Here is a 125785-nt window from a genome sequence, read left to right on the forward strand (position 1 = left end):
ATCCTATGATGAGGTTGTTTTATGCCTCTCGTGGCAAGCGTCAGCCTACAAGAAAAAATCCTGCCCGTTGGCATAACCCTGCAAGCGAAATTTAAAGAGCCAAGTAAAGACTGCATTTGGGTTAAGGAAACTTTACCAACAGATATGCAACCATTGATGAGCTCTAATATCTTGTCAATCTTTTCCTGTAGCAACCTGAATTCCATGGCGATCGAATCAATTTCAATACCGAGAAAAGTAATTACTGATACTGGACCTCTTGTCTTCTTGGGGGATAAAGGAATGCCGAAATGCGCCATGATGTCTTTAAACTATGCTAAGGCTTGCGAACATACCTCCATATTAGCTGGTCCTACTACCAAAAAGTCATCGAGGTAATGTGTGATGGCGGGTAGACCCGTGATCTTGTGTGCGACCCACTCTAAAAACGTGCTAAACATTTCGAAGTAAAAACAAGAAATAGAACACCCCATCGGGAGGCATGTGTCATAATAATATAAATCTTCAAACGTGGCTCCCAGTAAGTGATGACAATCCGGATGAACCGGGAGTAGACGAAAGGTGGCTTCTATATCCGATTTGGCCATAAGAGCCCCCGACCGGCCTTTCTGACTAACTCGATGGCCTTGTCGAAAGAAATATATGTAACGGCGGTGTCCTCACTGGGAATACCATCATTCACTGACAGCCCTCTGGGGTAGGACAAATGGTGAATCAACCGGTATTTTCCCTGCTCTTTTTTGGGGACTATACCCAGAGGGGAAACTCGTAAATTGGAAAACGGGCGGGCTTTGAAGGGACCCTGAAACCGCCCCAACTTAATTTCTTTGTCTAATTTCTCTAATAATATGTCAGGCAATTTCCTTGCTGATTTTAAGTTTGGAGCTGACTGTGGTTCATGGGACAAATTAAACGGGATGAAAAACCCAAAGGAAAAAAGGAAAAACCGAAACGGAGTTGCGACACAGCCGATTTATTGGAGTATTTCTCCAGCCACGGCCCCATTCTTTTTACGTTCACCGGCGTCGTGGGTTTCGCCCGCGGCAGCTGTTTTACCGTTATTTGTTTTTTGGGAAGGACGAGTACATTTTGCTGTAGAATGGGATCCTCCGCAAATTGAACATTCATGTTTGTATTTACAAAGGCCGTAGAATTTGCAATGACCTTCGTTAAATAACCAACATGAGCCTGGTCTGCGAATGGCCGCTGAACCCGCGCTATTGCTGGATTCAGCGGCGGACCCGGGAAAGGATTGGATATGTTTCTGAGCCATCATAAGGCGAAGCCATGAATCAGTGGCTTTTACTCCCCCACCTAAATGAGGGTTAACGGCCAAATGCCGATGAAAATATTCGTCATATTTCCACCATGCAGATTCCCCGTGGGCCTTGTATGAGTTGTAAATGCTGTCTAGGTAAATAAATAATTCGGAGTACCTTTCCGGGTGTTTTTCCCCCATAACACAACCTAAAACCACAAAAGCTTGAAGCCAGTTGTTAATGGTCTTAGCCACTTTGGGTTTTCGTTCGTACGTTTTATCACCCAATCGCCATTCTCTGTCGATTGGGTGCTGGTCAGTGGACACCAGGGACTATATGTCAATAAACTCATTTGCCCAAATTTGTTCCTTGAGATTACTGTCTAAGTGGGACCCTAGCGGGGAAGTCCGCAGAAAAGGCCATCTTTATAAACATCCGGGGTACTAGCACCTCGGATAGGGGCACCAACACCGGTTGGTGAATGAGGTGTGCTAAAAATGGCTGGGTATGAGGGAAAAGGTGCCTCACCCCCAACAGACATTATCTTCCCCTCCTATAAAATGAATACCCTCCCCCCCCCCAATTTCTAGTTTAAACACTCCTCCAACCTTCTAGCCATTTTCTCCCCCAGCACAGCTGCACCCTCCCCATTGAGCGTAGAACCTGTAGCCAACTAAGAAGTCGGCGCAGTTCTGCAGAAACCCAAACCCCTCCTTCCTACACCAATTCTTGAGCCACTTATTAACCTCCCTAATCTCACGTTGCCTCTCTGGCGTGGCACATGGTACAGGCAGTATTTCGGAAAATACTACGTTGGAGGTCCTTGCTTTCAGCTTGCAGCCTAAGGCCAGGTTCACACTGCGTTTTAGCGGTCCATTAGACGGACTGCGTTACACCGCGGCATAACGCGGTGTAACGCAGTCCATTAACGCCGCCATTAAGCCCTGTGGCGGACGCATCACTAGCGCACGCCCACAATGGGCGTGCGCTAGCCATGTTCCGTCATTGAGTGACGGACCCTGGAATGCGAGCTGCAGCGTTTCCGGGTCCGTCACTGCTAGCGTAGATAGAGCATCTGCTATCTCTATCTGCGCTAGCGGTATGACAAGTCGGCACTTGCGTTAACAGCAGCCCGTTAACGCATGTGTTGAACGGGCTGCTGTTAACACAATGTGAACCTAGCCTTATTCGCTGAAATCTTTTTTAAGGACTTTCCACCTACCTCTAACTTTGTCATTTGTACCAATGTGCACCATGACCACTGGGTCCTCACCAGCCCCTTCCAGTAATCTGTCAACCCGATCGGCGATGTGTCGGACTCAAGCGCCAGGTAGGCAGCACACCGTTCGACGATCCCTGTCTTTGTGACAGATTGCCCTATCTGTTCCCCTAATATATACTGTATAGTGTAATGGGCCCCATATATTGCTCCATACAGTATATAATGGCCCAATATATTACTCCATATAATATAATGGGCAACATATATTGCACCATATAATGGCCCTATATAATGCTCCATACAGTATAATAACCCCATATATTCTTCCACACAGTATAATGGCCCCATATATTGCTCCATACAGTATAATTGCCCCATATATTGCTACATACATAAAAAATCAAATACTCACCTCCTCTTGCTCCTCGCTGCTGCGGTCACCTCAGCATTTTCTGACTCCCTGCACTGCTCGGCAGAGGGTGCGCAGTAGTGATGTCATTGCACCCTCTGCCCTGAGACATCACAGAAAGTCAGAAGAGGCTAAAGAGCCCAAAGCAGAGTAGAACAGGGAGAAGTGAGTATTTGAGGGGGGGGGGGGGGGTGCTGGTGACAGTGCTGGGCTCCCCCAACTCACAGGCCCCATAGTGTGCTCGTGTCCCCGGCAGCAAGGGGGTCCCCCTGTTCATCCAGAGCTGCTGCACTTGCCCTGGAATGTCGGGGGGCAAAGCTGGCTCTGCTTGCTGAAGAAGAGGAGCGACGGCAATGGGAATGCACAGGCGCAAAATTACAGGATGAAAACCTGCCGTCACAGGGACACAGTAACGATCCGGAAGGCGATATATACAGTCATGATCGAAAGTGTTGGTAACCTTGAAATTGTTCCAGAAAATGAAGATACTTCTCCCAGAAAATTATTGCAATGACACATTTGGTTATACACATGTTTGTTTCCTTTAAGTGTATTGGAACAACAGAAAAAACTGAAAAAAGGCAAATTGAACATCATTTCATACAAAACTCCAAAAATGGGCCTGACAAAATTGTTGCCACCCTAAACTTATTACTTGTTAGCACACCCTTTGGAATAAATAACGGCAATCAATTGCTTCCTATAACCACTTCTATGCTCATATTAATAGGTTACATAGCTCAAAAATGGTGGCAGATTCCCTGTAAGACCAAAAAGGGTGGTAGGAGAGAACACAGGCCTCCGCACCGTAGCCTTAAAGGAGAGTGCACTCTACTGACTCAACAGGAGAACTGCTGGGCAAAAACTGGACTGTTTCAGGAGCTGAAATCTGGCTCCTGCAGTCAGTGACACCTTCCCTAAATGGTGTGGTATAATCCATCTTTGTGATAGACAGATACAGGTGCTGACGAAACCGTGGGTGGGTGGTGAAACGCACATCGAGAGGTGCAACAATTTTCTCATTTCATCATGACCACAGGTAATTACTATGTCTAACTGATCAATATGATATAAGCTGCATATATGTCCTGTAAATAATATTTGGTTTGGATATATGGTTGACATACATAGGTTCTGGAGGCTATTGAAGTCATTAAAGTTTTCCTACCTGTGTATGAACATGCTCTAATTGAGTACGTGCTATAGAAGGCCGATTCATATAGTCTTACACAGCTGTAAGTGGCAGGGAATTTGAACTCATTTGGGTAATTTATACCCTTTAATATAGTTGGGTATGCTATACTTTTTTACTCTAGCCTTTTTACATGTACTCTTTACACTGGACACCTATACTGGGGTGCACAGTTATTTTGGGGCTTTTGTTTTTGTCCATTGTTACTTTTGTAGTATTTAGTGGTGACTTATTTTAGCTTAACCATCTTTTTATGATCTTTACGTTATTGTGTATAAATAAACTTTAATAAAATTTGATATATTTTGAAGTCCATCGCTTGTTTTTGAACTCTGCAAGTTATATATTTGCTGTATGAAGGGATTCTAGATTTTATAGAGAATTATTATATGCTTCTAGGTGTAGGCTCTGGTCTGATCACAACATTTGAGGTAACATTGGGATCCAGCCCCAGACCAATGCCAGGGTAAATGGTAAAAAAGCCTCATAACAACTGATGCATTTGTGCTTAGTTTTGCCATCAGCTCTAATCCGATGAATTGCATCAGGCTTAAAAAATGTAGCCTGATGCAACAGATAAATGTGAATTGTGAACCAAGCCTGAAAGGGAATCTGTCACTCCCTGGGATGTTTATGTGACGCCCTAGGGTCCTGGTCATCACAGTGTTATTGCTTTTCTCACTGGGAGAGTGATGTCAAGCTTGGAAGCGATGAAAGATCTCTTATATCAGGTAATCACATACACACAACACGTTCATACTCCAGGCCAGAAGGGGGAGCTCTGAACCCGGATTAAGGGGAACTTCCCTAATATATTCTGGCTGTAGGGGAAGTTAGTAGGCAGTCTGTCAGAGGACAGAAGAGAGAGTACCGGCCGGAGATGAGACGCCCCTCCCCCCAGCATCGTAAGTGGAGGCCAGCATGACGATGGTATGGAGGGAGGGGTTAGGGTGGAGGAGGCGGGGAGGTTGGTTTTCAAAGGGAAACAAGTTTGGAGAGGGGGATGGGAGTTGGCTAATCACTTCCCGCTCTCTAGACAGCGTGTGTGGACGCATAATGGCGGCCGTGGATAGAGTGCTAGAGAGCTTGCGGGCGGCAGCAGCGTTGCAGCCCCAGGGCTGGTTAGAGCAGCAGGTGGCGGCTATTATCGGCGGGAGCACGGCCTCGGTGCCAGCGGCTGCGGCATCGCCGGCGCGGCGGTCCAGGCAGACTAGGCCGCCGGAGCGGTTGTCTCCTGATTCAGCTCCCAGAGCCCCCCGTAGGCGCAGGAGCCCCTCCAGGGACCCTCCAGGCCGGGCGCCGGTAAGTTGCGCTGCCCGCAGGCCCCGGCCTGGGAGGAATCCTATAGCCCGGCGGGGTTCGGCGGTGGCTGCTAGGCCTTCACCCCGCAGTGCTCGGGGGGTGGAGCCAGCGCGCGCCAGGCAGCCATCTACCATTTCTAGTTCTGGGGGCCGCGGCGGTGATGTTCCTGCCACGCGGCCTGCCTCTGCAGCATCTTCCGGTGGGCGAAGCAGCGCTGCACGATCAGGGCCGGGAGGTCCCAGCGCGGTGCTATCAGGGCCGGGCGGTCCCGGTCAGTCTTCTGCGGGGCCTGCTCTTTTTGCTACTGCAGGGTGCTCACCTGCGCGGGTGGATGTGGCCACGTTTCAGGGGTCTCCCCTGAATGATGGGGGCCTAGTCGTCGCTGCAGCAGGATCTCAGGCACGCCAGCCCTCCCAGAGTCACCAATCTGGTCTGTCTTCAGCCACAAGCGATGCGGAGTTGCAGACTACAAGCCGCGGGTCCCAGCAACAGGTTTCCACGGTCGGTCAGGGCATGGATCCATCTGGACAGTGGCGTCAGGAGCCCGGCATTCCGGCTGGAGGGATCACAGCTCCCTCGCAGCCTGGTGAGTATGCATCTTTGTCATTACTGTCTTCACAACTCTCTTCTTCTCCTGCTGGTGGGGGGCGGCAGGGGGATTTGTTTCCCGTGGGCGCGGCGGGGGTCCCGGGGGGTGTTGATGGGATCGGTGTGGGTGCGGTGCTAGCAAATGTCAGGGATCTGCTATTGCGGCTGGAGAGGGGTATGGAGGAGCAGCGGCATTTGGCGGCGTGGGTAGGTCCACATGTAGGGGCGGTTGGCTTAAGGGAGGTGGTGGTGCCAAGCGTGGTACCTGTCTCTGTCTCGGTGCAGACTGAGAGGGAAAAAGAGTGTAGGATTCATTTGGATGATAGGGCTCACGGGGAGGTCTACGTCTGTTTTGAGGGCCCACTGGGGGCACATCTTAAAAAAGAGGTTAGGGAAAAAAATTTAAAAGATGAATACGTGGAAATTTTTTCGCTTCTCCCTCTGGAAACATTTAATTTGGACAGGGGGAAGAAGGAAGACAGCAAAAAAGAGGAGGAAGAGAAGCGTAGGTGGTGGTTAATACCGCAGACTTTTATTAACTGGCTTCAGGCCTTTGCTATATTAGCAAGTGTGATTGGGGAGAGAGCGCCAGAAAATTGTTCGGGCCTTTTCTGCTACATGGATTATATTGGGGAGGCTCACAGAGTATATGGAGGGCAGGCCTGGCTAAGATATGACGAGCAATTTCGGCAGAGAAAAGCCATCCGCCCGGCTCTAAGATGGGACCAGAAGGACATTGGGCTGTGGCTGCGGGTTATGGCACAGTATAAGTTTGGTCACTCCTTTCCAGGGGCGTCCGGAAGTTCCGGTCACAATAGTCAGTCCAGTTCGGCAGGACAATCGGGTCAATCAGGGGGGAACAAATCATGTTTATGTTGGCAGTACAACGATGGTCAGTGTAAGTTCAGGGTCAACTGTAAATTCAAACATCTTTGTTCCCACTGCAGTGCTCCCGGTCACGGAGCCTCAAAATGCTTTAAGAAAGCGAAGTCAAAATCGGGGGCCGGTAATACCCATGGGGGAGACTCCGGTGAATCTGGCAAGGATGGCCCCTTATCTAAGTAGATATCCTGCTAGGGAGGCTGCGGAGCTGTTGTTTCAAGGTTTTCAGGATGGTTTTGTTATCCCTTCCCCTCCGTTTGAGGCCCCGCGAACTCTTAAAAATTTGCAGTCCGCGGTAGCATACAAGGCTGTGGTTTCAGAGAAGTTGCAGAAGGAGGTGGCTTTTGGTCGAATGTCCGGCCCCTTTGGGTCTCCTCCGTTTGAGGATTTGGTTGTTTCTCCTTTGGGGGTAGTTCCCAAGAAGGAGGTTGGAAAATTCCGTTTGATTCACCACCTGTCGTACCCTCGTGGGTTGTCCGTTAATGATGGTATTGCGCCGGAGCTTTGTTCGGTTGTACATGCGTCGTTTGATGAGGCGATTGCATGGGTTCGTAGGTCCGGGAAAGGTGCCCTGTTGGAAAAAACGGACATTGAGGCGGCGTTTAGGTTATTGCCGGTTCATCCAGATAGTGTTAAACTTCTGGGTTGTTTTTGGGAGGGGGGTTTCTTTGTGGACAGGTGTTTGCCCATGGGTTGTTCCATATCGTGTGCATTGTTTGAAACGTTTAGTTCTTTTCTGGAATGGGTAGTGAAGGATGTTTCGGATTGCGATTCGGTTATTCACTACCTGGATGATTTTTTGTGTATAGGCCCAGCGGGGTCGGATCGGTGTTGGAGGCTTTTGAAGGCTGTGGAGTGGGTGGCTGATCGCTTTGGTGTTCCCCTGGCTCCCGGGAAGACGGAAGGCCCGAGTAGGTGCTTGAGTTTTTTGGGCATTGTTATAGACACAGTTAGATGGGAGTTCAGATTGCCTGTGGATAAGATTGAGGGGCTGCGCAGGGACTTGTCACGGATGCAGCGTTTGAAGAAAGTGACGTTGCGGGACCTTCAATCTTTGCTTGGTAAGCTTAATTTTGCATGTCGGGTTATGCCCATGGGGAGAGTGTTTTCCAGGAAACTGGCGAGGGCAACGGCTGGTGTTCGTGCCCCGCATCATTTCATTCGGTTACCTGCGGAGCTGAAAGAGGATTTGGCAGTGTGGAGTACGTTTTTGGAGACTTATAACTGTCGTTCTTTGCTAATGGATGAAGTTGTGGATAACGATTCGTTGGAGTTGTTTACAGATGCAGCTGGTGGTGTTGGTTTTGGAGCGTACTTCAGTGGGCAGTGGTGTGCGGCGCCCTGGCCAGCAGAGTGGGTTGCGTCGGGTATGGTTCGAAATATCGCGTTATTGGAACTTTTTCCAATTTTGGTGTCAGTCCATTTGTGGCAACAGGAATTTCGTAACAGACGTGTTCGTTTCAACTGCGATAACATGGGGGTGGTTTGCGCAGTAAACGGTCTCACGGCATCATCACCGCCTGTGGTGCGGGTGCTTCGCCAGTTGGTGTTATTGTGTTTGGCCCTTTACTCTCATGTTACAGCGTCTCATGTGCCTGGTATTCATAACTCCATTGCCGACTCTCTTTCTCGATTTCAGTTCGAGCGTTTTCGGTCGTTGGCTCCGGAAGCAGAGGCCATCGGTTTGGAATGCCCTGCGGAACATTGGCTTGTGGCATCAGGGACGCAGAAGAATTGATCAAGTCGTCGTTGGCTCCAAAAACGTGGGAGGCCTATCAGGCGGTTTGGGCGTCTTGGGAGGGGGTATTGGCGGCGTGCCCTGATGTTGGTGGCACAGACGGGCAGATAGGGGTTTTGTTATCTTGGTTAAGTCGTGGGGTTTCTGAGGGTTGGTCTTGTGCGAAAGTGTCTCGCATCATGGCTGCGCTGGCATTCAGCTTTAAATTGCGGGGGCAGCAGGATTTGTCCAAGGCCTTTTTAGTGAGACAAGCCGTTAAGGGTTTTCATAGAGGGAAGGGTCGATTGGATTCGAGGCGTCCGGTGTCTTTTTCCTTGCTGGAAAGTTTGGGGGAGGTGTTGTTTTCATGTTGCGGGTCAGTTTTTGAATGTCGTCTTTTCAGGTTGGCTTTTTCGTTTGCATTTTTTGGGGCGTTGAGAATCGGGGAATTGGTGTCTCCCACCAAAAAACTGATGGGGGGCATTCTGGCACAGGATGTGTTGTTGTCCCCGGGGCAGGTGGAGTTTTGGTTACGCCGATCTAAGACGGACCCTGAAGGACGGGGTAAGAGGACTGTGTTGGGTGCGGTTGCCGGGTCGGGAATGTGTCCGGTTGATTGTTTGGTGCGTTTTTAGGAAGTTATGCCTCGTAGGGTAGGTCCTCTGCTCTGCCACGAGGACGGTTCCTTCCTTTCCAGATATCAGTTTAATATGGTTTTCAGGAAGGCACTTAGAGTTTTGGGTTTGGATGAGGAGCGTTTCGCTCCTCACTCGTTTTGGATTGGGGCGGCGACTGCGGCGGCTGTTGGTGGTCTGGGGGTTGACGCCATCAAGCGTATTGGAAGATGGAGATCTGATAGGTATCGCAGCTATGTAAGGACATAGGAGGTCGTGGGTTGAGCCTTGGCATTGTTAACCTGTTTTTTATATTTAAAAAAAAAAAATTTTGGGGACAAGGCTGTTTTGTGAGTGATTTGTGTTTGTATTTTGCAGGTCCTTTGCCGCTTTTGGTGTGGATTTTCGGCCATTCCTATGTACACTGGGGAGCGCTGTGAGCGGATGTACGGTCGGAGGGTAGACAGCTGGGATTTGACCGAAGGACGGCCGTGGTCAGATGGATCGGATTTAGAGGAATGGCGTGGAACAGGGTGTTGCGGGAAATACATAATGCTGTCGTTTTGGATAGTAAGAACGTAATGGAGTGCACTCAGCCTATAGCGAGGTGCTGGTGTAATAGACCAAGGTGTCGTTTTGGATAGGGCGCCTGATATTTTGGTGCTACATGTTGGGGGTAACGATCTGGGGGTGCAGCCTTTTAGGGAACTGATCAGGGATATAAAGCAGGATTTGTTACGATTGGGGTTGTTGTATCCCAGGTTATCTGTGGTCTGGTCGGATATTGTGCCGCGGAAACGTTGGAGGAATATGCGGTCGTTGGAAAAACTTGATAAGGCCAGGATAAAAGTTAACAGGGCAGTGGCGGCTTTTGTGGTTAGGAACGGTGGGGTTGCTGTTCGGCATTTTGAGTTGGAGAAGGGTGATGGTGTTTTTTGGTTGGCCGATGGGGTTCACTTAAATGGGGTCGGCATGGATTTCTGGGCTCTTGGTTTGCAAGAGGGTGTGGAGAAGGCCATAGCTTTTCGTTGTGGTGGGGTCTCGGGTCTTTGAGGTGTTCAAAGACCCTCGTGGTGGTGGCTGGGTGGAATCCTTGGAGTTGGTGGAAATTGGGTTGGGGGATCCATTGGATTATGGCTCCTCTGTCTTTGGAATTCAACTCGTTTGTTGGATCTGGTGAATTGGGGAAGGGAGTTCCGGAAGGTGGTCGGTTCCCCTTGAATTTTTAGCGTGAACAGTGAACCCGCTGGGTTTTTGGTGCTCCCGAGCCAGTGTGGTATCGGCTGGGAGTAATTCTGGTTTTGATGTGCGTTCACGCTATGCAGTGTTTAATCACCAGATTCTTGGGAGCTCCAAGGACTCCTCCTAGTCTTAAAAATATTAATGTTTATTGTAATGTATTTTGTATTATGTTAAATAAAATGGCTGCTGTGGCCTTTAATTTCCAAAGAAATTGACTTATGGTTTTTATTTGGAGTTGACGGCTTTCTTCATGGGGGTTTTAGAAGGTGAGGTGAGAAGTCCTTTATCACCCCGGGTACTCGACATTACCAAGGTCATGCAGTCGGACAGTGAGTGTCAGCAGGACTGAAGGGGCCATGTAGCCAGAGTTGCTACAGCTCCTAGAAAACGAGAACTAAGAAGGAAAGGACAGCTTGTGGAAAGTGTGCAGGAGAGAAAAGGCACAGGAGAGTCACACTTAGGGAGCAGAGTAGTGATTTGGTTACCTCCCTGGCTGTGCGCAGATTCCAGTAGTCAGAAGACTGAGGCCGTGTCGGACTCTAAGAGACACCGCTGAGACCGGCAGGACAGCTGAACTTTAAGTTACCTGTCTGCCTTTTCACTCAGGAGGCACACTGATACATAGGGCCCGGGTCGTGATAGAGACCCTGTAAAATAGCTCGAGTCACCTGTCATACGGGTTTGTGTCCTAACTTATATGGAGGACAGAGAGGAACTGTGAGGACCAAATCAGAAGCCGTAGGCAGTAAGGGACTACAACATCACCGCACTTTGAGGAAGGCTTTCATCTCCACCTGGTAAAGGGGACTCTGGATTCGCTTCCAAGCCTGCCGCACCCTGCCTGTACCTGTGATCTGGTGCCCTGGACTGCGGTTGCCTGAAGCAACAGTAAACCAGGTAAAGAGACTGCAAACCTGCATCCTCGTTCTTTACCTACTTCACCTGTGGGAAGTTATACCATCTTGCTGCCATAACATTCCCCCAACGGACCCCTTTAAGTGGCGTCAGTCCCGACTGACCAAAAGCCACAGGTGGCGTCACAAACAAACTTTATTCTCAAAACCCCTTTAATTGGGCGCCCGGGGCCACGGACCAGGTCGCAGTCACTGTGACATCCCCTTTAAGTACCAGACTCGGTACCAAGTGCCCCACGGCCCTGGCGGGTGACTCATATATAACCTATTAATATGGGCATACAGGTTCTACCTGTCTGCCACATATTTATTATTATTATTCATTTTTATAGCGCCATTTATTCCATGGCGCTTTATATGTGAAAAAGGGGACAAATATAGACAAATACACTAAACATGAGCAAAAAAAACAAGGAACTAACAGGTACAGAAGGAGGGAGGACTCTGCCCGTGAGGGCTCACAGTCTGCAGGGGAAGAGTGAGGATACGCTAGGAGATGGTAGAGCTGGTTGTGCGGCAGTTCAGTAGGTTGAGGATCACTACAGGCTATAGGCTTGTCAGAAGAGGTGAGTCTTCAGGTTCTTTTTGAAGGTTTCTATGGTAGGCGAGAGTCTGATTTGTTGGGGTAGAGCGTTCCAGAGTATGGGGGAAGCATGAAAGAAGTCTTGGATGCAGTTGCGGGATGAAGAGATAAGAGGGGAGTAGAGAAGGAGATCTTGTGAGGATTGTAGGTTGCGTATAGGTAAGTACCGGGAGACCATGTCACAGATGTTTGGAGGAGACTGGTTGTGGATGGCTTTGTATGTCATAGTAAGGGTTTTGAACTGAAGTCCCTGGACAATAGGAAGCCAGTGAAGGCCTTGGCATAGGGGAGAGGCTGAGGAATAGCGGGGAGACAGATAGATTAGTTGGGCAGCAGAGTATAGGATGGATTGGAGTGGTGCCAGAGTGCTAGAGGGGAGACCAGAGAGTAGGAGGTTGCAGTAGTCAAGGTGGGAGATATTAAGGACGTGCGTGCACTAGTGTTTTTGTGGTTTCGTGGTCAAGGAATGCGCGGATCTGGGAAATATTTGTGTTTCAGATGGCAGGAGGAGGCAAGGGCTTGGATATGTGGCTTGAAAGAGAAGGCAGAGTTGAGGATCACCCCGAGGCACTGAGCATGCGGGAGTGGGGAAATTGAGCAGCCATTGACATTGATGGATAGGTCTGGTGGAGGGGTAGAGTGAGATGGGGGAAAGATGATGAATTATGTTTTGTCCATGTTCAGTTTTAGAAAGCAAGCAGAAAAGAAGGCCGAGATAGCAGATAGACATTGTGGGATTTTGCTGAGTAAGACAGTGAGGTCAGGTTCGGATAGATAGATCTGTGTGTTGTCGGCATAGAGATGATACTGCAAACCGTGGAAATCTATGAGGTGTCTCAGGCCGAAGGTGTAGATGGAAAAGAGTAGGGGTCCTAAAACTGAGCCTTGAGGAACAGCAACAGACAAGGGGCGAGGTGAGGAGGTGGTGTGGGAGAGGGAGACACTGAATGTTTGGTCCGTTAATATGACGAGATCCAGGATAGTAATGAATCAATTGGCAGTCAAATGGTTTCTTTCAGATGAAAAAGTGAACATCCCATTTATTTGTGCATCCAGTTCAAAGATTATTTAAACGTTTTCGGTCCAATCACAAGACCTTCATCAGAAATATCTTTAACAAAACTGGAAGCATAGGACAATGGGGTATATGAGCCTAGGCAACAGGGGATGGAAAGCGCACCTGGAACGTCTCACAGATCCTGAAGGGAGAAGGAGGCCATATGCAGCGGCGGATAAACGCCCTCCTTCTCCCTTCAGGATCTGTGAGATGTTCCAGGTGCGCTTTCCATCCCGGGTTGCCTAGGCTCATATACCCCATTGTCCTATGCTTCCAGTTTTGTTAAAGATATTTCTGATGAAGGTCTTGTGATTTGACCGAAAACATTTAAATAATCTTTGAACTGGATGCACAAATAAATGGGATGTTCACTTTTTCATCTGAAAGAAACCATTTGAGTGGCAAGTGATTTATTACTATTGGATTGACGGGCTGGAAACCTGACTTGGGCACCACACAGGATCCTTGAGTGCCGTGTGTTTTGTCTTTATCAAGATCCAGGATAGGGCCAAGTCTGTGATGCCATGGGATAATAGAATCTGTAGTAGGAGGGAGTGGTCCACAGTGTCAAAGGCAGAAGACAGGTCAATGAGGAGGAGGACAGAGTAGTGTCGCTTGATCTTAGCAGTTAGTAGGTCATTGGTGACTTTAAATAGGGCAGTTTCAGTTGAGTGATGGGGTCGGAAGCCAGATTGTAACTGGTCAAAGAGGGAGCAGGAGGAGAGGTGGGAGGACAGTTCAAGATGGACATGCTGTTCCAGGAGTTTTGAGGCATAAGGAAGAAAAGATATCGGGCGATAGCTAGACACAGAGGATGGGTCGAGGGAGGGCATTTTTTAGGATGGGTGTGATCTTGGCATGTTTGAAGGATGAGGGGAAGACACCAGTTGTGAATGAGAGGTTGAAGAGGTGTGTTAGGGTTGGGATGAAGACTGTGGCGAGGTTAGGGATGAGGTGGGATGGGAGCCGATCAAGCGTGCAAGTGGTGGGGTGTGATCTTGACAGGAGGGTGGAAAGTTGATCTTCTGTCACGGTGGAGAAGCTGGTTTTGGAGGAACAGGGTTGAGCAGCTAAGAGGGGCATTGGGCACTGTGGGCTAAAGCTTTCTCTGATCGTATCGATCTTCTGTTTAAAGAAAGAGGCAAAGTCTTCAGCAGAGATGAGAAGTAAGTTTGTTTTGTGGTAGTGAGCGTGGACTTGAAGCTGGCAAGGGACTGCTTGTATGCGATGAAGTGCTCGGCAGAGAGGGATCTCTTCCATCTCCGCTCAGCGACCCTGGAAGCCAGTCTCAGTTCTTTGGTCAGGCTGGTCAGCCAGGGCTGTATGTTGAGTGTACAAGTTTTGCTATGCATGAGGGGGGTGGCCAAATCGAGTGTCACTGTGTTATTGTGTTGTTATAAAAAGTGGCAGCAGCATCTGTGTCATGAAGGGAAGCTGTGTCTATAAGAGAGAGAAGGGACTGGGAGAGTAATGGTAAATTGAGGTGTTTGAGATTTCTGCGTGGGTGAGTGAGTTTGTGGAGTGGGGGTTGCGCACTAGGAGAGGAGAGGGAAGAGAATGTCAGTAAAGGGAGGGGTGAGTTAGTGAGATTAGTAAGGGAACAGAAGCCGGTAAAGATAAGGTCTAGTGTGTGACCATCTTTATGAGTGGCCGCAGAAGACCATTGAGTGATTCCAAAGTAGGCAGTGAGCGATAAAAGTTTAGAGGCAACTGAGGTAGAAGTGTCAATGGGGATATTGACGTCACCAATGATGATAGTGGGGATGTCAGCAGAGAGGAAATGAAGTAGCCAGGTGGTGAAGTCGTTGAGAAAGGTGGAGCTGGCTAGTTCTGGGGGGCATTAGATGACAGCCAGCTGGAGGTTGGAGGGGGAATAAATGCAGACGGAGTGCACCGTAAACGAGGGAAGAGTAGCGGAGGGTGGTAGCTGGATTGGAATAAAGGAGCAGGTGTTGGACAGGAGCAAGCCACCTCCTCCACCACATTTGGTGCTGGGGTGAGGGGTGTGAGAGAGGTGGAATCTGCCATAGGAAAGTGCAGCTGGAGAGGCTTATAGAGAAATCTTATTTTATTTCTTTATGTTAATGATTCATTACAGGTTCTGGGCGTGAGGAGCCTGGAAGAAATCTTTGCCTCCTGTCTTCATTATCATACCAACCCTCTCCCATCAGCATCACAGTGCCCTATGACACTTAGGCTACGTTCACATTTGCGTTGTGCGCTGCTGCGTCGGCGACGCAACGCACAACGCAAACAAAAACGCAACAAAACGCACGCAAAAACCCTGCGTTTTGCGACGCATGCGTCGTTTTTTGCCGAAATTTGGACGCAAGAAAAATGCAACTTGTTGCGTTTTCTTGACCCGACGCTTGCGGCAACAAAAACGCATGCGTCGCACAACGCATCACAAAAAGACGCATGCGTCCCCCATGTTAAATATAGGGGCGCATGACGCATGCGTCGCCGCTGCGTCGCCCGACGCAAACATGCATAACGCTAATGTGAACGTAGCTAATGATGACCTCAGAATCCCGCACCTGCACCCTGCAGTAGGGCGATTATACAGTGCATTCTATGGGCACTGGCTTCAGTGTTCTGAGAGTCAATGCTACTTCCGTTGCAGTGACCTCCAGCATGTGCGCAGCAATAAGGTTCTCTCTGAAGCGATGGCTGGGGGACCACCACGGTGCAGAAAGACTACTGTACACAAGATGAGGTGCAAACAACAAAGGGTAGATTTATTGGAAGGCAAGGAATGAAGTGGATGAGGAAGATGCAAACAGGGGTATACAGGGGTAAAATAGCACGGTGTTACAACTATTGCAGGCTCAAAATATGTCTAACAAGCAAATGTAAACAATAAACGAGTGATGATGCTACTCTACGTATAACCTCCCTGGCCTTTACTAAGCAGGCCACACGGCTCCCGTGTACTGACTATTGAAGCCTACAATAGGCCCTAACAGATGCACCAAACAGGAACAAATTCACGGTGATGTTGGAGAATCAAATCCAGTCCCAGGGGGCCCCCAGCAGTCTAATACGGTGGTGCACACGGCTTTCTGTCAGCTCTGTGAAATGTGGTCTTCTCCTTGCTTCTGGATCCCAGGGATGCTCCTGGAAGCTGTAAATTCCTTTCTCGGTATCTTCGTAGCTCTCTTGCAGCTATATCAGGACACAGTTCTTCTCTCTTTCAGCTATTAGCACAAAAAGTCCTCTCTGCAGCAGCCTCAGCTCACACACGCTGCTCCAGCTCCACACCTGCACTCTGCACAGACTAGTTCATTACACCGATTATTCCAGGGAAGAAGCAGAACATTCCATCACACCAGACAAGGGGGTGCAGCCTCTTAACCCCTTCCCGACCCATGACGCCACGTAGGCGTCATGAAAGTCGGTGCCATTCCGACCCATGACGCCTATGCGGCGTCATGGAAAGATCGCGTCCCTGCAGATCGGGTGAAAGGGTTAACTCCCATTTCACCCGATCTGCAGGGACAGGGGGAGTGGTAGTTTAGCCCAGGGGGGGTGGCTTCACCCCCTCGTGGCTACGATCGCTCTGATTGGCTGTTGAAAGTGAAACTGCCAATCAGAGCGATTTGTAATATTTCACCCATTATAACGGGTGAAATATTACAATCCAGCCATGGCCGATGCTGAAATATCATCGGCCATGGCTGGAAATACTAGTGTGCCCCCACCCCACCCCACCGATCGCCCCCCCACCCCCCCGATCTGGCCGGTACACTGCTCCGGCTCCCCTCCGTCCAGTGCTCCGCTCCCCCCCGTGCTCGTGCCCGCTCCCCCCGTGCTCCAATCACCCCCCCGTGCTCCAATCACCCCCCCTGCACTCCGATCCACCCCCCCCGTGCTCCGTTCCACCCCCCCGTGCTCCATTCCAGCCCCCCCGTGCTCCGTTCCACGCCCCCCGCGCTCCGTTCCACCCCTCCCGCGCTCCGATTCCCCCCCCCCATGGTCCCCCCCCCACCCTATCATACTTACCGATCCAGCCGGGGTCCCGTCCGTCTTCTCCCGGGCGCCGCCATCTTCCAAAATGGCGGGCGCATGCGCAGTGCGCCCGCCGAATCTGCCGGCCGGCAGATTCGTTCCAAAGTGCATTTTGATCACTGAGATATAATCTATCTCAGTGATCAAAATAAAAAAAATAATAAATTACCCCCCCCCCTTTGTCACCCCCATAGGTAGGGACAATAAAAAAATAAAGAATTTTTTTTTTTTCCACTGTTAGAATAGGGTTAGGGGTAGGGGTAGGGTTAGGGGTAGGGGTAGGGTTAGGGGTAGGGTTAGGGGTAGGGCTAGGGGTAGGGTTAGGGGTAGGGTTAGGGTTAGGGTTAGGGTTAGGGTTAGGGTTAGGAATGTGCACACGTATTCTGGTCCTCTGCGGATTTTTCCGCTGCGGATTTGATAAATCCGCAGTGCTAAACCGCTGCGGATTTATGGCGGATTTACCGCGTTTTTTTCTGCGCATTTCACTGCGGTTTTACAATTGCGATTTTCTATTTGAGCAGTTGTAAAACTGCTGCGGAATCCGCACAAAGAAGTGACATGCTGCGGAATGTAAACCGCTGCGTTTCCGTGCAGTTTTTCCGCAGCATGTGTACAGCGATTTTTGTTTCCCGTAGGTTTACATTGAACTGTAAACTCATGGGAAACTGCTGCGGATCCGCAGCGTTTTCCGCAGCGTGTGCACATACCTTTAGAATTAGGCTATGTGCACACGGTGCGGATTTGGCTGCGGATTCGCAGCAGTGTTCCATCAGGTTTACAGTACCATGTAAACATATGAAAAACCAAATCCGCTGTGCCCATGGTGCGGAAAATACCGCGCGGGAACGCTGCGTTGTATTTTCCGCAGCATGTCAATTCTTTGTGCGGATTCCGCAGCGTTTTACACCTGTTCCTCAATAGGAATCCGCAGGTGAAATCCGCACAAAAAACACTGGAAATCCGCGGAAAATCCGCAGGTAAAACACAGTGCCTTTTACCCGCAGATTTTTCAAAAATGGTGCGGAAATATCTCACACGAATCCGCAACGTGGGCACATAGCCTTAGGGTTAGGGTTGGAATTAGGGTTGTGGTTAGGGTTAGGGGTGTGTTGGGGTTAGTGTTGTGGTTAGGGGTGTGTTGGGGTTAGGGTTGTGATTAGGATTATGGCTACAGTTGGGATTAGGGTTAGGGGTGTGTTGGGGTTAGTGTTGGAGGTAGAATTGAGGGGTTACCACTGTTTAGGCACATCAGGGGTCTCCAAACGCAACATGGCGCCACCATTGATTCCAGCCAATCTCGTATTCAAAAAGTCAAATGGTGCTCCCTCACTTCCGAGCCCTGACGTGTGCCCAAACAGTGGTTTACCCCCACATATGGGGTACCAGCATACTCAGGACAAACTGCGCAACAATTACTGGGGTCCAATTTCTCCTGTTACCCTTGTGAATCTAAAAAAATGCTTGCTAAAACATAATTTTTGAGGAAAGAAAAATGATTTTTTATTTTCACGGCTCTGCGTTGTAAACGTCTGTGAAGCACTTGGGGGTTCAAAGTGCTCACCACATATCTAGATAAGTTCCTTGGGGGGTCTAGTTTCTAAAATGGGGTCACTTGTGGGGGGTTTCTACTGTTTAGGCACACCAGGGGCTCTGCAAACGCAACGTGACACCCGCAGACCATTCCATCAAAGTCTGCATTTCAAAAGTCACTACTTCCCTTCTGAGCCCCGACGTGTGCCCAAACAGTGGTTTACCCCCACATATGGGGTATCAGCGTACTCAGGAGAAACTGGACAACAACTTTTGGGGTCCAATTTCTCCTGTAACCCTTGGGAAAATAAAAAATTCTGGGCTAAATAATTATTTTTGAGGAAAGAAAACGTATTTATTATTTTCACGGCTCTGCATTATAAACTTCTATGAAGCACTTGGGGGTTCAAAGTGCTCACCACACATCTAGATAAGTTCCTTTGGGGGTCTAGTTTCCAAAATGGGGTCACTTGTGGGGGGTTTCTACTGTTAAGCCACATCAGGGGCTCTGCAAACGCAACGTGACGCCCACAGAGCATTCCATCAAAGTCTGCATTTCAAAACGTCACTACTTCACTTCCGAGCCCCGGCATGTGCCCAAACAGTGATTTACCCCCACATATGGGGTATCAGCGTACTCAGGAGAAACTGGACAACAACTTTTGGGGTCAATTTCTCCTGTTACCCTTGGGAAAATAAAAAATTGCAGGCTAAAAGATCATTTTTGAGAAAATATTTTTTTTTTTTATTTTCATGGCTCTGCGTTATAAACTTCTGTGAAGCACTTGGGGGTTCAAAGTCCTCACCACACATCTAGATTAGTTCCTTTGGGGGTCTAGTTTCTAAAATGGTGTCATTTCTGGGGGATCTCCAATGTTTAGGCACACAGGGGCTCTCCAAACGTGACATGGTGTCCGCTAATGATTGGAGCTAATTTTCCATTTAAAAAGCCAAATGGCGTGCCATCCCTTCCGAGCCCTGCCGTGCGCCCAAACAGTGGTTTACCCCCACATATGGGGTATCAGCGTACTCAGGACAAACTGGACAACAATATTTGGGGTCCAATTTCTCCTATTATCCTTGGCAAAATAGGAAATTCCAGGCTAAAAAATCATTTTTGAGGAAAGAAAAATTATTTTTTATTTTCATGGCTCTGCGTTATAAACTTCTGTGAAGCACCTGGGGGTTTAAAGTGCTCAATATGCATCTAGATAAGTTCCTTGGGGGGTCTAGTTTCCAAAATGGGGTCACTTGTGGGGGAGCTCCAATGTTTAGGCACACAGGGGCTCTCCAAACGCGACATGGTGTCCGCTAACAATTGGAGCTAATTTTCCATTCAAAAAGTCAAATGGCACGCCTTCTCTTCCGAGCCCTGCCGAGTGCCCAAACAGTGGTTTACCCCCACATATGAGGTATCGGCGTACTCGGGAGAAATTGCCCAACAAATTTTATGATCCATTTTATCCTACTGCCCATGTGAAAATGAGAAAATTGAGGCGAAAAGAATTTTTTTGTGAAAAAAAATTACTTTTTCATTTTTACAGATCAATTTGTGAAGCACCTGAGGGTTTAAAGTGCTCACTAGGCATCTAAATTAGTTCCTTGGGGGGTCTAGTTTCCAAAATGGGGTCACTTGTGGGGGAGCGCCAATGTTTAGGCACACAGGAGCTATCCAAACGCGACATGGTGTCCGCTAACGATGGAAATAATTTTTCATTCAAAAAGTCAAATGGCGCTCCTTCCCTTCCGAGCCTTACCATGTGCCCAAACAGTGGTTTACCTCCACATGTGAGGTATTGGTGTACTCAGGAGAAATTGCCCAACACATTTTAGGATCCATTTTATCCTGTTGCCCATGTGAAAATGAAAAAATTGAGGCTAAAAGAATTTTTTTGTGAAAAAAAAGTACTTTTTCATTTTTACGGATCAATTTGTGAAGCACCTGGGGGTTCAAAGTGCTCACTATGCATCTAGATAAGTTCCTTGGGGCGTCTAGTTTCCAAAATGGGGTCACTTGTGGGGGAGCTCCAATTTTTAGGCACACGGGGGCTCTCCAAACGTGACATGGTGTCCGCTAAAGAGTGGAGCCAATTTTTGATTCAAAAAGTCAAATGGCGCTCCTTCCCTTCCAAGCCCTGCCGTGCGCCAAAACAGTGGTTTACCCCCACATATGAGGTATCAGCGTACTCAGGACAAATTGGACAACAACTTTCGTGGTTCAGTTTCTCCTTTTACCATTGGGAAAATAAAAAAATTGTTGCTAAAAGATAATTTTTGTGACTAAAAAGTTAAATGTTCATTTTTTCCTTCCATGTTGCTTCTGCTGCTGTGAAGCACCTGAAGGGTTAATAAACTTCTTGAATGTGGTTTTGAGTACCTTGAGGGGTGCAGTTTTTAGAATGGTGTCACTTTTGGGTATTTTCAGCCATATAGACCCCTCAAACTGACTTCAAATGTGAGGTGGTCCCTAAAAAAAACGGTTTTGTAAATTTCGTTGTAAAAATGACAAATCGCTGGTCGAATTTTAACCCTTATAACTTCCTAACAAAAAAAAATTTTGTTTCCAAAATTGTGCTGATGTAAAGTAAACATGTGGGAAATGTTATTTATTAACTATTTTGTGTCACATATCTCTCTGGTTTAACAGAATAAAAATTCAAAATGTGAAAATTGCGAAATTTTCAAAATTTTCGCCAAATTTCCGTGTTTATCACAAATAAATGCAGAATTTATTGACCTAAATTTACCACTAACATGAAGCCCAATATGTCACGAAAAAACAATCTCAGAACCGCTAGGATCCGTTGAAGCGTTCCTGAGTTATTACCTCATAAAGGGACACTGGTCAGAATTGCAAAAAACGGCAAGGTCTTTAAGGTCAAAATAGGCTGGGTCTTGAAGGGGTTAAAGTGACAGCGTGTTCCTTACTGTCCAAAACAGCACCAGCCTTTTACATCTCCACACAATGCATACATGGGTGACAGGCACATCAGAAACTGTATGGTTCTTAACAATGAAAGGAGGAAGGAAGTTGGCAGAGCACCTTATCTCCGCACATGCTGGCGCCAGTGCAGAAGAACACTGAAGCCAATGCCCATAGAAGGGCAGAATAGGTACTGTGTAATCACACTACTGTAGGGCGCGGGATTCCAGGACCACCATTACGCGTCACAGGGCACTGTATACGTAGCCACGTTATTGCAGGGCACAGGCACGGGATTCAGGGACCACTATTACGCATCAAAGGGCACTGTGACGCTGATGGGAGGGCGGTGCTATGAAAATAAAGACAGCAGGCAGAGATTTCTTCCAGGCACTGCATGCCCCAGAACCTGGAAGAAATCATGAGTTTGCAGAAATAAAATATGATTTGTCAACAAGCCCGCAAATTTAAGGCATACAGGTAGGACTATTTTAACATATCTATCACCTGTATGCCCATATTAATAGGTCATATACATCCCAGGGGGTGACAGAGTCCTTTAAAGTACTTTTCCACTTTCAGCAAAGTGGTCTACAAATGCTTGCAGACATGTAAAATAATAAAACCAGATGGCACCCACCCTCCTGTGCTTCAGCTTGCCTCTATTGTTTCGACATCTGTGTTTTGGCTGCAGTCAATCACTGAGTTCTGCAGCTTTTTCAATGTGTACAGCCAAGTTGCTACACTATATGATTGGTTATAGCAATGATGTGTGCTGTTGATATGATGTCACTGCTACAGTAAAAATATAGAAGCTAAAGGAGTGGTGGAGATAGGGTCCACTTAGCGGAAAGTGGAAAACAACTTTAAAGCCCCTTACATATTAGGCTAAAATCAGCTGAACCTGCCGATAATGGCTGCTATTTTGATGTGTATGGGGGCCTCCTGTTTTGGCTGTCAGGTGATGTATGGGAGAGAAGGATCTTGCCTACTGAATTTCAGAGACTAATCCTTTTGTTTTCTTGTGAGGAGTCTGGCAATGGCTCTCTCATAGAGATCAAAGAAGCACTTGACCGGGCCCTGTGCTCCTGTGTGTAGAGGAGTAGGTAGAGTTAGCTGTTGGCCAAATGATTTTTTCAGCTGATAGATACATAATGTGTAAAGGATCCTTCAGGGTACATGCCCACGATCAATAAATACTGCGGGTTTGACACTGTGTACTTATGCAGCATCAAACCCGCAGCGGGCAGATGTTACAGCATAATGGATGGAATTTCAAAAAATCCCATGCCCACTATGCGTCCACAGACACCTGCGGAGAATAACGTGCGGCACATCTTTCCAGACCGCAGCACGGCAATTTCTCTTGTGGAGATGCTAGCATCCGCCAGAGAAATTTCACCTGTAGAATGTATTGGACGCTGTGAATCCACACGGTTCAGTGAACACATGCGGATTCACTTGTGTTCAATAGGCGCAGCGCTTTGGACGCAGCGGGCATGCACTGCATCCAAAGCACTGCTACTTCCAGATCATGTGCACGCGGCCTTAGTTCTCCATTCTATGGGGAGCAAAACGGTCATGATTTGTGTCTGACTAAAGTAATCACAAACTTAGTGCACAACGTCCTGAGGCGACCATTCTGTGCAAGGATGTCCTGTCCTGCACGCCCTGCTGTGAATACAAAAATCTTGTTTTTCTGGCCTCCCAGCATGTAGTTCCAGTTCTTCAAATGTATACCTCTGTAGACAGTGGCAGATCTTGTGTTCCAAGCCCTTGTTAAATGTGAATTTGTATTTGTTCAGGCACTTTACAAGCAGGGCCAGTTTTAGACAAAATGGAACCTTAGGGCAAAAGTTCAAAGTGTAGCACTAAATGCTCACATATTGCTCCATCACACCGAAACATTTTGGATGTATTTACATGCACTGAGTTCAGGCCGATAAATGAGCGTGATTGACAATATTGAAGTTGTTCGACGCTTGTTTCCTGGCCTCTTTACACCGGCTGAGGAAGAATGATGGGCACCGAGTGATTACTAGTAGATAAATCTGTCTCCATACAGTATCTTGTTATCAGCATCATTTCTGCAGTTTTCACCGGCGATGTGCTGCTGACAACAATGATTTTTGTTCTGGCATAAACAATCGAATAACTCAATGAATAGACAACATTTTGCTCATTTAGTATAATGCACCCCATAGTCCTCCATATAGTATAATGCACTTGCAGCGCCCCAGGGTTCTGGTCGTTGCAGTAATGTCATTCTTCCACCAGGGGGAGTGATGTTACGTCTGGAGGCAATAAAGGAGATCACCTTACCAGGTATCACAAACCACACAACACACTTCACACTCCAGTCCACCAGGGGGAGCTATGCTCCTATCTAGTAGGGCACTCCTCACAGTTGGGGAAAACTGGTGGTCTGGATAGGAAGTTAGACAGAAGCTGACTGGGCATTGACCCAGGCAGAAGCTGGCTGGGGATTGACCGAGTCAGAAGCGGACTGGGCTTCACCCAGGCAGCACCTGTCAGGCAGACAGGGGAAAGGAGGAACATCAAACAGCTGCAGACAGAGAGGTCCCTGAAAGCGGTGGGATCCTGTCAGAGGCCTAGCCAGAGGGTTACGGAGCTGCGCCTGCCCCACGTGCGGCAGCATCCTAAGAAAGGACACAAAGGGAATTGTGTTGCTGAGAGTGAGAAACGAAGTCATAGCGAAAGGAGAGAAAACCAGAAGGAGTTCTGCCCTGCACAGGCTGCCTCCTTCTGAGGCGCAGAAGCCGGTAGCCAGAACACCGAGGGAGCAATCGTCTCCAAGCCTTGCTTCAGAGACTGGCAGGACAGCTAGTTCCATATTAGTTGCCCGACCCATACCCAGGAGGCACAGTGGCAACTTGTGGGGGCTGGGGCGTCGTAGGGTCCCTGTAAAAAGCCTCAGGCCATCAGTCATACGGGTTTGTCCTTTCCATATCATCTGGGGGACAGAGAGAAAGAGGAATAACATCTAGAACACCAGCATCAGTTGTGAGGACCTCACCGAGAAGCTCAGCAGGGAGGTACTACAACACTCAGGCGCTAGAGGAAGGCTACTGATTTCCACCTGAATAAGAGGACTCTGGAATTGCCTTAAGAACGGCTGGACTCTGCCTGCCCCGTGATCCAGTGCTCTGGACAGTGGACGCTGAAGCCTTCAGTAAAGGTAAAGAGACTGCAACCTTGTGTCCTCATTCTTCACTGTGCCTTACAACATCCACCATTCACCATCTACACTCTGGGAAGCCCTGGCTGCCATAACATCACCCCAGCGGACCCCTAAGCAGCGTCGGTCACCCTGACCGAATACCACAGGTGGCGTCACGAACACTATCCCTTTAAAGACCTTTCCCCCCATTTATTAACGGACGTCCCCTAGGGCCACGGACCGGGTCAGCCACCGTGACATCCCCACTGAGAACAGAAGAAGGGCCCGGATCAGAGTACCTCACTGCCCTACTGGGGGGCGATCCACATGCACATATATTTTTTTTAAATGTATAGGAAAAAAAATATTGCAATACATTTCCTGTACAATTAATCCTTATGGATGGTTGTGGGATGTCTCCGCCTATATCATGACACTGGCCACCATTAGATGCTTAGCGCTGGAGCGTATTCGGCAGGTGTTGGCCACAAACAGTCTAGTAAGACTAAGGGTATGTGCACACGTCAGGATTTTTTACGTTTTTTTTTGCGGATTTTCCCGATAAAAACGCTATAAAATTGCTAAAAAAATGCAAACAATATGCATCCTATCATTTAGAATGCATTCTGCATGTTTTGTGCACATGTTTGCGTTTTTTTCCGCAAAAAAAAACGCATTACGCAAAAAGAAGTAGTATGTTCATTATTTTTGCGGATTTCCCATTAAATTGGAGTGTCCGGTAAAAAAAACAAAAAATCCGCTAAAAATCCACACAAAAAACGCGTAAAATCTGCGCAAAAAACGCATGCGGATTTCTGGCAGAAATGTCCTGATTTTGTCAGGAAATTTCTGCAAGAAAATCCTGACGTGTGCACATCGTTAATTCTGTTCAAGCTTTAGGCTAACTGCAGTTAATTGTTCATCTGTTGACCAAGGAAATGGATTCTTTGTATATACGTCCTTAATATGGATAGGTCATCGTCAGGCTGGTTTTGCAATAAGCTGTAAACTACAATGTTAAGATAGTAGTAAATTTGCCCTCTGATGTCCCCAACACAAAGTATAAGGCTATGTGTGCACGTTGCGTATTTGTTTGCAGAAATTTCTGCAAGGTTTGTGAATCTCTTGGCGGAAGAACGCAGCTGAAAATACAAGTGTTTTTTATGCGTTTTTGTAAATCCATAAAGATAAATAAAGATATATTATTGAAAAAAAAAAATAATTGTGATGTCATTTCCTTGTTCAACCTATACAGCCAGATACCCTCATCAATATTAAATAAAGACACACACACACACCAGCCTATGTAGGAGCATTAACATAATATGCTGTAAGAAAACAGCAACTGTCAGACATCTGCATGAAATGCAGTATGTTTATTTTTCAAAAAATAAAAATTTGCTTAGGCCCCTGCATAATTTACATAACCAGCAGAGGGAACATTCTGGGAAGGAGCCAATAGCTAAAGGTTCCCAGGATATTAATATTAGCTCACAGCTGTTTGCTTAGCCTTTATTGGCCAGTTTACAGGGAAACCCCAGAAAAAAATTGACATGGCCCCCCCACTATAAAAATCAAACCAGCAAAGGCTATAGGCAGACAGCTGCAGGTTGATATCAATAGCCTGTGAAGGGGCCATGGATATTGGCACCCCCAGTCTAAAACATCAGCTCTCAGCAGCCCCAGAAATGGCGCACCTTATAGATGTGCCAATTCTGACACTTAGCCTCGCTCTTCCCACTTGCCCTGTAGCGGTGGCAAGTGGGAATTCATATTTGTGGGGTTGATGTCACCTTTGTATTGTCAGGTGACATCAAGCCCACAGGTTAGTAATGGAGAGGCATCTATAAGACACCTATCCATTACTAATCCTATAGTTGCATGGTAAATAAAGACACCTCCAGAATAAAGTCCTTTATTTGAAATAATCACACACACTCCTTTATTGAGTCTAAATTTACCATACTTACTCAACGCCTAATCCCTGACACCCTTGTCTCCTGCAAACAATTAAATAAATATAAAACATATACTATCCTGTCCGACGTATTCCACTTAATACCGAGTGTCCCATGGCGACCTCACTTGTAGAAGTCACATCGGGAGATGTGACTGCTCTACCCGGCCGCCAGAGATACACTGACAGGAAGTAATTGCTCCTGCAGTGTATCATGGAGCTGCCCTTAGATTTCACCGGAGTTTATCAGCTCCAGTCCTCTCACTTATGGTACTATCGATGTAACTTTCCCACGCAGCAATACCGTAAGTGAGAGCACTGGAGCGGATCAGCTGATGAACTCCGGTGAACGCTCACTGCGGCTCAGGGATACACTGTGTGAGCAATCACTTCCTGTCAGTGTGTCGCCTGCGGCCGGGTGAGATCGACATGGGACACTCAGTATTAGGGCTCATACTCACTTGCGTGAAACTCAGATGAGTCTCGCATGTTAATACCCGGCGCTGCTGCCGGCACTCAGATCAGAGCGTGCGGCCGCATAGCAATACATGCAGCTGCACGCTCCGCTCCTGAGTGCTGGGTTCAGTGCCGGGTATTGCCGTGCAAGACTCATACGAGTTTCTCGCAAGTGAGTATGAGCCCTTAAATGGACTACGGGAGAAAGGTGAGTGTATGTTGGTTAATTATTTTTGATTGTTTACAGTAGACACGGGCATCAGGGATTAGGCGTTCGGTGAGTATGTATTGTGTATGTGAATATGTATGTAAATATATATATATATATTTTTTTACAATTGAACCCTTGCGCTGCATGGTGAGACTATTCTCCCATCATCGGCTCATGTCGTCTGTTATATGTGACAAAATACATAGCCGGATGGGAGTAGTAGTCCTATCAGACGACGCCTGGGTACACAAGTCGCATGGGTATAGACAGATACACACATTCTCCGCCCACACACTTCCTCCTTCTGACATTTCCCTTTGACAATTTGCTGCGTTTTTGGCAACAAATCCACAAACCTTTTTACACCTGCGTTTTTGCTACAGATTTGACTGACTCAATTGAAGGCAGAAACGCAAAGAGAACAGACATGCTGCAGAAAATAAAACGCTGCAAATACAGATGGAAATTTACGGATCATGTGCACAACACTTCAGGATTGTCATTGAATTACCTTGCTTTAGTATTCCATTGCGTTTTTGGACCATTTGCACGCATAAAAAACCGCCGCGAAAACGCACATAGCCTAAGAGACCACACACAGTCCAGAAATAAAGAGATTTACCGTTTATTCATCTGTGTAGCCATGCAGGGCCGTACATACACTTACATACTGCCTTTATACAAAAGTGAGGAGAGGAAGGCAGGTGTAACCACCCGTGTGAGGACACTGCAGCACGGGAGAATGTCAGCAGGGTGATTTCTGGAGTGTAGTCATCATATTATTACATGTGCATAGAAAAATAAGACATACGACCTGCCCTAAGCTGTACACGAATGTCCTGGATGGTGCATACATGAATGGTATATTGCTCTATTTCACATACGCCTGTATGGACCTCAGTGGTATACAAGTCTGGTTATACGCAAGGTTGGACCGTCTGGTTACTGACCAGGCTTGAATGTATAGAAAACAGTGTTGGACAATTAAAGGCTTAGAGTACATGTGCATAGTAATATGCAGGACGTATATATGTACATGATTTATTTGCCGTGTCTATACAACACCCCACATGGCAACATACATACTGTATTTCAGCTAATGCAGACCCTAACAAAGATATGTGCGCATAATCTAAAGCTAGGATGGCTCTGCCCATGATGTTACTAGTATACAGCAGTTACAAAATTAACATTATTTTTCATGTGAAATATGTATAAATGCTTTTACTGATTTGCGCAGCAAGGCTTAACAATAAAGAGAGCTATTGGTGTCCTTTAAGCATCGAATCCCCTTAGTTATGGTAAGATTTCCCCCAACATTGGAAATGCCAATCCTGAGTACACCCTCAGATATGCTGGAGATAAAATGGTAACCATTGTTTACAACCTTTGCTAAAAGCAATAGTAAAAGCAAACAAAATAAACCTTGTTTTACAGCTTTGCTTTTTTTCCCCCTATAGTTGTGAGTTGTTCCTCTCACACCCCCGCTTCCTGGTCTCACCATGCCCTTTAGGGTAAAAAAAAGCCGAGTTTAAATCAATCTTGGTCAAAGAGAGACGACTGCCAGCACTATGACATATCCTATTACACAACATATTGATGTCTGTGGAGAGGTGTAAGGAAGGAGTAATCGGCACAGTAAGAAACCAGGTGGACACAGGTAGATTGTGCTGCAGATTCTAGTAAACATATTTCACTTGAGTGCTGGATTCACAGCTACACAGCTCAGTACTGCTGTATAGTATCCTCCTTGCTGCTGCTGTCAGTGTGCTACAAAGCAAAAACAGCAGATCTCTTATTTTTCTGTATACTATGATATGATTTCTATCAGTTATTCTGCACCCACTAGGTCAGAGACTTGGAAATTGGAAAAAAAAGCCTGCAAAAGGCAAAAACAGGTGAAAAATGCAGGATACAAGTCATATATAGTGTTGTTCCTCATGTACACACAGGAAAGCCAATTCGGAAAAATTACTGCAAGAATTAGGATAGTAGTCACGGTCCAAAGGAAGGGGCACTGCCAAATTTTCATGGAATTCCAGAGAGATGCATGTTCATTTCTCAGATACCTGACTGACTCCATAACTGTGGTATAAGGCTACGTTCACATTTGCGATGCGTCGGGCGCAACCGCGGCGACGCATGAGTCATGCGCCCCTATATTTAACATGGGGGGGGCGCATGGACATGCGTTGTCCTGCGCTTTGCGACGCATGCGTTTTTTCTGCCGCAAGCGTAGGGCGCAGAGGACGCAGCAAGTTGCATTTTTTTGGCGTCCAAAATTCGGCAAAAAAGGATGCATGCGTCGCAAAATGCTGCGTTTTATTGCGTTTTTGTTTGCGTTGTGCGTTGCGTCTCCGACGCAACATCGCACAACGCAAATGTGAACGTAGCCTGAGCAGCCAGTTAGAAATGCTGTGGAACAACTGTAAATATTTACTACCATGTCTTTATCTTTACGGTATTTCTCCTTTTTCTCCCCAGCACTAGAGTGTGTAAGTCTCAAACCCTATGCGAACCTTATAACATAAATGAGGAGGTCCTTAGAAATGTGACTGTACAGTGGCTTGCAAAAGTTTTCACCCCCTTGGCTTTTTACCTATTTTGTTACATTAGAACCTGTGTTCAAATATTTTTGTAATCCAATTTGTGTGTAATGCATCAGCACTAAATAGTGTAAGTTGGTGAAGTGAAAAAAATATGGGCACAAATTCAATTTATGGGATCAAATAACTAAAAATTACATGTGCATATGTATTTACCCCTTTAGCGATGAAGCCCCTAAAAGTTTCTAGTGCAAGCAATTACCTTCATAAGTCCCATACTTAGATCATGTGACAGGAAGTCCACCTGTGTGCAATCTATCAGTATATACACACCTTTTCTAAAAGGCCACAGAGGCTGCAACACCATTAAGCAAGAAGCACGACTAACCAAGCACCATGAAGACCAAGGAGATCTCCAAACAATTCAGGGACAAAGTTGTTGAAAAGCCCAAGTCAGGGATGGGTTATAAAAAAATAGAATTAAACTTACCAGTAATTCAGTTTCTAGTATCCCACCACGACAGCACACAGGAGGATGTTACCCCTTTCTTAATGGGGACAGGAAATGCCAAAGAGGTTAAATAACCCCTCCCACATCCTTTCACTCAGTTTTATTATAAAGGACCACAGGAGAAGGAATGCTTCAAATCATATTTATGATCCTTAAAGAACGTGTGAAGGAACAAATTATGAAAGATTCTCCATTTTGTGCTTTGACTCCATTTTCTTGTTGGTTAAAGATAAATTCTGTTATTTACTTAGGTAGAAGGTTACAGCTGCTATGAAGCAATTCTGTCCTGTTTCTCACGAAGATAACATTTTGTTATTCAACTAGGCTATGATTTATAATTGGTATAAAGACCTTGAGTGTTCTAACTCGAGCCAGATAAGAGACTCGTGGGTGTATCGCTATACAAGACTGAGGCATCTGTTAATATCTTTTTTATGCCAAAAAGACATGACTATATCTGTAGTTTCCATTTTTCCTGTATCCTCATGGGTTAAGTTTTTCCTGTATTCTTATAGGTTAAGAACTGTGAGCGTGTTCTTATGCTGATTGGTTGAAGTATAATTTCTATGACTATGAAAACTCATACACAATAAACGGGGGCCCAGAGATCTGCTCGATCCTCCATACAGAGGCACGAGTCTCCGTCTGGTCATTTTCAGTTGCCGGCAACGCCCTGTAGATTAATTTGGAAATCAGAGTCAACCGTGAAGGATCACTTTAGATCCTCCCTCAAAAGCTTGGCGCCCGAAACGTGGGGCCCCAAACAGGAATGCCTCTGCCCCCCGGAGGACAACCAGACAAAGGACCCTCGGAGCAGACACGGGCACTGGAAAATTGGGACTGATCATCCCCCACAACAACCACGTTAAGTTGGCAGTTATACTGTCCAGACTGACCGTTTGGTGTGGTTTTCCTGTGTTTGTGCTGCAAAGAGGATCTGAGGTTTGTCCCCGATGGTGGGGTGATTTTTGGGTGGAATCATATAGAGGTGTAGTTCTGTTGGGAGCCCAGTGCTCGAACCGTACCTCGTAAGGCACGGACACCCCGGATTGACCAGTGATGTAATTCTCTTTATAGTCAAAATATCCTGAATTCCTGATCATTGTTAGAATCAGGTGTGGTGAGGTGATCGAAGATGGGGTAGGATGCGTAACTCAGGAATATATAGAAGTATACAGTATATATATCCAGAGGTATCCGGAGGGAAGTCTAAGACGCCCTCCTCCTTTCACTGAGTACCGCGTTTATGGGTTGTCCCAGCGGGGGACAGGTAAACCTAGTGGAATAGACTATATACGGCCGCTCTTGTACTATGCACGACAAAGTAAGGATATTTAGCTCTAAAGGAGAATCATGTTTCCATGGAAGTAAGAGAAGACTTTGAATTTGTGTGATGAATCTGATATTGTTAGCCCAAAGATGAGGAAAATATTCTCAATCATAGGTTTTTCTAAGGTGGTCTGGATTTTCATATGAATTGTGTGATGAAGGTTTTGTAGAAATTAATTAAGTCTGAGAACTTCTGTATTCCGTTTCTGTGTGAAATTTTCAAGATGGGAGGGGGGAGTCAAACAGCTGCGCTATTGTTTTTGTTCTTTCTGTAATGAGGAATGCTGTGATGTTCTTATCTGTTCCGTGTCTCTGGTATGGAGGGGGCACAATGCTGCATCCTCTCTGAATTTTCTATCCTTGTGTAGTACGTGCTGGGAGATCTGTGTTTTGTTTAAAACAACAATATTGTATTGAATTAGAAAGAAATATTGTAAATTTAAAATAAAAAATGGCGCCTAGTTTTAGAAGGAAACTTGTAAGAGATTCTTTGTTTATCATTGTAGTTGAAAGATTGGTAAAAGATTCATCTGCTTCAAGTTGAATGGTTGATATATAGCAAATTAAGGATTAACAGAGGAAATTAATTTGGATTTGTTTTTGTTACGTTGAAAAAGGAAAGTTGTCTATTACTATGACAAAAAACTGGATGTTTGTGGTGCAAGAAGGAACTGAGAAAGTGATTGAGAATAATGTGTCAGAAAGACAAACAATTAAAAATGATGATCTGGAACAGGGGGTCTCCCTGCTAGATTATAAGGTCCCTCCCCAGGAAATCAAGCCTCTTCTCCCGACTGTAAGCTCTGTGCCCCTTAACCCCAAAGCTCCAATATATCCTGGGTTGCCAAAACTTAGTGCGCCCCCACCCTATGATCCTGCCGGGTGGATTTGTGATGTATGCAGAGTTACTAATTCTCAGTGGAGACAGGTCTGTTACAATTGTGAAGCAAGAAGGCCCGGAGTTGTAGCCCCCACCTTTCCCTTGCTAAACGCTGACGGCACTTATTATTAGCCACCGCCAGCACCAGTCCCTGCTATGCCTAGTATTGCTAGTGGTTATGAGTATCCACCCCCACCTACTTTAGTTACCCAATTCAGAAACATCCCCCATGGCCTTCTATAGACAAATAGCAGCGAATCGAGAGATTTATTCCACTCCCCGGAGAGATCTATTACACTTACTCCAGGTGAAGGCTGGAGAGGGGTATTTTCCAATTATTAAGGGTGGCATGATGTATAATCTGGACAGGGGAACCTATGAGAGTGGTGTTGATTTCTGTAATGCTTTAAAGGTTTGGGCACAAGATAGATTAGCGGACCAAGCTACCTCCCTCACAGATGTCACACAGGACAAGGGGGAGACTGCCGAGAAGTTCTATGGGCGTCTTATGGTAGTATTTAAAGATCTGGGGTTTTCACTGTATAATAAAGCCCATTCACACCTTTTTGTGGCAGCTTTGATGTCCGGCCTTAAATCTGAATTGAAAGAGGCATTAATGTCAGTTAGATCCGATATTGAGACTTCCATTCTGGACGATGCATTGAAAAAAAAGGTAGTACAAAGTTTCCAGAAGAACTTAACCCGCTCTGCATCAAGTGAGATCAAGGGTTAAATCAGTAGCTGCAGCGATTTCTGCTCCAATCTCAGCCCCCCCCCCCACAGCTGCAAGGACGCAGCTCCATTCCTTATCAGTGGCCCACCAGACTCCAGCTCCTGCCCTCCTCCCACCTTACACAAATCCAGTCCCATACTCCAATATCCATTTTAACCCTATGTCTGGGAATCTCCCTCCCAAGCCCCGCCATGTCAATTCTCAGATCAAGAGCTTGTTTTAGAGTAGATGGCAGACCCAATAAATATACTCTCACAAAACCCATCCCTGTGGGACCTTTCCCTGAAGTTCCTGCTCAGTTCGTAATCTCTCCCTCATGTCCGGTAAATTTACTGGGGGCAGATTTATTATTACAGTTCTGCTCCAGAATATAATTCCAAGATGATGGTGAGATGGTATTTACGTTATATAACCCCTATGCAGATGAACATAATGAGATGTGTATCTTACATGCCCTTCCCACGGTTATGATGGCCCTGATAGGCCCAGATCCACCCCCAATAATGCCTGTAAAACCAGTAAAAGTGTTTCTCAAACCTGGTGCCCCTTTTCCCAAAGTCCATCAGTACCCTTTGAAATATGATCAGGAGCAGGGCCCCAAGGGGCAAATACAAACGTTACTCGATAATGGTACAGTGTTTCCCCATATAACATGACTTTGTTTCCCATTAAGAAAAAGACCCCACCCGGCCAACCCCCTGTGTAATGGCTGGTAGAAGACCTACGGGCAGTTAATGCAGCTACTGTTCTAGAACTCCGGTGGTGCCTAATCCACATACTCTTGTCCCAGATATCTCAGGATGCTGCTTGGTTCACAGTTATCGACCTTGCCAATGCCTTCTTCATCATTCCATTACACCCAGATTGCCAGTTTCTGTTTGCATTCACTTATCAGGGACGACAATTGATGTGGACAGTTATGCCACAAGGGGCCCAAAATAGTCCCAATCAGTTTGCAAAAAAATATGGGCCAATGTCTTTTACCCTGGCAGTTAAATCACCCCTATGTCACGTTGCTTCAGTATGTGAATTATCTTTTCTTGTGTGTATGGACAGAGCAGGAAGCCATTGTCGCCACTGTTAGCCTCCTCAAGTATCTGGCAGATCTGAACTGTCGGGTTTCGGCCTCGAAACTTCGGTTCTGCCTTGGTCAAGTGATATTTTTGGGTCACTGTCTCCTTCAGGGTGTCAGACACCTCACAGAAGAAAGAAAAATAGCCGTCAGCTCCCTTCCTTTTCCAAAAGATGATACTGAACTCAAGCATTTTCTTGGACTATGTACTTATTGTTGTCAGTGAATACCGGACGCATCCCGCATAATGCAACCTCTACAATGCCCTGAAAGACTGTTCAAGTTATGGTGATGATTTTGGCAGATTCCACACCGGATACACTGTTACTACGGAAGACACTGTAGTGCACGGAGCTGCACTCCCTCCCTCACTGTCAGCACAAGAAGCAGAACTTCAGGCTCTGTCTACTGCATGTGTTCTGGCTAAAGACAGGCGGGCTAATATATACACGGACTCACAGTATGCATTTGGTATTGCTCATGATTTCTATGGGCCAATCGAGGGTTTGTTACTACTGCCGGGACTCCAGTGAAGAATGCTGAAGCTGTTAAAACCCTCATGGACTCAATCAAATTACCTACCCAAGTGGCCATTATCAAAGTTAAGGAGCATGCTACTATGGAACAGTCCACAGACTGTTGGTAACGCCTTTGCGGATATGCAAGCAAAAGCTGCTGCTCTCCTACCTGTTGAACCGCCCATACCAGCAATGGTGACCACACGCTCTCAGCGTAAACAGTTACAAGAAACACTGGCTCTACAGGAACCTGATGATCCACGACAGATTGAGGTTTTCTGCCGGACCCCGCGAGACCGCTTAATGACGATGCAGAGAATGTCTCCAAAGGAAGAAATGAAGCAGTGGAAAGCTGATGGAGCATGTATGGACAATGGTCTCTGGAAAAAGGACCAACTTGTGTGTTTCCCTAAGCGGATGTACCCTGCTATTGCCACGTGGGCACATGGGCCCACACATCGAGGAAAAAAAAAACCAGACACTTGCCCTGGTACAAAAATTCTACTGGACTCCAGGTATTTCTACAGTCCTGACAGCACTTAACCGTGCATGCAACATCTGTCAGACCTGCAATCCCGGTCAACTTCAACGTGTACCCCCGAAGCACCTTGCTAAGCCCGACTATCCTTTCCAAAGGCTACAGGTGGACCACATCACGTTGCCTAAGTCTGGAAGGTATGAATATTGTCTGGTGGTTGTCGACATGTTCTCCAGTTGGCCAGAAGCATTTCCCGTTACCAACATGACTGCAAAAATCACAGCAAAGAAACTGGTGATGGAAGTTATATGCAGATATGGTGTTCCAGAAGTTGATGAAAGTGACCAAGGCCCGGCCTTTTCTTCTCATGTGTATCAGGGGGTTCTGACAATGCTTGGATCCACTGTAGCCCTCCATACTCCGTACCATCCACAATCTAGTGGGAAAGTTAAGAGGCTGAACGGCACACTGAAGGGACAATTGACCAAAATGATGCAGGAGACTACGGCTCCATGGCCAGAGCTCCTACCCATTGTACTGTACCACATTTGTACTACCCCTAAGGCAAAACATGGCCTGTCCCCATATGAGATACTGTTTGGTGCTAGGCCCTCAGTTGCAAATTTCAAGCCTCAGTAGTTATCGAAGAAACTGACCGTGCTGTTCAATATGTTATTCAGCTTAGTAAAAATGTTGCTAACACCCATGTTTTAGTTTTTTTCTTCCCTTCCAGACTCAGCAGAAACCGACACTTGTCACAATTTGAAGCCTGGTGGTTTTATGGTCGTGAAAAGCTATGTCAGAAAACACGGACTAGAACCCTTGTATGACGGTCCCTACCAAGTCCTCCTCATTACTCCTATGTCAGTAAAGCTGGAAGGAAGGCCGATGTGGATCAACGTATCACACTGCAAGCTGGTCAAACAAACTAGCAGCAAATAAGGGAACATAATGTTTTGGTTTTTCGTATTGCTATATAATAATATTGAAAACTGAATGGGACAGTCTAAATTCCCCAACATCCTTGAATAATAAGTTTGTACAATATCATGAAAGATTAGTAGTACAGATGGGTATAGCCAATAAAATTGTCAGTTCTATTTCCATTTACCCTACGATTACACAAATGTGGGATAAATTGGTTAGGGCCACAGACTATCTAGATGATCAAATTTGGGATATATTGGATATACTTAATACTACTGTCGCTGTCCAAAACCAACTTATCATAGTCACTAATCAACACACTGTAGTACTGGACTACTTAACAGCAGCACAGGGTGGTATGTGTCAGGTTATTGGACCCGCTTTCTGTTATTATATAGATCCCAATAGTACTTTAAAGTTAAAGTTAGAAGACATTCAAAAACTCAGAGATTAATATGATAAAGACAATGACCATAATAAGGTCAGTTGGTGGGCAGATATCTTCTCCTTTCTTAATCCAGCCAATTGGTTTGAGGGACTTGCGGCTGGATCGCTGGAATCTTGCAAAGTTTGTTACACATCGCTGCCTTTATCGTTGTCATGTATGTAATAATAAAACTTGTTCTTTGGTGTATTTCTGTATGTATTAGGAAATTCTGCACTAAGACAACTAATGATGAAACCAAAAGCGTTGCCACGCCTGCTCTTCTCTACACTGATTTTACAAAGTTACCTGATGAAGATGTTGAAGCCAAGCGCATGGCTATCTTCAAAAGATCCCCACCACCGTCATCAATAATTGCTATTCGTAAATTCTAGTATACAGGGGGGACGGGTACGCCGCAACAGCCATGGCTGGTAACATGGCACCAGTCATGTGAAGACCAGTACCCCTCGAGCTTATAGCTTGGGATAGTACCTCTGATGCTGGACATTAATTAAAATTTATCTGGGGGGGAATGTGAAGGAACAAATTATGAAAGATTCTCCATTTTGTGCTTTGACTCCATTTTCTTGTTGGTTAAAGATAAATTCTGTTATTTACTTAGGTAGAAGGTTACAGCTGCTATGAAGCAACTCTGTCCTGTTTCTCACGAAGATAACATTTTGTTATTCAACTAGGCTATGATTTATAATTGGTATAAAGACCTTGAGTGTTCTAACTCGAGCCAGATAAGAGACTCGTGGGTGTATCGCTATACAAGACTGAGGCATCTGTTAATATCTTTTTTATGCCAAAAAGACATGACTATATCTGTAGTTTCCATTTTTCCTGTATCCTCATGGGTTAAGTTTTTCCTGTATTCTTATAGGTTAAGAACTGTGAGCTTATGCTGATTGGTTGAAGTATAATTTCTATGACTATGAAAAGTCATACACAATAAACAGGGGCCCAGAGATCTGCTCGATCCCCCATACAGAGGCACGAGTCTCCGTCTGGTCATTTTCAGTTGCCGGCAACGCCCTGTAGATTAATTTGTAAATCACTGAGTCAACCGTGAAGGATCACTTTAGATCCTTCCTCAACAAACAAAAAGTAAGCAAAGGGAGGGATTACACATGCTGTTGTGGTGGGTTACTAGAAACCGAATTACCGGCAAGTCTAATTCTATTTTCTCTAGTAACCCCCCACGACACCACACCAGAGCAGTACCCAAGACTAATGTTTTAGGGAGGAACTTTGGCTCGGAGGACTTTTCTCCCGAAAGCCAAGTCCTCTTCTGACATCAGGTCCAGGTCTAGCCTATAATGCTTGGAGAACGTATGGACCGAGGACCAGGTAGCAGCTCTGCATATCTACTGGATGGAAGCACTGGCTTTCTTGACCCAGGAAACACATTGCTTTGGTAGAGTGAGCCGTAAATCTCTCTGGCGGTGGAAGGCCCTGGACATGATATGCTTCTGAGATTGCTCTCTTGATCCAGTTGGCGATCGTAGATCTGGAAGTCTTCCCCTTATTCTTGCATCGAAAGTGAACAAACAGGTTTTGGTCCTTCCTAGTTTTTTCCATCACCGGAAGGTAATGGAGTACCATTCTCAGAACGTCCAAAGTGTGGAAATGTTCTTTTCCTTATTTCCCGGCTCTTAATAGGAGGGAAGAATTATCTTCTGAGTCTTGTGAAACTCTACTACGGGAAGAAATGACGGATCCAATCGCAGAATAAGTCGGACATGCAATATTTTCATGTAGGGTTCGTTGATTGAGAGAGCTTGTAATTCACCCACTCTCCTGGCTGTAGTTATTGCTACCAGGAAGGCTGCATTCCAGGAGAGTGTCTACGTCTATGGATGACAAAGGCTCGAAAGGTGGTAGTGAGCCCCTTCAAGACCACATTGAAGTCCCAGAACGGAACTAAGTTCGTAGCTCTCAGACGTATGCGAGATGCTGCTGTCATAAACCTTCTAATCCATCAGTGGACGGCTCAAAATATGAGCTTCAGGCCACCACCTGGACTTTGAGGGTGCTAGGGCTGAGACCCATCTCTAGCCCTCCTTGCTGAAAATCCAGGATCCGAGCTAAGTTCGGTTGGTGTGGGTTAGGTCATTTGGGTGCACTCCATGAGATAAAGGTCTTCCATAACTTCTAGTATATAAAGTTTGTTACTGCCTTTTGGCTTTTCTGTAGTGTCCTAATGACCCTTTCTGACAATCCTCTGGTCTTCAAGATTGAGAACTCAGAAGCCAGGCCTTCAGATGTAACTTCTCGGGATCCGAATGAAAGATTGGCCCTTGGTGGAGGAGGCTTCTGACTGAGGGGTAGCTCTACTGGTACTTCTATACTGAGGTTGACAAGGGTCCCGAACCAGCTTCTTTTGGGCCAGAACGGCACTACCAAGATTACCTTGACCTTTTCCACTCTTATCTATTGTAGAACCCTTGGTAGGATTGGTAATGGAGGGAAGGCATAGAGGCCAGTCTGAGTGTCCATGGGTGGGCTCATGCATCTACACCTAAGCAGGGATCGGCTGGATTTAGCGAATAATATTGATCCACTTTTGTGTTCTGTCCACTTGCAAATAGATCTATCTCTGGATGGCCCAACCTTCTGGTCAATATCTGAAAGACCTCCGGATCTAGACCCCATTTCCATGGATGGATTTCTGTTCTGCTAAGGAAAATTGGCCTGTATGTTTACCGCACCCAATATGTGCAGAGCAGACAGGGAAAAGTGTTATTTGGACCACGAGAATATTCTGGCTGATATTGCCTTCAGGTCCTCGTGCCTTGTACTTTTTTTGATGACGAAGGTGGGAACTGTTATGTTGTCTGAGTATATTCTGACATGGGTATCCTGGACTAGGGTTACTGCAGTAACTGCAGGACCTGCTCTACCACCTTCAGTTCTTTGAGGATCGTTGGCTTTTCTCATCTGACCAGCATCTCTGAAATACGTGTTGTGACACCATGGCTTCCCCATCCTTTTCCGCTGGCATTCACTTTTATAGTGATCGCTGGGTCATGCATCCAGGGAAACCCTCTGCTCAAGGTCCTTGTTTTTAGCCACCATGTCAACGAGGTTTTCACATGAGGCAGTGTCTGGATGTTCTTTTCCAAGGATTCTGGGGATCCATCCCAGTTTGCCAGGATGTGCATCTGAAATGTTCTGGTGTTCTTGTGCCTATACTACCATCTAGATGCAGGATGTCATAGATCCGAGAACAGACATGGCCCATCTTAATGGCACCAATTTCTTGTTCTGTAGTATCCTTATCTTTTGATTTTAACAAGAAGTTTTTGTTTTGGTAAGAAAGATGTTTGGCTGTGTGAGTCTAGTAGGACTCCAAAGAATGTTTTTGTTGTTGCAGGAACCAAATCTAATTTGTTGAGGTTCACTATCCAGCCTAGAGACGATAAGATCTGGGTCGTCATCTGTAGAAGGTCCTGTAGCATTGGTACTGAAGGAGCCACCAACAAGAGGTATGGAACTATGCATATGTGCTAACCACTGATATATGCCATGAAGTCTGACATGATCTTTGTGAAGATCCATGGGGGCGAGGATAAACCGAATGGGAGGACATTGAACAGATAATGGCCTGTGTGCTCTCCCTGGGCAATTGCGAATCTAAAGAATCTCCGATAAGTTCGATGCATCGGGATGTGATAATATGCATCCTGTAGGTCTATTGTCGCCATGACGAAATCCTGCCCAATCATAGGTATTGTTAATCTGACAGTTTCAGGGGTTTCAGATTGATTATAACCCGATGGGACCCGTTTGGTTTCTTTATAAGGAACAAGTTTGAGTAAGGTCCCGTTTCTTTGCCTTTCTGGGACTATGGAGACTACCTTTGTGGATAATAGGTTTTTTACTCCTGCTATCAAGGTGGATTGCAGCTCTGGAGAGGAGTCGCGTTGTCTATCGTTTCTGGAGAATATGAGGCAAACTATCTTTATTCCTTCCCTGACTGATGTTAGAGTCCATTGGTCTGAACAGATCTTGTGCCACTGTGGAAGGAAGTTTGAGATGCGACCTCCTACCGTATTGGCGTTATGGCTTCTTTTTGTCTCTGAGAGTGGGGAAGAAAAAGATAACTGTCTTTTCCTCCTTTTGGTTAGCTCCAGCAACCTGACTTGACCCTCCCCTTGTACTGAGGTGTATGCTCTTGCTGGGGGCGAAAGGGTTTTTTACTAGTACTCCTAGGTTCTGGTAAGGTCTTTTTTGCCGTCTCGTCGTCTATAGGAAACCTGTCCTTCATCTCCGATGGAATAGCCAGCCTCTTTTCTGGGGATTCCCACTCTTTTAGGACCAGGTCCCGGATGTTTTTATGAATGGGAAATACCTGTTTCTTTGTAGAATGGAGACCTCTGAACATTTCTTCCTGTACCGTCTGGGCAGTCTTCTCCTCTTCTAGATCACCTGAGAAATAATATCTCTCCTATTGGGAGACCTCGGGGTCCAAGATTAATTCACCGTCTTCCAGAGGTTCGTCTGGGATCGATGTTTCATCCTGAGAGTCATCATCCCTTTCTTTCCTCTAAATTAAGATTTCTCCTTTTAGCTTCTGGAGGGACACTGGGAGAGGGTGCAGGCTGGGAAACAGCGGCCAGGGAGATTTTTTTTTATATCTCCTCTTGGAATAGGCCCCTAATTTTTCCATCAAGGATGGTTGCTCTTCCTTGAGGACTTTCTCAGTGAACTCTTTACAAAATGTTTTGTTATGCGAAGAGGCCAGCTTTTTTGTACAGACTGCACACCTCCGTGAAGTCTTGGACTTGCTTCCTGGTCCTTTTCCCACTACAAAAAATGGGAGAAGGAATAATAAGGCTCTAAACCTGCACACAGGGAATAGACACTCCGTGCCAGAGTACTACTGGGACCAGGAGGGTGCTGGGATCTGCAGACGTAGCGCGAGAGAGACCCGACATCTCCATGCGGTTTACCACACAGTGGTCCTACCTTAGATGTCTTCCCTGCCCAGGGCTCTTATATGGGTGACCTAACTCCAGCACCCATCCTCTGATTAGAGGACCTCCTCCCTCCGATGTCCAGGTGTGAGGTGGTGGGGAGGGGCCCACCGACACTATCTGAACTGTAATTAGCCTATGCGTTCCAGCATGGAAAGCAAGAACCCTCTGTGTATGCTGAAGCCGGCCGGTGTGAGGTCACATCCTGCTGCCGGCTTCAGACCCGGAAGTCTTCACGTGTGCACGCCTAGCGCGAGACACTACTCTAGATCCACAACACCGGAGGAGAGGGGGCTGGAGAGCTCAAAGAGGCCTCCAGCCGAAGAATCCCTCACAGACATTACCTGAAGGTGCGGACTCGAGAGGGGTCAGGAGTCCAGAATGGAGACCGGAGCAGCGCTCGGGGAGGAGATGCAAGTCTGCTTCCCTGCTGCCCAGCCTGAATCGCTTTCCCACCGGTGACTGTTGCCGACAGCACACCGTGGATGACCTCTTCATTCCTAGTAGGGACAGGAAAGAACACTAGTGCCAAACCAACACAGCTCATCACCCCCAAGAACACCATCCCCACAGTGAAACATGGTGATGACAGTATCATGCTGTGGTGATTTTTTTTTCGGCAGCAGGGACACAGAGAATGATCCGAGTCCAGGGGAAGATGGATGGTGTGAAATATAGGGATATTCTTGAGGAAAAATCTTGTTTCAGTGTGTCAGTGATTTGAGACTGGAACGGGGGTTCACCTTCCAACACCCAAAGCATACTGTAAGATAAACAGGATAAAGGGTGCACTACTATCACAAATTATGTCAATAAATAGCAAAACATGGGGTGCACTACCTAGTCTGTGTAGAACATAAGCTGAAAGAAGAAAAAGACTAGACTAATGATGGTATGCACATCCACAATATGGCAAGAAATGAAAAAAACTTTTATTACACCTCGAAACAGGACAATAATAAAACCATTTAAAAACACATATACATGATTAATAAACCAACACCCCCAAATTGCCAGGCTGAATAGGCCATAAAATAATATAGAGATGGAATGATTAGCTGGCTGTAAATACAAGCACAAGTCAGAACTAGGTCATAGCGTAGTAGTTCTGATATGTGCTTGTATTTACAGCCAGCTAATAATTCTAGCTCTATATTATTTTATGGCCTATTCAGCCTGGCAATTTGGGGGTGTTGGTTTATTGGTCATGTATGTGTTATTAAATGGTTTTATTATTGTCCTGTTTTGAGGTGTAATAAAAGTTTTTTCATTTCTTACCATATTGTGGGTGTGCATACCATCATTAGTCTAGTCTTTTTCTTCTTTCAGCTAATGACCCAAAGCATACTGCTAAGGCAACACTCGAGTGGTTTAAAAAGAAACAAGCAAATGTTTTGGAGTGGCTCGGTCAAAGCCCAGACCTTAATACAATCTGTGGTCAGACTTGAAGTTTGCTATTCAACAGAGGAAACCATCTAAATTAAAGGAGCTAGAACAGTTTTGCCTTCAGGAATGGGGAAAAAAATCTCAGTGGCCAGATGTGGAAAGCTCAAGCAAAGTACAGCTGTAATTATTGCAAAAGGACGCACCACAAAAGTACTGATTTTAGGGGGGTGAATAATTATGCACACGGAAGTTTTCAGTTATTTTGTTGTATTTGTTGTTTGCTTCACAATAAAAAAGAAAAAAAAATGTTCACAGTTGTAGGCATGTTCTTTGAATGAGCTGATGCAAACTCTAAAAAAATAAAACAAAAAACAAAAAAAAACAAAACCCAACAACAGTGAAGTTCCTAGTTGTGAGGTAGCATAAAATGGAAAATGCCAACGGTGTTGAATACTTTTGCAAGCCACTGAGGAAGCAGTTTCACAATTTCTGCAGAAAAGCCTGGTGCCAAACGTCAACATCTACTGGCCCCCACTATGCTGGTTGATTGCAATCAACTGAATTATTTGTAATTAAATGGCAGTGGTGACCAATCATCTGCTTCCTTATTATATGCAACAAGTATTTTAAGGATTATCTGAGGTTATGTAGTGATATGACTACTTTCCAGGGGTAACATATACAGTATGAGCTTGTGATGTCCTTCAAAGACCAAAAGAAATTCTTGAAAACTGAATTAAACAGACACATTAGTGTCTCAGGGACTCAGTGAGGTAGAATGGATAAGAAACTTTCACTTTTGATTTTTGGGCATCTGACGGCACAGGAAGAAGCATCACAAGGACAGTACGCACAAAAAGGTGAGAAAAATTACTATAGTTTTGTCCACCTTTACATCACTGCTTTTTCCCCCACCCAAAAAGAGCCAAAATTCGGGGCTAACTGACTTCTTAATATATATTTAAAGTGGAAGAAACTCCATTTTTTCATATAAAGCTATAAATTACCTGCATAGGAAGCTTCATGCATGGTATTTTTCACATTAAAGGGGTAATCCACTACTGGACAACCCCTGCTTAATCAATTCAGGGCCTCATTTAAATTAAAAATAGTAGATACTCACCTCCTGCAGCTGCGCCGTTGCAGCGCCTTTGGCACTACTATTTCCGGCAGCTCATGTGATACTCTTGCGTTACAAGACTGCTGCATCCTGTACTATTTCATGTGAATGGATGTTAGCCCTAATGGAATACTTATGAACCACAGCCGAGTTGCTGCTGTAGCTCATTACCATAACAATGGCATTTGAACCACTAGGAATAGCGATGTCGCCATTGCTTCGGCCCTGAAATGATTACGCTGGGGTTTCCCAGTGGTGGACAAGCCCTTTAAACGGAATAGTAAACCAACATGCACTCAGCTCCCGATGACTACAGACAGACAAGAGTTTATTGTTAAAAACTATTCGTCAGCGTTTTTTTTTCTCTTGTAGCCCTCATATACTTGAAGAACAAGAGGGATTTGCAATACTTTTGTTAAAAAAAAAAAAATATATATATATATATATATATATATTTTTATCTATATCTATATCTATATCTATATCTATATAGATATATATATATATATATATATACACACACACACACACACACACACACACACACAGCTCTGGCAAAAATTAAGAGACCACTGCAAAATATTCAGTTTGTCTGATTTTTCTCTTTATAGGTATATTTTTTAGTAAAATGTAAATTGTTCTTTTAGTCTATAAACTTCTGACAACATGTCTCCAAATTTCCAAGCATTAAGTTTTGTTTTGTCAAAGAATGGTCAAAATAAAAAACAAACAGTGCTTTCAGACCTCAAATAATGCAAAGAAAACAAGTTCATAATCATTTAGAAACAACAATACTAATGTTTTAACTCAGGAAGAGTTCAGAAATCAGTATTTTGTGGAATAACCATGATTTTTAATCACAGCTTTCATGCGTCTTGGCATGCTTTCCCCAGTCTTTCACACTGCTTCTGGGGCAAAAATGTAAGCAGTTCTTCTACGTTTGATGGCTCCATGATCCTCTTGATTACATTTCAGAGGTTTTCAATGGGGTTCAGGTCTGGAGATCGGGCTGCCCATGACAGGGTTTTGATGTGGATGTCCCTTAATTTTTGCCAGAGTATATTGATGTTTATGGTGATTGTGAATGCTCTTCATTGAACATCTAATTACTACAATGGCCCACCTCGTAATACCTTGGTGAATCCCTTAAAGTAAGCCCTAGAATGATTTTGCAAGATTTTTGGAGTATGCTTGAAATAAAAGCCCTACTGCAAAAATAAGCCCTAGTTACATTGATGGCTTGCAGGTTTTTTGTTTTCTATTTTGGAGATTAAGACGACTGTGATGTCACCAAAGGTTCTTAAGTAATGTGTCCATGAAGTTACCAAAGATTCTTTAACTGCAGGAGTCTAGAGGAACTGAAAAGGTATGTATCGTAGGTGCGGTTTGTGTGTATACACACCCTTTAGAATGTAAGTCCACAAGGGCAGTGTCCTCGCCCCTCTGTATAAGTCTGTCATTGTTAGTTTGCTTACTGTAAGTGATATCTGTAATTTGTATGTAACCCCTCCGCATGTACAGCACCATGGAATCAATGGTGCTTCATAAATAATAATACTACACACACACGCACACACACGTCCATGTGTGCTGACATGACTATAATTGAATGAAATGCCAATTTTTTTTGTTGAAGAATAAACGTGGATCACCCATGGAAAAAAAAAAAAAAAAAAAAAAAGACATCCCCTCAAAGTAAGCCCTAGCTCATCTTTTGGAGTAATAGATAATAGCAGACCATGTTTTATTTTTGGGGAAACACTGTCTTTCCAGTTCATGAGACTTAACATACAGAGTAGAAGATAACCTTTCAATAACTGATCATTTTTCTGAACACTTTTGATAGGACGGTGGCTCAGTGGTTAGCACTGTTTTGCAGCACTGAGGTCCTAAAGTCAAATCCAACCAATGACAACATCTGCAAGGAGTTTTTAATGTTCTCCTCATGTTTGCAAGGGATCCTGCCACACTGGAAAGTCATACTGATAGGAAATTTAGATTGTGTTCCCCCAATGTGGACAGAGGTGATGAGGTCTGTAAAGTGCTGTGGAGTAAATACTGCTATACAAATTAATAATAATAATAATAATGATTCTTATATATGCTATTATTTACACAGATCAATAATGTGGGTATAGGTGAGCATAACTGAGTGTGGTTGGTGTGCCTATTGTTGTGCAAATCAAAGAAAATCAAAACCAAATACGTGAACTGTAAGTAGAATCGTAAGCAGAGATTTACAGGAAGGGCTGAGGTAGAAATAAGAAAAAGCAAATGAACACGATGGAAGGAACATGCCAGGAAAGTCAAGCAAATAAACGTAAGACTTAAATACACAAACAAAATACTGCAGAGCTGCCATACTGGCCAGGGGAACACTGCATCTAAAGGAGAGTATGCAGATAAGCCGGCTCCTCAGTCAGTGATCACGTCGCACCTCAGTCAGTGATCACGTCGCACCTCAGTCAGTGATCACGTCGCACCTCAGTCAGTGATCACGTCGCTCCTCAGTCAGTGATCACGTCGCACCTCAGTCAGTGATCACGTCGCTCCTCAGTCAGTGATCACGTCGCACCTCAGTCAGTGATCACGTCGCACTTCAGTCAGTGATCATGTCGCACCTCAGTCAGTGATCACGTCGCACTTCAGTCAGTGATCATGTCGCACCTCAGTCAGTGATCACGTCGCACCTCAGTCACTGATCATGACTCATCTACTCTGATGCCAATTGCTTTCTACAAATAATAATAATAATAATAATAATAATAGCAATTTTACTAATCATGCCCAATATTTAAACAGTGGAAACTTAGACTAGACAATCTGAAAGTGTGCCAAATTGTCCCATTGACTCATTCTTTAAAAAAAACCCTGTATTTATGACTTCCACCACATTTATGTGTTTGACACTTTTTTGCAGCTTGTCTGGCATGCTGAAAAGGGGCATGACTTTGGCAGAAAAAAAAAAGCCGGACTTAACATATGACTTTGAGCCCAAAAATGCACCAAAATCTTGTAAAGAAATTTCTGGCACAAGCTAAACCAACTGATTTATGGTGCAATAAGACTAGATAAACCATACTCAGCCTCCTCAGGTCAACCAGCAAGTCTCCACTTGCCAGTGTCTGTCTATGTTACACCACATCCAATGCCAAACAGCGAGCTCAGCGGCTCGGCCATTGTAGACGAAATGCCCCCATTAGAGCCGCTGAGCTGATAGAGCAGTAGTGGAGACTCACCGGTGGCCCCAAGGAAGGGGAGTACAGAAAGGTTTATTGTTATTTAACAAATTGCAGCCAGAGGCTGAATTTTATCTGAAAGGAAACAACCCAATTAATTATAAATTTGCCACATCTTTGGAGCACGATAGTCAATAGCATCCAATATGTAAACCTAGTGGTTTATGGCGCTTAATAAATTTGGTGCATCTTTAGACTGTCTTGTCTTATTGCATCTATTACCAGGCTTCGTTTGCACAAGAAAAATGACAAGAGTTTGGTGCATTTTGGGGGTCTGAAGCAAAACTTTTTTTTTTTTTTTTTAATTATTTTTATTTTAACCAAAGCCATGCTTCGTTTCAGAAAAGTTCTTACATCAGTCAAGGCACAAAAAAATGTCTAAAACACAAACTGCAAATAATAAACATTTTTTTTGGTGCATTTAGCATAATAATTCTCCCCCGACATTGCACAGAATTTACGCCTCTTGATTGGCAGATTTTGCACCCTCTTGAGTGCGTAAACTTTGGTGCACATTACTGCATTTTAAGCCTCAACCACTTTCACTCTATGCCACGCCACTTCCATCTTAGCTAAACCAGCCTTGATAAATTAACTGCGGATAGGTCTTAAACACATAAAATAGGTCTCAAATACAGTTATATAAAAAAGTTTGGGCACCCCTATTAATCTTAAGCTTAACGTTTTATAAAAATTGTTTTTTTTTTTTGCAACAGCTATTTCATTTTCATATATCTAATAACTGTTGGACACAGTAATGTTTCTGCCTTGAAATGAGGTTTATTGTACTATCAGAAAATGTGCAATCTGCATTCAAACAAAATTTGACAGGTGCATAAGTATGGGCACCCTTATCGTTTTCTTGTTTTAAATACTCCTACCTACTTTTTACTGACTTACTAAAGCACTTTTTTTGGTTTTCTAACCTCATTGAGCTTTGAACTTCATAGCCAGGTGTATGCAATCATGAGAAAAGCTACTTAAAGTGGCCACTTGCAAGTTGTTCTCCTGTTTGAATCTCCTCTGAAGAGTAGCATCATGGGCTCCTCAAAACAACTGTCTAATGATCTGAAAACAAAGATTAGTCAACATAGTTGTTCAGGGGGAAGGATACAAAAATCTGTCTCAGAGATTTAACCTGTCAATTTCCACTGTGAGGAACATAGTAAGGAAATGGAAGAACACAGGTACAGTTCTTGTTAAGGCCAGAAGTGGCAGGCCAAGAAAAACATCAGAAAGGCAGAGAAGAAGAATGGTGAGATCAGTCAATGACAATCCTCAGACCACCTCCAGAGAGCTGCAGCATCAACTTGCTGCAGATGGTGTCACTGTGCATCGGTCAACTATACAACGCACTTTGCACAAGGAGAAGCTGTATGGGAGAGTGATGCGAAAGAGGCTGTTTCTACAAGCACGCCACAAACAGAGTCGGCTGAGGTATGCAAAAGCACATTTGGAGAAGACAATTTCTTTTTGGAAGAAGGTCCTGTGGACTGATGAAACCAAGATTGAGTTGTTTGGTCATACAAAAAGGCGTTATGCATGGCGGCCAAAAAACACAGCATTCCAAGAAAAACACTTGCTACCCACAGTAAAATTTGGTGGAGGTTCCGTCATGCTTTGGGGCTGTGTGGTCAATGCCGGCACCGGGAATCTTGTTAAAGTTGAGGGACACATGGATTCCTCTCAGTATCAGCAGATTCTTGACAATAATGTTCATGAATCAGTGACAAAGTTGAAGTAACGCAGGGGATGGATCTTTCAGCAAGACAATGATCCAAAACACTGCTCCAAATCTACTCAGGCATTCATGCAGAGGAACAATTACACTGTTCTGGAATGGCCATCCCAGTCCCCAGACCTGAATATCATTGAACATCTGTGGGATCATTTGAAGAGGGCTGTCCATGCTCAGCGACCATCAAACTTAACTGAACTGGAATTGTTTTGTAAAGAGGAATGGTCAAAAATACCTTCATCCAGGATCCAGGAAGTCATTAAAAGCTACAGGAGGCGACTAGAGGCTGTTATTTTTGCAAAAGGAGATTCTACTAAATATTAATGTCACTTTTCTGGTGGTGTGCCCATACTTATGCACCTGTCAAATTTTGTTTGAATGCAGATTGCACATTTTCTGTTAGTACAATAAACCTCATTTCAAGGCAGAAACATTACTGTGTCCAACAGTTATTAGATATATGAAACTGAAATAGCTGTTGCCAAAAAAAAACAATTTTTAGAAAACATTAAGCTTAAGATTAATAGGGGTGCCCAAACTTTTTCATATAACTGTATATGTGAAAAATAAAAAGTGTGTGAAAATCTGTGCAAACTAAATATAGACTACCGTTTATAATGGATTTCTTTATCATAAAGCTTTACTACTTCTTGTGCAGTCTTATGCTGCAGTATGTTGAAGCAAGTTAGCCAATTCGTCTGCCACTTCTGCACATGGTTTGTAGTCAAATCGGGAGGAACAGTAGTCCAGCAATTACTCCATTGGAATTGGCCAAATTCTACCTCCCATTACAACATGTAAGGGGTTGTCTTAGTAAACCACTGCATACAAGATTTATGTGCTTACAGCAATATAGATTCAGGTTCGGCACGCAGGATGCCGGCGGCTGCACTGTAGATTAAATGTGAGCGATTGAATAGAGGTTAGGTGGCTAGACTAATACCCTTACCTATTATGGTTGTGTAGGAGCAACATGCAGAAGAGCAGTTCTCTACTTACAAACCGTAATCTATACATAAAAGAATTAACCAGCAAATTTGATCTCGAAAGATTAATACTTAACAGATGCTTATGTTAATACTGTTACACAGCAAGAGTTGACTTGTGGGGAAGTGGTCATTAACAGACGCTTACTACATAAAGCTTTTTGTAGGATACGTGGCTGGAAGAGCCTTAAATAGGACGGTCATGGAAAACTGATCCTGAACGGAGACATAATACAGGTGCAGTATAACACTGGTGGTTTATGATACAGAAGATCCAGCACCTCAGAAGTGGAGCCACCAACCCCTCTAATCACACAGTTTGTGGCAAGGCTAAATGCTTCCTGAACTGAGTTGGCCACCTCTGAAGTATACTCACTCTACACTTACCCCATTGCCTTTCTACACCCTCACCAACAACCTCCTCAAATATTAAAATTGACCCGTTTTCTCTGAAACCAATCAGTGCACCGATCTTTCTACCTCTGCCATGGCACTGAACAGGAGCTTCAGAAGTAAGTGGACAGCTCGGAGCCTCCATAAGTGGGTATTCCTTCTTCCCGGCTTCTATACCAGAGGGCTTTACTTTTCACTCCAGAAAAAAGTGTTGCAGTAGGCTGTGCCAATCACAACTGCATACAGAACAGATATATTGCTAGCTTTCTACTAGGAAACAAATACTTGTGTCACAACCTAAGACATCTTAGTGCATGTTTTCCCTGTTGCAAATGTATACACAGGCTATATACAACATAACTAGATATACAGTGACCAGTACCATCGCACCTTGAAGAGGCAGCAAGAGTACACATCAACCTCCTCAAAGGTGAAGTGTTACACAAGGTGACTGAGGGCACTCAGCTGGCACCGGGTATAAACAGTGAGGTGTCCTGAGTGACTTTACAGAACCGAGTCTCTCTCAGTGACCGGTGAGAAGTGTCCACAGGATAGCAGCTAACCCATCACACGTCCTGAGCGCCAAGCCGACCATGTCTGTCTCCCACCTCCTGTAAAGAGATGCAAGTGTCCGAACTGTGGTATGGATGTCTTCTTCTCTGACTCGGAGTACCCAGGTAACAGGCATCTGAAAGAAGCATAGGCAAGAAGGCCAAAAAATTAGAAGTTTCTCCCCAGAAAAGATCTACGTGAATGACAGAGGAGTTAAACAATGAGACACAATGGAACAAAGGAAAGGACTAAAGAGTAAACTGGAGATGGAAGGAAAAAGGACAATGATTTAATGAGACATACAGGACTGTGCAAAGTTTTAGGCAGTTGTGGAAAAAATGCTACAAAGTAAGAATAGTACCAAAAATAGAAGTGTCAATAGTTTATTTTATATCAATTAACAAAATCCAAAAGGGAATGAAATTAAATTTATGTTTGGTGTGACCAGCCTTTGCCTTCAAAAGTGCATCAATTCTTCTAAGTAGACTTGCACATGGTTTTTGAAGAAACTCAGCAGGGAGGCTGTTCCAAACATCTTGGAGAACTAACCACAGATCTTCTGTATACTTTAGTAAACCCTTCAGTCTCTTATTGTAAACCCACACAGACTCGATTATGTTGAATTCAGGGTTTTGTGGGGCCACATCATCACTTTCAGTGCTCAATGTTCTTTTTTATGCTGAAGATATTGGTTAGGGACATTGACTGTATGTTTGGGCTGTGTTGTTCTATTGCAGAAAAAAATTGGTGCAAATCAGAAGACTCCGTGATGGCATTGCATAATGGATAAGTATATTTCTGTATTTCTCAGCACTGAGGACACCACTATGCTTGATCAAATCCACAACTTCATTTGAAATGCAGCCCCAAACTTGCAAGGAACCTCCACCATGCTACACTGTTGCCTGCAAACAAGAGACTCATTCTACCACTCTTCAGTCCCTATTAGTGATGAATGAATGTGCTCGGATAAAATGTTATCTAAGAATGCCCGGGTGTTATTAGAGTATCTTAGGTGTGCTCGAATAATAAGTTCACGTCCCCGCGGCTGCATGTTTCGCGGCTGTTAGGCAGTCTTCACATGGGTTGTGGCTATAACAGCTGCAAAACATGCAGCCGCAGTGACTCAAACATAATATCAGAGCACACCCAAGATCTTGTTCACCCATCACTAGTTCCTATGTTTTCATGCAGAGTTGAGTCACTTGTCCTGTTTTCATGTCAAGTTTATAGCTTTTCGGCTGCAGCTCCTCCTTGAAGTCCACTTCTGTTAGGACTTCTCTGAAAAGTACAGTAGATGAGTAACTCAATCCCAGTAGTTACTGTCAGTTTTGAGCAAAAGGCACTGCTGGACATCGGATTTTGAAGTCAAAAATGTTGAGTTGTTAATTGATAAAAATAAACCATTAACAATTCTATTAAAGCAATTTTACTATACAGCATCTTTTTCACACATGCCTAAAACTTTTGGACAGTGCTGGAAATTCAACAAAAGGTAGAAGTAGCTCCATATATTTAGTACATCAGATGACAGAATATACAGCCTCAACACACTTAAAGCCAAGAGGTCTGGCACAAAGAACCGTTTAAGGAACTAATGTCTTTGGCGGTCTAAGACTGGCCGTCTATGAAAACTAAGAACTAAAATCAGCAGATTCATATTTGTTAATAGCAATGATAGAGCAATAATCTGCAGTGCCAGGCTGTCATACCTAATCTTCAATCGGTATGGGTTGGGGGTCCGGAACAGCCACTGCGGATGGGCGGTAGAGAAGGAAACAACAAGATGGGTAGAGAAGAGGAGATTGAAGCAGAGATAGGAAAAAAAGAAGACAAATGGACAACAGGTGTAGAAAAAAAACATCACACAAGAGTGGCAGGACACAGCAGCAAGGCCAGACTACTCACGACATCAATGATGAAACAACGGATCATACCCCATGCCACTGAAAGAAAAAGGGGTATTCCCACACAAGAGCCAACATTTAGCATCAATCCACAGGCAGTAACTGCTGCAACCCACACTGCCCACTACATTCCCGATTTCTCCTACACGAGGTATGGACTGGGGCAGCATGGTCACGCATGACTTCTGCCAAATGCTTCCTCAATCACTCTCTTCAACGCAAGGATAGTCGTGCACAACCATTCAGTCCTGACAGTATTGAGAATGAATGGGGGATTGGGCCTCCCATGTTCTAGTAATTGGTGGAAGACCCAGTAGCAGGGCACATGGTGATAAGAGATTTATCACATAGTCGGGGGATAGATGACGAATGCCATTTATGAGAAAACATCTTTAAGGTTGGTAGGACGGCATCCACTTTATCTCCTCTTGCAGATGACAAAGAAATCTCTAAAGTTGCCTTAATGAACTTGACTGCAAAGGTTTCTAGATTGGAAACCCCACTTTTAAATCAGTCATTAGGACATTCTGGCCCACAGCTAATAGCCTGAGTGAAAGATGACATTACATTCAATGAAATCTGAGTAATGCTTTATTTCTAATTTGGTGGTGCAAAAAAAAAAAAAACACTTAGAAACTAGCTGCCATATTAAAAGGACTGTACTATAAAAGGGATAGAATAAATCATAGTAAGAACCTTTAAAATAATGCCTATAAATAGAGGTTCCTAACCTTTTTTTCAGTCATAAGTCACATTACTTACTAGTGGAAAAATATTGTTCTACATCTAAGAGTCAATTGCCAGCCTGGTGCCAAATACCAGTAATGGTTTCACATCCTGGCACAATATTTTAGAAGTGGTAGAACGTCTAAATAATTTACAAAGTTGAAGGCTTTTTTTCCGTAAACAAAGTTCATTGTACTCAATAGATCTTGGAATAACAATAAGTTCCACAATGCTGTCCTGTCTCTATCCTCTTTTGCTTCTTCCCCTGCCCAGGAGCTGTGGTATGATCAGACCATGTCCCTGTACGGTCAGACACAGCCATTACATGGCAGGGGCACATTTATAAGATTCTCAGCACGGGAACATTTTATTTATAACACATCCAATGGTGTAAGTTATTATTCCAAGATTAATTGATTAAAATGACCTTTGATCATGTGAAAACCTTTTTAACTAGTTATGTAGATGTAATGGGGAGCTTTATTATTAAACTTTGCCATTGCTCTGTGGGACTGTGGGCAGAATACAGGAGTGTATACTTGGCACAGGAGGTATATAGCAGGAATACTGTAGATTGTTCAGTGCACATAGATTACACTGGACGATGTGCTGCCGAGAATAATGGTCTATTCATATTCCAGTAGTAGATCATCATAAGCTGCCATTGTTCTCGCAGCGAGATTCTTATTCACACAGTACGATGTGCTGCCGAGGACGATGATCTTTTATTATCAAACAAAAAGATTACTTCACTTGACAAACGAGCGTTTTGCTCATTCACTGGGTGATCGGCAGCTTATTTAGACTGCACGATTATCGGGAGACAAGCGTTCCTAGAATTGCCTGGTCATGCTAATCGTGCTGTGCAGATGCACCTTACGTGAAAGGGCAGTTTTCGTGCATAACTACCAATACTAAAACTATAGCATACATGTAGGGAAACAAGATAAGGGTGGAACGGCAACTTACAGTCCTGTGTTATTCCATAGCTTCCCTCCATATACCACGCTAGCCTGCGAGCATGACAAGGGCCGGCCCTGGAAACATTCCACGTGCAGCTTCCACAGTGGGCACCGGCTCAGATTAGCTCACTTTTGGAATTACCCAATCAGTGCCATAAATATCCTGATGTTTTGAAGGGTACATGCCATCCTTGTGTTTAGGACAACAGCATGTAAGCCAAGAAGTGAATACACAACGCTGGCTGTATCGCATACCCCAAAACATAGACAAATATTGCTGAAAATCCGGTGATTGTAATGCCATTATTAGAATGTGCATAGAGTGGCCTTGCTGGGTTTTAGATCATGCAGCTGAAGCCACCCAAGTCAGATGCCTCCAAGCCAATTAGTACACAAAGCCCTGGAGAAAAGCTGCAACCATATGGGCATGCTAGTGGGCACCTGGGTTGCAGCAGGAGACCGGTAGGTAGCACAGTCAAGCGGAGCAGAAAGCAGTGAGCACAGCTGACACATAGTGAACATGAACTTTTACAGCAATTAAGTGACAAGTGAGAAAGGAAACAGACAAAAAGTGGGGTGAAAAGGATTAGATGGGATTGATAGGGAGAAGACATAGGGGGGTGAAGAGCTATATATGTACTTGGGATCAAAGACAAATGGTGGACTCCTGCGAGATCACAGAAGCTGTTGTGTGATGGCGCTGAGGCCGAAATTTGCAACTGAATTGTTAGGGTCCTGTTGGGAACAACGTAGAGAATCCACTACATGAAGCCTCAGATTAATGCGGTGCATGGAAAAAAGTAACCGAAGCAGAGAGGAGGAGATAATCCATACACAAAAGAAGAGAAGAATCAGACTTCATGAGATTTAGTACTGCCGTTCCTTATGAAAGGATCGTCACTCATTGCCTACAGGGAACTCGAGATCCACTCTGCGGCCTTCCAGTATACAGTACTGCTAAAAAAAAGCCTGTATTCATGTATGCCATAAGAAAGACCAAGGGAGCAGACATAACTTGCATCAGCAGGCAAGAAGTCAGTAGTGCTAGACCCTAGATCACTTCCTTATTGATTAAATATGGCGCAGTTGGAGATCTGCATAATCATCCCTAACCTTGCCCAACCTGACTTCCAAGATGAGCGCAAGGTCCTGCTGAGACAAGGCTAGACCTGTAAAAGGCAAGTAACTCACTACACAACATGTAAGAAACTCTACCTAGCCTTAGACTCCCCCATGGATCCTATCATTAACACTTTTACTACCATAGACCTCCAGGGATATTACAAATAACTCCTTAACCATCTCTGAACAGTAGAGTTACAGGAATACTCCCATCTCCAAGACCCTATCCCAATATGTAGTAGGTGGAATAACAATAATATAAGCAAATCCCTCCAATTAGAAATGTAGTATATGCTATGCCTCTTTCCTCATGTGCAGGCATTGCAGGATCTTAGCTAGTTGCTAGTGGTTGCAACCATGGATTCCTAAGGTCCTGCAATGCCTGCACATGAGGAAAGAGGCATAGCCTATAATATATTTCTTATTGGAGATATTTGCTAATGTTATTACCACACCTACTACATATTGGGATAGGATCTTAGAGATAGGAATACCCCTTTAAGTGTCCCATCACCACCATATTGGCTGCCAGGGATAAAAATATACATTCGTGGACACAATAATCAGCACCCTTGATTGTTAATTTACAAAAAGCCAATATCTCCAGAAACCAGTGAATATTGTGAATCATTAGATTATATTAATGGCATGTCCAAATACATTCAACAATAAGTTGAACAAGAATCGTACATGAATTCATTTCAACTAAGAAATAAAGAAGAATACAAGTATATGAAATGGACAGGATTAAAGGCCTCTGGAACTCTTGGCTGTGCAAGCTTTGGTAACAATGACAACATCCAAGGGCTTGGGTAGCCATCTGCGTTCTTCTTGCACCGGACTGCTGCTAGTTTCTTCCAGTACAATGCTCTCAAGCTCTTAAATATTTGCAGGGTCTTTTCCCCCAAAATTATTAAATCAGGGTACCATTAGTCCAAAATCATAATAAACTCCATAAAACCAATTTTATTCATTAATATTAAAATGCCACCAACCTGTGGCCATACCACACAAACTCACAAACACCGTGAATAAAAACTGGTACATTGTATAAATTGGGATATTATTCCCTAGAATGGTGCCTATGCTGATGCCTTCATAAACAGATTAGGTGCTGCAAATTTCTAGGTACAGAGATCTATGAAAGGATATAATTGCATTATCCATACATAATTAATCATAGATGGACATCATGCCAAATATATATTTCTTGCCGTCCGATGCGATTATACATGTTCTCTATTGTTTTTAAACACGGTGTGGGGAGTAGGTTTTCCCTATGTATAGGTGTGACCTTTGTTTAGATATTAGGGGTCCTTTAGTCAGTATCTGGGTAGAGGGACCCAATTAGTTCTGCAGGGTATATCTAGGGACCCTATGGCTAGCCATCGTTGAGCGAGGGCACCACAACCCTCCCCTTAGGGTGCCAACCCCGGCAGTCAGGAAGGCATCAGCATAGGCACCGTTCTAGGGAATAATATCCAAATTTATCCCCTGTACCAGTTTTTGTTAACGGTGTTTGTGAGTTTGTGTGGTATGGCCACAGGTTGGTGGCATTTTAATATTAATGAATAAAATCGGTTTTATGGGGTTTGTTATGATTTTGGGCAGGGTCTTTCCCCCCCTAGTACCAGATATCAGCTTTCTCCAAAGATTTTTAATTGGATTGTGATCAGGGCTATTTGCCGGTCAGATCGTTTTTCCTCGTTACCTGTTCTTGTGTACGTCTGGAGGAGATTTGAGACATTATTCTGCAAGGCCTGTTTTGATTGAATATAACCTACAATAGTTTTCTTGAGAGGATATTTTGTTCTAAAATGGTCCCATAATCCTCCGATTTCATTCTTCTCGTAACACGTTCAAGGTCTCAAGTCACTGGTGCAGCACAGCAGCTCTACAACATTATGGATCCTCTACCAAATTACATTATAGGTAGGGAAGACTTCATTGGCTTAATTTTGTAGTCAGTAATCATTACACTGGTCTGCATTGCCAATGAGCTCTAGTTTGGATTTATTCGCCCATACAATATGTATAGCCTGTCTCTGCAATGTCCAGTAACTCTTTTTATGCCTTAGTTGAAGCAGTAGGCTCCTCCTTGGCCTTCATCCATACAACCCTGCTTTGTGCACTGAGCAGCATATGGTGTGGGTTATCAATCCAGATGTCTCCAGCTCAGCCAGAAGTTCATTAGATGTTGTATTTGGTTACTCTGATACAATCTGAACCAACTTTCATAGTGTTCTCTCATCAATTCTCGTCTTTTCTCCACTTCTTGGAAGAATTCTTGACTGTTCCCTAAGTAGCAAACTACTTGATAACATTTAAAATGGTTGTGGCCAAGGTCTTTGGACATGGTCTTCTTCACTTTAAACTGCTGGTGCTTGGCAATAATAGCGCTTCTGATAAGCTTTAGTCATTGTGAAGAGGGAGATAAAACTGGCCTTTTTTAAGCATCACAAGCTTATTAGGTTAAATTCACATGCTACATATTTGGGGTGTATTCTCGGAGCAGATTTCCGTGCACAATATCTGTAGCATACCAGCAAGGTTAATGAGCACTTAAAAATCTCATCTACACTTTGTGGAACTTTTCTGTCCATAAATTGACCTGCTGTGTGAATTTTAAAATCCGCAGCATGTCAATTTTTTGTGCAGAACTCATTGTAGTCTTCACTCTTGCAAAACATCAGGTGAAAAATCCCAGAAAAACTTTGACGTGGAAATGCAACAGAAATGTTGCGGATATACAGCACAAAATCCACAACATATGTAACAAAAAACGTGATGTACGCACATGTTACTGTGCCAGCAAATTAATGAGATTTCTGAAATCTCATGCACACGCTGCTAATCGTTTTCTTGCAGATTTGAAGCTGCAGCTTATCCATTCTTTCAGAATTTTCTACCCATTTCCCAGCAAAAACGTGCATATTTTTCTGCATTGTTTTTTCTGCTAAAAGACAAATCTCTGATGCAGAAATGTCTGCAGCGAAAACTTACTGTGTGCATATTCCCCTAAGTTATTTTAGCACATTGCCACTGTGTCCTGGCATCGTTTTTTCAATTTTGTGTAATTTTTCCCCTTAAGTTAATTTTTTTTTTTTTTTATGTCTTGTGCTTTTTTTCTTTCAAACATATACATTTATGTATATCCAAGCACACACTATTTCAGGAGATATGTTACAATGTTGACCACAATTGCATCTACTCCTGAGCTCCGTCAGATCACCAGATTCAAAAGAAACACTAAATGTACAAAATGCGAAACAAAGCGCCGGTACTCTTCCGGTTTAGCATCATTCTTTGCTTAGCTCCCATGCCTTCTCATGATGCAAAACTGCAAACTATATAATGAATTCTGCCATATCTCTCCAGCCATTTGTCCCTTCCCCGAGCTCCCACCTTCTCAATGATATACATCTTGCTGTAAAACTAATGGCTTCCATTTATGGCCGGCAAATTTGCAAAGAGCAAAACGACTAACGTCTGCGTTGTCTGTAATATTTTGACAAAAGTGTTGCGGAAATATGCAAAAAAAATTCTAGAAGCAGACAAATAGCAAGGACAAGATTTATATTTCCACTAGTATCTGCAGAAGGGGAGGACGGTCCCTCAAAATGTTGTGGTCTCAGGAGGGGATGGCTTTCGACAGACATTTGTGCAATTAATTGGTTGCATATGTCACTCTTCCAGCAATGAGTGGAGAGAGACGTGCAGATACCTCTCTCATCACTGCAGATGGGGCACCAGCCAGAACTGGTGATCAGGGCCACCCGCAATGGAGACAGTGAGCATCTCATCCAGCAGAAATCTATGTAATCTCCCATGGACACGGCACAACTGTCACCTTTATATTTACAGTAATCCCTTTAAGTTCACAAGCCCTAATTTCTCATTATTCATAAACCATCCAGAGACGCCTCTACCAGACGATATGATGGGTCTGAAATTTTTGACTCACAGTAGGAGATAGTTAAAGAATGAAAGGGGAAATAAATAATGCAAGGAAAAGTAAGATGCATAAAATGGCTGTGTAACAAGAGAAGAGGCACCTAGCCAAGGAAAATGCGTGAACAGTGACACAAATAGAGGGAAAGCGTAAGAAAAAGACAGAGAGAAACATAGGGAGTCACAGCTGAATTTGGAGACAGACAAGGAGAGGGCATGTTTCCTAATCACATTCATTACAGGGTGTGTTCAGCTTTGGAAAATTAGTGGAACCCATCACTATAGATGGACGGGCAGCAGGAGAGTTCATGTTCAGGAGGCAGCCACTCACCGGCCAGGCAGCCCTCAGAGCCCCGCACATTGTCCAGAGCGTCCCGCAGTGTGACGTGAGCAGCATTGTTATTGTCACACTCTCTGCCAGTCCTCTGCCCTGCAACAGAGTTAAGGAAGTTAGAGGTGGGCAGGGTAGGGCACAAGACAGACTGCCCAAGGTATCTAGTGTGCACTGTAAGAAGAGGAAGAGAGTTGTGGACATCAGCAGAGATGCCATGCAGGAATGACAGGCGCAAAAAAAAGTCAACAGAAGACATGCAGAATAATGGTATAGAGTGACAGTACGAGAAGGTGAGTGCAGGTGCCCTGTATGCTGATGGTGGACCCGACGAGCACAGGGACATGTAGGCAGGGAGGAACATGCACATGGGACATTCAGGAAAGTAAATGCTGGGAGTGTTACCATCATCCTCCTCCGGGGATGCAAATTCCTCCTCTGTGACATTTCCCTAGGAGAAATTTAAAAAAAAGTAACGTCAGTGGTGCATTATACAGTCAGTTAATCGAGAGCCGCTAACACTCCCCCATCTGACCCCACACAGGTCCTAACCGTGCAGGTCTTAGCTATGCACAGCTCATAGTTTGGTACCTCTGCATCCATTTCCTCTGCAGACACAGTCACAAAATGTCCCTCTGGTGAGAGCTATGAAAGAGGAGAGGAGTTAATTACTTCATGTGATGACCAGGTAATAGTCCACAGACAAAACCCCTGTCAGGCCTTACCTCCCCTTCTTCAGAGGGGGATCCACTGGGAGCCATAGGAGGCGATGGTGTGATCCCCCCTTCCTCTTCCTCCATTATACCTGCTGTGTAGGACCCAGACATGGAGGACACTGTGTCTGTGCTGAGCTGGGACTGCTGGCTGTGGGACGAGGCCATGGACATTACGGACTGCGCCAGGCTACTGCTTAAGGGGTCTGCGCAAAAGATGAGGGTGGAGGATGGCAGAAGAGGAAGTATTGAAAAATAAAGAGGACAATGTAAAAAAGGGGGGTAGAGAGCAGTGAGAGTGAAAAGTAGTATTAAAGGCGAGACCGAAGAATGGAAGGGCAAAACAGATACAAAAACCCCCCCGCCCCCCCAGAAAAACCAGTATGTGATGGGCAAGGTAGAGGGCACAGAACAAGGGGCATGGAGTGGGTGAGGAGTACAATTAAATGGTTATAGAATTAAAGAAGGCCACAGTGACATCTTGTGGTCAAATCAAGTATATACAATTGTCCTACCTAGAAGACAACAAGCTATAAACACAGTGAGGCTGCCACCTTGTGGTCGAGACCAGTTCCTAGAACACCCTAGCTAACCAAACACTGCCAATCAATGACATAGGTTGGATAGTCCAGTGAGGGTTGCAGTAGTTCTAGGCCTGAGACGTAGTGAAACCCAATCAGTCAATGTTTACAATTCTTGGTGGATTCTTCATTACAATAATTACAACAATTTTGTTAACTTATTGAACTTTATTTATATTCAAAAGCAAAATGTCTGACCTTCTGGAGAGGTGATGGTGGAGGACAGCGGCGTTCCAGTGCAGGAAGACTGGTCAATGGCTCCTGACGATGAGAGAGTCACATTCTCACTTTCTGGAGTTGCTCCACATTCCTGAGAAGTGGAAGTATATTCATTACTGCCACATAGTCTTAGCTCTGTAGATGGACTCAATAGCACCCATCCCAGGTCTCCCCAAACTATGTGTGCATTGCAGGACCTTCGGTATCCATGGTTACGACCACTAGCAACTAGCGGTCACTATATCAGTGGTCGTAACCATGGATACCCAAGATCCTACAATGCCTGCACATGAGAAAAGAGACATAGTGAACCAGAAAAACTATACTACATCTCTAATTAGAGGCATTTGCTAATATTATTACCCCTACTACATATTGGGATAGGATCTTAGAGATGGGAATACCCCTTTAAGGTCCATGAATCACATACTTGTTCTATCCCTGTCTTTCACCGATAGATCTGTACCCATTATAGTCTATGCTGCTGGCAACATGTCTGTGGACCAAGTGATCAGCCAAAAAAAATAATGGTCTGTTTTTGATCTAATTCAAAATTACCCATACAAGTCTGCAGGTCTGTGAATATTACTGACAGCACATACCGCCTGCAGGAGGAGGAGGACAGGCGAAGATTAAAGTTCATTTATTGTTTCATCCGAGAAAATCACAGATTAAAAACTGACACATTAACCACACACGTGCGAAACTCATCAAAACCACTAATGGATAAATAATAAAACTTTAAAATAGCTGTGCAGCAGTAAGACGCTGACAAGTTGCCCAGATATTTTTGTGTCTGGGAATTGTGGTCGTGCGAGACAGGTCACTGCAGCCCCAACCTTACTCATGCATCATCTACTGCCAGTGATGGGATGTTAATAACAAATAATGCTACATGGGACTGCCTACTAAATGTAACCAAACACTAACCAAGACTCAAAGTACTGGAGGCGGAGTAATGAAGAGATCCATATTATTACAAAGGACTGGCGCATGACTTATTCCTTCCAAAGACCATACTAAGGACCAGGGGGCACTCATTGCGGGTGGAAGAAAGGTGATTCCGACAGCTAAGCAGGCAAGGGTTCTTTACAGTTAGAGCGGTCAGACCCGACCACAGGAGGTAGTAATGGCAGACACTATTATAACAGCTTTTATAAAAGGGCTGGATGACTTCCTCAATCACAAAGGTGTGGGATATAGTTAAATTAGTGACAAAACGTATACGTGGTGGAGAAAGGTTGAACTTGATGGACCTAGGTCATTTTTTTTTTCAACCTATATAACATTAACCCCTTCATGACCCAGCCTATTTTAACCTTAAAGACCTTGCCGTTTTTTGCAATTCTGACCAGTGTCCCTTTATGAGGTAATAACTCGGGAACGCTTCAACGGATCCTAGCGGTTCTGAGATTGTTTTTTCGTGACATATTGGGCTTCATGTTAGTGGTAAATTTAGGTCAATAAATTCTGTGTTTATTTGTGATAAAAACGGAAATTTGGCGAAAATTGAAAATTTCGCAATTTTCACATTTTGAATTTTTATTCTGTTAAACCAGAGAGTTATGTGACACAAAATAGTTAATAAATAACATTTCCCACATGTTTACTTTACATCAGCACAATTTTGGAAACAAATTTTTTTTTGCTAGGAAGTTATAAGGGTTAAAATTTGACCAGCGATTTCTCATTTTTACAATGAAATTTACAAAACCATTTTTTTTAGGGACCACCTCACATTTGAAGTCAGTTTGAGGGGTCTGTATGGCTGAAAATACCCAAAAGTGACACCATTCTAAAAACTGCACCCCTCAAGGTGCACAAAACCACATTCCAGAAGTTTATTAACCCTTCAGGTGCTTCACAGCAGCAGAAGCAACATGGAAGGAAAAAATGAACATTTAACTTTTTAGTCACAAAAATGATCTTTCAGCAACAATTTTTTTATTTTCCCAATGGTAAAAAGAGAAACTGAACCACGAAAGTTGTTGTCCAATTTGTCCTGAGTACGCTGATACCTCATATGTGGGGGTAAACCACTGTTTGGGCGCACGGCAGGGCTTGGAAGGGAAGGAGCGCCATTTGACTTTTTGAATGAAAAATTGGCTGCACTCTTTAGCGGACACCATGTCACATTTGGAGAGCCCCCGTGTGCCTAAAAATTGGAGCTCCCCCACAAGTGACCCCATTTTGGAAACTAGACCCCCCCAAGGAACTTATCTAGATGCATACTGAGCACTTTAAACCCCCAGGTGCTTCACAGAAGTTTATAATGCAGAGCCATGAAAATAAAAAATAATTTTTCTTTTCTCAAAAATGATTTTTTAGCCTGGAATTTCCTATTTTGCCAATGGTAATAGGAGAAATTGGACCCCAAATGTTGTTGTCCAGTTTGTCCTGAGTACGCAGATACCCCATATGTGGGGGTAAACCACTGTTTGGGCGCACGGCAGGGCTCAGAAGGGAAGGCACACCATTTGGCTTTTTAAATGGAAAATTTGCTCCAATCATTAGCGGACACCATGTCGCGTTTGGAGAGCCCCTGTGTGCCTAAACATTGGAGATCCCCCACAAATGACCCCATTTTGGAAACTAGACCCCCAAAGGAACTAATCTAGATGTGTGGTGAGCACTTTGAACCCTCAAGTGCTTCACAGAAGTTTATAACGCAGAGCCATGAAAATAAAAAAAAAAAAAATTTCTTTTCTCAAAAATGATTTTTTAGCCCGCAATTTTTTAATTTTCCCAAGGGTAACAGGAGAAATTTGACCCCAATATTTGTTGTCCAGTTTCTCCTGAGTACGGTGATACCCCATATGTGGGAGTAAACTATTATTTGGGAACTTGCCGGGGCTCGGAAGTGAAGTAGTGACGTTTTGAAATACCGACTTTGATGGAATGCTCTGTGGGAGTCACGTTGCGTTTGCAGAGCCCCTGATGTGACTAAACAGTAGAAACCCCCCACAAGTGACCCCATTTCGGAAACTAGACCCCGAAATGAAATTATCTAGATATGTGGTGAGCACTTTCAACCCCCAAGTGCTTCACAGAAGTTTATAACGCAGAGCCGTGAAAATAATAAATACGTTTTCTTTCCTCAAAAATAATTTTTTAGCCCAGAATTTTTTATTTTCCCAAGGGTTACAGGAGAAATTGGACCCCAAAAGTTGTTGTCCAGTTTCTCCTGAGTATGCTGATACCCCATGTGTGGGGGTAAACCACTGTTTGGGCACACGTGGGGGCTCAGAAGGGAAGTAGTGACTTTTGAAATGCAGACTTTGATGGAATGGTCTGCGGGCGTCACGTTGCGTTTGCAGAGCCCCTGGTGTGCCTAAACAGTAGAAACCCCCAACAAGTGACCCCATTTTGGAAACTAGACCCCCAAAGGAACTTATCTAGATATGTGGTGAGCACTTTGAACCCCCAAGTGCTTCACAGACGTTTACAACGCAGAGCCGTGAAAATAAAAAATCATTTTTCTTTCCTCAAAAATGATGTTTTAGCAAGCAATTTTTTATTTTCCCAAGGGTAACAGGAGAAATTGGACCCCAGTAATTGTTGCACAGTTTGTCCTGAGTATGCTGGTACCCCATATGTGGGGGTAAACCACTGTTTGGGCACACGTCGGGGCTCGGAAGTGAGGGAGCACCATTTGACTTTTTGAATACAAGATTGGCTGGAATCAATGGTGGCGCCATGTTGCGTTTGGAGACCCCCTGATGTGCCTAAACAGTGGAAACCCCTCAATTCTAACTCCAACACACCCCTAAACCTTATCCCAACTGTAGCCGTAACCCTAATCACAACCCTAACCCCAACACACCCCTAACCACAACCCTAACCCTAAGGCTATGTGCCAACGTTGCGGATTCGTATGAGATTTTTCAGCACCATTTTTGAAAAATCCGCGGGTAAAAGGCACTGCGTTTTACCTGCGGATTTACCGCGGATTACCAGTGTTTTTTGTGCGGATTTCACCTGCGGATTCCTATTGAGGAACAGGTGTAAAACGCTGCGGAATCCGCACAAAGAATTGACATGCTGCGGAAAATACAACGCAGCGTTCCCGCGCTGTATTTTCCGCACCATGGGCACAGCGGATTTGGTTTTCCATATGTTTACATGGTACTGTAAACCTGATGGAACACTGCTGCGGATCCGCAGCCAAATCCGCACCGTGTGCACATAGCCTAATTCTAAAGGTATGTGCACACGCTGCGGAAAACGCTGCGGATCCGCAGCAGTTTCCCATGAGTTTACAGTTCAATGTAAACCTATGGGAAACAAAAATCGCTGTACACATGCTGCAGAAAAACTGCACGGAAACGCAGTGGTTTACATTCCGCAGCATGTCACTTCTTTCTGCGGATTCCGCAGCGGTTTTACAACTGCTCCAATAGAAAATCGCAGTTGTAAAACCGCAGTGAAATGCGCAGAAAAACCGCGGTAAATCCGCGATAAATCCACAGCGGTTTAGCACTGCGGATTTATCAAATCCTCTGCGGAAAAATGCGCAGAGGACCAGAATACGTGTGCACATCCCGAACCCTAACCCTACCCCTAACCCTACCCCTAGTTCTTATCCCAACCTTAGTGGGAAAAAAAAAAATATTTTTTTTATTGTCCCTACCTATGGGGGTGACAAAGGGGGGGGGGGGGGGTCATTTACTATTTTTTTTATTTTGATCACTGAGATATAACCTATCTCAGTGATCAAAATGCACTCTGGAACGAATCTGCCGGCTGGCAGATTCGGCGGGCGCATGCCGGGCGCACTGCACATGCGCCCGCCATTTTGGAAGATGGCGGCGCCCAGGAAAGAAGACGGACGGACCCCGGGAGGCTAGGTAAGTATAAGGGGGGGGGGGCGGGGGAGATCAGGGCACGGGGGGGGGGGGGGGGGGGCGTCGGAGCACGGGGGGGTGGATCGTCGGAGCATGGGGGGGTGGATCGGAACACGGGGGGGGGGGTGGATTGGAGCACGGGGTGGGGGATCGCTGTGCGGGGGGGGGGTGGATCGGTGCACGGGGGGATCACTGTGCGGTGGGGGGGGATCGGAGTGCGGGGGGGTTTGATTGGAGCACGGGGGGTGTGATTGGAGCACAGGGGAAGCGGACAGGATGACGGGGGAGCGGAGCACAGGAAGGAGGGGAGCGGACCACAGATCGGGGGGCTGGGGGGGCGATCGGTGGGGTGGGGTGGGTGCACATAAGTGTTTCCAGCCATGGCCGATGATATTGCAGCATCGACCATGGCTGGATTGTAATATTTCACCAGTTTTTTAGGTGAAATATTACAAATCGCTCTGATTGGCTGTTGAAAGTGAAACTGCCAATCAGAGCGATCGTAGCCACGGGGGGGTGAAGCCACCCCCCCTGGGCTAAACTACCACTCCCCCTGTCCCTGCAGATCGGGTGAAATGGGAGTTAACCCTTTCACCCGGCCTGCAGGAACGCGATCTTTCCATGACGCATATGCTGCGTCATGGGTCGGAATGGCACCGACTTTCATGACGCAGCGTATGCGTCAAAGGTCGGGAAGGGGTTAAAAAAGGTAATTTTTTTATCGAAACATAAAATACTAAAAGACAAAAAAGCAGCATGCCATGTAGGGGATGCTGAAATTGCTAGTAAAGGAACAATGTACTGTACCCAAAAATAGAGAATATGTTATTATTGATGGGCCTACAATAATCTGAGAGCTGACCCCCCCCCCCCCCCTTCCCCAAAGCTGCAATGCTCCTCTGGGAAATATGCAAATAGTCTCTTCAGAGAGGAAGAGGACTAGAGTTCTAGTCCTCTTCTTCTTTTATAGAAAACGTTCACACTTTTCCAGTTAGATTGAGGATTTCTTACATGTTGGATGCACTGGATTGGGAAACTCATCTTGCTGTTTTGCAATTTATTATATTGGCACTTCCCAATTAGTGATCTCACTTGGTCATTGTTCTGTTATTCTGATATATGCTTTCTTCACAAATGTCAATTGATGATTGTTCCGGCAAGAATAATAACTGGTGGACATTTTTGATTTATAAGGCTCAAATCTTCAATATAAACTAATTTTATACAAAACATATTAAGATTGTTCTATATCTGTAAATCTCCTTTAATGGCTATTTGGTAGTGTTCATCTATCCTATTCCCTTACTTCTGCTAGTTGGGGCGCCTTTTTCCGCGGTGTTCGAATCTCGGCGTCACTGAACGATTTTTCCATCTCGTCTTCTTGCAGCACTGAGGAGTTCTGGGAAATGGACCTGTAAGTGCACCATCTATCAATCATACACTAGTCATCGCATGCACAGGTGATGGAGTATATAGAGGAGCACGAGAAGGGCGAGGACAGACACTCATCACATGCACAGGTGACGGAGTATATAGAGGAGCACGAGTAGGGAGAGGACAGACACTCATCACATGCACAGGTGACGAGTATATAAAGGAGCACGAGTAGGGCGAGGACAGACACTCATCACATGCACAGGTGATGGAGTATATAGAGGAGCACGAGTAGGGAGAGGACAGACACTCATCACATGCACAGGTGACAGTGTATATAGAGGAGCTCGAGTAGGGAGAGGACAGACACTCATCACATGCACAGGTGACGAGTATATAAAGGAGCACGAGTAGGGCGAGGACAGACACTCATCACATGCACAGGTGATGGAGTATATAGAGGAGCACGAGTAGGGCGAGGACAGACACTCATCACATGCACAGGTGACAGTGTATATAGAGGAGCACGAGTAGGGCGAGGACAGACACTCATCACATGCACAGGTGACAGTGTATATAGAGGAGCTCGAGTAGGGAGAGGACAGACACTCATCACATGCACAGGTGACGAGTATATAAAGGAGCACGAGTAGGGCGAGGACAGACACTCATCACATGCACAGGTGATGGAGTATATAGAGGAGCACGAGTAGGGCGAGGACAGACACTCATCACATGCACAGGTGACAGTGTATATAGAGGAGCACGAGTAGGGCGAGGACAGACACTCATCACATGCACAGGTGACAGTGTATATAGAGGAGCACGAGTAGGGTGAGGACAGACACTCATCACATGCACAGGTGACAGTGTATATAGAGGAGCACGAGTAGGGAGAGGACAGACACTCATCACATGCACAGGTGACAGTGTATATAGAGGAGCACGAGTAGGGTGAGGACAGACACTCATCACATGCACAGGTGACGAGTATATAAAGGAGCACGAGTAGGGCGAGGACAGACACTCATCACATGCACAGGTGATGGAGTATATAGAGGAGCTCATAGGGAGAGGACAGACACTCATCACATGCACAGGTGACGAGTATATAGAGGAGCACGAGTAGGGCGAGGACAGACACTCATCACATGCACAGGTGACAGTGTATATAGAGGAGCACGAGTAGGGCGAGGACAGACACTCATCACATGCACAGGTGACGAGTATATAGAGGAGCACGAGTAGGGCGAGAACAGACACTCATCACATGCACAGGTGACGAGTATATAGAGGAGCACGAGTAGGGCGAGGACAGACACTCATCACATGCACAGGTGACGGAGTATATAGAGGAGCACGAGTAGGGCGAGGACAGACACTCATCACATGCACAGGTGACGAGTATATAGAGGAGCACATAGGGTGAGGACAGACACTCATCACATGCACAGGTGACGAGTATATAGAGGAGCACGAGTAGGGCGAGGACAGACACTCATCACATGCACAGGTGACGGAGTATATAGAGGAGCACGAGTAGGGCGAGGACAGACACTCATCACATGCACAGGTGATGGAGTATATAGAGGAGCTCATAGGGAGAGGACAGACACTCATCACATGCACAGGTGACGAGTATATAGAGGAGCACGAGTAGGGCGAGGACAGACACTCATCACATGCACAGGTGACGAGTATATAGAGGAGCACGAGTAGGGCGAGGACAGACACTCATTACATGCACAGGTGACGGAGTATATAGAGGAGCTCGAGTAGGGCGAGAACAGACACTCATCACATGCACAGGTGACGGAGTATATAGAGGAGCACGAGTAGGGCGAGAACAGACACTCATCACATGCACAGGTGACGAGTATATAGAGGAGCACATAGGGTGAGGACAGACACTCATCACATGCACAGGTGACAGTGTATATAGAGGAGCACGAGTAGGGCGAGAACAGACACTCATCGCATGCACAGGTGACGGAGTATATAGAGGAGCACAAGTAGGGCGAGGACAGACACTCATCGCATGCACAGGTGACGGAGTATATAGAGGAGCACAAGTAGGGAGAGGACAGACACTCATCACATGCACAGGTGACAGTGTATATAGAGGAGCACATAGGGCGAGGACAGACACTCAATATGATACCTTGGCATTGACAAACCTGGAAATACTTTTTTTCAGCTTTAGAGCTTGGCTTCCGCAGAGGTGCTGGAGAGGCGAGTGCATGCGCAGGTGGGGCAGCTGGATGTCACTGCCATATGAAGGAAGCACTCCTGACCGTCGAGAGTCCCCCAGAGCTCTTAATGGGGGAGCGGATGGTGATGGCGTTAGTGGTCCATTCAAAGCCTCCAAAAGGGACACAACTTCATACCCGGGAGGAACGTGTTCGGCTGCCTAGAATGGGATCAGACAGAATATTAGTGTTATGAGATATGGGCAGGAGATCATTAATAGTGAACACACAGCTCAGGCTCACCGTGTGCTCCTCAGAATCAGAACTCGGGGCAGCAATGATCGGGCTAAAACCGGCAGGCGAGTGAGGACCAGGAAGCTTTCTCATGGCTCGGATCTGAAGAAGCGCTCGGAAGGCTGTATGGGTGGAGGAGGTACATTTACATGACAAATTTTGCGATTCGTTGAACATATTTATCAGGTACAGAGAATAAAAAGGAGCATGTGTGAGGTAGGGAGGAAAAGGGAAGACATTTAGGCCCCGATATAACACATCATTTTTGACACCTATCTGGCATAAAACAGTTTTCAATATTGCAAAACTGTTCGCTGCACAAAAAATCTGCAACTTTTGGCAATTTCAGGGACTGGTATAAAAACAAACAATATATAGTACAAGAGATCACAGGTTCAAATCCCCTAAGGTGGTCCAAAAAAGAAATAATAATAATAATAAGAATAATAATAATGTTATTAATAATAATTGTAAAAATATTATAATACAAAAACACACAAATTTAAAGTCACCTCCCCCCTTCTCCACATAGTGAAAAAAAATATTTGGCATTAACAGGTCTGCAAAAGACCAAGCTATCAAAATACAACATGACTTAACCCATAAGGCAAACTGTGTAGCAAAAAAAAAAAAAAAGATGCTATAATTGCTGTCACTGCACCCAGTCTCAAAATGTAATAAAAAGCAATAAAAAAAAATATATTAAAAAAAAGAGTCATGGGTCATAAAATAAAGAGAGAAACTTATTTTTTCACAAAGTTGTGAGATTGTTTTCAGGTCACTTTTGCCCCACAATGAATGCCAAAAACACTTTTCTCACGTTTTCAGTACTTGACATGGTGTAGTGACTGGTGTCAATGAAAAGCACAACTTGTCCCACAAAAAAAAAAAAAAAAAAAAAAAGATCAAGCCTTCACACGGCTAATTTGATGAAGAGAAAAAAAAGTTAAGAATCTTGGAATAACAGGAAGGAAAAAAACAAAACCATAAAAAATTGGCAGTGTCAGGAAGAGGGTAATGCACGATGCATATGTAAGATGGCAACGCAAAGGTCTCGGAGACTCACGTAGGCGGCAGATGGGGCAGTTGCTCGCCTGGTAACGCAGGGTATCTGCACAGGTATTACACAGGCAAAGATGACGGCACGGCAAAATAAGAGTGTCCCGGACATCGGACAGGCAGACAACACACTCGGCACTGTTGTCACTGACTTCATCTTCTGTAACCTGGAACATGTAATGATACAGTGTACCCCGCCATATAGTACAGACAGCGCACAATGGCAGCACACATGTAGGATGCCTGCTATATGTCTACATTACCTTAGAGTCATGCGAGTTGTATTTGTTTTCTATCCCATAGATTTCCTGCAAAAGGTAACTGACCCCATCCACCTGAAGAGGAACGAGAGAAGAGATTAGGTTGATGCAAACCCCACGAAGTGGAATGGCGCCTGAAATTAACCCTGTCTCACCACTTGTTTCTGCTTCAAGGGCTTCACACAAAAACTGCCATCTGCATGCTGCAAAAAATACAAACAAAAAGTACTAAAATAATGACAAGATAAGCCAACCGTCTAAAGGTACCGTCACACTAAGCGATGCTGCAGCAATACTGACAACGATGTCGATCGCTGCAGCGTCGCTGTTTGGTCGCTGGAGAGCTGTCACACACACAGCTCTCCAGCAACCAACGATCCCAAAGTCCCCGGGTAACCAGGGTAAACATCGGGTTACTAAGCGCAGGGCCGCGCTTAGTAACCCGATGTTTACCCTGGTTACCATTGTAAATGTAAAAAAAAAAAACAAACACTACATACTTACATTCCCAGTGTCTGGTCAGGTCCCTCGCCTTCAGCTTCCAGCACTGACTGAGCGCCGGCCGTAAAGTACAGTGGTGACATCACAGCTGTGCTGTGCTTTACGGCTGGCTGGCCGGCGCTCACCAGTCAGTGCGGGAAGCTGAAGGCGAGGGACATGACCAGACACCGGGAATGTCTAACTGCATAGGACAGGAAGTCAGTGCTTTATTTAAAGGGGCTGTCCAGCCAGAGGAAAAACAAAACGTTATTATATGGGTATTTATAAAACTTACTAATGGAACTTCAGTGCAAAAAAAAAAGTCACAGTTTGTCCTGCTGCACCTCATGCAAACCACATAATTGTGGTCACATGACTGCCTGTTCCCGGCACCAGTGAATCATGTGCACTGTGCCAAAAGTAGTGCAAGGCTGGACAACCTCTTTAAGATATAACATTTTGGACACAAATGCAACAGGAGTCGTCTCATGGCAAACAATCACATATAGAAACGATCACCACTTTTATAAATGTGTCCTATTATAAGTCTTCTGCAAAGAAGCACAAGCAGATCTCATCTGCAGGACTTCTCTCCTGCTGCACCCACGCTCTGGAACTCGCTTCCCTGGACCATTAGATTTGGTCCTGACAGTCTCAGTTTAAAGTGAGTATTAAAAAAGTAATTTCCTGAAGTGGATCCATAATACATAATTATAGAGGTCAATGAGTTCGGAACTTGTCACATATATGTGACAATAGGGTCATGCAGCAGATTTATACTCTATTTGATGATATAAGTCTTCGTTCTCTGATCAAAAGGAGCACCTCGCACCTACTAGGGGAGTCCTCCGGGACTATGCTACATTGTAAGCTGCTATCCACGGGATCTGCTTTCATTTTAGCTCATGGTTTGTTCTTAATACTTGCTATTTCAGGGTTTTTTTCTTCAACTGTCAAACAGTACAGGGTGCTAGATAAGAAATATATGTACAGCACTGTGAATACTCTCAGCGCATGGGCAAATGCAGTATAACTGCTATTATTTAGATAGGAGATGGCAGTTGGTGCGATTAAGGTTCTATGCAGAAATGTAACCTTGCAGCAGAATGTATAGGTCTGCCTTCAGCTCTTCACACAACTTCTCCGTAGAATATTATAAGCACCAACTGTCACCTCTTCTCTCAGTAATGTAAGAATCCATTCACTGAACACGATAGAAATAATACAAGTGTAAACCAAGACTTTCTCAATTGTCATAAAATGTCAAGCAAAAAGATGTAACAGACAGAGGGTTAAGAAACACTCACCCGCTCAAATGTTGCCATCAACACATGGCAATGCCCGAGATGTTCTGCAAAGGAAAAGAAGCGTTTTACCTCCGTTCTGTCATACATGCAAATCAAGGAAGGTAAAGTCTGCGCCACGTAATAGTCAGCTGGTAAGATAGTTTCCCTTCACCTCCTCCTATGTGAGCCGCTGTACCGGTCAGTGTGTGGTGATCCAATGTGCTATATAGAGCTACCAGCAGACACCTGCCATCGTTGTGTGTCACCATCCAGCCCCTCCGATAAGGCCATATGGCCAACCTTTCTTCAGTACTGCTCCACACTCACAGAATGTACAGATGCAGGAGTGTAAAAGAGAACCAGCCTTTATGACAAATGCCCAATATGACATAAGGGATCGTACAATCACAGTCTATGTACATGCTAAATAAGTGATGTTTATTCATTATTAAAGGAAATCTGGCAGCAGGTCTTTGTTATACAATCTGAGAGTACCATAATGTAGGAGCAGAGTTTGTAATTACAGGAATGTGTCACTTACTGGGTTGTGTTTTGCTGACTCAATTCAATCAGCGTTTTATCAGCAGGAAATTATCAACAAAAGACAACTGCCCTCCTGCCTCCCAGTCCAACCATGCTCCTAGCACTGATTAGCAGCTCTCTGACACTACGCAAGGTACACAGAAAGCGGCGATGTGGTCGGAGTTATACACAGCTTAACAACTGAGCTCTGCTGGATCCACAGCAGATAAAAAAAGTGACCATCATAACTGCTGCACCCAGTAAACTAAGTGATACATCACTGGAATCAGGATCTCTGCCCCTACACCATGGTGTGGTCAGATTACATAATAAAAATCCGCTGATTGAATTATTCAGACATTTTCTAATGAAATGGAGTCAATGTCTTTTCTGGCACGAAAACGAGGCATTGCTAATTCTATAAAGGAGGAGCATGGAAAAGGCATGGCATTGATCCAGGCAAAGGTTTTGTGCCAATATTTCATCAAATTGTGCAAAATGCTAATTAAAGGGGTTTTTCCATTGTATTTATTTTACCAGACAGGTTGGAGAAATTCCAGGTTCTCCTCCTGTAAATGATAGTGCAGCCGTCCCCACAGACTGCACAAAGTAGATAGGAGCTCTGTGCAAAACCTACCACGTGCAGGAGGACCAGTAAGGCTACGTTCACATTTGCGGTGCGTTGGGTGCAACCGCGGCAACGCATGCGCCCCTATATTTAACATGGGGGGCGCATGGACATGCGTTTTGTTGTGTTTTGTGACGCATGCGTTTTTTGGGCGCAAGCGTCAGGGCGCAGAGGACGCTGCTTGTTGGATTTTTTTGCGCTATAAAAATGAACGCATGCATCACAAAACGCAGTGTTTTGCATGCGTTTTTGCGTGCGTTGCGTCGCCGACGCAGCACACAACAACGCAAATGTGAACGTAGCCTAATACCTTTCTATCAGTAAGGGTTATGTCCCCAACACGACTGTTACAGTAAAGTGGCATCTATCGCTCACCTTCTCCTTCCTCCACCACCGCATGGACAACCATAGGATATACTTCTCGATCAAGATCAAAGGTCAACTGGAGGGGGGGGAAAACAGAAAAAGAAGGTAAATGGAGCATACGGTACTTCTGTCGGTAAATCCACATTGTATGCAAATACTAGTAATAATCCCCCTTACCTCTTCTTCTCTCCACTCAGAGGGGTCCACAGTATGTGATGGAAGACAGAACTGCTGGCTGACCCCTTTCTTGAAGTGCACGGTCTCAGACTGCAGGTTGCTGGACTTGGGAATGTAACTAATGAGGACATTACAGCAGAGAAAGCACTAGTCATCCATGATATTACCAATTTTCCACCCCTAGCTTTTTTTTTTTGCATCTCCAACTATTACAAAATTTTAATTCTGCGATCCTCACCTTGCAATGCCCCCTTGAAAGTCTTCCGTGGCTTGGTAATAGATGGTAATTGCCACTCTCGCATCGGTGTCAAATGTAAACTCCACGTTATAATGTACTTTGGGCCGGCTAATCTCAGCTCCACTGGCCTTCACCTCCTCTGTACCCCTACAAGAGGAAGAACATTGCAACACGTCAAAGGATAGCAGAAAGTACTGAAAACACAAGATCAAACCAGACCCCGAGTCCCTTTCCATATTATGGCCCTGTCCATGTCATACAGCGTCCCATCTGCATCAATCTGAACAGAAAGGGCAAAGATGGCTGATCGGCCTCCATCACAACTCACTAAAGAATCCTAAAAAACATTGTTCTACCAACAAGCGGAAAGGAAGAGCATCTGTCACTGCAGCGATGGGAAAAGGCAGAGAAGAAGGTAGCCTTGCAGCAGGCTCACATTCCTACAGTAGCATACTACATGGCTGCACCCACTGGCAGGACTTTAGAACGTAGAGCTCTTGATTTTAGGGCAATGTATCAAGCTTACGCTTTTTCAAGAAGTATGTCGTACAAGAGCCAATGTAAGTTTGTACGGTTTCACTAAACGTAGAATTCTAGTGGAAGTTTTTGTGCAATGTGTAAGGAGACTTTTTGCACTATCATATGGAAACAAGATTTTTTTTTTTTAACTAATGAAGTTCTAAAAACACAAAAATCATAAGGTTGTTTTTCTTCCTAAATGTACAGCTTTCAGACAGCTATTTTCACTAAACATAGAATTCTAATGGAAGGTTTTGTGGAATGTGTAAGGAGACTTTTTTGCAGTATCATATGGAAACTAGATTTTGTTTAACTAATGAAGTTCTAAAACACAAACATAAGGTTGTTTTTCTTCCTATATGTAGTTTTCAGACAGCTATAAACACGTATTAAACACTGGGATGCCCTACGATAAGTGTGCATGTCACACGCATTAGGTCGTATCCTCACCATGATTAGCCTACATATTATTACGAGCCTGTGAGTGCTGATCTGTCCTATGTCTGTCCCCTATATCCTGCATGGCTTTTCTACCCCAGTTCCGCTATACTTTTTGTTTTATATTATAACCCCCTCCTTATCTTGACATAGCTGTGTTTTTATACCTTTTTAAACCTATGCCTGGCATGGCAGGTTCTGAACTGTGCAGCTGCTTTCTTATAGAGCCCAGTAGGCGCTGCTGAAAGGGGTTACATGGTTACATTTCATGATCATTCCATCTCTGGCCATACGGATACGGTGATCCGGTTTCCATTGCTTGGACACAAAGACTATTATATATTGGAGCACATAATAAAAGATCTTTATGCCCACCATTCGCGAGGCACTGCTGCCCTTTATCATGCTGGCCGCCATCATTAATTGCAGCAGGGTATCAGATCAGATTAGCTTAGCTTTAATACAGCATCAGTAAGATAAGAAACAACAAGTGTTGCCCTTGGTTCCTGCACATGATAGGTTAGTCCTGGATCAAACTATCCCCATAATACTGGAGGCTCCAGGTCAGTATTCAGCAGGAGATATTCACCTGACGAGGCGCAACGTGTCTTTTCGGATATTGATCAGGCTGCGTAGTGTTTTCACAGGCTCCTGCGGGGAAGGTGCAGCATATGGGAACTAGAAGAGATGACAGAAAGAAATCCCTGGGAATATTCATATCAACATGTAGAAAGAAATCATAGGACCCCATAACAAAGTTCACCAAAGGCGCGATTATCTAGCTTTTTGTTATTTTTATTGTTTTTACGCACACAACCGCATCAGAGTAGCAAACAACCAGTGATGTGTATGGGTACATCCACACGGCCCCAATCTCATACATCGCCATATGGATACTGTTTCAATATTTTTGGTATTTTTTTAAATAAAGTATAACAGGAAAAAAAAAAGTGCCATATTTTATTAGATGCCCTATTACGGAGGTAGTTTTCTCCTAGAAGTAAATCATTTCTCCAGAATATGGCACCCTACTTGTTCATGGCCTATTTGTTAAAGGAGTCGTTAAAAAAAAAAATAATAATAAATTCGTAGGCTTGGATTATTAGAAAACAGGTCACAGAGGAATAGTCACTTACTATTGATCCAGTGCAGTGGTAGCTGGCTTGGCTCCAGAAGCAATGACTGCGCCATCAGGAGGTCACAGGATCGCTGGTGCCCGAGATTGGCTGCAGCAGTCCGGTGAATGGATCAGACGTCTCTGATGACGCACTGATCCAGTCACCTGATTGGCTGCAGCAATCACAGGATTTAGCGGTCCTGTAATATCTGGATGGTGGCGCTATTATTTCTATAGCTTGCACCGGCTCCCAGAGAGTCACCTGTGATGGATCCACTGGGTGGCAGCAAAGGAGCATACCCATGTTATTTTTTAATAATACATTTCTAAGCAATTTTCTTTTTAAACTTGGGAAAAACAAAGCTCCCCTAGTGGTGACTGAAGGTAAATACTATAATGGGAAGCCCGGTGAACTTTTCAGTGCCTGCCTGTCCTCTCCCCTTGCTCCCTATACAGCACAATGGAAGGAAAGATCAGCTGTTTAGTGACCTGGGCCTTACAAAGAATTAGAAGAGTTTCATTAATTTCCAGAAGTATCATAGGGAAACCACAACACTGATAGTATATAATTATTTTACAGAAAACAATGCACCTAGGAGAAATACATGAAAACTGGATCACTAGGTCTTTGGCATCTAGACCAGTAGTCCCTCCTTGTACCAGACAGGAAGTAAACACAGAGCTTTTGGAGGGGTATTATCCTTCCAAGCACTTATTGTACGTCTGCAAGATAAGCCAAAAGTACCTAATAAGTAAGGTGTCCTCCATCTGGCTACATGAAGAGTCAGTGTTCGGTTTCCATAAAATAGAGATCGTAACAGATTCTGTAGACGTCACACAGGGAATATTATGGTTTACACAGCTACCATTAACCTCAATGAGAACTGTAAGATTCTGTATGTGGCAGCTCCCTCTAGTGGTTACAGCAGGGAAGTGCTACGGGGTAAGCATTCTCTTACCAGATGCTCATCTATACAGCTAGAATTAAACTCAGGAAGGAAAAAAAAAAAGTAAACATTTGTGCAGTATGCTACCCATATAGGCAGCTGCTAGTGAATCCTGTGCAAGGGACAGCACTTTCTACAACTTCTGTATACTTCAATAGAAAAAAAGTCCAATAACCATTTAAATTGGAGTGAAAAAGAACAAAATTGCTTAAAAATACACTGCATCACTTCTCCTGCAGTCCTGATTGCAGGCTGCATCACAGCATAACACCAGAGCAAGAAGGAAAACCACCAAGAGATGCCAGGACTTAAAGGGTTATTAAAAAAAAAATCAGGGGATAGGGGAAAACAATGACCCTCGCAGGTCCAAATGCTGAGACCCTAGAACGGGGCTTTGGCTCCAGGGAGCAGAATCTGCATAATGAAGCAGAACTCTGCTTTCTCCAGCAGTCCCCTAGACTAACAATGGTGCGACAGTCGAGCATGTGCCCCTCCGCTTTGTTCAAGACGGGGCTCGGAAGGGTCTGCATCCTGGGATCCAAAGGTAATTATGCCCCTCCTATAGATAGGGATGACTTGAATTTGAGAATATCCCCTTGGGGGCTTTTTCCATAGGTTGATGATCTGCAGTATATAAACGTGCCCAGCGATTAGCCGACATAAGGACAGGCTTTGTCGGATGACTGCATCCAGGCCTAAAAATTAATGCTTGATGCACAGTCCCTTCGAGGGACTATGTTGCTAACAATAATGCAAACTGTATGTGGGGAGGGTAACAGTGATTGTGCAAACTGTATGGGAAGGAACATTCATAAGAAAGCAGAGTGAGCAGTTTATCTGCCCAAGTAAAATGATCTTCACAGACCTCCAAATTAGCAAGATCAACCTACAAAAATCTCAAGCTTTGGCGGCCCACCTGTGTTCTCTATGAGAAACCTGACGGCTAACACAATGGCAGGTTATCTACATGAGAATAAAGAGATCGACAGGCCAAAATCGGACATGCGTGATTGACATCTACCTCAAAAATCAGACAGTCAGCGGCGCCAAGTGAATAGGCCAATACGTTTGGTGGCCTTAAGGCACGCTTATAATAGTGATCAATCACTGCAAGCATGAGCGACCAGGGCACTGCGATGGGCCGATGTTAGACACCAACCATCTATCTACTATATAATTGTCTAAGGGTCACTTCGGTCTTTCGGTCTTTCCTTCTTTCTGTCACGGATATTCATTGGTCGCGGCCTCTGTTTGTCATGGAAATCCAAGTCGCTGATTGCCGCGACCAATCAGTGACGGGCACAGTCCGGAAGAAAATGGCCGCTCCTTACTCCCCGCAGTCAGTGCCCGGCGCCCGCATACTCCCCTCCAGCCACCGCTCACACAGGGTTAATGCCGGCGGTAACGGACCGAGTTATGCCGCGGGTAACGCACTCCGTAACCGCTGCTATTAACCCTGTGTGTCCCCAACTTTTTACTATTGATGCTGCCCATCAATAGTAAAAAGATCCAATGTTAAAAATAATAAAAAAACAAAAAACCTGCTATTCTCACCCTCCATCGTCCGACGATGCGCTCGCACCTGCCGCCATCTTCCGTTCACGGCGATGCATTGCGAAATTACCCAGAAGACTTAGCGGTCTCGCGAGACCGCCAAGTCATCTGGGTAATTTCGCAATGCATCCTGGGAACGGAAGATGGCGGCAACCGCGCGCGTATCGCCGGAGCTTCGGTGGATCCCAGGGGGAGAGTATACAGTTAGGTCCATATATATTTGGACAGAGGCAACATTTTTCTAATTTTGGTTATAGATATTACCACAATGAATTTTAAACAAAACAATTCAGATGCAGTTGAAGTTCAGACTTTCAGCTTTCATTTGAGGGTATCCACATTAAAATTGGATGAAGGGTTTAGGAGTTTCAGCTCCTTAACATATGCAACCCTGTTTTTAAAGGGACCAAAAGTAATTGGACAGATTAAATAATTTTAAATAAAATGTTCATTTTTAGTACTTGGTTGAAAACCCTTTGTTGGCAATGACTGCCTGAAGTCTTGAACTCATGGACATCACCAGACGCTGTGTTTCCTCCTTTTTGATGCTCTGCCAGGCCTTCACTGCGGTGGTTTTCAGTTGCTGTTTGTTTGTGGACCTTTCTGTCTGAAGTTTAGTCTTTAACAAGTGAAATGCATGCTCAATTGTGTTGAGATCAGGTGACTGACATGGCCATTCAAGAATATTCCACTTCTTTGCTTTAATAAACTCCTGGGTTGCTTTGGCTTTATGTTTTGGGTCATTGTCCATCTGCAGTATGAAATGACGACCAATCAGTTTGGCTGCATTTGGCTGGATCTGAGCGCACAGTATGGCGGCTCTGAAGACCTCAGAATTCATCCGGCTGCTTCTGTCCTGTGTCACATCATCAATAAACACTAGTGACCCAGTGCCACTGGCAGCCATGCATGCCCAAGCCATCACACTGCCTCCGCCGTGTCTTACAGATGATGTGGTATGCTTTGGATCATGAGCTGTACCACGCCTTCACCATACTTTTCTCTTTCCATCATTCTGGTAGAGGTTGATCTTGGTTTCATCTGTCCAAAGAATGTTCTTCCAGAACTGTGCTGGCTTTTTTAGATGTTTTTAGCCAAGTCCAGTCTTGCCTTTTTATTCTTGATGCTTATGAGTGGCTTGCACCGTGCAGTGAACCCTCTGTATTTACTTTCATGCAGTCTTCTCTTTATGGTAGATTTGGATATTGATACGCCGACCTCCTGGAGAGTGTTGTTCACTTGGTTGGCTGTTGTGAAGGGGTTTCTCTTTACCATGGACATTATTCTGCGATCATCCACCACTGTTGTCTTCCGTGGGCGCCCAGGTCTTTTTGCATTGATGAGTTCACCAGTGCTTTCTTTCTTTCTCAGGATGTACCAAACTGTAGATTTTCGGAGTAATAAACACTGGCGCTGTACACTACGGACGATGGAGGAAATAGGGAAATAGGCTAATAAGGGAAGATGAGGGGAAAAAACGGGGGGGGAGGAAGAGAGAAGAGGACAGAGCTGCTGGTGGGGTGGCAGGGTCTGTGCTATACCCTGTCTGAAAGACTGGACTAAAAACTATATACTAATGAACCACCTGCGCTCATGAACCAAGTGGAATGCTAGCAATACAGAGGCATAGACGGAACCACTAGCGTACAGTTAAGTACAGTAAGTATGAGAGGCCAAAAAGTGAATAATATACTGGAAGTCTCCTATTACGGTGGCATGAGGATATGTCCACTACGGACCGACAGCAATGGAGTGCCCGCAATTAGTGTAACATCCACTTACTGGTATAGAAGGTCCGAGTGGCTGTGAAGAGCAGTGGGAGTCCCAGACTAGCGTCGGCTGATGTGCTGGGCTGCAATATGAGATTGCCGTAGAGTCCTGGGACCGGCTGTATCCAGAACAGGCGCTGAACGCTGGGGCGTCTGAAGAGGTGAGAACCGCCGACTCCTGGCGTGCCCCGGCCGGAAGCAACGCCGGAGCGATAGCGGTGTGTGGAGGGGGCGTGGCTAGGATCGTGACGTCACGGATAGGGCGGGCTTAGCAACAGGGGGAACCAATCCAACGCGTTTCGAAGGAGGTACTCCTTCTTCGTCAGGGCTGGAGTTCCCTGAAAGATCCGTCCTAATATAGCCTCCGCCCCCCCCTTTTTTTGCTTTAGTTCAGACCTGCCCCTATGGGTGCCGGATAGTACCATCTACATGCTGAGATATGGCCTCATGATTATGGAACGTTCTAAAGTGAATGTGTGAATGGGGACATAAGTAAATCTAAAATGCAGAAACACTAAATAGTGATAAGTATCCTGGTTGTGATACCTAAGTGGTGTGTGTGTGTGTGTAACCATAAACTTACTAAAGAAAAAGGGAGGGGGAGGGGGGGGGAAGAAAAAAAAAAAATAATAAATAAAAAATGATGAATAAAAATAAATAAAAGGGGAAAAAAAGGGGGGATTAGGGGAAGGGAGGAAGGGTTACAAATGTGCAAAAGTTAAAACCACTGTTTAATAGTCCTTTATTAAAATTACGCTATATGTTTAAAAGGCCAGATAGGTATATATTAATTCTAAACCAGGAAAGGACCTATAGTTAAATGGGTCTATATTAATGTATAAAATATAGGAACTAAAATTAGAATTAAAATAAAATCAATAAAGATGATCCATCGGGGTCACCAAGGTATTAGCTAAAAGACGTGTACCTCAGTACCTATAAACAAAATAAAGCAAAATCCATAATGTAATATATAATACATAAGATAACGACTAGTACGCTAATGTAGTGCATAAAAAGTTAAAAAGATAATCATACTATTAGAATGCATATAGCTCAATCTCTTGGTTGAGCCCTTTAGGGGCCAGACTGTCCAGAGTAAAAATCCACTTGGATTCCACCCTGGACATCAATTTTAGGAAATCACCTCCCCTAGGATTTTGTTGAACTACTTGTATGCCACAAAACGAAACATTCGTGCAGGATCGGTTAAGTTGTTCTACAAAATGGCGCGATAGGGGGTGTCCTTTAAAGCCTTTCTGAATGTTATCCAGATGTTCTTTAATCCTAACTTTCAAAGGCCTCTTAGTTCGGCCTACATATATTTTCTTGCAAGGGCAAATAAGAATGTAAATGACCCCAACTGTTGCACAGGAGATCGAGTCTTTTATGGAAAAACTTTTGGTGCCACTGGAATCTTTAAATGTTGTTTGGGTACATTTTTTACGGGATGTACGTATACAGCAAGAGCACTGTCCACATGATGTAAACCCCACAGGGCGGTGATTTGCTACTGATGTGGATACACCCTTTCTTAAGATCGATTTTGTTGTGGGTGCTACAAGGAGGCCCAGATTTGGTGCCCTCGTATAAAAAAATCTGGGATTCTTAGATAGGAGATCCCCAATGATCTTGTCCCCTTGTAAAATGGGCCAATGTTTCCTCACTATATTCGTAAATTTCTTATATCCTGAATGAAACTGAGTTATTATCGATAATTTATTAATCTGTTGATGTATATCTTCAGGAGGGTTATTATTGCCCATTTTGTGGATCAAATTTTCCCTGGGTATTTGGCTCACTGCCCGTCTAGCTTCATTCAAGATTTGTGGGTCATATCCTTTGGCTTCGAAATATTTGGTGACGTGTGACGTTTCATCAATATAGTCCTTGAGATCAGTGCAATTCCTTCTAATACGGGTATATTGGCCCCCTAGGAATGTTGGTGAGCCAGACTGGGAGGTGACAGCTTTGAATGTGTATGTAGCTGTTTGAATCTACCTCCTTGTGGAAACATTTAGTTTTTAATGTATTGTTTTCCACGTAGATTGTAAGATCTAGAAAATTGATTTGAGAATGGCTTACCGTAGGTGTAAACTCCAGACCAAAGGAATTATTGTTTAGATTGGAAATGAACAAATCTAGATCAGCAGTCGTACCCTCCCAGATAAACAGAATATCGTCGATGAATCGACGCCACAGTATAAGACCCGTATGTATTGAACCTTCTTTAAAGATGTATTGTTGCTCCCAGTTGCCTACATAGAGGTTTGCATAACTTGGCGCAAACCGCGTGCCCATTGCGGTGCCCCACGTCTGCAAATAGTGTTGGTTCTCATACTGGAAGTGGTTATGTTTGAGTATGAACTCTATACTCTCCAAAATGAATTGGATTTGAGATTCTTTGTATGCACCCAAGGCATGAAGGAATAGCTGTGCTGATTTACAACCCAGTTCATGATTAATGACGGTGTATAGTGACTTAGTGTTAAGGGTACCTAAAATGAAGTGTTTTTGCCAAACGATAGATTCTAAAATTTGTATGGTATGGGTGGTGTCCTTAAAGGTAGGCCGGAATCAGTGACATACATTTTTGAAGATGTAAATCCACATATTTCGAAAGGTTGGCCGTGAGGCAGTTTATGCCTGATATAATGGGGCGGCCTGGTGGATTTGCACTATCTTTGTGGATTTTGGGTATATGATAAAAAATGGCTAATGTGGGAGTTTTGTTATTAACAAAATAGAATTCCTTTTTATTAAGGATACCTAAAGATTTGCCTTTTAGGGCTAAACAATTAAGCTTGTGTGTGTATTTGATAGTCGGGTCAGACGACAATTTTTTATATGTTATGGTATCACTAAGAAGTCTTAGTGCTTCGTTGTGATATGCAGCACGATCTAGCACAACAATGCCTCCCCCTTTGTCCGCAGGGCGGATGACAATGTTGTGATTGGCTTGTAGATCCACAATTGCTCTCTTTTCATTAGTGCTAAGGTTATGTGGCGTATATTTGGAATGATTTACGTTAAGTTTTTTAATATCTGCAGTAACCAAGGTCTCAAAGGACCGGAAGGAGTTTGAATATTCATTGATAGGGTTAAACCTAGACTGAGGAGCCAAATCATTGTGGATGAATTCCGTAGTGGTGGTAGAATAGGTCCTGGTTGTATTATATGCATTGGTACCCTTTTTTAAAAAATATTTTAAAAAAGGGGGGGGGGGGGGGGGCGGAGGTTATATTAGGACGGATCTTTCAGGGAACTCCAGCCCTGACGAAGAAGGAGTACCTCCTTCGAAACGCGTTGGATTGGTTCCCCCTGTTGCTAAGCCCGCCCTATCCGTGACGTCACGATCATAGCCATGCCCCCTCCACACACCGCTATCGCTCCGGCGTTGCTTCCGGCCGGGGCACGCCAGGAGTTGGCGGTTCTCACCTCTTCAGACGCCCCAGCGTTCAGCGCCTGTTCTGGATACAGCCGGTCCCAGGACTCTACGGCAATCTCATATTGCAGCCCAGCACATCAGCCGACGCTAGTCTGGGACTCCCACTGCTCTTCACAGCCACTCGGACCTTCTATACCAGTAAGTGGATGTTACACTAATTGCGGGCACTCCATTGCTGTCGGTCCGTAGTGGACATATCCTCATGCCACCGTAATAGGAGACTTCCAGTATATTATTCACTTTTTGGCCTCTCATACTTACTGTACTTAACTGTACGCCAGTGGTTCCGTCTATGCCTCTGTATTGCTAGCATTCCACTTGGTTCATGAGCGCAGGTGGTTCATTAGTATATAGTTTTTAGTCCAGTCTTTCAGACAGGGTATAGCACAGACCCTGCCACCCCACCAGCAGCTCTGTCCTCTTCTCTCTTCCTCCCCCCCCCCCCGTTTTTTCCCCTCATCTTCCCTTATTAGCCTATTTCCCTATTTCCTCCATCGTCCGTAGTGTACAGCGCCAGTGTTTAATACTCCGTATTTCTTCTCTCTGTGCATTCACAATTAGGCAGCTACACCATGGCACTAGATGCACTCAAAACTGATAGAGATGTCCGACGCAGATTCATCCAGACCCAATTCTCCCAACACAAATTGTCTATTAATGAACTAGATCAGGTCAAATCTCTACTGAGATCATTAGAAAAACAGCTAGTAAACGAAATGCGTAACCTCTGGGAGATTGCTTCATTGGAAAAATATGCAGAAGCAGATATTGTCCCAAAGGGGTTGGTTATTCAGAAAACCCTGGCAGGTGATTTTGGAGAACCAGAAATCCAAAAAGAATGGGATGCCCTATTCAAAATGTTTTCTAATAAAGCCCTTCACTTTATAATTGAAAAACGCCGCACTAATCTGGCTAAAATCAACCAGTCAATTACTGAGCTATTTGACCAATTGAAAATGTATAACCATATTGAAGAACTACATGATCTTATCCCTAGGATTATGTATAGAATTAAAGAAAAAGAAAAGGATATTATTAATAAAAAAATTTGCTAGGGACAACCTACCGTTTGAAAACATTGTGCCTAATAATTGTCTGAACGAACCTTTATCCAGCCCCAGTAATGAACTGGTCACAGTAGATGAATACAATCTTTCCCCAACCCACCATCTGGAGGACATATCTTTAGTTTTTTCTACTTATACGAATACCAACTCGACCCAGTACACTCCTGTGTCAATTCGAACTAGAACTAATGGTGGGGCGATACAAACAGAACCTTTAACGAACATTGACTCTCCTGATGTCTATATTAAGCAAGTCCTCACCCCCCCCATCAGGAGTACCTAGTACTGTGGATCATATTCAAATCCCCACTTCTAATCATTTTTCCCAGCTCTCAATTATGGGGGAGGATGTGGAAACTACCACAGAATGGTAGTGTACAGCGGCAGTGTTTATTACTCCGAAAATCTACAGTTTGGTACATCCTGAGAAAGAAAGAAAGAAAGCACTGGTGAACTCATCAATGCAAAAAGACCTGGGCGCCCACGGAAGACAACAGTGGTGGATGATCGCAGAATAATCTCCATGGTGAAGAGATATATACTACATGGCTCCTATATACTACGTGGCCTGTGCTATATACTATGTGGCTGCTATATACATACATAAATACATATTCTAGAATACCCGATGCATTATAATCGGGCGACTATCTAGTATATATATAATTGTCTAAGGGGTACTTCCGTCTTTCTGTCGGCAACTTCCGTAACGTAAATCCCATGTCGCTGATTGGTCTCGCCAGCTGCCTGTCATGGCTGCCGCGACCAATCAGCGACGGGCACAGTCCGATTAGTTCCTCCCTACTCCCCTGCAGTCAGTGCCTGGCACCCGCTCCGTAATCCCCTCCAGTCACCGTTCACACAGGGTTAATGCCAGCGGTAACGGGTCACGGGTACCGCACTCCGTTACCGCTGCTATTAACCCTGTGTGTCCCCAACTTCTTTACTATTGATGTTGCTTATGCAGCATCAATAGTAAAAAGATGTAATGTTAAAAATAATAAAAAAACAAAAAAACCTGCTATTCTCACCTTCCGTCGTCTGACTATGCGCTCGTGCCGGCCGCCATCTTCCATTACCAGAGATGTATTGCGAAATTACCCAGAAGACTTAGCGGCAATGCATCCTGGGAACGGAAGATGGCAGCAGCCGCGCGCGCATCGCCAGAGTTTCGCTGGATCCCAGGGGTTGAGTATATAACTATTTTTTATTTTAATTATTTTTTTTTTAACAGGGATATGGTGCCCACACTAGTAAATACTGCGTGGGCAGCGTTATATACTCCGTGGGCTGTGCTGTATACTACGTGCCCTGTTATATGTTATGTGGGCTGTGTTATATACAGCGTGGCTGCTATATACTGCGTGGGCTGTGTTATATAGTACGTGGGCTGTGTTATATGCTGTGTGGCCTGTGTTATATACTACATCGCCTGTGTTATATACTGCGTGGCTGCTATATACTGCGTGGGTTGTGTTATATAGTATGTGGGCTGTGTTATATACTGTTTGGGCTGTGTTATATACTGCGTGGCCACGGTTATATGCTGCGTGGCCTGTATTAATGCATCGTGTATTCTACGATATGTATGTATATAGCAGCCACATAGTATATAGAAGAGGCCACGTAGTATATAGCAAATACTACATGACCTGTGCTATATACTATGTGGCTGCTACATACATACATACATACATATTCTACAATACCCGATGCGTTAGAATCGGGCCACCATCTAGTTTGTATTATATTCATACAACTCACTTGTATTGTGAGATATTATTTTTATTGGGGCATTGGATTTATACAGAAATGATCCATGTGAAGACATAATAAAGCCGAATATTTCAGCATCCAGCAATTATCTTCTCTACATCACATGCAATAGGTATCTTTGTAATCAATCAATTCAGTCCCTGGAAGATAGCAGATGGTACAATATACTACAGGAGGACATGTGAATGTAAGTTAACTGCTGGACCATTTTTCCATTTGGTTGGCACTACGAGACAGGGTCCTTGGACAGCGATGTGCCCACCTTCTGTATGATCCTACCCCCATACCATCATTCTGGTTTCACCAGCCTCATCTGCTTTCCCTGGGATATATGCATTTAACCTTGCTACTATGAAAGGACTGAGACCTCCGGCCCATTTATCTCCGGAGAGCTTGTCATCACCTTACACATGGCTGATTATTGCCCAGACAAGCAGGAAAACTCCTTTACACCGAGTGAAGACATAAATGTGAATGAAAAGGAAATGAAGAGCTACGTCAATCATTGGATACTTTGTACCCACAAACACTGCAATTACCCCACACAAAAAAAATAGATGTTACCCTGCCAGGACTGCTCTGCTAGTGCTGTTATTAGACAGATGTACATTATATAAGGCACAGTGAGCAAAACAATCCCTGCCCGTACAGCGCTACAGTCCTCCTATTGTGCTGACACAGGGACTTCAATCACAGGAAATCACCATTTATACAGGTCGCCATTTTATTATCTGTAACAGAACTCCAAGGTGAAACGTGACACGTCACTGTCTAATAAACCCCGTCTCCACTAACACAAAATGTGAGTGCAGCCAATAGTAGGAGGTATAGGGACCGCATATGGCATTGAGGGGGGGGGGGGGGGGGGTAGGTGGAGGGACGCAGAGCCGGCATGCACGGTTGGGGGGTGGAGGGACGCAGAGCCGGCATGCACGGTTGGGGGGAGGCGCAGAGCCTGCATGCACGGTTGGGGGGGGAGGCGCAGAGCCTGCATGCACGGTTGGGGGGGAGGCGCAGAGCCTGCATGTACGGTTGGGGGGGAGGCGCAGAGCCTGCATGTACGGTTGGAGGGAGGCGCAGAGCCTGCATACATGGCTGGGGGGAGGCGCAGAGCCTACATGCACGGTTGGAGGGAGGCGCAGAGCCTGCATGCACAGTTGGGGGGAGGCGCAGAGCCTGCATGCACAGTTGGGGGGAGGCGCAGAGCCTGCATGCACGGTTGGGGGAGGTGCAGAGCCTGCATGTACGGTTGGGGGGGATGTGCAGAGCCAGCATGCAATGTCAAGGGTGGGGCTGAGGTTGCACATGGCAGATAGTGGAATACTGTGTATGGAGGGCAGGTATTGTGGCTGCATACGGTATGGAGTGTAGAGTAAGGCATACATCGTGGAATAGGGCACCGCAGTTGCATACATCGTGGATTAGTGCACTGTAGGTGCATGTGGTATGGTACCATGCTTGTGAATGAAAGGGAAATGAATAGCTACACAGTGACAACTGTTGTGGGTTTGAGGCACTGTGAGCAGCATCTCCTTACTACTTAAACAACAACAAAAAAAAAACATTTAACATAGCAATAATCACCCATACAATCATTCACAAAATTCCCCAGTGTAAACATCATTTATGGCTACATAAAAGTCATTTGCAGTCATAACATTCCCTGTTTAAGGGGGGGGGGGGGAATGATGATGGCTTGAAAAATGGCATTGATGAAAAAAAATCTTGATTATTTTCACATATACATGCAAGTAACAAGGGCTGATAGACTTGCTATGTTGTCAGATTCATTCATTATAAACACGTTGGTGCACACCCATCAATCAGGACAATGTAAGCTTCTGATTAAGCTTCTTTGATGGTTGTCGGCGTTATGCTGGTTAGGCTGACAACTATTCCTCCTGAACATTCCTTGTATATGCAGCTCAATATGGCCAAACCTGGCTTTTGCCCAGTGTTTGGCTCTTCTACAACGCCTAAAGTTTTAAGTATCTTACGGTTATAGATCTCTTCCCGGATGAACCATGGCTTCTAAATGGCCCGGACATAATCTGTATGAGATTTGGCATTGGGATTACTTGCACTCGGTGCACAGCTAAATCTGCATGTAGTCCATAGCTCCTGGGTGGATCTGTCATGTAGTACCCAGATTCTTGCATTGGCCACAGGAGCTTTAAGGAAAGTGGCATCATAAGGCTTAACAGATTGGGGCTAAATACATTTTCTATAGAAGCACTGAGTCTACAATATTCTGATAGAAGGAAAAAATGGAATAATAATAACAATAACATATATAATAAATTGAATCACAATCCTGAAAAGAAAAAGGAAAGTCACAACCACAGCAGCCCTGGACAAGTAGCACGGAGGGTTAACATTGCATGTGTGCAGGATTAGCTATACACGTGTAAGCACTGTGATCCAGCCCTACATAAAGGAGGCGGGGGTATCCCTGTGTGCCCCCAACACACAGGCTGGCACAAGATGGAGGGGGCAGTGTGTTTGGAGTAGTGAACAGACAGATGCTTTGTTGGCTTATGATAGTTTTTCTAATTACTTCCTATTTTGCACCCATGAACTGTTAAATATAGAGCAAAACACTGCAGATAAAACACGGTTATCTTCGGAGCATTTCATCCATCCGGCATGTAGGAAGACAGGTTTTTACTAGGACTAAGGACACGGACCATTCAGATTACAGATCCAGCAGCAATCAGTACACATACCGTGACAGGGCGACTTCCGAGAAAGTTCAGGTCACTGTTTTCACCAAAAAGGTAGCCTTCAGGGTGGCTGGAATCAAACTTCTCTCCACCCATGATGAAATGACTGGCAAAGTAACTCCCTGGATATAGAAAGATGGACGTACAAATCAGACACACCAGAGTAATTCAGCCACATTATCTAACAGCACATATAGGATAGGCTACATCCTACCGATAAGAGCTGTCAAACTTACAGAGAACCTGACCGCTGATCCATGCTGCCCAATCCGTGGCCAGCAGGTATCAGGCACCAAACAGCTAGGCTTTAGGCTACGTTCACATTTGCGTTGTTGGGCGTTGGGTCGGCGACACAACGCATGCAAAAACGCATCGTTTTGTGACGCATGCGTCCATTTATGGCTTGATTTTGGACGCAAAAAAATGCAACATGCAGCGTCCTCTGCGCCCTGACGCTTGTGCCAAAAATGACGCATGCGTCACAAAACGCAAGACAACGCATGTCCATGCACCCCCATGTTAAATATAGGGGCGCATGACGCATGCGTCGCCGCGGTTGCGCCCGACGCAACGCAAATGTCAACGTAGCCATACACAAACGCTGGAGAGATTCAGAGAAAAAAAAAACAACATACTTTAAAAGACAAGAGCGCTATAGACTAGTCAGACAGGCGGGTTCCGGGTGACGTCTCCCCACCCGAGGCTGTGGATGAACAGGCAGTGGATGGGGAGAGCTCGCTGGGGACCCGCCTGGCCGATCACTCTACCACATAGCTGGGTCCATAGCGTCTGCCCTGGATTGACGGTTCTCCACCATCTGCATGCCCCCAGCGGCCGTTAAAGTATGTTTTTCTCTGAAAAAACCCATACCTGACTGAGGTCATATTGCCAGGGTCTAATACACACTGCCCATGGATTAATCAGCATGTATCCGCTAACAGGTTCAATTTAAAGGGGTCGTTCACCTTCAAGGACTAAAAATCACTTTTGCAATTGGGTTTCATTAAAATTTTAGCGCTGTTTCAGTTTTATAGTCGGTTTCCCTGCACATTCAACTTTGATGTGGTCTGTGGTCATCAATCAGCTGAGAAGAGCTTAGAAACAGCACATAAAAAAGTTACAAACTCTCATTGGATAGTCAGAAGGAGCTCACTGACAGATTCTCAGATAACTCTATTGCAGGCCACAGAATGATGGTGTACCATAGAGGCTATAGAAAGAAAAAACAGTGCATATAATCGAATCTAACATAATATAATATGCCCAGAAGTGGACAAACCCTTTAAGGACTAGGCCTCCTAACATTCAATCATAATGAATAGTATTATTACAAGTTATAAAGCATCAATAAAATTCTATTATTACATTATCACCATGACCAGGTGTCAGCTTAATGGAAATATAGACCTCTACATGTTTTATAGACATCATACATTTGTATACTACAGGCTTTGTGTGGACTCTAATCTGGGGCCTACATTACATCGCTGGAACCAATGTGGGCCCCTAAAGAGATATACACCGATCTCTGTTGTAGGGGTTAATGCTCTCAAGTAGCCGCTTGCATACATGTGGCACAGGATTTTATATCAAAACAGCATGTAGTTTATTGTCCATCATAAATTTTACAGCTCCAAAATGAAAATGGTCTTCCTTCAATATCAATGAATAACAGTCCTTAAATCAACATAAATGTAGCAGGCTCACCAATCTTTGTATTCCCAGCAGCAGCTCACATTTGTATTAACCCCTTAATGACCGCCAATACGTCTTTTAACTGACCTGAGATATAAGAGAATAGCCTCCCCATACAGGTGACAATCCATCATCTGTCGGCTGTACACTATAGCTGACAACTTGCTGCACCAGCCACGATCAGTATTTGCACCATCTAAATCTGTTTAACCCCTTAGATGCTGCTGTCAATAGTGACTACATCATTATAAATGGTTAACAGAGTGTGGGGGCTTCTTTTTTGTCCCAATTGGTACCCTCATATCATGATTTTGTTGTCCTGATGTTTTCCATGGCAATTCATGACCAAAGAGTGGCCTTAGGGTCTGACGGCTGTAGTAATCTGTTTAGAAGTTAGCAACATTTAGGTGGTAAAAATACACATTTTCATTTCTGTCATACCACTTTGCATTAATTCCTGTAAAGCACCTGAAGGGTTAATAAACTACCTGACAGCAGTTTTCAATATGTCAGGGGGTGCTGTTTTTAAAATGGTATCACGTTTGGGGGTTTCCCAATATATGGGACCCCTAAAGTCACTTCAAACATGGATAAGTCCCTAAAAAAAAAAAATTTTGTAAATTTCTTTGAAAAAATGAAAAATTGCTGCTACATTTTTAAACCTCCTAAAATGCTAACAAAATAAAATAACATTTTACAAATGGTCCTGATGTAAAGCAGACATGTGGGAAATGTTATTTATTAATGGTTTGCTGTTGTATGACTATCTGGATTAAAGGGATAATCATTCAAATTTAGAAAATTGCTAATTTTTTAACATTTTTCTCAAATTTTTGATATTTTTTATAAATAAACACAAAAAATGTTGAACAAAATTTACCATTATCATAAAGTATAATGTGTCACAAAAAAACAATCTCAAAATCACTGGGATTTGTAGAAGCGTTGCAGAGTTATTACCACATAAAGTGACACTGGTCAGATTTCAAAAATTTGGCTCGGTCACTAAGGGGTTAAATGTGGTCACCAAACAAACACCTCTCTATTTGGCACCAGCACACCTCTCTTTGAAGAGCAGGGTTATAAACAGCTTCTGTCTTTCTCCAGTATCAGCACACTCCACACTGTAGGAGGCCTGGAAACCCCAGACTGGATTATAGGATAGATTTTCCCCCCAAGTTCTTACCCAAAAAAATTCGGACCCAAAATCCAGTCACATTAAACACTTTCAGTATGGTACAGCTTACATTCCTAACACATACCTACCATCCAGGACCTTACAAAGTACAGTATAAAACATACTAATGCAAATACAGTTATTAACGTTGCCCATCTGTTCTGGTATCAGGTCATTTTCCAACTAATGCAGCATGAGATTATTTTTGTAGAATACTGGATTAAAATCATTTTAAGGATTTCATTGCATAATTGGGGAGGTTTGCCATCCAGGGCATAACTGGGTAGGCAGATCAATGGCCCCTGTAGGATCAGTAATGGCAGCCATATTGGTCACTAAAGAAGCCGATACATAGGAAACAACTAGAGAAAGCTTTTAGCAGCTTAGCATAGAAGGACACCTCAAGGACATAGGACTACTGGCACTTCATTTTAGGAGAATTTGCTCTCTAAAGAAAGGATTACAACATGGACCTTGTCAGACAGTACGGGTGGTAGGTGATGTATTAATGCCAGCAAAACATATGCAGGTCGCCATGATGGACCTAATGTACGCTAGCCGAGGCTGTGAAAATTACTTCATAGGGGAATAAAAGTCAGAGAAATGACTCGTCACAAAATTAGAAGACTATAAAAAGCTAAATATGAAATATTGGGCGCCAATTAAGAATATGCGGCCGAAGGTCATTAAGGAGAACAGTCTTTCTAGAAAGTGAAGGTCTGACAGGAATCTAATGAATAATCCATATTGGAAGGCTTGTCAGGCGGCTGACCTCTAGAATATATTAAGCCGAAGTCACCGAATGACCCACTTATTAGATGATGGTGACCGCCACCGACGCCAGCCCGCCCCTGTCAACGACCTCCATCCGACTGGCCAGAAAGGGGTTAACCCGAGGCACGAAACTATTTCACACTCGTAAAATGGTAGAACTTCCTCTGCGCGATTCATTATTCATGCAGATGGCTTTCTGAATCACCTGCATTATTTAGCAGCGGAGGTAGAGGTGCACTGAAGGATGAGGCCTGGAGGGGGTGGGGGACAAGGGCGAGCGCGCAGGTAAAATCTGGGCTTTAACACGAGGACCCACGTAAGGCGCAATGAATGGAGAAACCACCACCTCTAGCAAGTTTAATCTGTCCTGAGACTCCATTCTCCAGAGGTCGTCCACTTGACAAGTACTCAGTCTAAGAATTTATGGAAGAAGAGCACATTGCTGCATTCTATAGCATGCATGGACGACCGCACGGTATACACCAGAGAATCAGCTCCCTGTGACACGTCTGATCCGGAAATAAGGCCATGTGCTGTGACAATAGAGAATGACATTGCTGATGAAATGACAACAGCGCTGCGGAGACTCCTGCCCCTGGATGAGGCTCTGCAGGGCTGATGCAGCAACTTGATGCAGTCACGCTGGATGCAGACACACCGGCTGCTGTGACGCCCCTTCATCTGAGCGGCACCTGCCCCCAGAACACTGATCTTATAATGCCACACTACGACTCCCAGAAAGCCGTGTCAGGTATAAACACTTTCCCACGGACCCTGGCAGTCCCATGCAAACGACTGCAGCACAATGAGTGGTGTTATAGGGCATAGATTCGGAAAATAATCCACTCCTTGTGTCCCGAAATAACTCCCCCCACACATGCATAGTCATCGAAAACCATCTCATACCGAATTCTGTAATACACACAGTCACTGCTGACACGTCCGAATGTAAAGCTTAAAGGGTATTCGGGCTTGTAGAATAGTAGGGGTCATCACTGTGAAATCTCATCTGATAGACGGGAAAACTGATGAGAGCAATTACTCAATCTATTCCTATTAGAATGATCATGGGGAACGATGGGACGCAATTCCCTCTTATGGTCAGCGCTAATGGGAGGGGATGTACAGATCTGTGGCTGAGGGTGCACATGGCGTCCACCATGCAAGTCTATGGGAGAAGTGGAAAAAGCCACGGACATAAAACAGCAATATTATTAGAGGACAAAGATAGGAGAGGCACCAACTGTGGACCCTCATAGATCTAGCAATTATATAACATACATAAGTGAACATTAGTGAGGGTTATTAAAAAAAAACACATGCAGTAGATGCTGCATTGGCTACAATAAAGCAAAATGGCAATATGTGATATAGGCTTTAAATGCAGTTTTTTAAATCCAATAACGCACATAAAGAACCCGCAAAGCCACCTTATATGACTCGACATTCATAAAATCTGTCCGACGGGTTTTTAAATATTAAAAAGGAAAAAATCCACAGTCTAAAAATACCCTGGTTATACCTGTCTAACAAGAAGGAGCAGGCAATGCAGTCCCCGGGCGGCTTCTGACAGTCCTCTGTATCCAGGAGCCCTACGTGTCCTATAAGGCTGGGCACAGCCAGAGTATTCTGGTGGAAACAGCTGCAGTACATGATGTTTCTTTGGGGAATTTTTAGTTTCTTGAAGCGATTTGGATTTATTTTGGGTATTTTTGCAGCATTTTGATAGGACAGTGCCCAGATTGGGCAGAGTGGATGTGGTATGTGGGCTCATACCCTATAAATATCCAAGGGGCAGTGCGGCTTCTTTACCACGAGCACACAAGGAGCACGCAGTGCGCTGCAATACGTATGCAGGACAATGAAGGAACCGGCGGTATAGAGTGACAAGAGCGCCAGGTGCCACCTGATATAAGACAAGCGCAGGACGTGTAGCAGACGTCTTATCATTGCTTTACACGGAGCGAGTGACTTCTGATAAATCTCCCAGTGATCAATAGGGAAACCTCGAACTAAGTGTCCCACTCCCCTACAGTGCCCCAAAAGGCGAACAGAGGCATTGCAAGAGATTGATTATATGGACAATGGGATATAAAGTGTTCTCAAACAATAAGGAGACTGAAGCATCACATTAACTATATTAGAAAACTGCTCAAACATCCCGGAGACCCCCAGAAGAGCTGTCGAGTCTCATGGGTGCTGCAAAAGCTTCCCGAAACCTCACAAAAATAAGCGATAACTGAATGATTCTTTTACGGGCAGCTGGGATGTTAGGCCAGCAGACATCAACATGTAGAGCTGAGGAGGAACTGCCCAATACTTAGGCTACTTTCACACTGGCGTTTTTTGCAATACGTTGCAATGCGTCGTTTATGGCAAAAAACGCATCCTGCAAAGTTGTTTGCAGGATGCGTTTTTGCCCCATAGATTAACATTAGCGATGCATTGCGACGCTTTGCCACACGTCACAACCGTCGTGCGACGGTTGCACCGTGTTGTGGCGGACCGCCGGGAGCAAAAAACGTTACATTTAACGTTTTTTGCTCCTGACGGACCGCTTTTTCCGACCGCGCATGCGCGGCCGAAACTCCGCCCCCACCTCCCTGCACCTCACAATGGGGCAGCGGATGCGCCGGAGAAATGCATCCGCTGCACCCGTTGTGCAGTGCGTCAAACGCTAGCGTCAGAATCTCTGCCCGATGCATTGCGACGGGGAGATTCCGACACTTGTGTGAAAGTAGCCTAAGAACTCAGCTCCTGTTTTCCCCTCCTCACTGCTTCAGTTGTCTCTCTAGCGCCACTGGCCCGGGTGCCAACCACCGGCTACTCCGGGTGCCCCCATTAAGATCATGCTTTCTTAGCACCTCTGTTACAGGTATCTCTTCGACCTTCAAGCGCCTTTGCTCCGGTTTCCTCCTTGTAGTGTTTGTCCTACATTTGGCACAGGGTGGTGTGACTAATACCTGTATGTGCCATTCCCCACAGGGATGACAGTAACTAAGCCGCCCATAATTAACCATCTTCACGTGGCGTCGGTCACCAGGTACTTTGCTGGTATGAGATGCCATAACACATGCAGTTTTGCATTCACAATGACCAGAAGTCCCAGAAATCTCTACATATGAAGGACATCTGCGCACTAGTCCATTAGCACAATTTTAGAACCATCCTGGGGTCTGCATACAAGTTTATTCTGACCACACAGAGCTCACTTCTCACAGTCAGAGAGGGAAGGATTGCCACGGCGATAAGGAACAGTAGTGATGAGCGAACGTGCTGGGATAAGGTGTTATCTGAGCATGCTCGGGTGCTAACCCAGTGTCCTCGGCGTGCTTGAATACTATGTTCGTGTCCCCGCGGCTGCATGTCTCGTGGCTGGTTGACGCAGGCAGAACAAGCGGGGATTTCCTGTTGCCTGTGTTGCGGCTGTCGAACAGGTGCGGAGACTTGAACATATTATATCAGCACACAGAAGACCCTCGGTTAGCACCTGAGCATGCTCAGATAACACCTCATCACTAATGAACAGTAATACACACTTGGCCTCAGCAATCCATCCACTCCTCCATATAAAGATCCGGGAGGGAGAGGCAATCACCCACCATGGCATCGTGCCCGCCACTCCTGGTACTCACCAGACTTGGGTGGGTATCTGTAGACGGAGTTAGACGGCATATCCACCTCTTCTACTCCCGCGTGCTGCCGGCTTGTAAGTGCCCCCATCTTCACCAGGATGACAGGAACCTCCTCGTTCCTATAACTGGGCTGCCATCTCTCCAGTCACTAAGGTAAAGAGACAATGTGACGTCAGGGAGATACACGCCAGCGGATTGTGGTGCCCGGTGCCACCGCCGGTTGTCATGGCATCCAACAGCCATGCTCGGATCAGTCTCCTGGCACCAGGAGAGATGCGGGGCATGGTAAGCAGTCCTGGCAGAGTGGCACAAAGCCACATGTGACTCCCCTGACACCACACACACTGATGCCCACCACTGGCATCTGAGTGGGGAGGGGCTAGACACCCCTACATGTGCCCAGGTACCAGTGACAGCACCACCCATACATACTACAGCCCATACATAGTAACCTCCATGTGTGAGACGTGCCCTCAGACACCCCCTCACACTGGCATAGCGCTGCCATTCCCCCCTGCCCGCCACCACACAGCCAGCGTCTGTACCTGTCCCGTCCGGCTCCTCACACCGGTCCCTGCAGCAGCTGCAGCACACACCAGTGACGTCACTCCACCGCCTGGAACCCCTCCCCCTCGCCGAACGCTACCATTGATGATGAAGGAGGCGGAGTCACCTTCCCCATGACAACCATATTCTCTCACTCGGGAACCACGTGCTTAAAGTCCCATTTGGGAGGAGGGCCTGACACCTGTGGGCGGAGATTGTGCTGGTGACTGACAGCTTGTATGTCCGTGACTCTCAGGCTATATATCTGGAGGCAGAAAGCGGCAGGTACTGTCCATGGCGGAAAGGTCATCGGTGAGTGAGCGGGAAGTGACTGCTAAGGTGCGCCATCTAGTGGCACTGAGTGTCATTACAGCCGTCATAGAAAGCGGAGCAGTCCTCAGTGAGCACACACTCCTCCTCACTGCACTCTCAGGCACTGATGATGATATACATTGGTTTTCCTCACATCACTCTGGAAGCACAGAGGTTTTGTACTTGTAGAATGAGGTTTGTATCTTGGGGTACATATCATGTAGCAATTTCTACATTTATTACAGATTTTGCACTTTTATACCTTTTAAGCCAAGATGAGGAAAACGCCTATTCTGGCTGTGTTTTTCTAATTTTCTTTTTTTATGGTTTATAGTGTGCAAGATAAAATATACACACACATATAGGGTCAGACTGGGGTGTCTGGGCCCACCCTACAGCTATATGCAAATATCTGTTATCCAGGTTATAGTGAAGCATCGACTGTAGCACACAGGCGACTCCTGCACATCTACACCGTGTGCACCACCATAACTGGGATGTACAATTACCGTAGTTTGCATTAAAGGACTTTCTTATATTAATACCACATACGAGGGAGAAATACTGTCACACAATGGGTGGACTACATATTCTACCACATAGTGACCAAATAATACTGCATACAAGGAACAAATACTGCCACAATGTGAACAGGCCACATATTACCACCATATAGTGCCTGAATACCACATTCAAGGGATAAATACCATCACACGAGACAAGACTACATATTACCACCACAAAGTGACTGAATACTACATACAAGTGATACATACCATCATGCCGTGACGAGACTACAAATTACCACCACATAGTGACCGAATAATATCACATACAGAGGACAAATGCTGCCACAAGGTGACCAGACTACATATTACCACCACATAGTGACCGAATACTACAATACTGATCATAAATAAAAATCACAATACTAATATTATCATAAGTGTCATTATACACAGGAGCTCTGTATTTACTGCCAGTGTACAGGTTATATAGTGATCACCAGTGACATTATACACAGGAGCTCTGTATATAGTGTCAGTGTACAGGTAATACAGTGATCACAAGTGATATTATACACAGGAGCTCTGTATATAGTGTCAGTGTACAGGTAATACAGTGATCACTAGTGACATTATACACATGAGCTCTGTATATAGTATATAGTGTACAAGTAATACAGTGATCACTAGTGTCATTATACACAGGAGCTCTGTATATATTGTCAGTGTATACAATACAGTGATCCCTAGTGACATTATACACAGGAGCTCTGTATATAGTGTCAGTGTACAGGTAATACAGTGATCACTAGTGACATTATATACAGGAGCTCTGTATATAGTGTACAAGTAATACAGTGATCTCTAGTGTCATTATACACAGGAGCTCTGTATACAGTGTACAGGTAATACAGTGATCACTAGTGACATTATACACAGGAGCTCTGTATATGTTGTCAGTGTACACAATACAGTGATCACTAGTGACATTATACACAGCTCTGTATATAGTGTCAGTGTACAGGTAATACAGTGATCACCAGTGTCATTATACACAGGAGCTCTTTATATAGTGTATAGTGTACAGGGATAACCAGTGACACTATAAACAGGAGCTCTGCGTATAGTGTACAGGTAATACAGGAATCACAGTGATATTATACACAGGAGCTCTGTATATAGTGTGCGTGTACATGTGATACATTGACTCACCAGTGACATCTCTAGGTGAAGTCCTTCATCGTCACTTTTCTTCTTCATGTGGCACAGACTGCCATCACTTCTTTCTGTCAGGACTTATCTTTGCAGGAAATTACAGTCATTTAGAGCTGATCACTTCTAGAGCACATCCTCCACTTATTTCCCAACTTCTACACTATGCCAGATGACGTTGTTTGTTCCTCATTCTGGCCCCCATACAGTAATTAAAAAGAACCTGTCAGGTCTCCATGTCTTCCGAACCAGCAGCATTCACTTATTTATGAGTAAATTCCCAGCCTAAGTAGCCCTGTATAACGTTTTTTCTGTAACAACGAGGTATAAAAAAAAAGCATTTACTGTATATTGTCCCTGTTTGCTATGCTAATGGGGGTTTTGACTTATTGCCCCTGACTAGTCAGCCCTCTTTCCATGTCATCACACCCTTCTGGGGTCATAGCCAGGGATCAAGGAGGCAGAGCCAGGGCCTGTCCCTTCCTCTGGCCCCAGCATCATGCCGCACCCACAGTGACAGAAGTAAAAAAACAAACAAAAAAAAACCTCTCTTACCTACCTGTGTTCCTGGCGCCAGCGCAGTGTCCCCTTCTTAGTTCAGGTGTGTTTAAGTTAAAATGGCCGCTGACCTAGCAGAGGCCGGCGACTAACGTGAGTGCGCTCGTCGCAGGTGCCGCATGACAGTGACATCATACACTGGTGATGTCACTGTCATGCGCCAATTCTCTGCTAGGACGGCGGCCTATTACAACAACGCAATGCTTCTCAAATGAATGTGCATCCAAGGACGCACATTCAGTTGACACCAGCGGGCCACCTCTACATCCTGCTCGGGGGCCCGCCAAGGCCCCATCAGAGATTTTCTTGAGTGTACAATGCGATTTTTAGTACATAACATCCAAATGACATCTGACTGCAATGCATTTTAACATGAACTTCAACAAAGAGTAATTCTCTATCATTTACACATTGTTTTCAAAGAAAAAAAATCTATATATGGATAGCTACAGATAATAATAATCTTTATTTATATAGCGCCAACATATTCCGCTGCGCTTTACAGTTTAACAGTATCAATAATAACAATACAATAATTAAAGTGAAATAAGATGACCCTGCTCGTGAGAGCTTGCAATCTACAATGAGGTGGGGGAGATACAAAGTACAGGTGTGTATTTACAATGATCTATTTACAATGATGGTCCAGCCATCTTCAGGGGGTGGGGGGTAGATGGGGATAGTGAATGGGCTACACACACACAGACATAAAATGAGTTTGATTAGTGAATGTGATAGGCCGCTCTGAACAAATGTGTTTTGAGGGAGCGCCTAAAACTATGCAAATTGTGAATGGTCCTAATATCTTGGGGTAGAGCATTCCAGAGGATTGGCGCAGCACGGGAGAAGTCTTGGAGTCGGGAGTAGGAGGTATGGATTAGTGCAGAGGTTAGTTGAAAGTCGTTTGCAGAGAACAGCGGTCGGTTAGACCGATAGACAGAAATGAGGAAGAAGATGTATGGGGGTGCCGCACTGTGGAGAGCTTTGTGGGTGAGAACAAGTACTTTGAATTGTATCCTGTAATGGATGGGCAGCCAGTGTGATGACTGCGAAGAGCGGACGCGTCCGAGTAACGGTTAGCCAGATGTACGACCCTGGCTGCTGCATTAACCCCTTTCTGACCTCGGACGGGATAGTACGTCCGAGGTCAGAAGCCCCGCTATGATGCGGGCTTCGGCGGTGAGCCCGCATCAAAGCCGGGACATGTCAGCTGTTTTGAACAGCTGACATGTGCCCGTAATAGGCGCAGGCAGAATCGCGATCTGCCCGCACCTATTAACTAGTTAAATGCCGCTGTCAAACGCAGATAGCGGCATTTAACTACCGCTTCCGGCTGGGCGGCCGGAAATGATGTCATCGCCGACCCCCGTCACATGATCGGGGGTCGGCGATGCGTCAGGATGGCAACTATAGAGGTCCTAGAGACCTCTATGGTTACTGATCACCGGTGGCTGTGAGCGCCACCCTGTGGTCGGCGCTCACAGCACACCTCCATTTCTGCTACATAGCAGCGATCAGCAGATCGCTGCTATGTAGCAGAGGCGATCGAGTTGTGCCTGCTTCTAGCCTCCCATGGAGGCTATTGAAGCATGGCAAAAGTAAAAATAAAAAGTTTAAAAAAAATGTGAAAAAAATATAAAAGTTTAAATCACCCCCCTTTCGCCCCAATCAAAATAAATCAATAAAAAAAAATCAAATCTACACATATTTGGTATCGCCGCGCTCAGAATCGCCCGATCTATCAATTAAAAAAAAGCATTAACCTGATCACTAAACGGCGTAGCGAGAAAAAAATTCGAAACGCCAGAATTACGTTTTTTAGGTCGCCGCGACATTGCATTAAAATGCAATAACTGGCGATCAAAAGAACGTATCTGCACCAAAATGCTATCATTAAAAACGTCATCTCCGCACGCAAAAAATAAGCCGTCACCCGACCCCAGATCACGAAAAATGGAGACGCTACGAGTAGTGGAAAATGGCGCAATTTTTATTTTTTTTTAGCAAAGTTTGGAATTTTTTTTTTCACCACTTAGATAAAAAATAACCTAGTCATGTTAGGTGTCTATGAACTCGTACTGACCTGGAGAATTATAATGGCAGGTCAGTTTTAGCATTTAGTGAACCTAGCAAAAAAGCCAAACAAAAAACAAGTGTGAGATTGCACTTTTTTTGCAATTTCACCGCACTTGGAATTTTTTTCCCGCTTTCTAGTACACGACATGCTAAAACCAATGATGTCGTTCAAAAGTACAACTCGTCCCGCAAAAAATAAGCCCTCACATGGCCAAATTGACGGAAAAATAAAAAAGTTATGGCCCTGGGAAGGAGGGGAGTGAAAAACGAACACGGAAAAACGAAAAATCCCAAGGTGATGAAGGGGTTAAGGATGGACTGGAGAGGGGAAAGTCGAGTGAGGGGGAGGCCAATTAATAGAGCATTACAGTAGTCCAGGCGGGAGTGGATCAGGGCGACAGTGAGGGTTTTTGTTGTTTCCATGGTGAGAAAAGGGCAGATTCTAGAGATGTTCTTTAGGTGTAAGTGGCACGAGCGGGCAAGAGATTGTATATGGGATGTGAAGGAGAGATTGGAGTCAAGCATAACACCCATACAGCGTGCCTGCTGCCGGGGTGTTATTATGGTGCCACCCACGGAGAGGGAAACGTCATATTTAGGGAGGTTAGTAGATGGCGGGAGCAGAAGAAGTTCAGTTTTGGAGAGGTTGACTTTCAGATAGAGAGCGGACATGATGTTAGAGACTGCAGACAGTCAGTGGCGTTCTGTAGTACAGCGGGGGTAAGGTCAGGGGATGACGTGTACGTATAGTTGTGTGCCATCAGCATAAAGATGATACAGATAGATAGATATAGATATGTGAGTGAGATGTATAATGCTTTGCATGTGCAGCTTACTGTACATGTATTCTATTACTCCATAAATGATTTTCTGCAAAAAATGGCGTGGGATCCCCCTAAATTTTATTAACAAGTAGAGGGAAAACTAACAGGTGGGGGCAGATGTTTATAGCCTCGAAAGTGAGTACTACCCGTGCAACTTCACAGGCAACCATATTCCTCACCTGTTCAATGAGAAAATAATCCAATTGGCCCACGACACGTCTAGCCCTGCTACATCTAGATGGCAGGCTGCATTGTTACATAATGTGTCTATACAGCCTGTCATCCAGCAGAGACACTGAGCTGCCCATGCTTGCTCAGCAACTCGCGGTGACTTGCTAAAGTTCAGCAGAGTTCATATCAAATGAACTTGTTTCGCCTCACTGACGTCAGAAAGGTCATCGGAGTTCGGCACTGACGTCATGGAGTTCAACTGAGTTCATTGGCTCTGGTCTCCAATGACCTTTCTGACGGCACAGCGAGCGTGAGAACTTTCTCATAGAGGGACCCTACATCATATTTTTTGTGGGGGTCCCCCTATTTAATAACCAGTAAAGGCTAAGTATACAGCTGTGAGCTAATATTAATAGCATGGGAAGCTCCATGCGTATTGCCCCCTTCCCAGGCTATAAACATCAGCCCCCAGCTATCTTACCCTCTGCTGATTAATAAAATGTCGGGAGACCCCACGCCATATTTTACATATTTTTCAGAACATAATTTATTCTGTAATAAAATACATGCACAGTAAGCTACACAATCACTGTACTAATTAGATATGTGTCATTGACATCTATAGATCTATATAGCCTATGTGTATATATCTATTCCATCTATTATATTCTAACCTGTCAGTGTGATTTTACTGTACGCGGCAGATAAATTGCCGGCTTTTCTTCTATCCATTTATCTATGTAAATATATATAAAACTGTCCACTTAGGAAGCAACACTGTTTGACAATCAATTTCACATGCTGTTGTGCAAATGGAATAAACAACAGATGGAAATTATTGGCAATTATCAAGACACACTCAATAAAGGAGTGGTTCTTCAGGTGGGGACCACAGACCACATCTCAGTACCAATGCTTTCTGGCTCATGTTTTGGTTACTTTTTAATGTTGGTTGTGCTTTCACACTCATGGTAGCATGAGACAGACTCTACAACCCACACAAGTGGCTCAGGTAGTGCAGCTCATCCAGGATGGCACATCAATGCGAGCTGTGGCAAGAAGGTTTGCTGTGTCTGTCACCGTAGTGTCCAGAGGCTGGAGGCGCTACCAGGAGACAGGCTAGTACACCAGAAGACGTGGAGGGAGCCGTAGGAGGGCAACAACCCAGCAGCAGGACCACTACCTCAGTCTTTATGCAAGGAGGAACAGGAGGAGCACTGCCAGAGCCCTGCAAAATGACCTCCAGCAGGCCACAAATGTGTATATGTCTGCACAAACAGGTAGAAACCGACTCCATGAAGATGGTCTGAGTGCCCGACGTCCACAGATGGGGGTTGTGCTCACAGCCCAACACCGTGCAGGACGCTTGGCATTTGCCACAGAACACCAGGAATGGCAAATTCACCACTGGCGCCCTATGCTCTTCAAAGATGAAAGAAGGTTCACACTGAGCACTTGTGACAGACGTGACAGAGTCTGTAGACACCATGGAGAGAGATCTGCTGCCTGCAACATCCTTAAGCATGACCGCTTTAACAGTGGGTCAGTAATGGTGTGGGGTGGCATTTCTTTGGAGGGCCGCACAGCCCTCCATGTGCTCGCCAGAGATAGCCTGACTGCCATTAGGTACCAAGATGAGATCCTCAGACCCCATATGCTGATGCGGTTAGCCCTGGGTTCCTCCCAGTGCAGACAATGCCAGACCTCATATGGCTGGAGTGTGTCAGCAGTTCCTGCAAGATGGAGGCATTGAAGCTATGGACTGGCCCGCCCGTTCCCAGACCTGAATCCGATTGAACACATCTGGGACCACAGACTGTCCAGAAGATGGCGGATGCTTTAGTCCAGGTCTGGGAGGAAATCCCTTAGGAGACCATCTGCCACCTCATCAGGAGCATGCCCAGGAATTGTAGGGAGGTCATACAGGCACGTGGAGGCCACACACACTACTGAGCATCATTTCCTTGTCTTGAGGCATTTCCACTGAAGTTGGATCATGTCACGCTCACGCCCTGACAGATGGGCATGAGCCAAGGGGGGTTTGTGGCCCCACTGTGCCACGAACCAGACTACCCTAGAAGGGACGTGACTATGACAGCTGCCTTGGTTTTCACTGGAGCCTCTGATGGTGAGGTCAGGCTTGTGCGGCAGGCAGCTGCCAGGTGGTACTCCAGGGTGGTGTCTGGCTGTGGCTGCTGATCCCACTTGGAGAACCGGAACACTAGGACTGGTGCAAGCATCAGGCCGGACTGGCAGATGAGCATGGATGAAACTCAGACGAGTAGGCTGCCTCGGCTGAGAGACAGGGCTGGCAGAGACACTGGGCTGGCAGAAACGGCAGAGACACAGGGCTGGCAGGAATGGCAGAGACACAGGGCTGGCAGGAATGGCAGAGACACAGGGCTGTGTTATGATCTGGTGATTAAGGAGTGTGACAAAACACTCTGGGATCGCCTTTGCTGGGGTCAAAGGACACGTGGTTTGTGCATTGAATCTGAGGCGTACAGCAGGTTTCTGAGCAGGCTGACCTCAGGTCAGATTTATTAACGTGAAAGCAACACAAAAAACAAAACATAAAAATAAATCCTAGCCTGTCCGGCACTAACTAAACAAATACGTTGCTATCTCAACAACTGGGGGGGCTTCTCCCACCCAGCTAACATCATACAGATCTTGAGCAGAGCTCTTCACTCACGTTTGTCTCACACAGGCAGGCAATCTGTGTGCCCCAGGCAGACACTGGAAACACCCAGGCTGGTCATCTTTTATTCCTGCAATCATTAACCCATTAGCACCCTGAAGATACTGAGTGGCCTAATTCACATAGGACAAACACCTGGGCGAGATATACCTGCCTCCATCTACCACACCAGCATGAGTCTTACATATCCCCCCCCCTTGCTCAGACCACTCCGGTCGAGCAAGAACACTTTTGAAACAGTGCACTCGGGATAGGGCATCGGCGTTCCCCATCTGCACCCCAGGTCGGTGTTCCACCGTAAAAGAGTAAGCCTGCAGGGCAAGGAACCACCGGGTTACCCGACTATTACGGTCCTTGTGGAGGTGCATCCACTTGAGAGGGGCATGGTCGGTGACCAGCCTAAACTTCCTACCAGCCAGGTAATACTTGAGGGAGTCGAGAGCCCATTTAATGGCTAGGCACTCTTTTTCAACCACCGCATATCTCTGCTCATGTACATTCAGTTTCCGACTGAGATAGAGGACCGGGTGTTCGACTCCGTCCCTCACCTGGGAAAGTACAGCTCCGACACCAGTATCAGAGGCATCAGTTTGTACCACAAACTCGCTGCTGAAATCAGGAGTCACTAGTACGGGCTGAGAGCACAAAGCCCGTTTCAGGCTGTGGAAGGCCTCTTCAGCAGCTGAGGTCCATTTTACCATGACGGAACCCTTCCCCTTGGTAAGATCCGTCAAGGGAGTAGCCATGGCTGCAAAATTGGGTATGAACCGGCGATAATAGCCGGCAATCCCCAGGAAAGCCTGCACTTGTTTCTTGTTCACTGGTTGTGGCCAGCCCTGAATTGCCTGTATTTTGTCGATCTGGGGTTTAACCACTCCTCTGCCAATCACGTAGCCCAAGTATCGGGCTTCTTCAAGCCCGATGTGGCATTTCTTGGGGTTTGCCGTTAAACCTGCATCTCGCAGGTCATCAATCACCGCTTGTACCTTCTGGAGATGAGTTTCCCAGTCCATGCTGTAAATTACGATGTCATCCAGGTAGGCAGAAGCGTACTGTCTGTGAGGCCTCAAGACTCGATCCATCAATCTCTGGAACGTTGCGGGAGCTCCGTGAAGTCCAAACGGCATATAGACATACTGGAACAGACCTTCCGGTGTAGCAAATGCCGTCTTCTCTCTGGCCGCCTCGGCCAGAGGAATCTGCCAGTACCCCTTTGTTAAATCCAGGGTCGTAATGTATCGGGCTTTACCAAGCCGGTCGATCAACTCATCGACCCGGGGCATAGGGTACGCATCAAATTTAGAAACTGCATTCAGTTTCCTAAAGTCATTACAAAACCGGATGGAGCCATCCGGTTTAGGTATCAACACAATTGGACTGGACCAGGCGCTGTGTGACTCCTCAATGACTCCTAAGTCCAACATTGCCATCACTTCCCGGGAGACGGCTTCACGGCGGGCTTCCGGAATCCGGTAGGGCTTCACATGAACAGTGACGCCAGGCTCTGTGACAATCTCATGTTTCACCAACTTAGTCCGGCCAGGTTTTTTCGGAGAAAAACTGTCGGTTCTGTAACAAAAATTGCTTAACCTCAGATTTTTGTCGTTCTGAGAGAGTCTCAGCAACCTGCACCTCTGGTATAGTAGGTGAACAAACCGGACGGGGCAGATCCACCGTTAGGGCAGAGCGGTCTTTCCAGGATTTTATCAGATTCACATGATAAATCTGTTCCGGTTTTCTCTTACCCGGCTGGTACACTTTATAGTTCACTTCACCAACTCTTTCTCGGACCTCAAATGGGCCCTGCCATTTCGCCAGGAATTTACTATCCACCGTAGGGATTAGGACCAACACCCTATCGCCGGGTGCAAATGTACGGACCTTAGCGCCTCTATCGTAACTTTGCCTCTGGGCTCCCTGGGCCTGTAACATATGGTCCCTAACAATGGGCATGACAGCGGCAATACGATCCTGCATTTGTGTTACATGGTCGATCACCGTTTTAAAGGGAGTGACTTGACCTTCCCAGGTTTCTTTTGCGACGTCCAGCAGTCCCCGGGGACGACGGGCGTACAACAGTTCGAAAGGCGAAAATCCTGTGGAAGACTGGGGAACTTCCCTAATGGCAAACAGCAAATAGGGTAACAAGTAATCCCAGTTCTTCCCATCTTTGTCTATCGCCTTCCGGAGCATCTGTTTTAAGGTTTTGTTGAAGCGCTCAACCAGGCCATCTGTTTGAGGGTGATAGACAGACGTACGCAACGGGTCTATTTGTAAGAGCCTGCAGAGCTCCTTCATTACCCTCGACATAAAGGGAGTCCCCTGGTCGGTGAGTATCTGTTTTGGAATTCCCACCCGACTAAACACTTGTACCAATTCCTTGGCGATCGTCTTGGTAGCTGTGTTACGCAAAGGGACGGCTTCCGGGTAACGAGTGGCATAGTCCACGATGACGAGGATATGTTGGTGCCCACGTGCGGATCGGGGAAGCGGCCCAACCAAATCCATCCCAATTCTCTCAAAAGGGACCCCGATGATAGGAAGGGGTACCAAAGGGCTACGGAACTGAGATTTAGGGGCCGCGATTTGGCACTCTGGACAGGACTCACAATAGTTACGCACATCACAATGTATTCCAGGCCACACAAAACAATGCAATATCCTTTCTGTGGTTTTCTGTACCCCCAGATGTCCCCCCATTATATGTCCGTGGGCCAAATCCAGTACCTTCCGCCGATAAGGTTTGGGTACCACTAACCGTTGCACTGTGTCTTCCCCTTTTTTTTCTACCTGGTAGAGCAAATCATTTTCAAGAACCATATATGGGTATGCTAGCCTAGTGTCAGGTTCTACGGGTACCCCATCTATCATTTTTACATTTTTCCTAGCCGGAGTCAGGGTAGGATCTTTCATTTGCTCGCTGTGGAAGTCATCCACCTGGACTCCCAAATCTGGCAGGCAGGGTGCCGGATGGCTGTCTGCCTCCGCCTCTCGCTGAAGTTCCTCAGTTTCCTCTGTTTCCCCCGCCATGACGGAGAAGGGGTACTGAAGGTTAGATTCACTAACCTCCCCAGCAACATCTTCCTGTGGGGTCTCCTCTAGGGACTCGGGACCTCCAGATGGCATGGGAGAAGATTCACGGGTACAGCTACCGTGAAGGAGCAACTGATTCTCCCACAACTGCCAGAAATAGGGAAAATCCCTGCCCAGGATTACATCATGTAACAATGCGGTAACGAGTCCCACTTTGTGCTGCACTGACCCATAGGGAGTAGAAATCCATATGACCGCTGTTAAGTACGAGCGGGTGTCACCATGCACACACGTCACAGAAAACTTGTCAGACGGACCAGACGGAAGTGCCACTAGACTAGCTTTCACCAGAGTCACCACACTTCCAGAGTCTAGTAATGCCACAACATTTTTTCCATCAACAGATAATTCACACAGGTGTTTCACTGTATCATTTTGACCCGCATTCACACTCACTAGCTGTGTAACCAAAGACATGCGTTTTCTAGAGTCTATAACGTCGCACTGCATGGGTTCAGCGGTAACAGGACAGTTCGCAGAAACATGACCCTTCTCATGGCAGCGGAAACACCTAACAGGTCCCCTACTGAGACCACCGTCCAATACTCTTGGTCTCGGAGTGCGAGCAGTCCCGGACTCCTCCCCCACAGTTTTAAGCGATTTTCCTTCACCCGTGGTCCCTGGAACAGTCTTACCGGTTCCACGAGGAGGAGGCACAGACCGGGGTTTGGCGGTGTCGTCGGGAAGTCCTTCTGCCACGGAATAACGCTCGACCAACTCCACAAGTTGATCCGCTGTCGTGGGATTTCCTTGGCTTACCCACCTTTTCAGCGCTGGGGGTAGTACTCTCAGGTACTTGTCCAGGACAACCCGCTGGATTATTTCGGGTATTGTCAGTACCTCGGGTTGCAGCCATTTCTTTGTCAAGTAGATCAGGTCGAACATCTGAAACCGCGCTGGTTTATCTTGCTGGTATGTCCACTGATGTACCCTCTGTGCACGGACAGCCGTCGTCACACCCAGCCGGGCCAGGATCTCAGCTTTCAGCTTCTCAAAGTCCTGAGCGACCTCCGGGTCCAAATCATGGTAAGCTTTTTGGGCCTCGCCGGAGAGAAACGGGGCAATCAAATCGGCCCATCGTGCCTTCGGCCACTTCTCTCTCAATGCCGTCCGCTCAAACGTTGTCAGGTATGCCTCGACGTCATCTTCTGCAGTCAGCTTTTGCCAGTATCGACTCACATGGATCCTTCTGGACTCTGCTTCCGGGTCAGCGTCAGGCATGCTCACCAGGCGCTGCGCCACCTGTTGGAGAAGTTGGCGGTCTGCAACCGTCATGTCCAGTAACTCCTTCAGCTGTGCGGCCATCAAGCGATTAGCTTCGTGCTGTGCGGCAGTGGCCTGCTGCTGTACGGCAGTGGACTGTACTAAGGCTTTCACCACGTCTTCCATGCTGTCGACTGTGCCACGGTATGCCCGCGTTCTCCACCACAATGTGACAAAACACTCTGGGATCGCCTTTGCTGGGGTCAAAGGACACGTGGTTTGTGCATTGAATCTGAGGCGTACAGCAGGTTTCTGAGCAGGCTGACCTCAGGTCAGATTTATTAACGTGAAAGCAACACAAAAAACAAAACATAAAAATAAATCCTAGCCTGTCCGGCACTAACTAAACAAATACGTTGCTATCTCAACAACTGGGGGGGCTTCTCCCACCCAGCTAACATCATACAGATCTTGAGCAGAGCTCTTCACTCACGTTTGTCTCACACAGGCAGGCAATCTGTGTGCCCCAGGCAGACACTGGAAACACCCAGGCTGGTCATCTTTTATTCCTGCAATCATTAACCCATTAGCACCCTGAAGATACTGAGTGGCCTAATTCACATAGGACAAACACCTGGGCGAGATATACCTGCCTCCATCTACCACACCAGCATGAGTCTTACAGGAGTGACATGCGTCTAGCTCTGAGCAGGTGGCAACTATACTGACCGCAGTCCCTAAGCTCAACACAACACTAGAAGTAGCCGTGGAATGCTCCTAACTCTGCCTAGGCATCTCGTCACAGCCTAAGAGCTAACTACCCCTAAAGATAGTTTTCCTGCTTCTATCTTGCCTCAGTGAAAATCCCCAAAGGATAGATTAGCCCCCCACAAATAATGACTGTGAGAGGAGAAGGAAATGACATACGTAGTATGAAACAAGATTTAGCACAGGAGGCCACTACTAGCTAGATAGAAATAGTACAGAACAGAACGCTGTGCGGTCAGTAATAAAAACTAGAAAAAGTCCACCGCAGAGAAATGCAAAAATCTCCACACCTGACTAAAGGTGTGGAGGGCAAACTCTGCTGCCCAGAGCTTCCTGCTAACTGAATAGATCCATACTGAAAAGCTGGACAAATGAACAAAAACAAAGAAAGTGCTGAACAACAAAGTTCACAACAAGAGAACCGCAAAAGGACAAGCAAGGACTTAGCTTTGATGAACTGGTCAGAGAGTCAGGAAAGTCCTAAGAGCAATTTCAAAAACCTGACCGGCACATCCAAACCTAGACTAAGTGTGAACAGGTGCTGAACCTAGAGTCGCCAACTCGTATATAGTTAAGTAAATAAGGCAGCACACTGCAGCGCTAGAACATACAAACTTGAAAAACGAAATTTGAACTGCATTACTGCACTAGAAATATGAAAAATGAGAGCGTTTAGCGCATAAAATTGGCCAATTTTATGTGTACCTGGTAGCCCCTTTACGGCATCTCTCTTATACCAGGTCCTACACTTGCCTTACCTCGCTGAGAATAAACGTCTCCATCTGAATGGGTACATGTGAAAATTCTCTAGCCTTCTGATCGTGCACTCCGCCTCCTAGCCACAGGTGTTTTAATTACAGCAGGTCCAATACCCCTCCACAGAGAGAGAGAATTTTAGTCTAGGAAGAGGTTTTCACATGTACCCATTCAGATGGAGACGTTTATTCTCAGCGAGGTAAGGCAAGTGTAGGACCTGGTATAAGAGAGATGCCGTAAAGGGGCTACCAGGTACACATAAAATTGGCCATTTTTATGCGCTAAACGCTCTCATTTTTCATATTTCTAGTGCAGTAATGCAGTTCAAATTTCGTTTTTCAAGTTTGTATGTTCTAGCGCTGCAGTGTGCTGCCTTATTTACTTAACTATATACGAGTTGGCGACTCTAGGTTCAGCACCTGTTCACACTTAGTCTATGTTTGGATGTGCCGGTCAGGTTTTTGAAATGTATTCTCTAGCCTTCTGATCGTGCACTCCGCCTCCTAGCCACAGGTGTTTTAATTACAGCAGGTCCAATACCCCTCCACAGAGAGAGAGAATTTTAGTCTAGGAAGAGGTTTTCACATGTACCCATTCAGATGGAGACGTTTATTCTCAGCGAGGTAAGGCAAGTGTAGGACCTGGTATAAGAGAGATGCCGTAAAGGGGCTACCAGGTACACATAAAATTGGCCATTTTTATGCGCTAAACGCTCTCATTTTTCATATTTCTAGTGCAGTAATGCAGTTCAAATTTCGTTTTTCAAGTTTGTATGTTCTAGCGCTGCAGTGTGCTGCCTTATTTACTTAACTATATACGAGTTGGCGACTCTAGGTTCAGCACCTGTTCACACTTAGTCTGATTTGGTCTTCTCCCGGCTTTGCTCAATGAATGATTTCACAAACTCCCCTCTCCCACTCTCTGACCACAACCTTCTTTCATTCTCTATCAAGAACTGCCATCCCGCTCAGGTCACCCCCTCTTTCCACACTTATAGAAAGATACAGGCCATTAACACCCAGAAACTTATGAAGAACTTGCAGTCCTCATTGGCCCCAATCTTCTCCATCTCATGTCTTGATTCTGCTCTGAAGCATTACAATGAAACCCTGCAAAGTGCTCTGGATGAAGCTGCTCCTCCTATACATAAAACAACTCGGCACAGACGGCGACAACCGTGGCACAAGCTGCAAACACGTTTCCTGCAGCGGTGCTCCAGGTGCGCAGAACGTCTGTGGAGAAAATCTAATCTACCCGAAGATTTCATCCATTATAAGTTCATGCTAAAGACATACAATTCTGCCCTTCACCTCTGCAAACAAACCTACTTCAACACCCTCATCACCTCCCTGTCCAATAACCCTAAACGTCTCTTTGACACGTTCCAGTCCCTACTCAACCCAAGAGAGCAGGCCCCAACCACGGATCTCCGTGCTGACGATCTGGCCAATTACTTCAAAGAAAAAAATTGACCACATTCGACAGGAAATCATCTCCCAATCTCTTCATACCATGCACTGTCCTCCCTCCCCCACTGCATCTAGTTCACTCTCTGACTTTGAAGCAGTTACAGAAGAAGAAGTAATCAGGCTCCTTGCATCTTCTCGCCCGACCACTTGCACCAGTGACCCCATTCCGTCACATCTCCTCCAGTCCCTTTCCCCAGCTGTCACCTCTCACCTAACAAAAATATTCAACCTTTCCTTCACTTCCGGTATTTTTCCCTCCTCATTTAAGCATGCCATCATACATCCATTACTTAAAAAACCATCCCTCGACCAAAACTTTGCCGCTAATTATAGACCTGTCTCTAATCTTCCCTTCATCTCTAAACTCCTCGAACGCCTGGTCCACTCCCGTCTTACCCGCTATCTCTCAGATAACTCTCTTCTCGATCCTCTTCAATCTGGCTTCCGCTCTTTACACTCTACTGAAACTGCCCTCACTAAAGTCTCTAATGACCTACTAACAGGTAAATCTAATGGTCACTACTCCATGCTAATTCTCTTGGATCTCTCTGCAGCATTCGATACTGTGGATCATCAGCTCCTCCTCACTATGCTCCGCTCCATCGGCCTCAAGGACACCGTTCTCTCCTGGTTCTCCTCCTATCTCTCTGGCCGGTCCTTCACTGTATGTTTTGCTGGTTCCTCCTCCTCTCACCTTCCCCTTTCTGTTGGGGTTCCTCAAGGATCAGTCCTAGGCCCCCTCCTCTTTTCGTTGTATACTGCCCCTATTGGACAAACAATCAGTAGATTTGGTTTCCAGTACCATCTCTATGCTGATGACACCCAATTATACACTTCTTCTCCTGATCTCACGCCTGCCTTATTAGAAAACACCAGTGATTGTCTTACCGCTGTCTCTAACATCATGTCCTCCCTCTATCTGAAACTAAATCTGTCAAAAACTGAACTCCTCGTGTTCTCTCCATCTACTAACCTACCTTTGCCTGACATTGCCATCTCCGTGTGCGGTTCCACCATTACTCCAAAGCAACATGCCCGCTGCCTTGGGGTCATCCTTGATTCTGACCTTTCATTCACCCCCCACATCCGATCACTGGCTCGCTCTCCTTACCTGCATCTCAAAAACATTTCTAGAATTCGCCCTTTTCTTACTTTCGACTCTGCAAAAACTCTTACTGTTTCACTTATTCATTCTCGTCTGGACTATTGTAACTCTACTAATCGGCCTCCCTCTTACCAAACTTTCCCCACTCCAATCTGTCCTGAATGCTGCTGCCAGGATCATATTCCTCACCAACCGTTACACCGATGCCTCTACCTTGTGCCAGTCATTACACTGGCTACCCATCCACTCCAGAATCCAGTACAAAACTACTACCCTCATCCACAAAGCACTCCATGGCTCAGCACCACCCTACATCTCATCTCTGGTCTCAGTCTACCACCCTACCCGTGCCCTCCGCTCCGCTAATGACCTCAGGTTAGCATCCTCAATAATCAGAACCTCCCACTCCCATCTCCAAGACTTTACACGTGCTGCGCCGATTCTTTGGAATGCACTACCTAGGTTAATACGATTAATCCCTAATCCCCACAGTTTTAAGCGTGCCCTAAAAACTCATTTGTTCAGACTGGCCTACCGCCTCAATGCATTAACCTAACGATCCCTGTGTGGCCTATTTAAAAAAAAAAAAAAACAGGTTCCTCGCATTATGTTCTCATTCACTTTATGCAGTTAATGGCCCTCTGTGTCTGTACTGCTACATACTTAGGCAGTTAACTGGTTCATGCAGCTTTACATGAACACCCGAGCCTTACACTATGGCTGGTCCGAATAACTATAGCAATTGTTACCATCCACCTCTCGTGTCTCCCCTTTTCCCCATAGTTTGTAAGCTTGCGAGCAGGGCCCTCATTCCTCCTGGTATCTGTTTTGAACTGTATTTCTGTTATGCTGTAATGTCTATTGTCTGTACAAGTCCCCTCCATAATTTGTAAAGCGCTGCGGAATATGTTGGCGCTATATAAATAAAAATTATTATTATTATATTATTATGTTTGGATGTGCCGATCAGGTTTTTGAAATGTATTCTCTAGCCTTCTGATCGTGCACTCCGCCTCCTAGCCACAGGTGTTTTAATTACAGCAGGTCCAATACCCCTCCACAGAGAGAGAGAATTTTAGTCTAGGAAGAGGTTTTCACATGTACCCATTCAGATGGAGACGTTTATTCTCAGCGAGGTAAGGCAAGTGTAGGACCTGGTATAAGAGAGATGCCGTAAAGGGGCTACCAGGTACACATAAAATTGGCTATTTTTATGCACTAAACGCTCTCATTTTTCATATTTCTAGTGCAGTAATGCAGTTCAAATTTCGTTTTTCAAGTTTGTATGTTCTAGCGCTGCAGTGTGCTGCCTTATTTACTTAACTATATACGAGTTGGCGACTCTAGGTTCAGCACCTGTTCACACTTAGTCTATGTTTGGATGTGCCGGTCAGGTTTTTGAAATGTATTCTCTAGCCTTCTGATCGTGCACTCCGCCTCCTAGCCACAGGTGTTTTAATTACAGCAGGTCCAATACCCCTCCACAGAGAGAGAGAATTTTAGTCTAGGAAGAGGTTTTCACATGTACCCATTCAGATGGAGACGTTTATTCTCAGCGAGGTAAGGCAAGTGTAGGACCTGGTATAAGAGAGATGCAGTTCAAATTTCGTTTTTCAAGTTTGTATGTTCTAGCGCTGCAGTGTGCTGCCTTATTTACTTAACTATTCCTAAGAGCAATGACTCCAGGCAGGAACAATTGACAACTGGCATTGAATGAGGGATAAGGCCAGACTAATATAGCCGAGCCAGAAAGACGATCAGTGAAAACAGCTGCTGAAGCTAAATCCAAGAAGCAGCCATACCACTAAAAATCACAGGAGGGAGCCAAAGAGCAGAACTCATAAAAATGCTACTTACAACCACCGGAGGGAGCCCAAGAGCGGAATTCACAACAGGGCTGGCAGGAAAGGAGTATGAAGAAACAGGTTGGGACCTGTTCACACGGGAAGAGAAGAGCAAGGCTGCAGATAGGAGCGGAAGAGCAGCAAGAGATAGCGCAGAACAAAAGCTAAGCAGAGCGGAACCGCAAGAAGTGCGGAGAGGAGCTGATGCAAGAGATTACTGCAGCAGCAGAAGCTAAGCAGAGCTGAGCCACAAGGAATGTGGAGAGGAGCTGCAGCAAGAGATTCCTGCAGGAGCAGAGCAGAGTAGAACGGAGCATAACCGCAGAAGCGCGGAGCAGAGGTAAAGCTGCAAGAGAGCGGAGCACAGGCAAAGTCACAAGAGCCGCAAGAGTGCAGAGCATAAGGAGGCAAGGAAAGACACAGCAGGGAAGGAAGCCACAGACAAGGAGACAGAGGTAGGACAAAGTTCAAACAAGGTAATGGAACAAGACAAGGTACAAGAACAAACACAGGGACCAGGTTATTCTGCCTCCTGGAGGGCGGACAAACAAGATCAAGGCAAGGCAAGGAGAAAAGCCTCTAGAGAGGGTGTAACACAGAGCAAGGCCTGGCAACTCAGAAGCTAAACACAAACTGAGCTAACACATTGCACAGGCCCAGTCCACTGGGTGGAGCTGCACTAAATACTGGAGGCCTCTTGGTAATTGGTCAGGGACAGATTAGACAGGTGCACCTGATTCCTATAAGAACCAGAGAGTTCAGGCGCCGCCCCCCTATGCACAAAGCCAGGAAGCATGCAGAGAGCAGAGGCACAGATTATGAAGCTGGCAAGAAACAGAAACCACAACATGACCTGGAGCAGTGGGTAAGATAGTGTGAGAGATGAGAGGCCATGCCGTGATGCCAGCAGAGTTGTTACAGATCAGCCTGTAACTTCATTTTCCACTTTGATTTTCGGCATCATTTCAACTCCAGACCTCCGTGGGATATTAGTTGTGGTTTATGTTGAACATTTTTAGGTTTTATTCTTCTCAACACATTCCACTATGAAATGAATAAAGATTTACAACTAAAATATTTCATTCAGTGATATCTAGGATGTGAGATTTGTGTTCCCTTTATTTTTTTGAGCAGTGTATATATTTGTAAGAAAATATATAATATTTTTCATATAGAAATGTTTGCAAACAGTGCTAACATTGCATTAACACATTTTAATTACTATTTTAAACATAATTTTGCAGACAAAAAAAACTACAAGAAAACTGGTTGCACCTTCCCTTTAAATCATGACAACCCAAAACATCCAAATGACCCTGATCAAAAGTTCACATAGCCCATTTTGTAATACCGTGAATTGCCCCTTTTAACATCAATGACATATTGAAGTCTTTTGTGGTAGTTGTGGATGAGGTTCTTTGTTTTCTCAGATGGTAAAGCTGCCCACTATTCTTGGCAAAAAGCCTCCAGTTCCTGTAAATTCCTGGGCTGTCTAGCATGAACTGCGCGCTTGAGATCTCCCCAGAGTGACTCAATGATATTGAGGTCAGGAGACTGAGATGGCCACTCCAGAACCTTCAATTTGTTCTGCTGTAGCCAATGACAGGCTGACTTTGCCTTGTGTTTTGGATCGTTGTCATGTTGAAACATCCAAGTGCATTCCATGCGCAGCGTCCGGGCTGATGATTTGCAGTATTTGCTGATAACATGCTGCATTCATCTTTCTTTCAACTTTGACCAAGTTTCCTGTGCCACTGTAGCTCACACATCCCCCAAAACATCAGTGATCCACCTCTGTGCTTTACAGTAGGAATGGTGTTCCTTTCATCATAGGCCTTGTTTATCTCTCTCCAAATCTAACGTTTATGGTTGTGGCCAAAAAGTTCAATTTTGGTCTCATCACTCCAAATTACCTTGTTCCAGAAGTTTTGAGGCTTGTCTCTGTGCTGTTTTGCATATTGTAGGCGAGATACTTTGTGGCATTTGAGCAGTAATGGCTTTCTTCTGGTGACTTGACCATGCAGCCCATTTTTCTTCAGGCGCCTCCTTACTGTGCATCTTGAAACAGCCACACCACTAGTTTTCAGAGAGTCTAGTATTTCAGCTTATGTTATTTGTGGGTTTTTCTTTGCATCCCAAACAATTTTCCTGGCAGTTGTGGACAAAATTTCTGTTGCAGTGCGATTTTTTTTATTTATTTTTTTTATCACGCCCATTGACTTGCGTTGGCAGGTCTCGTCCGAGATACAAGGACTATCACAGATGAGCTGGGACTCATAGCTTAACATTGGTGATTTTATCGGATTGCACTCGTGCGTTTTCCTCGCAGATGAGTATGAGCCCTTATCCTTCTTAATAGTGTCTCCGCACTCTTTTTATACATTTGTATTAGCCTAGGACCAGGGACCTCATTCAGGCCTCATCACAACCATCATATTTCAGTGCATTTGTGAGCCCAGTGGAAATGACTAGGATCGTTGAGATGTGCAACTGTCCATGTGAAGAATCTTCAGCGCAATAGTTTTGTCTTTTAGGATGAGACTTTCACATAGACCTAATACAAAAAAATAATGGATGCCATATGCACACCACCTGTTTTTAACAGATCCATTGTATAGGAAACTGATTTTTTTTCTTTTATTACTATTTTTTTTAATTGTGGATGTGAAAAACAGACATATGGAACACCATATGGATGAAAATCAGACAAGTTTTCATCCACTTATATGAATGTGACCTTACATTGACAATGAGTCTCCTTTACATCTTTTACATGGCAGACTAACATGGAAACCAGGCCGTAACCACATCATGTGAGGTGTTTAGCTGCCATCCCTGGCACTGAACAAGGGTATGTTACAGCCAACATTTGCTGCAGATGGACTCTCATATAGAGTCATGGCGTCATGATTTTACAGCACTTCTCCCCCAACAGAGATCCCATGTGTCAGTCGTGAGAAATCTAGCATAGAAGCCATATGCAAATCAGGTTGGAACTGCACTGGGGAGGGTGTCAATGCACTTGGACAGTTTCTTTCAAAAACCTATACAGCAATACCACTGCTTCCATGTGTAGAAACATGCTGACAGCTTCCCTTTAACCACTTAACGTCTTATGATGGACCATACCCGTCATAAGTCAACTCTCTGCCTTAGATGAGGAACATATCCGTGTGTAATCAGTGTGACACGTACTGGCGCATGGGAAAAGCCGTACTAAAAATTGTCGTGGGCTCCCGCATAATGTTGATAACCAGCAGAGAGAAAGGCCACCACTGAGGGCTGATGTTACTAATCTGAGGAATAGGACAATATCCCAAAAGGTTCTCAGGCTATTAATAACGACTCACAGCTGTTTGCCTTCACTAGTTAGTTTACGAGGAACCCCAGAAAAAAAATGATGTAAGGTTCCCCTATAAATTCTAAACAGCAAAGGCTAAACAGACAACTGTGGGTTGATATTAATAGCCTTGGGAGGGGCCAGGGATATTGGCTCCCCTCCCAGGCTACCAACATCTGCCCTCAGCCGCCCCAGAAATAGCGCATCCATAAGATGCCCCAAATCTTTTGCTTAGTCTCGCTCATCCCACTTGCCCTGTGAGGTGGCAAGTGGGTTAATAGGGTTCAACAATTTCAACTTTTTATTGTCAGCGACATCAAGCTCAGAGGTTAGTAATGGAGAGGTGTCTATAAGACTCCCCCATTACTAATCCCATAATCATATTCTAAAAAAAATACACAGTCAGAATAAAATCCTTTAATTGAAAAACACACCCCACCCTAATTTTCCCATTACTGTAAAAATGAAATAAAACATATTCCTCCCCTGTCTACTCAGCCATAAATCCAGGACACACTGAGCTGAGCTTGGGGCGCAGCTTTAGTGTCAGGTGGTAATGTCATATAGGTTATCGCCGGTCACTGACAGCTGTTCAGTTCAGTGTGACCAGGCCGATGATCTGTGCTAACCTTCATCATGTCACCTATATCACAGTGAGAATTTTCACATTGAGGTCACCACAGTTCATCGGGCCACTCACAATGAGATGTCCTTGGGAACCGCAGCTTCAGTGACCTACAGTAGTCTCAATGACGTCACCGCAGGTCATTGAAGTTGCACTCAAACGCTCAGCTCAGTGTCTCCTGGGTGCCAAGCTGATCAGTTGCATCATGCCACAGTTCAGCAAGGCATCCAGATGAAGCAGAGATTACGGCGTGGGACAAATGGATTATCGCCGGACAGGTGAGGAATATGGTGGTTGTTTTATTTTTAATTTTACACTAATAAATAGGTAAAGGAGGGTGGGGAGTGGTTATTTCAAATAAAGGAGTCTGTGTCTTCTTTTCAATTAAATTACTTAATTCTGGCTGTTTTTTTTAACAATATAACTATGGGGTTAGTAATGGGGCATCTTATAGACACCTTTGTCACAATTCTTCCGCTCAGGCGCTGGCGTTTTGAACAGCTGACATGGGCCTCTAACCAGGGCTGCCACTAGGAATTTCGGGGCCCCCTTAAGACTCCACCCCTCAAACTGGCCACAGCCCCACAGCTCTGTTTTGGATCACACATATAGCCAGCAGCTTTTGCTTTAGCCAAAAGATTGTTTAAGCTGCCAAAATGACAAGGTAGACTCTTTTGGCTGAGCTCTACTCTACTCTATCCTATTAATCATTTGTTAAAATATGCAATACAGTTTAGGTATATTTTTATTTATTTTTCAATTTTTAAAATGACCAATAATATCACATACAGGGGACAAATACCACCGCACCATGATCAGACACCATATTACCACCACATAGTGACCTATAATACCACATACAAGGAACAAGTACCCCCCACACAATGTCCAGACCACATATTACAAAGACAGTGACCGAATAATATCACATACAAGGGACAAATACCACCGCACCATGTCCAGATCACATATTACCACCACACGGTGACCACATACATGGAACAAATACCACCGCACCATGACCAGACCACATATTACCACCACATAGTGACCAAATAGCACATACAAGGAACAAATACCACCACACCATGGCCGGACAACATATTACGAACACATAGTGACTGAATACTACAATACTGGTCATTAATAACAAAAACACAATACTAATATTACCATAAGTGCTGTTATACAGAGGAAATCTTGCCCACTCTGGCTTCCTATTGCCCAGAGGATACAGTTCAAAACACTAACAATGACATACAAAGCCATTCACAACCTGACTCTTCCATACATCTGTGACATGGTCTTCTGATACCTACCTACACGCAACCTCCGATCGTCTCATGATCTCCTTCTCTACTCCACTCTCATCTCTTCCTCCCACAACCGCATCCAAGCCTTCTCCCCTGCTTCCCCTATACTCTGGAACTCTCTACCCCAACACATCAGGCTCTCGCCTACCACGGAAACCTTCAAAAGGAACCTGAAGACCCACCTCTTCCGACAAGCCTACAACCTTCAGTGATCCTCAGTCTACTGAACCGCCACATGACCAGCTCTACCCTCTCCTAGTGTATCGTTACCCATCCCCTGTAGACTGTGAGCCCTCGCGGGCAGGGTCCTCTCTCCTCCTGTACTTGTGTGTGCCTTGTTTTACTCATGTTTAATGTACTTGTCTATATCTGCCCCGTTCACATGTAAAGCACCATGGAATAAATGGCGCTATAAAAATGTATAATAATAATAATAATAATAAAATCTGTCATATGATCCTACCCCATCTCTCCCATGATCCTGTCCCATCTGTCCCATGATCCTGCCCCATCTGTCCCATGATCCTGACCCATCTGCCCCATGATCCTGCCCCACCTATCTCATGATCCTGCCCCATGATCCTGCCCCATCTGTTTCCATTGCATCCATCCTGCCCATGATCCTGCACCATGTCTCCATACCTCCCCATGATCCTGCCCCATCTGTCTCCATCCTGCCCCATGATCCTGCCCCATCTGCCTCCATCCTGCCCTGTGATCCTGCCCAGTGATCCTGCCCCTTCTGTCTCCATCCTGCCCCATCTGTCTCCATCTTGCTCCATGATCCTGCCCCGAGTCTTCATCTTGCCCCCTGTGTCTCCCATCCTGCACCGTGTCTCCCATCCTGCCACCTGTGTCTCCCATCCTGCCACCTGTGGCTCCCATCCTGCCACCTGTCTCTCCCATCCTACCACCGTGTCTCCCATCCTGCCACCAGGTCTCCCATCATGCCCCCGTATTGCTTTCAATAAAAATTTTAAAAAAACCTTTCTACCTGGCTGCGCTCCTGCAGCGATGATCCCTCCTTGCAGTTCAAGAGCGCACTCACCGGTGAATGACAATGAAGTAATACATCAGTGACGTGCACGTTGAGATCAGCTGCCAGCCTCCGAAAGGCTGGCGGTTTTTAACTATTGCCGTGTGGGCCCAGATGGCAATGGAGTTTCACTGAACCTGCGTCTCGGATGTACAGTACAGACCAAAAGTTTGGACACACCTTCTCATTTAAAGATTTTTCTGTATTTTCATGACTATGAAAATTGTGCATTCACACTGAAGGCATCAAAACTATGAATGAACACATGTGGAATTATATACTTAACAAAAAAGTGTGAAACAACTGAAATTATGTCTTATATTCTAGGTTCTTCAAAGTAGCAACCTTTTGCTTTGATGACCGCTTTGCACACTCTTGTCATTCTCTTGATGAGCTTCAAGAGGTAGTCACCGGGAATGGTTTTCACTTCACAGGTGTGCCCTGTCAGGATTAATAAGTGGGATTTCTTGCCTTATAAATGGGGTTGGGACCATCAGTGGTGTTGTGCAGAATTCTGATGGATACACAGCTGATAGTCCTACTGAATAGACCAAAGATGGTGTCTTTGTGCGACGCAGAAAAGGTGAACGGATGGACTCTACATGCCTGGTTCCCACCGTGAAGCATGGAGGAGGAGGTGTGATGGTGTGGGGGTGCTTTGCTGGTGACACTATTGGGGATTTATTCAAAATGCCTTGTGCAGGCATGTACTACAGAGGACAGAGAATGAACTTCAATCCAATATTGCAGCCAGCATGCAGCCAGCAGGTAAGGAAAGGGTGAATCAAACACCGTAAACCCCGCCCCTATGGCTAAAGATTGTTCCCTCCAATTTCAGGTGACAGAGTCCCTTTAATGACCTGGAGAATCATATTGGCAAGTCAGTTTTAGCATTAGTGAACATGGTAAAAAAAAAAATCCATAAAACAACTGTGGGTTTGCACATTTTTTGCAATTTCACTGCAATCCACACTTGGAATTTTTTTTCCTGTTTTCCAGTACACAATATGTTAAAACCAATGGTGTCGTTCAAAAGTACAACTCGTCCCGCAAAAAACAAGCCCTGACATGGCCATTTTGACCAAAAAAATAAAAAAGCTATGGCTCTGGGAAGAAGGGAAGCAAAAAATAAAAATTGAAAACCAAAAATAACTCTGGCCGTTAAGGGGTTAATATCAGCCCGCAACTGTCTGTTTAGCCTTTGCTGGTTAGAATTTATAGTCGGACCACTGTATTGCCAAGTTTTTTTTAACACTAAGGTTTGGATACGGCTTTATAGAAGGTTACTGCTTGTGATATAACGCAATTTTATTTTAAAGTAAAAAATTACAGGAATAGTATGATTGAATAGTGTGAGTTCATACACTTTTGTATATTTTAACATACAAAGGTTAAGTACATAAAAAGAAAATTATTAAGTACATACAGTTAAATCCATATATATCTGGACAGAGACAACATTTTCCTAATTTTGGTAATAGACATTACCACAATGAATTTTAAACAAAACAATTCAGATGCAGTTGAAGTTCAGACTTTCAGCTTTCATTTGAGGGTATCCACATTAAAATTGGAAGAAGGGTTTAGGAGTTTCAGCTCCTTAACATGTGCCACCCTGTTTTTAAAGGGACCAAAAGTAATTGGACAGATTAAATAATTTTAAATAAAATGTTCATTTCTAGTACTTGGTTGAAAACCCTTTGCTGGCAATGACTGCCTGAAGTCTTGAACTCATGGACATCACCAGACGCTGTGTTTCCTCCTTTTTGATGCTCTGCCAGGCCTTCACTTTGGTGGTTTTCAGTTGCTGTTTGTTTGTGGGCCTTTCTGTCTGAAGTTTAGTCTGTAACAAGTGAAATGCATGCTCAATATGGTTGAGATCAGGTGACTGACTTGGCCATTCAAGAATATTCCACTTCTGTGCTTTAATAAACTCCTGGGTTGCTTTGGCTTTATGTTTTGGGTCATTGTTCATCTGTAGTATGAAACGACGACCAATCAGTTTGGCTGCATTTGGCTGGATCTGAGCACACAGTATGGCTCTGAATACCTCAGAATTCATTCGGCTGCTTCTGTCCTGTGTCACATCATCAATAAACACTAGTGACCCAGTGCCACTGGCAGCCATGCATGCCCAAGCCATCACACTTCCTCCGCCATGTTTTACAGATGATGTGGTATGCTTTGGATCATGAGCTGTACCACGCCTTCACCATACTTTTCTCTTTCCATCATTCTGGTAGAGGTTGATCTTGGTTTCATCTGTCCAAAGAATGTTCTTCCAGAACTGTGCTGGCTTTTTTAGATTTTTTTTTAGCAAAGTCCAGTCTTGCCTTTTTATGCTTGATGCTTATTAGTGGCTTGCACCGTGCAGTGAACCCTCTGTATTTACTTT

At 45.0% G+C, this 125785-nt stretch overlaps 1 protein-coding gene across 3 annotated transcripts; it reads right to left on the reverse strand.

The window, feature by feature from the left end:
• Positions 1 to 50681: 50681 nt before the first annotated feature.
• Positions 50682 to 98556, reverse strand: RNF157 (ring finger protein 157). Of its 3 annotated transcripts, XM_069752073.1 has the most exons (21): positions 98478 to 98550; positions 97933 to 98080; positions 90655 to 90773; positions 76840 to 76928; positions 75294 to 75440; positions 75056 to 75173; positions 74888 to 74954; positions 73384 to 73427; positions 71752 to 71799; positions 71600 to 71671; positions 71344 to 71503; positions 70287 to 70399; positions 69972 to 70204; positions 67727 to 67832; positions 61556 to 61667; positions 60789 to 60982; positions 60655 to 60708; positions 60469 to 60514; positions 60064 to 60162; positions 52777 to 52817; positions 50682 to 51200 (listed from the first exon to the last, which is right to left on the reverse strand). In XM_069752073.1, exons 2-20 carry the CDS (start codon positions 98018 to 98020, stop codon positions 52777 to 52779), a joined length of 1950 nt encoding a protein of 649 aa, XP_069608174.1. In that variant the 5' UTR covers positions 98021 to 98080; positions 98478 to 98550; the 3' UTR covers positions 50682 to 51200. The 3 variants fall into 3 exon arrangements, with proteins under 3 accessions (XP_069608174.1, XP_069608172.1, XP_069608175.1); XM_069752071.1 differs by lacking the exon at positions 52777 to 52817 and having other exon boundaries at positions 98478 to 98556; XM_069752074.1 differs by lacking the exons at positions 52777 to 52817; positions 60064 to 60162 and having other exon boundaries at positions 50933 to 51200.
• Positions 98557 to 125785: the final 27229 nt, after the last annotated feature.

This window comes from Ranitomeya imitator, chromosome 2 (assembly GCF_032444005.1).
Source record: "Ranitomeya imitator isolate aRanImi1 chromosome 2, aRanImi1.pri, whole genome shotgun sequence".
Lineage (NCBI taxonomy): Eukaryota > Metazoa > Chordata > Amphibia > Anura > Dendrobatidae > Ranitomeya > Ranitomeya imitator.

What these genes read in the sequence shown, in the direction of transcription:
- RNF157 (XM_069752071.1), bottom strand. Translation starts at nt 98,020, where the DNA reads ATGGGGGCACTTACAAGCCGGCAGCACGCGGGAGTAGAAGAGGTGGAT. An exon ending in CTGATTCTGAGGAGCACACG is followed by an intron (nt 70,205 to 70,286) that starts GTGAGCCTGAGC and finishes ATCCCATTCTAG; the next exon opens with GCAGCCGAACACGTTCCTCC. An exon ending in AGGCGCCCCAACTAGCAGAA is followed by an intron (nt 61,668 to 67,726) that starts GTAAGGGAATAG and finishes TCCACTTCTCAG; the next exon opens with GAATGTGGAGCAACTCCAGA.